We start from the raw sequence: 134,996 nt of genomic DNA, 5'->3' as shown, positions 1-134,996 counted from the left end.
TTAATCGCACTCACAAAAAGGGAAAAATGCAATTACATTATTTTTCAAAGTCGCTCTGTCCTTTAAAGAACCTAGCATCTCTTCAATGTCTAAATGTTTTCTTTTGTCCACAGCTGGACTCAAACCATGACCTTCTGGTTCCAAAGCCCAAGTCCTTACAAATGATAGAAAACCTTTCACACTCACTGCGTAAGAACTGAACCCGCATTGTCTACACAGAAGAGAGCAGAGTCAACCACTACACACGCTTGACTTAGTTTCTTTTGAGAGACAAAATGTATTTTACACACAGAAGGCATTTGCAGCTAGTTGTACTTCTCCCTGTCCTATTCATCAGATTGTATCCAGTAACACTTTGCCAACATAGAATGTTGTGAAAGACTCAACAGAGAGCATAAAAAATGCTTTCGATGCAACATTAGAGGCCACAACATCACCACAGACCGAAATGGAAATCACGAGTCCATCACTACCAACTACATGTCTGCGTCACATCAATCAGTCCCTCACTTTTGGAGCAACCATCACGCCATCTTTACCTCCTGGTGATGCTCCTCACATGCAGGGGGAGTACCCGAAAGATCTGTTTTCCACTAGGGAGCGTAGAGCACCGTACATGTTTTGACGCACTGTATTAAAAATGATTTGCTCATCATATGACCTGTTTTGCTGTTCATATACACAACGAGAATCTTTGTGACGTGTTCTGTTCTATTATTGTTGTTTAATGTCAAATGTAGTCAGCTGTAGTGAAAAGTGCTATATAAATTAAATAGATGGTTTTGTATAGTTTTGTATGGAGGTGGTCATAAAAAAAATTTGCTTTTCAATTGAAATGGAACTGCTAGTTGAAATATTACAAAATGCAAGATACCTTCCAACAAGGAGCATTCAAATATAAGACACAAATGTAAGCCAAAAAGACAGACCATTATTCTGCCATTTGGCCAAATCATACAAATTTATTTAATTAAAATGTCGCAAGATTTGTTTGTAATTACAAAATAAATAAATGACAGGAAGTATTTGGTACGAATGTGAAAATATTCGTGAGGTGGGCCACGATGAAGTGAGAGTGAGACAATACGGTATACAGTAGCTAATCTTCTTAAAGCCTGCAGGTATTAGCTATTATGCTGATCCATTGTGAAGACGCGTCCTGCGTCCTACATAAACTGTTTGCTCGCTCGCTTGTGTGTGTGTGTGCCGTTCCACCGGCTCAGCTTCACTGTGATTGTCAGACGTTTTCCTGCCTTCTCTGACCCAGCAGAATTTTGGTAAGTTTGCATCTCTTTATTTAAAATGCAGTGTTGTTTTCATATTTGTAAAACCCAGCAAATATTTATATTTGATGTCGTTTCTGTGGTTGTGTTGAGCTTAAAACAATCCTTGTTCATTGAGATCTAGTAAGCAATAACAATAATATTGATAAAGGGGAAATCAACCCCCCAAAATACTTTACAATATTATGTTCGATGCAGCCCCACTAGTTTGCTGATTAATATTGCGTTTGTGGAATACTGTATGAGTGAATATGCAAAATCTACCGGCCTTTATCCATCTCAGGGGCGTGGCCATTTTGCCACTTTCTGACAACTGAAAATGACATCACAATTGCTCAGTCTCAGGTAACGACCAATTACGGCTCACCTGTTTTCTAAAGCTGAACGGTTGTTTCCTGAGCCCTGAGCAACTGTGATGTCATTTTCAGTCGACAGCAAGTAGCAAAATGGGCGCCCCCTGAGATGGGCAAAAAGGGGTGGATTTTACTGCTTAACTCACATTCCACAAATGTAATATTCATCAGAATGACATGTTCAGACTAGTGAGGCTGGAGAGAACATATTATTGTAAAGACAATTTGGGGGTAGACTTCACCTTTAATAATTATAACTTGAAGCATCACCCATTTATCTAGAATACCCGCTTTTGATTGGGGCTCATTTGAATTCCAGAGTTCGGGAATGTCAAAGTCAGTACTGGAATTGGCCCAAAATGGACGTTTTGCTCTTCAGTTTCAGGCATGGGTCCTTCAGAGCTTTGAAACTAATGTTGCCTTATCTTCTAATTTAGCAGGGTGTGCAACTGAGGGGTCATTGGGTGAGTCGTTTCAAGACCCCTATAATACCCACATTTTCAGCAGGATGTTTGCCAATATTGGTGAGGTCAGAAGAAGAACAATGACAGTTCAAAGCAGGCATTCAAACACCTGTTGCTCAGGCCCTCATAATAATCAATTTTTATTTTTGCACTATAGGTGGCCCAAGGATGCGAAATGAAACACGCCAAAGAGGTGTGGTATCCTATGAGCCCTAATCAGATTGGGGGCGATCTGGACTATTGGACTGAGAGCTGGACTGCCCTTAATGCATCGAAATCCACAATCGAACACAGAATCTAAATATTCAGTATGTATTGTCCAGGAAGGAAGCGACTTCGTTTGAGGCGAGTCTTATTCCTCCTGGCCGGGGTCTTCATCTGCATCGTGTACCAGCTGACCATCAGCGCCGAACACGATGAAGTGCCGCCTTTGCCTCAGATCGGAGACGCTTTCACCGAGGGCTCGGCTGGATGGGTCGAGGATGTCACGGCCGAGGGTTGGGAGAAGCCAAGAAACCAAACGACACGGGCGACCCCTTCCAACACGACTGCCTCGAGAACTCCACCGCCAGCAACCACCAACCGGACTATTGTGCATTGCGTCTATGTCCCGCCTGATCCCAAGGAGGAGGCCCCCACTCCATCTTCTCCTGGTGAAGCTCCTCACATGACGGGAGAGTACCCAGAAGATATTTTCTCAGTGGAGGAGCGCAGACGAGGCTGGGTGGTCTTGCACATTTCCGGCATGATGTACATGTTTGTGTCACTTGCTATTGTGTGTGACGAATTCTTCGTACCCGCACTCGGGGTCATCATAGACAAATTAGAGATATCCGATGACGTGGCGGGGGCTACTTTCATGGCGGCCGGAGGATCTGCCCCTGAACTTTTCACCTCCTTGATCGGGGTCTTTATAGCTCATAGTAACGTTGGCATCGGGACGATCGTCGGTTCCGCAGTTTTCAACATCCTCTTTGTGATCGGGATGTGCGCTTTGTTTTCCCGGGAGGTTCTTCGTCTCACCTGGTGGCCTCTTTTCCGAGATATTTCCTTCTACATTGTGGACCTCATCTTGCTCATCATCTTCTTCCTGGACAATGTCATCATGTGGTGGGAGAGTATGATGCTGGTGGCCAGCTACACGCTCTATGTCATCTTCATGAAGTTTAACGCCCAAATAGAATACATGTTCAAAACGCAGCTTTACAAACACAAGAGCATTGTCCGAATCATCACTGATGAGGAGCCAGAAGTGGTAAGAACATTTGTTTTATCAAGCACTTCTTAGAACAGAACAACACATATGAGGAAGTGAAATACTGTACTGAAATTCTGACAAGGCAGTCCCTATATAACACAGACTTTTTGGTACACGCCAAAAGCCATGTATCCATTCATCCATTATTTAGAGTGCTTGTCCTCATTAGGGTCACTGGTGTGTGTGTGTGTGTGTGTGCATAAAAATATGTATATATGTAGTTTTTATTTCAGTTTTATAAAATATATTATATATTTTTTAATAATATATATATATTTTTAGGGCGGCCCGGTAGTCCAGTGGTTAGCACGTCGGCTTCACAGTGCAGAGGTACCGGGTTCGATTCCAGCTCCGGCCTCCCTGTGTGGAGTTTGCATGTTCTCCCCGGGGCCTGCGTGGGTTTTCTCCGGGTGCTCCGGTTTCCTCCCACATTCCAAAAACATGCATGGCAGGCTGATTGGACGCTCTAAATTGTCCCTAGGTGTGAGTGTGGGCGTGGATGGTTGTTCGTCTCTGTGTGCCCTGCGATTGGCTGGCAACTGATTCAGGGTGTCCCCGCCTACTGCCCGAAGACGGCTGGGATAGGCTCCAGCACCCCCCGCGACCCTAGTGAGGATCAAGCGGTTCGGAAAATGGATGGATGGATATATATTTTTATTATATATACAGTATATACCCTGTAAATATACACACACACACACACACACACACACACACACACACACACACACACACACACACACACACACACACACACACACACACATATATAATATATTTGATAAAACTCAAACTAATAAAAACTATACCAAAAGAAAACATTTTTCAAAGATAAAATCTAACAAACCAGGTCTAAAAACATTAAAACTAAAAGCAAAAACAAAACAAAAAAAATGTAAATATAAAATAAAATGTCACCATAATGATAAATCAAAAACTATTATAACCATGCCCATAACTGATCTTTGTATTCTCGACTTTTCATTCGCTATAAGATAAGATAAGACAAGATAAGATATCCTGGGCGCATCTATATTAGTCCCACACTGGGGAAATTCACAGCCTCCAGCAGCAAGAATGTAGGCAGAAAGAAGAAGAAAAAACAAACAAACACCGTCCAATTAAGTGCAATATAAATACAAAATGGATAAATCGCAGTGCTATTTACAGTTGTTTTCCACATCATTTAATTATGAAATATTATTGTTGCTATTTTTTATTCAGCAGCCTGACAGCAGTTGGCAGGAACGAGCGTCTGTATCTCTCCTTCTTGCAGCGCGGGTGTAACAGTCTCTGGCTGAAGGAGCTACCTAGTGCTGTCAGGGCGGGCTGGAGAGGGGTGGAGGGACTGTCCATCATACCTTTTAGCTTAGTTAGCATCCTTCTGTTGCCCACCTCCTCCAGAGTGTCAAGGGAGCAACCCAGGACAGAACTGGCCTTCCTGACCAGTCGCTCCAGTCTCTTTCTGTCCCGGGCTGAGATGCTGCCTGACCAGCAGACAATGCCATAATGGATGGCCGAGGCCACCACCGAGTTATAGAAAGTCTTAAGGAGCGACCCCTGAACCCCAAAAGACCTCAGTTTCCTGAGTAGGAAGAGTCGGCTCTGTCCTTTCCTAATCAGGTTGTCCGTGTTTGTAGACCAGTCCAGTTTGTCGTTCAGAAGAACACCCAGGTACTTGTAGGAGGTCACCCTCTCTATGTCCATATGTCTATTCTGTCCCAAAACATTTGTCCATCCACGATACCGCTAATCCAATCACGGGGGCCATGATTTTGTCATCGTCGGGTTTTATTCCTTAAAAGGATCACCCTTTCAATCCTGACATGTTTACTGACATGTTTATGAATGTGTCATAAGAGTGAAGTGACACACTGAAATGCCTGAAAGCAAAACTGAGCGACATAATCCCTCAAGGGAATGCCGAGCTGCGCCCAGAGTGGCGCCCACATCAAGTGTCTTTACTCAAGCTCACAAGCTCACGTGACAAAATGCAGATGCACACTCACAGTTTCAATCTGCTGGGAAATTGTTTACATCAACTGTAAAAATGTTCATCATGCCCGAAACGTTTCCACTCCCATGCGCAAAACAAAAAAATGACAATCCTATATACAAGGACTGATACAAAAGCACCAACTGAATGAAATGTATGCTTTTGTTAGATTTTTTTTTTCTTAAAAATTCATTATGCGCAGACCAAAGCCAAAGGGGGTAGTCAAGATAACGGTCCTCCTCCACCCGACGACAGGAATCGGTTAAAGGTAAAAGCGAAAAACATTTTTGATCATTTTCACTCATTTCTCTTCATACTTAATTGACCTCCGTGCTGTTCATTTGCATGGCGCTGCCATGGCAACAACAAATGTCTCGCAGCTGATAACGATGCATTTTTGCTCGCGTTTCACCCTTTCGTATTGTTTTGCCCTAGTTGAAGCCATCCCTTCAGCGCGGTGGAAGTTCAGCGTCTTTGCATAACAGCACCATGAGGAACACCATTTTTCAACTCATGATACACACATTAGACCCCCTGGGAGAAGGTGAGCTCCACCATGACAAACACACATCAACTGCACTGTCATCATCATTATGTTTGGCCATTCTTGGTTTACTTAACTCATTCACTCCCAAAGACGTTTTTAAACGTCTTTTCAGACTTGGTCAAGAATTGGCTGGTACTGAATGAGTTAATTGAGAAGTACTGGATGTCAAATAGAGAAATGCAAAACAGCTGTGGATCTGGATAAGAATGTAATATATTTTCTTAATGTGTTAGTCACTTTGGTATTATTGGCATTGCGTGGTGCAGATGTGCTTATTCCATGTGAGACTCTAGTGCGCCATATTTAATGGGAATGAACTGAGCCGCTTTGATTGGCCATGATTGAAATTGGTTTTGACCACTTTCAGAGTGGCGCAGTGCTCCCTCTCGCAGATCCACCATCCCGCGCTACTCTGTGAAATGAGCAACATCACAGAGATACGCATGTGCCGCGCGGCTTTATGCTATCTGTTTTTTTTCTTTTCACTTTTATTTATATTTACATCTTTGAGTGGCGATCTTCATACTCTACTTCGTGTCATGTATATGTGACCATCTTATGACAGGACGAGAACAACAAAGCTAATTAATGCTGTGAAGTCTCCTCTTATTTCACGGTGCAGTTGTACCTAATGTTGTGGCCAGTATGTGTATCTTCCACAGTACAAGTCCATTTGATAATACAACAAGTACTTTGAGACGGTCATCGTCTTGTCTATGCCCTCCTTTATTTTGAAAGTTGTTGAGTTGTGTTGAACGACCTACTGTTCCTCCATCACTCTGCAATTGACTGCGCGACGATGTCGATACACCGATGAACGCTGTCGGCTATTTCTTTGTGCTGGTGTGAACGCTTGCAGGCAAATTCATGGACAAGGCTGAGAATCTGAATAATGTGGTGAGACGGAAGGCTGAAGGTGACGTTGCAGCAAAGAGTGAAGGTAACTCGCAAATACACATTCTATTGTACACGCGGCTTTGCTCAAGGGCACTTTCAATGTAAGTCAGGAAGAAGATGAGCACCTCCCAAACTTTCGTTAAATCCAACATTGATATGTCAGTTTGAAGCTCACCAGTTGGGTATCATGGTCACGATGTTAACCCTTTCAGGGACAGCGGTTACAACAGTGGACAGCTGATGTTATCAGGTTACAGGGTGCGTGAAAGGGTTAAATTGCGCCGTCCCTTTCAAATAAATAAGGAGATATAATTGGTGGCTTGCGGACAACACGGTCGAATAATGCAAGATTAATAGGACGTGAATGATACTCTTTTCAATGTATCACACTGCCTCTCACAAAGAGCTGAGCAGTAGAAACATATGATGTACTTGTTAGATGTAGACAGTGGGAAGGAGCAGGCCGAAGAGGGCCAAGCCGCTACGACAGGCAAAACTGAGAAGAACGAGCCACCTGACGATGACAAGGTACTCACCATCAAGCATGTCAAAAAGACCAGAAGTCAATCTTTGATACCTTTCTATGAAAGGTGAACATGCAGGAAGACCAGCCCGCGGGGGGAGACGGGTCAGACGAGTCAAGCAGCGGCGAGGAGGACAGTGATGAAGATGACAGCGACAATGACTCCGGCGAAGATGAGGAGAACGAGGAGGAGCCTCTGTCTTTAGAATGGCCCGACACGCGGCGGAAACAAGTCATTTACCTCTTCTTGCTGCCCATCGTCTTTCCTTTGTGGCTCACCGTCCCCGATGTCCGCAAACAGGTCACCGCAGTCGAATACTGCAATCATAACGAGACGTAAAATGACGACAAGCTCGACGTAAAATGTGACTTTTGCTTTTTCTGACAGAATTCCAGGAAATTTTTTGTGCTCACCTTCCTGGGCTCCATTCTGTGGATCGCCATCTTCTCTTATCTTATGGTGTGGTGGGCTCATCAGGTTAGCGACTGCGGACACACAGGACAAGTTCAAATTTTACAACCAAACGTTGATGATCACATGTAAACGTCCGCTGGTTCGCTGACCTGAGGCACTGGGCAGGTGTGTAGAGGTAGACGGGCTCAGAGAGGGAAGGTGGGGTGAGACCATTTCAAGGAGGGGTGTCAAATTCATTTTTGTCGCAGGCCACATTTAGTGACCGTTTCCCTTGGAGGGCCATAATGACTGTGAAACCATATAAAGAAGTCAACTACTGCAATGAGGGGTTTTGGTAACAAGAACATCTTACAATATCTCGCTTATTTATTACATATGAGAAGTAGAAATTTTGGTACAGATTTTAGCAATCATCGTACAAGTTGACATGTTTGATTTGCTTTCGCGGGCCAGATTAAATGATGGCCCCCGGGCCTTGCGTTTGACACCTGTGATTTAATGATCTCACGACAAAAAAAAATCTACTGTAAAGTGTACATAGAGGGAGCCAGTCAAGGTAGGCCAGAAGTGGAGTTATGTGCTTCCGTATACAAGGTCCAGCTAGGAGGCAAGCAGCAGCGTTTTGGACCAACTGGAGACACTTGAAGGCTGACCCTGAAATAAAGTGCAACAAATCAGCAATACAATACTTGTAGTTGAACTCTGTTTTAACCATACAGGTGGGTGAGACAATCGGAATCTCTGAGGAGATAATGGGCCTGACTATCCTGGCCGCTGGCACGTCCATCCCTGACCTCATCACCAGCGTGATCGTGGCCCGGAAAGGACTTGGAGACATGGCCGTGTCCAGCTCGGTGGGCAGCAATATCTTTGATATCACTGTGGGGTGAGTTTTAACCTTCTGGGCTCTTCCTTTTTAACGTACTAATTCGCTCACTAACAGCCAGGCAAAGTGATCAATTGATACAGACTCCCAACGCCATTTTACATACCGCCTATCGATGGCTCATTCATTCAAACCACATCGAAGAAGCACAATGACACAACAGTCACTTAATTCTTCACTGTTTCTCTCGCTGTGTATGTTTCAGTCTGCCACTGCCGTGGCTGATCTACTCGTTCATCCACGGTTTGGTTCCCGTGGCCGTCAGCAGCAACGGGCTCTTTTGCGCCATTGTCTTGCTCTTCCTCATGCTGCTCTTTGTCATTATCTCCATTGCGTCGTGCAAGTGGAAGATGAACAAGACTCTGGGCTTCACCATGTTCCTGCTCTACTTTATCTTCCTGGTGCTCAGCGTCATGTTGGAAGACCGCATCATCGTCTGTCCCGTCTCCGTCTGAAGATTACGTTACACCATGCGGTCTCTCAGCGCCTACACGTCCTCAGTATGTCGCACGTATTGCAGAACATTGAGAACTCATATACTCAGTTGAGTATATTATTTGAAAGCATTTCAGTGATATGTGTGAGAGGATTTCAGTTCTAACCTCAAGCTTTTCAGTAAAACTGAAAAGACTTGTTTTCAACTAAATGTGCCTCTCATTACAAGGCGCCGTCAGGAACATAATTAGTTCATTAAAAATATTACTTATCACGCCGACTACTAAAATGTTCTCACACACACCACTGACATGAATCCAGGAAGATGACTCTCTCCCAGGCCCCCCCCCCCCCCCCACACACACACTCTACTTCGACACTTATTTTACTATTTTACATGATGGCATTTCCACATGTGTGAGAGGATTTGAGTATGAGTGCTTCAGATGTTTGTGCAAGATTTTGTTATGATGTGTGAGAGTATTTCAGAACTGTTTTGATATAATGTGTGAGAGTGGTTGAGACAGTTGAGTGCCTGTTAGTTTAAAGCGTGAGCGTTTATATGTGATGTATGTTATGGACGTGAGCGTTTAGTGTGACCTGTGAGAGCATTTCAGTTGTGTGATTTAGTGTGTGAGCGTTTTTATGTGTGAGAGCATTTCTGTTGCGTGTGAAGATTTTTTTTGTATGAACATTTTACGATGATGTGCGATGATTACAATGAATTGAGAAGGCCTCAGTGATGTCTACATGCAAGAATCTAAATGTGTAGTAGTAAGTAGTGTCAGTTAATTTCAATAGTGTGAGATCATTTCCGTAGTGTGCCTGAGTGAATAATTTTTAAGTAGCATGGGTGTGACCTAGTTTCCCATTAATAGGTGTGAGAGCGTTCCAGTTGTGAGAGAATCATTTTTCAGTTGTTTCAGATGGCCCCTTATACAAGTATGACCGTTTTTGTTTACATTTCATTGTAGACCATTTTGCTTCGTCACAGTTTAAATCACTTTACGCCCATCAGCAATTTAAAGAATCGCATATCCAATAATGTTGGTGCGCTTTTATTACGAAATAAACGCAAATAACAGATTCACTTCTTTTGAACGCAGTTTAATATAAATTAGTTGTCCACCTTACAAATGGTGGATAACAAATGTACAGTAGTTAACCGTGACATACGATATAGACATCAAGTGGTGAGTTTTCTGGTTGGATAAGGCTAATGCACACACGATGAAACGGGTCTGATTCCAAGCAAGGACATCACAGTACAAAGAGAAGTTGCTTTGTCAGCGTCTTTAGGGGCACAGTGACTCGAAGAAGTGATGTGAGGTCATGGCAGGGCACAGCTGTCGTTTCAAACCGTGAACCTGTTTTAACTTCACTACATCCAATTCTCTACACGCGTTTCTTCATTTACTGTGACAATGTCAACAAAACAAACGTTGTGATGAATCCAACTGAAGTATTCAGTCATTTTCCCATTAACCCACTCTTTGATTGTACTGTACTGAGGGAATGTATACTTAGTGGTCCCATACAACAACCTTACACAACAAATATCACTTTAAAAAATATATTGCTTTAAAAACTGTCAATAAATCACATTGGTATTTCCCTTCTGGGTTATTTTGGTACACTGTAGGAAAAAAAAAAATTTCACGAATAAACATTGTGCATATAAATGAATTTACTGCTCCCTTCTTAACTTAGAATTGTTTTTTAAATTTATTTATTTATTTATTTGTTGATTACCATGTCATTTAGTGTCTTCAGGTATTAAAGTGTGGACTTGGGGAGGATGGGGAGGAATGTGTTTTGCTTTTGGTAAAGCTGTATGTGTTAGACATTAAAAAAAAAACAACAAAAAAAACATTTTGTTATGTGGCCCAGTCCAAGCCATCAATTCTTTGGTTGACGGGCCAATGCAGAGCTCATCTTGTCAAAGTGCTTAAAAAAATCAACAACAACAACAACAAAAAACTACTGTCCAAAAAAAAAAAAAGATTGTTCTTTACACTCAACAACAGTCTCAACACAGGTCGCCAGGACCACAAAGTCAAAACACGATCTTTGACATACTTTTATAACACAAGTCATAAAAAAAAAGTGTAACAACTGTACAGTTGACTGGTAAAATACAGTGGAATTCTCTCAATATTTAGTCAAGACTCACTGCTCCGCACGTCCCAGCGCTCAACAGTGAAGAGATGTCATCATGGCAGTTGCTTTTGCATTTAAGAGTCATAATCCCATTGTGCTTCTTAAAATGAGCTCAGTTGAGCTGGTCCTGAGTCAGAAGACCAAAACACATGCGGGTGTTTTTCTTGTGTGTGTGTGTGTGTGTGTGTGGGTGTGTGTGTGTGTGTGTGTGTGCACGTGTGTGTGCATATGACATCTGGTTCACAGAGTGGGCTCCCCGAAGGTCTTCCTGCACTCCATGACCCCTGCTCCAGGGGGCCGGTCACAGTTGTGTGTCAGTTTAACCTGACTCGGGGTGAGGCGGTCATAAGCCAACTTGTACTCGCGGTCAAATGCATCTGCAAGGAAACAAGAGTTACTGAAGATCATTCACTTTCTTTCACCTCAAAGCAAATGAGCTATCTATCGATCTATCTATCCTTTTTTTTAATCAGCGCATGAATGTCGAAGACAAAACCAAACTTAAATGTGCAAATTCAGATCTTGCCCAGCAAAAAAAATCAATACATCAAAATTAGAAAAAAATTAATCTTTTAAAATAACATGCTGTGGTGAACTTGTGGGCAGTCATGGGACTGCCCGACTCAATTTGAGCTGGATTGAGGGATCAGACAGAAGTCTCTGACAAGCAACTAATCATAAGAGATATCATCAAATAAAAGTAGCAAGCGGATTGTAGCCTGATGAAATAGAGTAAAAATATTAATCCTTCTTAACACAAATAATCAAGCAAAAGTAAAACCAATGAGCAATAAAGCTACTCGAGCCTCCGTGAATACGTTTGATGTCAGCGTTTGCGTTGTACTTCAAACGGAATTTCTTGCAAGAGAAAGAAAGAAAATCTCAAAAACCTCATGACATGTCAATGACATCCAGGTTATTTCCTGTCAGGACGTCACGGTTTTTACATGACATTGAGGCAGTCATCACTACGTCATAATGCTTGATTAGCAAACCTGTTTTACGTAGCATTAGGTTGCAAGGTTAGTCGAGGGAAACAGCAGTTTTGGATCCCAAGACGGAAAAAAGACACAGAAAGTCAAAAGCAGAAAGCTAGTCGTCTTGAATCTTGGATTAGCTCCCTTGATAGACAGAACACGTCATTTTCTTTTGTGTAAAAAAAACAGTTGTATGTTTGATCTTGGTAGCCATATTGTGTTCATTTGTCCTTGGTTTTCATTATTTCTACACGACTGCTAAAAGTCCAGTAATTTAAGAATGGAAGCATAGAAGAATGGCAAGTCGTCTCACATGGATGTCAGGTGATATTTTGGAACTTACTGATATTGATGTTGTTCTTGCCCAAAGACACCAGAGTGAGGAATAATAAATCTCTGTACAAGCTCCTATGTGGGAGACACACACAACACCCCACTTGAGTTGATTTCACACAGGTGCCCGATTGCAAAGTCAATTTGCACCTCCTCACCTCTGTCTTTTAAAACCCAGCTCGGGCCCCAGCAGCTGGATGATTTGGCTCATGGGCTGATAAATATCACTCTTCTTGATGCTCCTCACCAGACTCTGAAGGAGCTCCACTGTGAAGAGCTGGCCTTCCTCGCACAGGCCCGAGCGAACCAGAGAGTTGGCGCCTGCAACCAAACGGAGATCAGATTCCTCCTAATCAAAGGCTCATTTGTCTCCATAACTGCAAATCTGCGACTCCAAGTAAAGCACTGATAAGGACAGGCAGCCCAAAATTCAATTATGCGCAACTGCGCCATTACTTTCATGCATGATGTCATTGACTTGTGAGTATCACTAACAGAATCTCAGGGACTAATTGAATCTTCTGTAATACAGTAAATGAAAATAAATGGTCCCCACAACTTACAATGTGTGTTCCAGAGGACATAACAAGGGTGGACTTTGTCTTGGTGCAACTTGAGGTTGTCCCACATGATCCTCACCAGAACCTGCTTGCTGTCCTCAGAGGAAACACTAGAAAGAGTCTGCAGACGCCATGAAAAGTCGTCAGTATACAACATACCGTATTGTCCGCATTATAAAGTGTGGCTAAAAGCATTGAATTTTCTCAAAAGCCGACAGTGTGCCATAATCCGATGCGCCTTATACGTGGATCGATATTAAGACTTCTCGGACGTAGTATTTTAAAGGTTCTGTACAGTGCTTTGTTACAGCTGCAGCGCTTGTGAAAGCGCTACATAAATAAAGCTGTATTGTATTGTATTCCCTTTAGTGTGGCTCCATCTAGTGGATGCATAATGCAACCTCAGCCCCTGTTGTAGCTTCTATTTTATGCGCCTTATAATGTGATGCGCCTTATATATGAAAACAGTTTTTAAAGAGGCCATTCATTGAAGGTGCGCCTCATACTCCGAAGCGCCTTATAGTGCGGAAAATGCGGTAATGATTACTTGAATTGGGACTTGACCGATTAATGGGCTGCCGGATTATCTTTGCTATATGTGTTCAAGGACCAAAAAAGAAGACATTTTGTCCATTATGTAATTGTTCAAATAACAACACATTCGGCCGATGAATAAGTTGGTGGATTTTTTTTCTGCCAAATTTCAGAATTGGCATCGTCTTAAAAAAATAAAAATAAATAAAAAAATCTATCGGTCAGGCCCTACTTTGCGCAATTAGGAATATATCAACTTTTTATTCCACAAAAAGCAAATGTTTCACTTACTCGATCACCATAGCGACAGTGTTGCGAGGCCAGGATAAGCGTTGGCAGATTACTGGGCACCTCCAGCCTCCTAAAGAACCACACGAGGTTCCAGAAGACAATGGGGTGGTGGTCCACAACCCCTGGGGAGTAGATGGCCTCCTCGCCTTCGTTCACAAGGAGGCTCTCCAGTTCCTTCCAAAGAACCAGAGGGCTCAGATACGGCACCGTCACTGGTTCTGACGTCCCAGCATTCCTTGGTGTAGTATCGTCCGCCTCCGACATTTTGGCTTCGGAGTTGGGTGACACAGATGTGTCCTCTTTGGTAAGCGGAATCGACTCCAGGGGAGATCTGAGAGAAGACATGGTGGATCATCTTAAACAGGCCACAGGCGAAATGGAAATGTGTGTTTGAATTAAAGAACTTACCCGCAGGGAGGCCTCAGATCTTTGACCTCCACATTGAGGAAAGGCAGGAAGGCTGAGCCGCAGAAGGGACACGTGCTGTTGAGGTTGGAGTCGTTAGCCGTCCATCCTGCCATGATTTCCTCATCGTACACCAGAGAGTCGCAGGTCTTGCAAAGCGAGCAGCTGGACATCATCACCTGCATCCAAGAGGTATCAGGACCGGGCGTGAGACCACTTAGCAAGACGGAATATATGTCAATGAACTCACCTCAACGGTATAAGAGGGCGAAGGCCTGAAACGGTTTATGTCGGGTGAAGAATCTGGAGTGTGAGGACTTCTAGAAGGAACTGTCAAACCACCTGTGAATGTATACGCAAGTTAGATGGAGCTCGACAAATTCTATCCAGTAAACATGTCAAAACATTTTTTTTTAAATAAACCCTTTCAGGGACAGTGGTTACTACAGTGGTCAGCTGTTATGTTATCAGGTTACAGGGTGCATGAAAAAGTTAAATGAATGGAATTGCCAGCACGTTGGGTCAAGAACATGATCCAAAAAGGGGTAAATTGCATTGCAAGTTATCAGGATAGCTGTGGTTAAAAATAATGCTCATTTTATTTCCAACCTTTTCTACGGAGAAACCACTTTCCCTGTTTGGGGGTCACTAAAGGTAAGTCATTTGCTATATTCAGCACAGTTTTTAAACCAGACAGCCTTCCTGAAAACAAACCCGTCCAGCCTGACCTGGATTGGATTTGATGCCAATTTATGTGCAAGGTCAGCGGTGTTTACCAGCTACCAACAATGTTTACCAAAAATGTGACATTAAATTCACTTCAACTTAGTACACAAACCTGCAAGAACAGCTTCCGCTCTTGAGCGTGCCCAATTTAAACCTTCCACTCAATCGGCTGCTTCAAAGAAATGAACCCAACCTTGGATAAAAGTACCTCAATCTGTTCTGAATCCACAGCTAGTCTGAGCGTGGGTTAGGAAAATAACCTAGCATTTAGTGTGTGTGTGTGTGTGTGTGTGTGTGTGTGTGTGTGTGTGTGTGTGTGTGTGTGCCTCATGTGAGCATATGCGTGTTACTTAAGAAGAGCCCACACGCTTACTCATAGCTTTCAAGCCTGCTGCCCTAATTTCCCACAGCACACCAGCAGGCGCACTTTAAGACAAAATGACCAATTTGAGTCAGTCAGTGGTGTGCTTGGAGCAAGCGCGCACGCACAATACTACAGTCATGCGTGACTAAAATCTTTTGCAGCAGAGCTTTTGACATTGAGGGTATGATTTCTCCAGACTGGTTTACGGGAGGTGAAACTAACCAGAGAATGAGTTGTGTCGGAAGACCCTGTCGGGGGTGCTGGGGCTCATGTGGGCGTGGCCCGCCACGGGGCTCCTCCTGAGTCGGGCTGTGGCGCCGTGCTGCGGGGACACGAAGGCGTCCGCGTCGAGACAGGAGTCGTTATCCACAAGTGAGGAGCAGTCGGCGTCTCCCGAGGTGAGCGAAGACACGCTGATACGATCACAGTTTGAGTCCTGCCGGCGTAATGAGACAAAATGTGGTCAGGGTGAAAACGATTGCGAGGAGTGATGCGCTTTTCGGCGGCGCTGACCTGTGTTAATGAGGTTTGTGAGGACAGGCGGGAGTAGAGGCGGCTGGCCTTCTCGGCGACGCCCTTGCCCGCTAAGAGGACGCTGCTTTTGAAGCTGTCCAGGCTGGGGGTGAAGAGGGAATCCACGGAAAACGAGGAGGCGGAGGGAGTCGGGGACGAGGGTAACACCAAGGACGAAGGCCTCTCTCTGCTCTTGTTACCAACGCCGAGAGGGAGCGACGGCGACGTCCGTAGCCGCTCCCGAGATTTGACAGGTAACAGGAGGTGGGTGTTGGAGCGGAGCAGCGTGTGGGCTCGGTTGGGCTGTGAGGAAGGACTCGATGGCTTGCGCGCGTCCGTGTTGGGACTGAAACTCCTCAGCGGGCTGTTGGTATTGTTCATGTACATTTTGATCTCCTCGGCCAGCTCACGGCGGGCAGTGGGCGTGGTAACGCTGCCTTGGCCGCGTTCTCGCGCCGTGGCCATCAGAGACAAAGGATCAAAGCCTGCCTCAATGTCAGAACGGCTGGATGTCCTGCCGCTACAGGTGATGCTTCTTCTGTTCGAGTTCTGTTCAGGCTCGGTGGCCTCCTCAAGCCCACTCAGTTTATCGGCAGCAAAGTAGTGCTGCTTGTTGGAGGCGAGATGAGGGACGGCGAGTTTTGGAGCTCCCGACCCGACCGGCAAGTCCAGGGACTTTGGCCGCTCTGCTTGGGTAAGAGATCCACCAAGCATGGTGTCGCTTAATGACGGACTGGAAACTAGGCTGCCAGCATTGCCTGGAACAGAAACACTTCTGTTACGTTCTCGTTGATATATTCTACTCGACTATTTTGAAAAAAAAAAAAAATCCCTCAATATTGTGTCAGTGATTTAATATGCAATTTTTTTTAAAGGTCCTCTTCCCATGCATTTTTTTTCACAAATATAAATGAATATGTAATACAACAAACAATACCATATTTTATTTATATAAATATTTTGTTCTTATCGGCTACGCCTCTGCTAAAATAAAAGCAAATGATCCAAGAATATCGAAAGCATTTATCTACTTCATTACAGCTGTCCACACTGACTTGCAGTCTTTTAAGTGTTCACGACATCAACTTTACGAAAATTGAAAAAGAGTGGCGTAAATATAAGGACGTCAATGATGCAAACAAATGTTTGGCTTTGACCACATCAGCTTTTGATACATTGTGAAACAATGAAATGTAAACTTGTAGACTGAACTTATCGAGATGAAACATTACAGGTGTCAAACTCAAGGCCCGTGGCCCAGTTTAGGCAGCATTTTATTTTTTTGTGGGCCATCGAGGCAAACAGTGGGTCGACCTAATGTTTCCTGCAAATCCTCTTCACCTTTGACAACAATGAGATTTTTTTTCCTCCTTAAAAGTAAGTGTGACGTTATTTATTGGCCTAAGATTTCAAAATTATCTCTCCATCAATTTGTGCATGCAGTAAGTCCATCCATCCATTTTCCGAACCGCTTGATCCTCACTAGGGTCGCGGGGGTGCTGGAGCCTATCCCAGCTGTCTTCGGGCAGTAGGCGGGGGACACCCTGAATCGGTTACCAGCCAATCGCAGGGCACACAGAGACGAACAACCATCCACGCTCAAATTCACACCTAGGGGCAATTTAGAGCGTTCAATCAGCCTGCCATGCATGTTTTTGGAATGTGGGAGGAAACCGGAGAACCCGGAGAAAACCCACGCAGGCCCGGGGAGAACATGCAAACTCCACACAGGGAGGCCGGAGCTGGAATTGAACCCGGTACCTCTGCACTGTGAAGTCGACGTGCTAACCACTGGACTACCGGGCCGCCCATGCAGTAAGTGATAATATAAAATAAGGTGATCGAGCATTTATTTGGGCTCACAGTCATAACGGCCCTCCTAGGGAAACATATTAGTGGCCGGCAACAAAAAAATTAGTTTAACAATCCTGAACTATACACACACACACACACACACACACACACACACAGTATTTAGCCTGCTGAGCGACTGAAATAAGCAGTTTCCCGCCCCCCCCGTAAATTATAGCCTTTGCGTTTTGAAAAATGCTTTCTACTACATTATGATGTCGGTTGGAATTCAATTAACCGCTCAGCTCTGATTCACAGCATAATATGATCGGATGTACTGTATGATTACATAACAATCACAACAAAAGTGCAGTGATAGAACCGTTCAAACAAGTAGAAGACTAAAATGCATGTTGTAAGTCGGCGCGTGAATATCAGGATGACAAAGCACACGACAAATGCCGCAGCTGACCCCTAATGTTATTTGTAGCAGCGATGCAAGACAAATCCAATCACAAACAACGATTTGGTTACATAACACGACAGTCATTCATCAACACGGTGCGTTTTTTCATAAAGAAGATTTTTGCGATACACCCACACCGGAACATTTGTTTTTTTCGTGATGAATTCAGATGTAATGGTCAGTGAGTGTGAGATTTAAAAATAAATAAATCAATCAATAGCAGTTCATCCATAACTCACTGTGCAGTGGAATGTTTTCACCCTCTCTGGAGCACATCTCCTCCTTGGATAAGGAATCATAGCCTTGGTCTGACTGGCCACCTGAAATGGAGTTTACATGCTTATTTTGAATATCAGTTTTAGGCACACGGTTGCGCTGCTGCATTTACGCTTCTGAGCGGTTTCTGTATTTTTTTTTCATTTGTTTTTTTTTTCAAGCAACGGGGGGAACACGCCATGAATGTAAAATCTGCAAGAATGAAGGGACTCATTTGCTACTTCTTCATAATGACTCATGTGCTACTTCATCATCATAGGTCTTATTGTGCTTGAGATTTGATCACAATTTCTGGAATAGGAAGAGAAAGTACTGTAAAAAAAATAAAAAGAAAGGTTTTTTTTGCAAGGTAAGGACAAAGTATGCTGTGGTGGTACATTAAAAAAAAAAAAAGGAGGTGAGTGAATTTGTATTAAGAGACGGCAGATCAACATGTCTTTTCATCTTGCAGCTCATTCTCAAATCAATCGTGCTCTATCCTCGGAAAAGAAAAAAAAAACACTGCAGTGAGAACAGTCAGGCAGTAGACAAAGAGGGTCTGCCTACCTGTGCTAAATCCATCATCGCTAGAGTCCATCTTATTAAAATCGGTATCGATGGAGGTGCGCTCAGCAGAGTCGTTCACGCTGTCCAAACTGCCATGACTGACTGTGTCGAGATCACTGCCGTCTGGAGGGAGACGACACGCAAAAAGCCAAGCGTCAATCGGTGCTCATCGCTTCAACTGCAAGAAATGAAGTTAAAATGCTCTGCATTCATATGAACTATTCAGAGAAAAATGGCCATTATTTTCCGCGACCTGACTTAAACTTCATCCTGTTCAAAAAGCCTGTTGGTCTGAATGGACTCAACAAAAGATAATGCATGACCGTTTTTTTTTCTTTTAAATTTGCCTTCTATCACATTTGGGGAAAAGAGCTCCTTCAACGGAAGGATACACAAGTCAACTTTGGCAAAATGTCACAATTTTGTTTTAGACTGATTTATCATTAACTCTTCATTATATCTGAGGGTGAATTAAGGGGTCCATTTTTTTTTTTTTTGGCTGTAATGAATAACCATCACTCCATATTAGGGAAAAGCTGCCATTCTCAAATTTCAACTCTGGTTAAGGTGCCGCAGCTTAACTTACTTAAATATTTCATTCAATTCTGATTGAGACGCCCGGCCCTAATGATGCCACCATCCTATTCATTTGAATTGGGGACTAAACAATGTCCCCGCGCTAAACTTTTATTGAACCGGACCACGAATTACCGCCAATAAAAACAAGTCTTGAAGTAAATCACCAAGTCTCTCTAAACAATTCAACATTATCGGTGTTGTGGTGGGAGAGGTTATTGTTGTTCTGCAGAAGATTTACCACTTTGTACTCCCATGAACCAGTGACTGATTTATGGCGTGCGGATTGTTTTTATTGGGTCTCTCACAATGTGCGATTATAAAAAAATACATGGCTCACCGGACTGCTGAAGGAATTAGAGATGGACTTATTGGTTGGGAACAACATGTATTAAACTCAAGCAAGTTGTAAGATCAGAACAGCACATTGGTCCCGCACGATCAATGAGCTCTTTCTTTTTCATTAGCAAACAGGAATGATGGGAAGTCAGACGCTTCATACATCATTTATCAAAGCTGCCTTGCAACTGAGTGGGGAGTCTGAATGCTTCGATTGGTGTTATTGAGCAATAGTGAACTATACTGCAGAATGTAAATAAAATCAGTTTTCATTTTGAAAGCTCTGTGCCTGCCATATGTCACAAGAAGTTCGTAACTTGAATCTCATCGAAAGGATTTAGTGCCGCTAACCTGCTGACCGTAACATTAGGTACACCGGACCACCATGAGGTTTTCATATTGCACTTTGCAGTGGTGTAGCCCCGATTGAATACTAAACTTCACATCTCACAAGATAGATCAATGATCACACACAAAGATGTACTTGATAGCCATCGCTTTCTGTAGGCGTAAATAGCAGGACTACAGAGGACAATAATCTCAAAGAACGAAGCTGAGCTGGAATACTTGCCGTTTTCAATTTTTCTTTCAAGCTCACAATATGTTTCAGTGCGATATTTATGCTACAGTGCAACCATAATAAAGAAAATTAAATGTATACATCTCTAACAATAAGCGCAGGTGTGCACAATGTTGTCTCCAATAACATGTTTTAGGCCATGCTGAACAGATATGCCACCTCTTGAACTCTACGTACAAATGTTCAAACTTCCAAAGCCAAATCCTACCTGACAATTGAGTTTCTCGGTGCGGGTGTTTCTTCCCTGCTTGCTTGAACTGGCCGACACCCAGGATCACATTTCTCAGCTTCCCCCACAAAAAGAAGCCTCCTCTGGTGGTGGACGGCCACGTGCTCTCCAACACCGCCTGCAGCAACAACGTCATGAGCACTATTGGCCCGAAAATCAACTTTGCGAGGCGTGATCGAACCAGCTCTCGGACTCACGCACCTTATTGTAGTAGCCATAGGTGATGGCATTGGGCTGAATTCCAGCCTTTTTCATCTCGAACAACACCTTCACTGCCAGAACTGGCTGGCTGTACTGACCACACAGTTGCAGCAATACACGGTAACACACCTTTGGCAAAAGAAAAAAAACAAACAAAAAAAAATAATGAATATGAACTCAAAGCCCACCCCTTTAAAAAAAAACTCAACATTACGCTGTCTGCAGAGAAGAGTGTGGGTGTTTGGTACCTCATCTGGCGCCTGAAGCTTCTTGTCCTGCATCCTCCGCAGCACATCGTATGCTATGCGTAGTGCCCGCACTTTGGAGGGAGACGTATCGACAAAACCAGGCAGGCAGATGAACCAGAGTCCGTAGCAGTGACGCAGCAAACACTTGGACCACATCTGAGGCATAGACGAATACGTTCGTGCCATCCTTTGAGCGGATTTGATCTCCTGAAATAGAAAAACAATCATTGAAAGAGGAGAACTTGCCTTTAATTCTGTTTTCACGATTGGCTGCAAAAGTAACGGACCTGTTTGGAGCGTCTAAAGATGGCTGTTGGGCTGGCTGGGCTGCAGTGGCGTGAAGCCGTGCCTGCTGATGGAGGATTCGGTCCCTCGGGTGGTTGGAGAAGTTCAGAGTTTAGCACCGGGAACCCCGAGTAGCTGGAGAAATACAGTGGCGCGTCATGTCAATGGAATCGGTACAGAGCGCAATATTGTACTTTGGCCCTGTCGAACGTAAAAGCTCGAGCACTGACACTTTACTCAAAATAAGGACAATAGAGGTACTTTACAATATAGCAGGGGTGTCAAACATACGGCCCACGGGCCTGAACCGGCCCCCAAGGAGGTTCCATCAGGCTCGCGGGATAATTTAAAAGTGAAAAAATGCATAAAAGACACGGAATTCATATTTTTAATAAGGTGCAATTTATGGAGTATCCGCTAGGGGACACACTGTTTTGATCACAGTCGAAGACAACATTGATTTGATCAGAGAAGAAGACAGAGAACTGAGACAGACCCAACGCAGCAGACGCTATCAAGGGCATGTGAATACTTTATTCTTTACACATTTAATAGCCCTCTCCTTAGTTTGTAAGGTGTAGGCAGGGATTACATTTAGATTTTATATGCACATGTGTAAATGGTTGAAAAATTACTTTCTTTATAAATCTCGTTTAATCTTAAAGTGCATTAATATATTTTTCGATACCAATTACTTAAAGTTTTGCGCCTTTGTACAGTCAGTAGGATCAGTTGCAATGCATATATGTGCATGATAAAAGTAAATTGTACATTTGTCTAAGGAAATCTAAGGTGCTTCATGAAATGTTTTGTAAAAGATATGTTCATTAAATTTCATCGTTTTCCAAATGTTCTTGTGCTTCCTGAGACCAAAACAAAGGAAAGACATATTTTGGTTAATTATAGCGGAGTATGTTATCATTTTAATGGTCCGGCCCACTTGACATCTACCGAGGCCGTATGTGGCCCACAATGTGAAATGAGTTTGACGAATAGAGGTTATTTCTGAAACGCTACAAAGATTTTCGCATCTCAGACAGACACTTTTAATGTTAATTAGCCATTGTTATCGCACCTTTTCTGAAAATAACTTCAAGCTTCTGCACTGAAAAAAATGGTGTGTTAAATGCACTCAATTCTTTTGCGTCAAGTGACTGCATAAAATAAAACCATCTGGATCACGGTATGTTTTTTTTTTTTAAAGTAGATGTAGAGCCATATTAAAAATATCTGGACCCACATTATTTTAGTTCGTGCAACCACTTGCCAAAATAAAATCAAGCAAATTCAACAAAACCTGTTTTCCATGTGACGAAATAAAATGGCTCCAAGTCAGGGCTTCTGAACGCAAACCACAGCTTCTAGCATTTGCTAGACAGTGATTTCATATGCATAGAGTGTCTGAGATGTGAAAACGGCAAAAGAACAGCAAACTCCAACCACAATGAGAACACGGTTGATCACGTGTAAAATAATACCTGTAGCACAGAGGATGCTCCTCTCCTTCTGGCAGCAGAGGCAGCTCTGGCGGGTTGATGTAAACAGTGTGCTCGCTGCGATGGGAATCGTCCAGTTCGATGAGTCTGGCGTCATCTGGCTTTTCACCGTCAATCTGTTTTGTAACAGATAAGATGCAAAAGCATGACCAAACACGCATCTACAGCCATGTGAGCTCGCAGAGGACTTATTGTGCTCTTGACATAAATGGTATGGGCCCTCAAGATTAGATTCGAACTCCACGCTCCTTTTGTATCTGTAAACTGCCTTTGTGTAGTGCATGGGTGTTCATAAAATTGCAGCCACTTGATTTATTTGGGTATCTTAGCAACTAATCCCCAAGTTGGGCTTCACCAAAACATGAATATGGCGGCAGCTGAGTTGCTCCCGGGTGGTACTGTGTTAAATGCTTTTTTTACACTCCATCGAGCGAATGATTCAGAATGGCGACTTTCTTCGACCCGCTCGGAGCCTTGTTTCATTTCTGCTCTTTTATTTCTTCCGCTCGGTGGCCTTCCTCTTACACCCTGGAGCTCTTTCTCAACCGGGTTTGCGTCGTCAGCCTTCGGCAAGAGAGCAGTTGACGATGAATGAATCAATGCTTCCATTTCTCAATACTAACCACAGTGACCACTCATAGAGTGGCACACGCAGGACATACGTGTGACTTCCTCATTGCAAACTTTTGCAAGTGCAATCGCCCCCCCCCCCACCCCAAGAAATGAGGATGTTTTGTTTTTCCATTTCAAAAAACGTGCGGCCAAAGTTTTGTCAAGTTTTAGTGCTCAGACACATGATACAATATATGAGACAAATATTCTTCCACAATAATTAGTCGATTCATGTACTGTATATATAGATGACTGCAACATTTATTCATTTGAAGGTAAAGATGACCAACTTTAAAAAAAAACGGTAATCAGAATTGGTGATGATTGTTGTCCATGATTAACCCTTTCATGCACCCTGCAACCTGATAACCTGATAAGCTGTCCACTGTAGTAACCGCTGTGCCCGAAAGGGTTAAGGAACTCATCATGTAAATAGAAAATAAACAAACTGCATTTTTTTTTTTAAATCACGCATTCTTCTCTATCATCTTTCAAAAGTGACTCGGGAAGGATCTTAGTGAGAATCTCAACCTAATGGTTGAGATTGACTCTAATGGTGCTCGGTCAATAATGCAGATTGCTGACACAAACAAGCAGCTAATGCACAAATTGTTTTGCAGTCTTGATTGCACGCACGCACGCACACACACACACACACACACGCACACACACTTTCAGGTCAACAGAGGAGACCACACATGAAGCTATTAGTGCGGTATAGCTTTAACTCACTGATGTGTTTTCACAACAAAAGCTCTTGTGTGTTTACCTTGGCAACTGCGGAGAGCTACCAAGCAGTGACGACAATGACAAAGCAGCAAAGAGAGAGGGGGGGGGGGGGGGGGGGAGAATAAAACCATGTTACACAAGAAGAAATACAGATTGCTCAAAGAAAAGAACTCAGCGTATGGGTGTGGCGCCAGATGATGTATTAACAATAGAGGGCTATTTGTTCCTTCTCATCCAAATGACTCATTATTTCTGAGATGAAGAAGATCGGTTGCAACCGTCACCTTATCAGCGCACTCGTCAAAGAAAGCCAGACTTGCATCTTTGTCACTGACAAAGGAGCATTCCTCAATGAAGCGGCTGAACATTTGGGTCTTGGTCATGAGGGAGTAGAACCTCTGGTGGGAGCGGTCTCTGCTTTTCAAGAAGCCTAAAAAAGAAAAAAGAAAAAAAAAGGTGATACTTTGTAAGGACACGTATTACATAAAGCGATTTATTCAACTGGTCCTCATTCATCATGATGAAACGAGTCTTTTTTTTTTTTTTTCTCCAAAGTGGTGTTGCAACAAGCTGAAGAGATCTCATTGTCTCACCGTGTACGGACATTTCTTACATTCACTGAAGCCAAAGCCAAATGAAAATGTCATCGATACAAACCTTGAATGTCAAAAAGGGAGCTGACATCAGTGGTCTTCTCCGAGGGGGCCTGCGTTATGGGCTGCAAGTACGTGCGGTAACCTCGGAGGATGGCTGCCATAAAGCGCAAGAAGGCTTCCTGGATCTCCAGCTCCAGAGTTTGGAGACTCTTCCCGCCGTTGAGCTCGCCGTCAGCCACCGCGTGCTCCATCTGCACATCTTCGTGGCTTAAGTAACCACCTGACAGGACACAACAGTTCATTTTTGTGATGCAACAGTCTTTTTACCTGAACATTGCTACTACGGTACTCTTAATTTTACGTATGTACTCCAGATGAGATGAAGTTCATAACCCTTTCGCGCACCGTGTAACCTAATAACATGAGAAGCTGTCCACTGCAGTAACTGTATCCCCGATAGGGTTAAAGCGACTGTTTATGTAATGTGACTTGCCAGATGTTTTCATTCACAGATGTGGGGAAGAAAAATCTGTTTGGAAAAGGGAATGCACAAGGGGAAAACAAACATTCGTCAATCGGTGACTGCTATGTCTTCAAAATGGGTTTTTTTTTTTTGTTTTTTTTTTTTTTACTAGAATCTTATCCGTAACAACTTGACAACAATATTTGAAGGATTCAACCACGGCATCTTACTCAGAGTAGAAAGTATTTCCCCTTTTCACAGCCAATTTTGCAGACATTGCAAAAGAGACGTGCAAGGTGTTCAAGTTAAGTAAGACACAAGAGTTCGTGTGGGAGTTGTGGAATGTGATTAATAGGGCAGGGATAACAGGAGTGGGCACACTTAAAGTATCCTCAAAGGAGGCTCTCGAATTATCCGTTGTTTGAGATGGCAGTATTAAATATTGGGTGACTTCCTGTAAAAATCGCTGGACAAGCTGACTCAGCAACTAAATTATTCATGAAACCAGATAGTGGCCTTGACTCACCCTCCGTGAGCTGCTGATGGAGCTTATTCAGAGAATTCAAAAGATGTTTGCAGGCTCTCCCGGGCAACATTTTCCACGTCAAAGCCTTCTTGTCTTCTTTCCTGCAAGCACACAGCATGGTTTCCATTACGCCGGGAGGACAAGTTGCCAAAAGAACTAAAGAGGGAGGCAGACGCCTTCGTATCAGGACTTACAATTTAATTACACAAGGAGAGACAACCTTTGAAGATCAGCGGTTGCATTAAGGTGATTTAGCCTCCAGATATTTTACATTTCGGCTATTACATAAGGGAAGCTTTCACTGATAACCCTGGAATGAAACGGTCATCATTTAAAAACTAGAAAAGTCATTACTGCAGTCACTCACTGGGAAATGGTGTTGGTATCCAAATCGATACAGCTGATGTCAGCCGGGGGCACATACAGGTCAAAGTATCGGGAATCCACCCCCACAATGAAGGGACATGGGGCACTGAGTACACCCGCCAGTGCCAGTGGGCACAGAGGGATGTATGGGCATGGCCAATGGAAGGGGAATATCATCTGAAAGGAAGACATTTTCATCAAACACGATTGACATCAAGCATTGATTATTACGTAAGCGTCAAGATTTGCTCGGCACGAGAAAAGACAAAGCCTTACAGACACAAGTGCCTCGGTAACACTGGTGAGGACGGCGGGCCGCAGGGAGTGAACCAGGATCTTGTGCTCTGTGACCGCCAACACGAGCAGTGTGGCGGCATTTTTCGGGCCCAGATTCAGGAGTAACGTGGAGAGGCTTCCGCCACTGGAGGGGAAAATGAAAATTAGAGCAGCGGCGCATAAAGGTATACAGTGATCCCTCGCTATTTCGCGGTTCGTTTATCGCAGCTTCGGTGTATCGCGGATTTTTTCAAACATTATAAATTTATTATTATTATTTTTTTTAAAGTCCGCAAAAATCAGTGTCTAAGTGTTGTTTACTATGCGTGCTAGTGTGTGGCACTCTGCTCAAGCGTGGAAGGTCCACGTGGGGATCGTGTGTGTGTGTGTGTGTGTGTGTGTGTGGTGCACGCATGCAGGTGAGTTTATGTATGTTGATGAGAGAAACGGAGGGAGAGAGAGAGAGAGAGAGAGAGACTTATAGGAACAAAAGCAGGTCTCTCCATCCTTAATTGTCTAAACAACCTAAATTGACTAATCATAACACGCCCTGCGAGATGCTGGCCTGCTAGTGTGTGTGTGTGTGTGTGTGTGTGTGTGTTAGTGCGCTCTGCTCAAGCTCAAAGGCCCACGTGGGGCAATTTTTTTTTAAATATATATATGTTAATTGGTCGCTACTTCGCGGATTTCGTTTATCGCGGGTGGTTTTGGGCCCCATTAACCGCGATAAACGAGGGATTACTGTAGTCAGTTGTCGTGAGTATTTGGCACACCTGAGAGGCAGTGGGGAGGACACGGGCTGGCTCAGAATCAGGCTGTCATGTGGCGAGAGCTTCAGGAAACAGTGAACGGACAGTGAACGTCATGTTCGATCATCTTGAAATCCAATTTCAACTCCACATTCACGCTCAGTCATACCTGTACAAGGATACGCGGCCTCTGGGTGGACGGGAACGGCACATTTTGCATGAAGTGCGAGATGTGCCTATACACATAAATCAGCATTAGAAACAAGAAACACATTTTCTCACACGATAAACGTGCAAACATGGCTCACTTTTCAATGGGCAGCGCGTGCGGTCCCGAGATGGAGTATCGATAGAGGAATGTAAGGAAGCTCCTGAAGGACTGGAAGAAGGGCCAGTGGGAGAGGAGACAGATGCTCTTGTTGCTGTAAACACTCCAGGTCCCGCCCGGTCCCAGATCAGAGCTGAGAAGGCCGAGCTGCGACAGTTGGCGCTCGGACAGGTTCTCCGACGAGTAAGGCTCATAGAACTGGATCGCTGCTCCGTACACCTGCAAATCAAAATGGGCCACCATATTTACAGCCCTGCTTCACAAAGCCACAAAAGCTCATGTTCGCAGGAACGCAAACACGACACCAAAGTAGGTCGACGGCTCAACAAGAAACTTTTCAAGGATCACTTCAAACAACTGCTATGACACCAGCTCCTTTGTTCTTCCCCACAAATAAATTAGAAATTATTCCAGGCATCAAGTACCTGCGGGGGCCCCGCAGTGTGATAGTACCAGACGAGCTGTGAGCATTGAGGCGTCTAGCAATGAGGTATCCATTATTCACGAGATGAGCTGCAAATTCCCGTTTTTTGCCGCACTGCTCACCAAGTCAAAACAGTCTTTTAGTAATGCAAACAAAGCCTTTCGACCATTTGGAATCCAGTCAAATTTCTCTGAGACATCGTCAGTATGGGGTGTTTTTCTTGGAAACTGTATTACAGTTCACGAACAAACTCATCCCCGCGGGATACGAGAAGTGTTGGATGTGTGATTAAAGGAGACATTGGGCAGTTTCTCACAATTTAAAACAGTTCCCGGGTGTCAAATAACATGTCTGTGATAAAAAAAAAAATGTCCACGATCAGGAATTACAGAATAAAGACTTTATTTTTGTCTTGGTGAAATTAGGCTGTTGTGAGCACTGAATCTTGCAAGCGAGCCAGTGCTGACCCGAGCCACTTATCAGAAGCTAATGCTATCAGCTATTGCTAATCTGCGCATCCAACAAAACTCAATGCAGCTTTGTCGCCGAGCTGCCAAGTCACGTGTGGAGACCTTCAGTGTGGGCGTGGTCATACGTTACATGCCTATGTAACAATGGGGCGGAAATTCAGAATACTCGCAAACACAGCACGGGTTTTTTTCCATTTCAAACTTGAGTGGGCAGACATTTTAGAGATCCAACGAGGAGGACTGTCACAAGTACTGTCAATGACTGCGTAAACGACATCAATATAAGCCATTTTTTGAAGAGAATATAAAAAGTATCCCTGTGTCTATTTTTGTACTACCATTTACATGTCTTGATATACAATTTGTGTTCAAATAGCCTTTGCTGAAATGCTTCATGACGTCCAAGTTTCATGTCCAAGTCCCCTTTAAAGTCATGTCAGTCTCAAGTCAAATGATCGTAATGCTTTACCTTTTCTCCCGACGCTCCCGTTAGAACAAATGTGGAAAAAACAGGAAGGGCGTGTTTGGTGTGCACGGGCCAGCACTCGATCGTCGCCCCCATTGGCAGACAGAACATAGGCACTGACTCAGGCAATGGAAAGGACTCATAGTCCTCTTCGGGGTACCTGCACAACAGACCTGAAACAAATACATACGATTTAACATTGAGACCTTTATTGCATCGGTATTGGAATTGAATACGTTTCCACATTTTCAAAGCAAGGTGGCTTCACATTACCTGCTTTGCACGCAATCGTGTTTGCTTTTGCAAGAGACTTCTTGTAACACAAGTAGACAGATGATCCCCACTACAAGATGACGAGACACCACTGGTCAATAAAATTGTGATTGTTTTTTTTTTGTGTGTGTCTAAACCATATGCAAGTCGTCTTTGCCCACCATGCTGCTGTTGAGGTTCTTGTCCACCTTACAGAAGGTGTGAGGGGGCGTCTCCCCCTTGCCGGGCACGATGACGCAGACATCGGTGACGGCCAGCGAGGTGTGGGGCTGGCTTTTAGGAGCGCGGCGGTAAGTGATGTAGATGCGTTGAGAGGATGAGCTGCTGATGTTGGCCGGACGACCTGAGGGTGTGGTCTGGACGATGTGACACCCGGGCTTCAGCTTTTCTTTCCACTCAAACAAAACCCTGATAAATGAATTATTGTTGGTGTGATGGTGCCACATCACAAAAAACAAAAAAATAAAAACCGTAGAGCCAATTTACTGCCATGTATCCTGTATAGTTTGCACTCCATGGACAAAGGATTGGGACAGTCCTCTTAAATAAGCGGTCGGGCTAACCGCTAGCCCAGGGGTGGGCAAACTTTTTGGCTCGGGGGCCGCATTGACTTTTAAAATTTGACAGAAGGGCCAGGTCAGCACGAGCTATGGTACATTAAAAAAAACCTGCATTTGTTGACAGTCCATATCAAACATCAACAGAACAAAAGCATGAAAGTACGGTATTAATATACTTTTTTTAAATGACAAAAGTGTTGTTGATGACCTATTTTAGCCTGTGCATCGCTGCAGATGGGTTGTGATCAGACCAGTAGAAGTAGAGCGATACAGAGGTACTAGGTGGTCGAAAAGATTGCCCCGCCCCCCCCCCGTGTTCTGCAACTTCAAGTCAATGCGCCACCTGGCGGTGAAATGCCTGTCATTACAAGTCCAATTGAAATGAATGCAATCATTCACATCGAACCTTAATTGTGGACCAACCTTCGGCGGGCCGGATTAAAAAGACCAACGGGCCGGATTCGGCCCGCGGGCCGTAGTTTGCCCACCACTGCGCTAGCCTATTACCAAAATCTTGACTATCAAGTTAACCAGGAATTCTTCATTTGCTTTTAATTGGCTCAAGGGCCTTTGTATAATTTAAGAATGCGGGATGCGGGTTTTGAGGTCAACATGTGAATTTGCTGGCGTAACAACGGTGGAATCACCAAGACTCACCTACCATGTCCTTTTGTGTTGAAAGCATTTGTCACTGTCATACTGATGTTGCTGTGCAATTAATCATCTTAAGGCAAGCTTCTGCAAATTCAGTCTTAACGGAATAAATGAATGAATCTTGAATGATTGGGGGTGGGGATAGATACATGAGATCCATGGACATGTTTATCACCAGCTCATTCTGTCCTGAATGAGGGTAACCTGCTCACGTTGTCTGTTGGCACACCGGCCAAGATCACTGACAATGCTCCGGCCATCTATTGAATCACAGCGGCCATTTCCGCACAGAGATGTCAGCGCGTCACATTTACAGGGAATTAGAGGAGCCGCTTTGATTGGTAGCGAATCAAGTTGGCCGTGGTCACGGCCACAACGGCGCAAACTGGCCTTTTTTTTCTCTTTTTAATGGCGTCTAACCCGCCTCTGCGTAGATTTATGCTGCTCACCGCACGGAACTTGCGCTCGTCCCGCAAATAGAAACCGATATTTTCTTCCATTTCACTTCCTGCATGTGCAACGGCAAGATCGACATTTGTCCATGGAGCGCATTTCAGAAGCGTTTAAGAGCAGATTAATGGGACCCAAGACAGAGCGGTGATTAGTGACGCTGGTGAGTAAAGGGTCAGTGACTGAGGATTAGCGCTTACCCAAGATCTGTCAGCGGAGGCTTATCTCTGCCTCGCTTGAAGCACAGGAAAATCTGCGGCCCCCTGAGGCTGGCTCCATTGAGCTCCGCAGACAGGCCCGAGGGGGTGCTTTCGACACAGGTGAAGCCAGGGGGTACCTCTTCGCCCAGGGAGCGGATCACTATGGCCACATCTGTGATGGGCGCTTTGGGCTTGACGGATTTCGGTGCGGTGTCATCAAAATGCAGCTCCTCCTCCAAAAGCTTGGAGGAATCAGTGAGGCCTGCAACCACAAAGTAGTCGGCGACACGGGGCGCTTTATCCTCCATCATTTCCCATTCCCAAAGTGAGGTCTGGAATGCGGAGGAGAGAGGGAAGGAAGAGAGCCTTTATGAATTTTAATCACTTGGCTGAGCGCAGCATAAAAGCACCGGGAAAGTTAAATCACATTTTAGTGTGTCGCTGAGCATAATGTCGAAGTTCAATGGATGCATTAAACATGGTTGCTGCGGCAGTATGAGAAATGTAAAACAGACGTCACCTATATAACAAATTCAAAGCTTACTTGGGCGGGGGGGGGGGGGGGGCACACAACTATAATGAGAGCATCTGGAAACACTTTCACTCTTGTCTGCAAAATCTCTCAATATTTCACCTAGAAATATGGGAAAACCTTGAGACGACTGACCTTACTCCGTACCGTGACCGATTATGAAATACCAAACATGTGCTTTTGTACAGAATACAAAACGGATAACATAACTTCAGGCAGATAAGATGGTACACTATATTTTGGGGAGCTTTTAAGGAGGGAACATTTGGACACGGTCGACCGTGTTGTGCGAATGAGAGGGAGCCTGTTAGGTTATCACAAAGCATGAAGCTTTGGCAGCCTGCAGCGCTAAATGCCTGTTTTATTTCTCTCGGCACGCTCATCACCCTCGCGAGTGGACTGATGAGCTGATATCGTCCAAACTGCTCGGTGTGAGCGTCCGGACATCTTTGCCTTGCACTTTACAACTAATCAAGCGTGGATGCGGTTCAACATTCCATTGCCAATGTCATGTTGCTGTTTAGACTAAAAATGAGTTGCTACTCAATAAACAAGCTCTTCAGGGTTCAGCCAAGTTGCACGCGATATTTTGTCACATTTGCTTCAAGATGCGATGATTCACGCTCAGCACACGGTCGATGACGTTCTTAACAATCATGATCATACCTTCCGATTGAATGATTCCCTATCGCCACGAGAGATCGTCAATCGGGTGCGCTGCGGTAAATGATCACATTTCGTTGAATTGGCAGTGGCGGGCAGAACGATTCAATGCTGTTCCACCTGACAGCGGAAGGTACAACTAACCCGTGGAAGCCACCTGTTGGCATACATACAACAGAATACTGTCATAGCTTTCTGTTGAACTAAACAAGCCCAGATTTCGCACTGAGCACATGTGTATTGTGAGCATATCGGGAGTGGACCTTTTCATGACTTCACTTTAGGTGACATTTTTGTTTGGTGGTGCCGTGTGATTTTCGGATGGAAAATATGTCCCTCGGCTCAACGAAAGGTGGGAAATGCCGTACTGATCGACACAAATTGTATACGAGTAGGAGAGACAGTGACGCCAACGTCTGGCAAATTTAGAGGACTACTTATGACATAACGTTGAAATGTTCTCTGTTATTGCAGGTGGCGCATTTGTTCTCGACAGTGTTGAGTCTCAGCGGGGGGACCGTCGTGACTCAGCAAGCGTGAATTACAGCGTCCTTGCCATTCATTTGCATTTTGCTCCGTGTTTTTGTGCACCTTAAGAAAATAAAGTCTTATAGGGTTTGCGATGGTAACAAGAAAAGTAATTTTGCAAGTGGTTATGACTGGTATCAATCGTGTGGGAATGATCCTCCCGTTCATTCTTGTGCACCCTTGGGCCGGTCGACAGCTCAATCACAAGGCATGCTGGGTAAAGACAAACAAGTATTCGCACATAAGGACACTTTAGAGTCTTCAATAAATCTAACATGAATGTTTTGGGAATGTGGAAGGTAGCCAGAATATGCAGTGAAAACATTTAAACTCAGAACGGGGAAGGCCACAGCCAAGAGTGAAACCCTGACGTGCTCACCACTCGGCAACCACGCTGCCATGCATTAACGCAGCAGGATTAAATGGAAGATTGCGAGAAACTTGATTTAGAAGCATTACAGGAGCAGATGATGAGAGAGTGACGGACTGGGGGGGGGGGGGGGGGATATGTGAAGAAGGAAAGAATTAACTTAGGAGGTTGCTGCATCAACAGCATGCCTTGCACAAAGGCTGTTGAAGTATAACCGATGATGTCTAAGGAGTCCACTTGAGTTCAAACGCTGACGAGCAAATTACACACAAAGTCAAGCACCCCCTCCGAATGGGTATTGTCGCCACACAACTAATTACACCGATTATATAACATGTACGTTACATTTTATAGATCCGGTTCCAACTGGCATGACATCCTTCTGAGTGTCCATTTGCTCAACAAAATTGAATGACATGGACTTTATGGTCGGCGATAGCAACCCCTAGAACTCTAAAAACAAACCCTAACATAGCTTGATGGGAACGTTAGTCAAAATAAAGTCTGCTAATTTCTGCAATTTCACACAAATGTTTGAATGAAAGTATCCGAGGGAGGGAGCATACATTTTTAAGTGAGGACGTAAATGAGTGCGTTTATGTAATTTAGCCTAGCTGGTACCATTGCCAGTCTGCGCTCATCTGTTTTGTAGAATTAAGCAAAGTCAGTTTTCTTGCCATGTGCGTGCATCGCCAGAACAAAAAACTCAGTCCTCATTTTTCATTCAGCAATTTTTCTCGCAATGGAGCGGATTTCCCTAAAGAAGCTAACTTCCTGAATCACTTCCGTTATTGTTTTTGACAAGGAGTCATGTCAAAGAATCATAGTTAGTAATACCACTTGAGACATCCTGTTCCCAAAAGTTCAACTCTGTCCGAAAAGGGAACTAAAACTCACAACAGTACATTAGGTACAGCTGCAATAAAGGTCCAACACACTCCAAAGGTTGCGTAGTGTCATAATTCGCATTCTGGGGCCTCAATTTTCACCTCAGTGTAGTGAAGGCTCTAAATTATTTTGTAGTATCCCATCATTTACTACAGAAAAGGTGGATGGATGATTTGATTTATTCAGCACTTTATTTGCTCTTGTAATATCATTGTGCAGAGCAGTGAGTGTATAACTCAGATTTGTTATTTTGGTACAGATTATGGATTAGTTTGTCATTGAACCTTTTCTTGATTACATAAAAGCCATTTTCTCTCTCTCTCTCTCTCCCTCTCTCTCATCCATCCAAAAAAGCAGGAAAAGCAGAAAAATAAGTGATAATTATCTCCTGTGAACACAACAAGAACTCCTGAACCCATAATGCCAATATTATCTGATTATGGCATTCTAAAGCCTTTTACGCCCGGTATCCCAGTGTTGTTGTGATGTGTTGGGAGGACTGTTTAGGATTAAAGGGCCTGTTGGCAGCAAGAGAGGAGAGACGGAGGAGGGGGAGGAAAGCATCGCATCTCACTAGGCATCTGTTCTTAAACCACCAACACAACCCATATCCTCTTCGTCGTCATCAGCATCATCATCATCATCATCATCCACCTCCTCCTTTTGCATTCAGTATGTTTTATGACCCTTAACTGCGCACACGACCAGGTGAATAGTAAAACCGTTCTGAACGGAGAGTTATAGACAAAACGACTTGGATTAAAAACCTCAGATGTTAAGGAGGAGGCAAGCAAAACAGCGCACGGGGCTGGTTTCCACACGCAAGAGTCCATTTTAGGCAGCGTCTCTACACTGGATGAGATGAAACGAGCCCTCCCATGCCTCCATCAGGACCAAAGGGTGCTCGGTACTCAAGTGAACAACGACAACATACCGTAACACTGATGTGCGCACAATGGTATAATAACACGGGCCTTTATTAACATCTTCGATTCCATCGTTGTTCTTATAATCGGCATTGTTACGCAGGCACCCAACAAACAAACAAAACCCCCACTTGAACACAAAAATATCACAAATATCACCATCAAAACAGAGCCAGTCATGTTGACTTCAACTAATCAATGCTTGTTCGTAATGTACTCACGCCTCAAGACCAGTGGGCGCGATAACGGGTCTAGAAATCCTTCACTGTAATATCTGTCGACGCCAAATGATGCTCTCTTCTTTATTTCGCTCTTACCTTCTCCAAATGTCCAAACGTGAAAGTAAAAATCACGAGAAAAAAAATCTGTGTTTCACAGTCGGTGAATGAGCGCCTGGTCTCCGCGTACGTATTTGTGAGCGGCGCTTTATCCAGACCTAAGCGTGACACGTGACTTATTACAAACATAAATGACGTCACGCGTGATGTTTTAGGCAACCAGGAAGTGTTAGTGCGTCCAAATGTGATGAAAGCGCTGATGGTGATACAATAATCAAAAACCAATAGAAAACCCATCGAAAAGAGGTTATTATTGTGATTCACACGATATTCCACTCAACCCTCAAAGCATATCCGGCACATATATTTTGGACGCTCTTTGCTTTTCACATTTCTCAATTGATTCAAACAATTCCACACAAAAACTCAGAAAGTCAAAACGTCCCCCTATTTTTCCTACAGTATTCCAAATTAAAATTGTTAAGGTCATTTGGAGCATTCTGAGAGCTACATTTCAAATTACAAGAGTTCTCATATTCTGCACTTTTCTCAATAAAATCCGCATACTGAAGAGATATTAAATGATCCAAACCATTTCAACTTCAATTACTCAGCTCATTCACGAAATATCTATGACACGCTCCAAATTCTCATTCCCCAATGTAAATGTATCTTAATGTGTGAACATAAAGATACATTTACATTTTACTTCCGCCCAAATTTCTTGACCGATTAAATTCAAAGCATTCCAACTTCAGATCTCACATTGGAAATCTCAGCAATTCAAGTATTTTTACGGCATTTCAATTCATCTTTCACCGGGAGTTCCTACAGTTAAGTCAAATTTAAAAGTCTCAAAGGACTACATATGCCCACAGTACACAAAGATGAATGAAAATACCTTGCATTCTGTAGTTATTCTTGACACTATAAAATCATGCATACGCCGTATCATCCTTTCATTCGCGCCCCCCCCCAATTTTTTGGGGGGGGGTGTATATACAGTAATCTGCTATTTTATTTCATGTTTGTTTGAAGAATAACGAATTTTACCTGATCTGTTATTTTTCAAATTTACTACACGTATGGACAAAAGATCTTTAGATTTTCCTGTTCATCAGAAAATTGGGATTCGGCTCTACCACTTATTTGGTGGGAAGAAGTTGAGAGTCTTGACCTCAAACTCGTAAAACACCTTTGGTATGAACTTAAATAGAGGTTGTGAGGCAGACCCTCTCTCAGAGGTCTTCCACATCTCACCCCACAAAATTCTTTTTGTCCGCTTCCTGTACGTGTAATGTCTTCATGTAGTATCACTGCATAATCACAAACTGTCAAAAGGCCTGATAACTTAACTTTGCAGTATATTTCACAGTATGATTGCAGCTTTCTTTATTGGGGCGCCATCTTTTGGATTGATGGTGCAATTACTACTACTCCGATGACTTGGGGTCCTCGGTTTACGACGAATTCGTACGTAAAGCACAGCTAACGCTTGGATTAAAACCACTTCAATGCCATAAATATAAAAGACTCAAATGTAAAACAGCAAGTACGGCGGCCAGTGAGCATTGTGCTGCGTGAAAACACACATCGTGAGTTTGTAAAGACGTCATTCGAGAACCCTCGCAACTGTCGACACATTAACCGGTTGCGCGTGATCAGATTTATGTTCCATCTTCCCTTACGGTAGCCAGATATATTTTTTACTAATGACGACAATACTTAAATAGTTATGAAAGCATTAAGATCATACAAATTAGCAATTTGTTGTAATAGTACTACTGGAGTGGAAACTAATACTTTCACTGCATGTAGACTGGTATATATTGACCATTTCTATTTTTGATTTGGGGAAATGCACTGAATTGTTTGTCGGTGACTACTTGATTGTCACTTTGCGGCCAATATGCGCAGTTACAATAGTTGTCGCTAATTCAATGAGCAATTGCTGGGAGTGGTTTAAAGGAAATTGTTTTAATTATGGGATTTGCCAAATAAACATCACTGAATACAACGAAGAGTTGAAACCTAATAAACAGGACAACAGATAATGACTGCAGGATTTAATTAATACTCAATCCACCTTTAGTTTCGACTGCACTTTGTCCTGTTGAGTGAATTAGAAAGTCTAGTGATTAAAAAACACTCTTGCACTAGATGGTGATTGATCCCGAACTGCCTTTGTACTAGTAAATGTTAAGTACATTCATACCTTAATATGCTAGATTAATTTGTTCTGTGACCATTTTCTTAACTCAAAATACTTCTATCCCAAATCATCTTTCCCCATTGAAATGAATGGAAATGCTCTTGAAGCATACGCAATTTGCGATGTATTTTGTAGTCTGTAAATCTGTCTATGATATTGTACCTGATTAAAAAAAAACTACAGAAAAGACAATTACATAAACAGAGTGGAAAGCATAAAACAGTTTCTTCCCAATATTTTATTTCGTTTTCAATCAATTGAGAAAGACGGTCACAATTCCTTTGTGTGTGTGTGTGTGGGTGTGGGTGTGTGTATTCATTCATTCATTCATTTTCCGAACCGCTTTATCCTCACTAGGGTCGCAGAGCTTCCATGTCAAAGCAAAAAAAGAAAATAAAAATGGCCAGATGATTCAAGGCACCACTGCAGTTAACTTATAATGTATTCCTTTTAATTTATAATGTATTCCTTTTAAGTCTTTAATTTGGCAGACCCAGATATTTAGTTTGAACGCAGAGAACTACAACTCTGTTTACAAGCGAGGTCATGTTCAGTTCTTTATGCCCATTATTATCAAGCTTGGGTTTCTGTTATAGCATTTAGCACAGCTTGTAAGCAGTAATGACGCCATTAAAAATTAAGATTGTTTTTGGCAAGTGTGCTAACATTAAGCAGTGAAAGTCAGTATGAAAGAACTGACTTCAGGCAGTTGTTGGGCTAAAAATTTATAATAGCTTTGTGTGCGTGTGTGTGTGTCTGCAGTTCGAGCCCAAAACATCGTATCACACAAATATGAACTGAGACCAGCGCAAACATAAAACTCTGTCGGCTTGTTCAACCCCCATAGTTTTGATTGATTTTAGCAGTCTCCAGCTCTGTTTGAGTTTCTAACCGAGAATCAACAAAATTCAGTTTTGAGAAATGATAAATGCTCATTACTGATTGCTACTGTCAGATTTAATAAATTATTAGTCGCGTTGTTATGTAACTGTAGACTTGAAAATATTATTTATGTAGCACTAAGTTTAAAAAAAAAACCCAGACACAAGTATATTGTGTATGCTCGGTAATAATGCCCCGATATAAAATTGTCAACTCAACACAATTCATGAACCCATTTACTCCACCAATTATACGGTAGACAGTGGAGACCCGCTATTCGTGGACGATAGACCCGCAAATAGCGAAAATCCACGGAGTGACGCCCATTCAAATGCACTGGGAGATTAGTCAGTGTTTCTTAATCACCAAGACCAAGTGATGATATGAGAGGGAATGATTGTCTATGGCAGGGGGGCTCAAATGTTTTTGACCGAAGATCTACTTTTCGATCAACCTACCTCCCGCGATTGACCCATTACCGCGCACGCACATACACACACATGCCACGATGAGCAACAGCCTGACGAGGAGGCATGCGACTCACTTTTGAAGCCTGTTAACTATTGTAGCTCACGCGGACAGCTTTAAAATGCTTCTTTCGGCCCTCTTTGCGAGTGCCATCGGTGAATTGGACACAAAATGCACATTGCCTGATAATAATAATAATAAAGGCTTCATCGCACAGCTCTGATAGCAAATTGAAATTGCAGACTGCTGAACGCTAACAACTTCCGGTGACGTAGTTCATGCGCCACCGTACGTTAAATGTGACCTGCTTTATTTTATTTTGTTTTTTTAAATACTTTTTGTGAAAGAGAGACTGATAGGGTGATTTGGGTTCAGTGTGCATTAACACAAAAAGTATATTACTGACATGCACAGAGATACACAAATATTTGTTAGTTTTTTTTTCCCCCCACTCCACCCCTGGCGATCGATTTGGTACCAGTCTGCGAGCTACCTGTCGATCGCGATCGACGTAATGGCCACCCCTGGTCGACGGTTAATGTAACCTGCGATGGACTGAAACCATTCCAGGGTGTACGCCCGCCTCTCATCTGGAATTGAGTCCAATTCACCCGTGACCCTTATTTGACTGTAACCGCTCCAATTTATAGTATGTATTGGACATTGACCTGACTGAAACATGGCTGCGATGACACAAAAGGCTCATTTTAATCTGAAATGTACCAAAACAAGAAACAGCATCGATATGACAGCAAGTGGTTAGAAAATAAAGCTCATCTAGAGAGATAACAGTCATGTGAAATAAAAGTAAAGCGCATCGTGTCCAGTACAGATGAAATGTAGTCTGGGTAATGATTGTCAAAATGGTATTGCTTCCGCAGAGGCTTTGATGCAAGTGACAAAGTCAATGAGGCAATTCATCGTAATTGATAACAAATGGCATTTGTTTAATGCAAACAGATGATTTCTCTTTTTTCTCCCCCTACACATGTAATGGCACATGATATCTGTGGGTGTTAAATTGGTCAGATAAAAGCTTTTCTTCTCTGTGGTAGAATCTAAAATTGAATTTACAAACTTCACAGACTGAGAGAAAGAGAGAGAGGATTTCATTTTAAAACGCTTCACAAAATTACATCTCACAAGAAGATAAATTTGACATGTCGGTGTTTATGTACATCGGTGGGTACCCATTATGTGTTCATGCTCATCTTTTTTGAAAAAGCAATTCTAGTGTCACACGGATTAAACTCACCATCACTAATAAAAGAAATGAACAAATCAAGAAATTAGCTGGATAAATATACCAAACATAAAGGTCAAAGCCCCCCCTCCCCCATATAGACATTTGCAAGAAAAGTTCTGGTCCATAGAAAAACAAGACAAGATCATTTCATTAATAAGCAGCAAATCCAAAAGTTGAGACGTATTTTTTTGATGCAGTCAGCGCATAAATTCTGCTGACCTGAATAGCACAACCTCATTTACACTGCAACACAAATGAAGCTCTTCACTTTGACCCAACATCTCGTCATTCGAGTGCTCATTACCGGCACACGGCGAAGAAAAAGAGTGACTGTGACTGGCGTTATTTTGTATCCATGCTTCATCTCTCTCTTTTTTTAAGAATCAATCAATTAGCCCGTGTTTTACACTGCAGTTGATCTCATGATCTCATCTAGGTCTGACATGAGGTGCCTGTATGTCGGTGGTGGGCAAAATATGGCCTGCGGGCTATTTATGGCCCGCTGCATTCTTTATTTGGGCCCACAAAGAATTTCTTTTATCAAGAGTCCTGTAATATTTCGGGCAACAATATAATTATTTTGATCTTATTAAGAATAGATTTGTTCTAAATGACAAAATAATCAAATATTAGAAGTCTTTTTCCCCTTTTTTAAAATGATAACTGATTAATTAAAATAATATAATACAAAAAAATTGATGAGAATAAGTTAGCTAGCGCGTTTATAATTTAAATCAACCCATCCATCCATCCATTTTCTATACTGCTTGTCCTCCTCGGGGTCACGAGTACTATTTTACATATTTTACATAAACCTTTGAGGGGAGTTGGAATTTAAATGCAAAAATCACTTTGTCGTATTTGTTGAAACAGTCAATATAGCTTGTCAGCTTTACATGATGAATATGACATGTGAAAAAATCAGCTTCTAATTTGATAAACAAGAAACCAACCCGCCCGAGGGAAAAAAGAAGAATGAGAGACACAAGGTTTGATTTACAAGGTGTCAATCATTTGTCAAACACTTGCGGCAAACTCATCGCAGGTAGCAGGTCAGCTTGAGGCGGCAGGGTGACAAATCCTTGGTAAGTCACACATTCTGTCTCTGATTCACATTCACAAGTTATATTGACTGTTTTGATAAATATTAAAAAAAGTATGGTCTTTTTGAAAATTGCAAACCCCTCCTTTGAAATAGTTTTTTTTTTTAAACAGTTCTGGCTGTTTTTAAATTAACTGTGGCCCTTGAGCACCCCTGCTGTACATCATAAATCCTAACTGCTGTACACTCTGAACTGGGGCAGGCACAACCGTTACTCACGTCAACCCCATTTTGCCCTTCTATAAACTAAAGTGAAGGATGTCTCTTTCCCCGTAAATGACTTATCCATTCAATCCAAGCGTGGCAGCCTTAGCTCCCTCCGGTAGAGCCACCTTCCGCTCCAGAGCATCCATAAAGCTCCAGGAAGCAGTCTGGGAGATCTGGGAAAATAAAATTGCTGAACGATTGCTGGTGTGTGGGCTCTCGTCCTTTACTTTTTCCTTTCCGGGTCCAAAAGAGCTGTGGCTGTCACGTCTTTGTTGACCACATGAAGACAAACGGGGGCTGTATGAAAATTGACGGACTGTTTCCAGCGTGCCAGCTTGGGTTCTCTAGAGGAGGGAGCTGGGGCTCTCGGGGTGTGGTGGCGAGGGATTGTGCGTGGGGCTGTGGCGCATAGGCAGAATGTCATAGTGGGTCGGGATGTGGCTGCCGCGAGGGAGGTCATATGGGTTCTGGGAGAAACCGGTGGCCATCCCGTTGGGCCCTTGCAAAACACTCACCGTGGGCTCTGCGATGGCTTGAGGGGTATGAAGGGGTGGGGGATGGAGGAAGAGGGTGGAGGGCAGTCAGTATCATATTTACTACATCAGTGTTTCCCAAGCTTTATTGAGCCAAGGCTCATATTTCACATTTGAAAAATCTCATGGCACACTGCATGACACAACACCAATCAAAAATGTGTCCAAAAAGGTGTATACCATATTTTTCAGGCTATAAGTCACACTTTTTACATTTTTTCCCATATAAAATAACCTACAATAAACCTGTTTCTCACCGACATCATAGATGTTTCCTCTGGTGCCGCCCAGGAGCGTGGCGGTGCCCCCGAAGGGCACTTCGCGGTGGGAGGGGGATTTCATTTCCACGTAGCTACTCTCCGTGTGCTTGCACGCCAGCCCTGGCGGGTCCCTGATTGTGGCGTAAGGGTTCTCGGTGCTCAGGGAGCAGGAGCTGTTGTTGCACATCGAGTTCTTGATGTAATCTGCCACGGAGGAGACGGGCACCTTCAGTTCCAGCAAAAATAAAGCGATGTTCGCTGGTGCGTGGCGGTGCGAGCAGAAGAGCGCAAATACTTGTTGGCCTGCTTTAAAATGTTACCCTTTTTTTTTTTTGCCTCGGATGAATAATGGCTGTAAAAAGTACAATCTGGATAGAAAGGGGAGGGTGGACTCATGACTCATTTCATCTATAACAATCTCATCAGTCAGTCTATGAGGACTCATTATGGACCACAGCAAGACTACTTCAAGACCACTCTTCACACCTTTGGATCCCTCGCAGTCACCGGAACCGCGCAGTGTGGGAGCGCAAATAATATGTCTGGCATCGAGCCACGGAGGGCAGTTACCATTGGAGTGAAATTGCAGGTCATCATGATCTCGTTTGAAAAGTTTTTCATATGATCATGGAGGATATGAGGAGATTGAGATTGGGGAGGGGGTGACACTCAAGTGGCGATAGGAACCATTTGGTGAAACCGATTGACAGGGGAAGTCAAGTTTTACAAAATTCTTTCCAATAATATACTCTATGTGCTACCACTAGTCTAAACACATCATTCTGATTCAGATTCAGTTTGTGGAATATGAATTAAGCAGAAAAATCCACTTTTTTTATTTATTAACGATCTCAGCCTTGTCCTGCCACTTGCTGTCGACAGTGCCGACCAAGGCTCAGGAAACAACTGTCACGGCTCACATGTTTTCTGAGTTTGGTCATGTGACCTTCGAGGGCTCAAAACGTTAGGCGTCGTGATGTCATTTTCAGGTGACAAAAAGTGGCAGTACAAGGCAAAATGGCCGCCCTTGAGATGGATAAAAACGGGTGGATTTTTTTGGACTGAATTTAAATTCCACATGCATAAAACACACTAGTGTAAACGGATAAGTGTTGTTATTCTTCTTATCTGTCTGCTGTCAGGTAAATTAGGCGATGAAAAAAAAAAAGTAATCTATAAACAACGTTATTTGGTCATTTGACACCAGCAGCCTCTCTTTCGGATGCTCCTCACTTGCAAGATTAACATGTCTTTCTGTGTCACCGTCACCCGAGTCGTCACCAGAGCGGGTTGTCTTTCACCACACCGGCATTTATGGCTTCAGCCATTTAACCGTTAAAACGATATAAAAATCTTGTTTCTACTCGCTCTATGTTTACATTCTTCACTCTTCATTTGTCTTCCCGTCCTTTTTCTGCCACACACAGAGCGCATCACGGGGGACAGGCATGTATCATAAATTGCAAGAGAGAAATAGAACAACGGGGGAAGGGTACTGCTGACTTATGTGAAGTAATAAGTTCCGGTACGCTAGAAGCTAAAATTGAGAAGTGCTGGTTCTCGGTACGAGTGCGTACCAGCCCGCTTGAAGCACTGATTGCAAAGAAAATTTGGGACTTAACTTCCCCTTGAAGGACAGATCTCAATTTTTTGTGCTGGGAAGGCTGAACGAGACACGCACTCATGCAGACACACGCGCGGTGTTGACGAAAATGAATTATTTACCTTTTCGGGAGCCTCTTGGAGCCTGCGTCTCCCCCTGTTGAACATCTGCTACATAATGTCAAAACATGAAAGTCAGATGTTGCATAATTCACACAATCTGTGGCTAACCTTTTGTTTTGGCAGAATGGAGTACTCCTTTTAAGGATGTGGCAATGACTACTTACTGACAAATACTTTTTACATCTCCACGCCCATAACCTCCTCCAGTCAAGGGAGGTCAAGAAAGGATATTTTCAAAATCATAGCGAGAGCATCCATTGTAAGGCTGCTGCACATTGAGCGACGTGGCCAAAATCACAAAGTGCAAAGTAACACTATGCCATAATAATTGTGGACATGAGCCCCAATTGCTTGTCCTCCCGGGTTTCATCCCAAACTGACATTTGAATACCCTTTGCTAGCATCTAGAGTTTGACCTATACATGCAGAACATGCTCGCCGAAAAAATGTTCCAAGCACAAAAAAAATAAAACGCAACGGTGCAGTGATCCATTGTTGTTGTGACGTTGTCACACATGCTCAGATTGAATGTTAAACATGCTCGTTTTCACAGATGACCGTTTTCAGCGTTTGTTGTTGAAAAAAAAAAAAAAGATCCACTCTCCTGTACTTCAGAACGGGCTCATTACTATTTTTTTCCCCATGTCCACGACTGACGATGCGATGTAAAAAGAAGCAAGACGTAAATAGAGACAGCGGTTCATATCTTGATTGGATGAGATCCTGGAGACAGTCAGAAAAAAAATGGGGACAGCAGCCACATCCAAAAAAAAAAGTGCAGCAGGGAGCACTAATGAGGATGGCAACAGATTCGGAGAATTGTTTGATCAGTTATGAGAACAATACATGGTGAATGCGATTTGCCTTGTGACAGCCTATAAACCACCAGGTGGTGCAAATCGAATTTGGAAAAAAAACAAAACCCCAAAACAAAATAAAACCGAGTACTTTGTATTATTCACCGTTGTTATGATTAGCTAATTAAGCAAGTTTTGTTATTCACTGCACAACATTTGCAATGCTCTGGAATTGCAAACACATTGTTTTGCTAACATAAAAGTTCATCGACGCTAGCACCGGTTAAAAAACAAAAAAAAAACAAAAATCAAATTATAATAGGTAATTGGGAAAATGAATGATAATTTATTTTCTTTTGTACTAAGTCCATCTCAGAGTCTTGACTTTTACTCAAGTACAGGAGCTAAATCAGTACTTCTATTACAAGACATTTTTTCCTCACAAATATTAGTACTTCTAGCTAAACTACAGTATTTTCCACACTATAAGGCGTTTCAAAGTATAAGGTGCACCTTTAACAAATGGTCTATTTTTAAAACTGTTTTCATACTGTATATAGGGCGCAACCCATTATAAGGTGCATAGAATAGAAGCCACAATAGTGGCTGCGGTTGCGTTATGCATCCACTAGATGGAGCTAAGCTAAAGGAATCCAATACATCTTTATTTCTATAGAGCTATCACAACCGCTGCAGCTCTAACAAAGCACTACACAGAACATTTAAAATACGATGTCGAAGAAATCAAAATATTGATTCATATATTAGGCCCATCGGATTATAAGGCGCAGCGTCGGCTTTTGAAAAAATTGAACGCTTTTAGGTGCACCTTATAGTGCGGAAAATATGGTAACTGTTTGCTGTTGTCTTTAACATACACCTGACAATAAAACAGAGTAGCATAGCACGTCACCCCAATGAGAGTAATGAGGGGAGCATGATTGGTAAATTCAATATTCTAGAATTTCTAGGATGCATTCTTCCCGTGTGGGCATTGAACTATTTCGGCGATTCTGGATGTTTCTCTAATCGACATCCCTCCACAGTGCAGTAGCTGACCTGGCGTAAACCATCACAGAGGAATCGAACACGGACCGAGAAGGCATACTAACGAGCTCTCACTGACCCGTGATCTCCTTAGAACCGCACCGATCTCTTCTCAGCCGCATATCAAAAGAAAATGAAAGCAGGGGATTTTTTTTTCTTTCGAACAAGGAGCCGGTGGTTCATCATCATTCACAGCGGGGAGGCAGGGCCATGAGTGCAGGCCCACTAAGGACACGCACGTCTCTGCCCTTGGGGCAACGTCACAAAGTCACGATGGATGAGATTCTTCATGGGGGATGAGAGAGGGAAAACTCACCGAGATCGTTGAGGTTGCAGTAGGCTCTCCAGTCGGATCCGTTTCGGTTTTTCAGAGTGCTCGACTGCGAAATGGGGCAGTAAAAGAACACTGGTTGATTTTATTTGAGTGGAGGAAGCTCCACTTGTGTGGCATGTGAATGTACTTTGAGGGTCAGCGTGGCATCCAGGTTGCTGGAGATGGTTGATACGACGTTGCACTGGGCCACGGTGTGGTAGCTGGGGTTGGAGAAGCACTGGCCACCGCCGCCGCCGCTGCTGCTGCTGCTGCTACTGCTACTCGGATTGTGATTGACCTCAGCTGCGCTGGTCTTTATGGCCAAGGTGCTGCCACACTCTGCGGATTTCAGTCGCATTTTATTCATGTCGACATTTATACATGACACGCTGAAAGAAAATCAACAGAGGAGGATGTACTCACTGGGCACGTTGACACAATATCTACCCAGCAATTTTCTACAGCGCTTGTTTAGGGTTGAGCGACAGAACGAAAAAGAAAATGAAAATGTGAAATCTAAATTGTGATCGTTTTCCCTCAATGTTGCGATTGCGATGGAATACGTGAATATTATTCATTTTCAAGCTCCTCTTCCCATGTATTCTTTTTAACAGACAAGCAATAAATTACCGCATTTTCCGCACTATATGGTGCATCTAAAAGCATTCAATTTTCTCAAAGGTCGACAGTGCGCCTTATAATCTGATGTGCCTTATATATGGATCAATATTCTGATTTCTTGGACATAGTATTTTAAATGTCCTGTAAAGCGCTTTGTTACAGCGGTTGTGAAAGCACTATCGAAATAAAGCTGTATTGTATTGTATTCTTTTCAGCAAAGCTCCATCTAGTGTATGCATAATGCAACCGCAGCCACTATTGTGGCTTCTATTCTATGTACCTCATAATGCAGTGCGCCCTATATGTGAAAACAGTTTTAAAATAGGCCATTCATTGAAGGTGTGCCTTATACTCCGAAGCGTAAATGGTGCAGAAAATACGGCCATCGGTATGACAATAAACAATATCAGATTGATTATACATAAATGTTTTGTTTTTTTAGGTTAAGCTTACTCTTAAAAATATTTACGATTCAAAAAAAGATCAATGATAATCGCAAATAAAGTTGCATACGGAGAACATACAAATCAGGTTTTTATTTAGAAGAAAAATCAAAGACTTGGTTGAATTTAAAAGTGCACAATTTATGGACAAAATAGAAACCAATGCTTCCTCTCAATGTTCAGAACCTGTTTCCAAAAAGGGGAATGCACTTATAACTTTGGAGGTTATGACATGTTTCATAAATAAATAAAGAAATAAAGCAGCTCTGTATTTAGTTTGTTGGTATTGGAGAGAACGGGGAGACCATATGTGCCGGAGCAGGTGTACCTAATGAAGGGCTTTCTGTATTTTTAGTTCATTCAAATTGAGGAAAAGAAGCAGTTCTCACCAGAGAGTGAATAGTCCGTGTTGGTCATCTGCATGGCCTGCGAGTACGACACACTCGGCTGGATCTCGTGTCCTTTCTCTCGCTGCCTCTGTCTGTACCACACAAACAGGCTGAGCATGGCCATGATGATGAGGAGGAGGAAGATGATGCCCATGACGGCGCCTGCCGACTGCCGCTCCGAGCCGCGGGCCGGGCTAATCTTGGTGTAGGGGTTCAGCTCCTCCATCATGAGAGATGCTGGACACGGAACATTGCAGAGTGTCTTGTGAGACCACAGGTGTCAAAATCAAGGCTCAAGGGCCAGAGCTGGACCTTGGGCCGTCTTTGGTGGCCCGCGAGAGCCACGGAGATTTATAGAAATAAAGTGCTGCATATCGTGGGGATGTCACTATCAAATCAACAATTCTATTATTCCAATGATTAATCGGATAAAAATGCATTTTGAGAATGTTTTTTTCCCCTCCCAGTTAATATTGATGGTTATTTGGCATTATTTGATGATTCAATGAAATAAAATGAACAATTAAGTACCGTAATACCACGAGACGGATGTACACTTCTGAGGCTGCTTCAGGTTGACCTAATTCTCATCTCCAGGTTATTCGTAATACGGCAGCAAATAATTATTACCGTGATAGGTAAATGCATGTAAATGATGTCAAAGTACATTCTTTTAGTAATTTCAATATGCTACTTTTGTTCTCTTTGCTTTGTAAATGTCTTCAGGTGTTCTGTTTTGAAAATGCTTTTCAAAATGTTGTGCAGCACATTGAGTTTCTTTGTGTATGAAATGTGCTGTGTAAATAAAGTTGCCTTGCTTGACCTTATTTTGATTTAACACAAAGGACAGAAATCCGAATAGACGTCGACTCATCGATTCTGACACTTCTCACATATTTTTATTTATTCGTGTTCTACCTCGTTGCATCATTGTCATGAACATAATCAACGTCTTCACATAGATGAACATCATTATTTATAGATGACATGCAATTTAATTCAATTTAATTTCAGCAAATTGGTTATTTTCAAAGTGTGGTAGGCCTTGACATTATGCAGTCCCCGCAAAGTTTCTCCCACTTTCAAAACGTTCGGTGACCCCTATGAAGACCCCGATGGCCTCTATGAAAACAAGTTTGATGTTTTTGACAATCATCCAGAGAAAGTCTCACTCGTCTCAGTTATCTCCTCACCTTGATCACAACGGATTCCTTTATATCCCAGGCTGCAGTAGCATGTCCCGGTCACATAGTCACAGGTAGCATTGTTCAGACATTCACACAGCTCCTGACAGCCATATCCGAATGTACCGGAATGACACTCTGCAAAGGAGGAGAGGTGCATTACTGCAAAATTAAAGCACTTAGAGAGTGGCTGTGTAAAAAAAATATATATATATACTGTATATTTATAGGACGCCTCATATTCACATCCACTGGGTGATTTCTTTTGCATAGAGCTAAATGTGGCGGGTCTACTAAACTCTGCTCGCAACTCGTCCCGATGAAGCCGGTTCGACACGCACACAGGCCCGTGATGTGGTCGCACTCTGCGCCGTTCTGGCAGCGGCACACTTCGGAACAATCTCTGCCATAGAAGCCGGAGGGACAGCCTGGGACGGGACGCGTGAAACGTTGCCAATGGCGGAGCAGCAGAAGAGACAGGCAGACAATGTGGAGAGCCAAGGTCATTTTGCAAGCAACAGCCAAATCAATAGCATTCAAAGTTTGGGCAGCATGCGTAATCAGGGACAACGCGAAGGAATCCAAATATTCCCTGCATCAGCAGACGATGCTGTGATGTTGAGCGTGTTGCTAAGTTGTTAATATAAAAGAAGGACCCTGCATGACAGTGTGTAAGGAAAATATTTATAAGACAGTGACATTGTGTACGCTGAGAATTCAAATGAGTCACAGTAACTGGGATGAACTACACAACTGCTGCGTTGCTCCAAGTCGAACGTGTATTAATTTTTATGTTGCCTTCAAGTCGAATCTGAATGATAAAGTAGCTTTCAGCGACTGTCCAGATGTTTCAAACGAGCCCGCGTCAGCTGCAGTTGAGCCACACAGCCTCTAGGCGGCAGTGTGTGTTTGCTCAAGGACTCACGCTGCGTGCAGTAGAGACCCGTCCAGCCAGGTCCGCATCTACATTCTCCATCGTAGGCACTGCATTGAGCTCCATTGTGACAGTTACAGGAGTTGAGACAATCTGGGCCCCAACGGTCGGAGGGACAGGCTGCACACACCAGAGGCGCGAGACAAATGTGAGGCGCAACGTGGGACTTTTTTTTGTTGACATCGTTATTACACACGCACCAAACGACAAACTAGAAGGTTGACACAGATCCATGCGGAATATTAATTGCGAGCTCTTTGCTCAACCACTCAATTATTGTCAATATAATGAATACATCAGCCTCAATTGCCCGGAGTTGAATAATCTCTATTTCAAATCATTTCTACAGCAACAGAGTAGAGTCCTGAATAAAGAGTGGTTAGACAAAGAGCATTATACTGTACAACATTGTCAAGCATGTTATGTGTTTCCCATCTGCTGGCGTAGTAGGTTTTGATCCATGTGAACCTTTGTGAGCCTGCTCCACTGACAACTGGGTGGGAAAAAATAAAATCGGAAAATATAGTCCAGATGCTTGGGTTACGAAACTGTAGGATTTTTTTTGGAAGTAATGGGAATACAGTATAAGTGAATCCATTGGAACAGGATAATCTAAGACTTTTTTAGGGGGGGGGGCAGACAAACATCTTGCAGTATAATCTTATTTACACATAGGGCTGCTCAATTATGAAAAAAAAAATCGATCACGCTTATTCAAACGATCACACTTCCCATGGAAAGTTTCCACTCCTTTGCGATCCTAAACATTTCATAGACCACTTTTCATCTATGAAATCCCCTTAAATTATTGTGAGAAAACAGTAACTGCGGTAAGCTACGTTTAAGACATTATGGAGTGTGAAGACAGTCAAATGTCAAAGAGGGGTGTGAATAGAGGGTTACTGAGAGAAAGGGACCAGAGGATAAAGAAGTGCGGACATACCCTGAGAGCAATCGTGCCCGATCCATCCAGGGAAGCACTGGCAGGATCCATCAATGGGGTTACAGGTACCATTGTTGGTGCAGCGGCAAATTTCGGCACAGGCCCTTCCATACCTGCCGCTGGGACAAACTGGAAAAGCAACAACACATTATAACCCGATGTGATTTGAAAGATAAAAATGCACAAACATGATGAATGGGGTTAGTCTCACTAACTTTTGACATTTAGGACAGGGGTCTCAAACCCGATTTAGAGTCTGGGTGAGTCTGGGCCACGTCAAGTATACCCCCCCCCCAAAAAAAAAAGGATTCAAGTGCAACTCAACCAGTCTTCTCAATCTTTGTTCGTAACAATCCAAAACATTCACGGTTCTTCTGGATATGAACAAGATTGGTGACTCAGTTGTCTCACATCCCCCTGCTACTTTTGCATCCTCGTCAGCATGTGTAATTGAGTGATGACATCTGATTTCATGAGTATCACCACTTTTCTCTTTGCATTCAAGACATGTCGGTTAGCCTCTGTGCGAAAACAAAAACATTCGGTCTCCTGTTTTTCCTCAAAATTGGCTCTTCTCGTCGCCAATCTCTCTCTTCACGGCATGTTTTGGAAAAGACGTGACTGAGACTGGGTAACAGGTTGTCTTTTCCTGACGCTTGATGTCACTTCAGAATTCACTTCAGAAGCTGTCATGAGCCAGAGTCATGATAAAGTGATTAAAATAACAAGCAACCACAAAAGAGCAACAACAAATACACAAAAAAAAAGTCAAATGCTGTATTAACATTAAAATTTGACATCTAGGAGGGGGCAGCAACACATGTAGACCAACAGTATAAAAATACTCACCAGTATATAGTCTAAGTCCTCTGCAAAGAATGACCAATATATCAAGTATATCTCAAGGCACCAGTGTATAACAATATATTAGATTTTTTAAAAAGTCTTAATATATGACTAAAACATATGATGTACATAACCTGGATTATAAATTATAAGAAAGTTTCGTGAAATCTCACCAAAATAAGAAAATCCTTAAAGGAGGATATTAGGATACATATTGAAAACACAGATAGCGATGATGCTAAAATTAATACAATAAAACTGATATTGGAAGCGACTCAGCAGAAGTAAGCAATGGTAAAAATGTCGTAATACGTTAGTTTATGAGATGGATGGCAGTGTTTATTTGAGTGGACACATGAAGTGATATGCTTAGACAAAAAAAAAAAAGTCAATCACCGCCTCCCGTGGCACAATTGCCCCAATTTCATCAACCCGAGCGGAATGACTGATGTGCCACAGTATTAAAATAGACCATGTACACAGACCACTGCATACATTTTTGATGAAATTAATATTTCAGCGTTCCCTGGCACTCTTCAATAAAAGATATCGCTTGCAATGAAACCTCCCATTGTACTTTATTGTTGGGCAGCGGGACAAATTAGACCCAGATGCTCGTCACCATCAGGATGAAGGAACGGCAGCAACAGGATGTGCGGTACATCGAAGGTCTGTCATAAAGAGAATAACTCAGCAACCTCACATAAGGTGGCTGATATACTTGCTGCTTCTTCCTTTTTTTTTTTTTTAAATCTGGGCAGATTTTAATGATTTCATTTCAACAGCCTTTCCGCTCTTGTCGAGACCTCTTTCATGCTCCTTCGAGCAGGCTGTCATTAATGCCAGGAGGTTAGCTCCGCCGTTGTGGGGACCGGAGCCTCATCACACCAGGAGAGCTTCATTAGGCTCTGTCTGGAAAGGACGGGAGGACGAGCGAGGACGCAAACAAGCGTTCAACAAGTGGACTTGTTTGTCGTCACTTTCATCCCTCGCCACCACGCACCTGTTTGCCGTTTCATTATGGTTCAGAAAAATGATGATGACTTCTCCACCGATTACATTTTGATTGAATGAAACATTCCTAAAAGTTATGAAAGGGAATAAAAAAAATCTACCAGAGGTTCTGTACATTATTAAAAGTTTCTAAATTATGAGATGGCAAAAAGTAAGAAAGTTTCTCAACGAGTTTGGTATTTGGGCAATGACGTTTTGAATAAATTTGCCTTTCCACGAAAATAAAAGCAATAAAGGTGTGATGTCAAGTGAATACTTGTAGTTTTAAGGTAAGACGTTTCAGAGCAAGTAAGTCAAGTAAAGTATCACCGGAGATGAAATGCAGCGCCTGGTGGTATCCAGATTTCAGGCTGCAGTTGACTGCAAAGGATTTGCAACCAAATATAAATTCAAGGCGAAAGTCAGCAGTTAACACTCATTTTGTTCGAAAAAATAAAATAAAATCACAAAAAGCATTCACAGAGTCACTGAGTGAGAGCTGAACCCACATTGCTTGCATGGAAGTCAGCAAATGAAATAAAATCAAATCCTTTCAGTTGTTTGTGTTTCCCTCTATCATCTTGTGTTTATTGCATGTTTCTCCCGAAACAAAAATCACGATACTGTTCCACTTTTGGACTTTTTTTGACATTGTGGTTTCATTTATTGTTATTATTTTACGTGGGTCTGCAAACCATGTTGACTAGCTCGGGCTCATTTTGCATTCTACATACATACATGCAGAGACATTTTCCAGCAGTAGAAGGAAAAAGTGTCACAGTGAACAGATTTGTCAGTAAGGGAAAATGTCAAGGGGACGCAGAGGGAGGGACACTTACCTTGGCTGCACAAAGGGCCCGAGTAGCCGGACAGACATTCGCAGTGGCCAGTTACATGATGGCACGGCCCCGTACTGTGAACACACCGCGGGCATGATTGGCTGCAGCGGTGCCCGTAGAACCCCGGAGAGCATGCTGCAGTGACAAACCGGGATAGGGAAAAGGATAAGAAATTCTCGTTAACAGCGGACGGAAAAAAGAGACATCATTCATCATAATGCAAAACGTCATGTCAAGAGTGATCAAGGGAGTGCAGAAAAATCTGATCTGGAAGTGTAGAAGCAAAAGCAACAAGAGACAGAAAAGGGAGGAAGACATCAGAAAAAGTCTTCAGTGCAATAATTCCCGTGCCGTGTGCTACACGGGATGCACTGTATTAGTTGAGAACATCCGTTTAATGTTCACTATGCCTCACAGACGCTTATCTGTAAAAGTCAGCAAGATTATATTGAAAGATTAAGAACTTTTAAGGGATCCAAAAGGTGACGTTCTGGAGATGATTAAACATGAAACTATGCTAAGGGACAGAATGGTACATGAAAAACGGTTACGTTAAGGTGGAATTTAATATTGGGAGCCACTCACATCTGTCTTACTGCGCTCAGAAAATAATTACAGACAGTCACCTCACCCACATCACAAAAACCTGAAGTCCAAAATGTTCTTTCCAATAATAGCTGTGGGCTATGCGCTCCCACAAAACACGGTATTTTCATTAATATTGCGGTTGTGGAATACCGATTAAGAAGCAACATCCACCAGTTTTTTTTTTTATCCATCTCAGGATGTCAGAGGCAGCCATTTTTGCCACTTGCTGTCGACTGAAAATGACATCACAGTGCTTAAGGGCTGAGCACAGTGTGTGTGCGTGAGTGTGAGAATGAGTATGTGTGTGTGAGTGCATATATATATTTAATCCTCTGTAATCCTGCTTTTTACCAAAAGAGAAAGTGACAGCTGGAGATGAATTTTACAATGTACATCTTTGGGCAAGATGACTGATATATATAAGATTTTTAACTTATCTTACACATCCGTCATCTTGGTCAAAAGCAGTACTACAGAGGATTTAACAATGAATAATTTTGAGCACAAATTGGGCTCATCTTGAAATACAATTGAGCTACTTCCTTCTTTTTCTTTCAAATTGAATGTACAATAATAGTTTGCCGCCATGTCATGGCCAACAGTGGAATTACATGAAAATTAACAAGAGCCAAATCAAAATTCAGTTATAACAAAAAATATATATATACCTGTATATATACAGCATATATTAATAAAATAGCAGGACTGCGAACCCAGAACCCACGATGGAAGAGGGTTTACCGCTTTTCCAAAATCAGTTTTAATCACTGTTGGAGGGCTGTGTTCATTCAAGTTTTGAAGCGGGAATAAGTACGCTACTTTTGTTCTGTTCACACAAACACATTTGACACAGCTTGTTTTGACCTGTCTCGAACACTCAGCTACAATTGATGTTTACGGGCCGGTGAGTGCAAATTCACTCCCAATCAGTGAGCTCATCACTTGAGAGCGGCTTCAGACTGACCAAGACGTGTTCACAAACCAGAGGTGACATTCACAAAGTGATGAGTGCTGCGCTAGGCCTGCGCGCTTCCCACTATGAGCTGGCCGTGAAAGGCAGGAGGGAGGTCAGTGGGGGTGCTGCTTGGGAGCGAGGTGAGGTGGAGGGGGGTTAACACTCTGATTGAATGATGGGCATCTGAAGTGCTGCCTCTCAGCTGGCTCACCCTCCAACTGTTTTTTCAAGGTCATACAAAGGTCACCAACAGTTATGTTCCAGTAAAAGTTAGGTGATTGATTTGATTACATGCCATTGTTTTACTAATAGTTACATTCTTCGAAAAAGAAAGATTCAAGCTGTTGAATGACACTCCCAGTTGAGGTTTACTGTCAAATTAAACAGAACTGAAAGAGAATTACACGTTAAGTAATTAAAACACACAACTTTGCCTTTAAATCCACTAACTTAATGCAAACACATGAAGGGAAACGCTAGAATCATGAGTCAGCGATTAGCATCTATGTGGCGATGTTACAGCCGTTAAGGTAACGGACATTTGAACACAAAAGGTGAGTCAACACAGGTAGAAGCCTGCTATAATAATAATGTTGAAAGCATATATAATTTATTCTCGGTGAAAAGCGACTATTATCGCAGCCACTGAGTCGCACTAGGTGTAAAAGTGTTCTTTGTTGGCCAAGTCATGCACACCTGAAGGAGCTGCAACGAATTAGTCATGATGCACGAATTTTTAAATTCTTGATATTCTATTTATGATGTTATTACTCTATGTTTTAATAAAATACTACATTATCAAATCGTATGTATAAGACGCAGTTCTCGCCATCCTGCCTACACTCTTTGCAGTGGCTTAGCCAGTCCTTTGCGGGCCCAAGGCAAACCCAGCAGGCTCTGCTATGTAAACCCGGAACAGGTTCCCGAGGCAACTATAAAGAAAAATGGACCGTGCATTTTAATGTGCTTAAGGGTTGTTTCCTAACTTTGCATCAAGCATTTGTGCATTCCGTGGGAACACTCACTTCTTTTGCAGGAAGTCCCTCTGAATCCAGGTGCGCACACACACGTTCCATCCTCCGGAGAGCAGGAGCCTCCATTCTGACACGGGCAGCTGAGTGAACAGTTGTTGCCCCAGTAGCCTTGTGTGCACATGTTGTCACAGTGGATTCCTGCATACACATGACAATGACACCTACGAAAGGGCTACGCAACGTTAAGAAGGATAAAAATTCTGCAGTAACACCAAACGAGAGCCGATGGCCCGAGATGTTATATCAGAGCAGATCTGCAGAGGGACGTTTGCTCAGCATGGATCCTCGATTGATTTCCACCCAGAAAGTGGATTTTTTTTTCTTTTCAAATTGGAGCCCCTCTTTTTAGACTCCTCCTGTTCTTCCTGAATCTACTTTATTTTTGATCTGACGAGGGCTCCATGCCAGTGCGCTGTGCTGATTAACAGGGCTACCTCTCGGGAGAGCACTAGCTTGTCTGGCATTCTCTTTCAGCGTAGCCGGTTTAGAGTACAGAACAGGAAAAAAAAAAAAAAAAAAAAAGGAAATACTCCGCGGCTACATGGGCACAGTGTGGGAAGTGTCACTGCACGTTGGAATCAGCTCCAAGCGGCAAACGAGAAAACGTTGCATCCATACGGGGGCTCTCGCTGTGCATGCAGATCTATTAGCACATCCATCGGAGCGGCGCCTTTTCTCCCAAGCATGCCGGCGCCTTTGAAAACTAAGGGCCAAAGTCATATGTACTGTATACGCACGCAGGTTCTTAAGTCACACGGTTACTTGCGCACATGTAAAGTTATTCGCTGCACACTCTGCATCCTTTCAAGCACCTGCCTTTATCTTCACGCCTCATTTGAAATTTCCTTTGAGTGAGGATATCTGAGAATAGCGCGGCCATTAAAACAGCATTACCTTTGAATTAGACTCGCACCAAACTCTGGGGACTCATTTTGTACGATAACATTGGCACTTTAAGGGTTGAACGTGAAGGAGCAGTGAGGGTACGAAATATTGATGCTTCACAGGGGCCAGAGTCGCCATGATTTAGTCCATCCGTCGACTTGAAAATATGGCGGTGTGGCGACGCTAGTCCAGTTGTGTTTGAGATTGCGCTACCTGAGGATGAAAAACTGCCAGCGCGTTTGTGGTGAGAAAATGAATGCAGACTGCATCTCACTTCTTGGTACAGTGGCGACAAACGAAGGAGCTTTGGATGCACGGTGAGCCGCAAGAAGAAAAGAGCGAGTTCAAGTGTCTGCAAAGGAATCAGAGGTCTCGCCATCTAATTTGTTCAGGGGGAGAAGGGCAAAGCAAACCACTCCTCTTTCCTTTAATGCCGCAGACCACGAAACACTCAAATTCGCAAGAAAAGGAGTAGAATATTGGCAGGAATCAAGTGCGGTGAAGTGCTATTGGTGTTCGGCACATCCTACTTGGCACTATCCGTCATGATCCATCGAGTGTCTTGCCAACAAAAAAATTCAAGCTATGAATCTCGAAAGCTCACCCCGACAGAGGAAAATGCATTGACCTTATCGAAGCACACTTTTAAAAGCTAACCAGGCGCCAGGTCCAAAAGGAAACAAGCTCAACGCTGGGTTATTTAAACCGAGCACCATGGATTAAGCTTTTGATCCAAGTATTGAAATGAGTTCAAGTTACTAAGAAAGGGTGGACACCCTTCCTGACACAACAAACCACAGGCAACGTTATATCAAATTGACTTCAACTATAGTACACAACACTGCGAATGGTTGGGTCAAAAATTATCCAATTTGGGTCAAAAAAGGGACTGACCCGCTACTAAGACCAATTTGATCCAACTTCATCGGTTCTACTTGGGGTGTTTTGTACAAACTTAGACATTTTTGGGGGCGCGATGGTAAGAGCAAGTTGTGCGAACATGGAGTAGTAGCATTGTTCGTTTTTTGACGAAGGTGATTTTTGACCTGTGTAGTGAAAAAAAAATTGTGATCATTTCAGCTTTTCAGGCCACCCAAACCAAATTTTCAACCCAATCCACTTGTCAAGTACTTAAACCAACCTTGCGTGAAAGTAACCAAAATCCACAGCTACCCAGTCAGTGAGTTAGGAAAGCAAGCCAGCATTTCTTTGTGTGTGAGGGGGGGAAAAAAAATCACATTGGGCTCCAGCACTTCAACACTGAAAATTTAAAACAAAATGTTTAACTTTTTCTCCCCCCCCCCACACCCCGCACCCCCTTACCTTGATGAGGTTGCCCCCATGTAGGCTAGAGAACACACTTCTCAAGGAATTCATGAATAGTTTCTCAAGCTATAATAAACTGTTATCAGTTGTGAGGGAAGAAGAGCAAGAGCGACCGACTTCATGTCAAATAGTGAGCCCACTTTTAGCTTTATTGCTTTGCCCCTTTGCCGGTTGTAAACGGACAAAGTTCGATATAAAATAACGATACGTCACCGCGGATTATGACTCCCTTTGGCCAGGAATGGACAGGAGAAGCGAGGGACGGAGCTTGATGGTGCAAAGATGACCGCAGCCGCCACCAATGGTCGCTCGCCGACACCCCCCCCCCCCCCCCCCCCACATCTTAAGGTCTTCAAATAGTTTTAAATAGACGCTTTTTCGATCGCCGAGCATACGGACGACTCACTTCATCTCAGATTGACTCCAGTGACCATAGCCCCCCGACACTCTGTTCACCTTCTCTGAGATCCCATTACCAAGGTTCGATGGCTTTAAGTGTGTATCAACGTGTGTTTATCCAACCCACTGGGCAGCTCCCTGGCCCCGCACCCCCCCGTGACTCAATTAAGGCAGACAGATGGTCCCGACCAGTGCAGGATTTAGAGCAGAGAGGTCCCTTCTTGCAAATAATAAAAGCCACAGTTTCCCCAGAATAAACGCCCCAAGCTCAGGACACCAAGCGCACAGACTTAACCCTTCTTGCTGAATCTATTCCCTGCATGAATGTATCTCTCCACCCATGTTGGAGGACCCCCGCCCCCGTGCGTACACACCACCCATGCCTTATCTCGAATTCGACTTTCTGAGCAGTGTTTTAGTTTTAAGCATACCGATACTCACTTGCTTTTGGGGCACATTTTCGAGTCACAGCTCAGAAAACAATTCAAAAGACCTCTCTCTCTCTCTCCCTCTTCCTCTCACTCCCATTTTCTAATCCGCTTATCCTCACGACGGTTGCGGGTGCGTTGGAGCCTATCAGAGCTGTCTTTGGGTAGTAGGCGGAGGACACCCTGAACTAGTTGCCAGCCAATCGCAGGACACACATCGACCGACAACCATTCGCGCTCATACTCACTCCTATGGACAATTTAGAGCACATGTGTCAAACACAAGGCCTGGGGGCCAGATGATTTTATGTGGCCCCTCTGAAAGAAAATCATGCATGTCCACTTGCATGATCCTTGCTAAAAAAAAAAAAAAAAGATAGAAAATGTAAAATTATCATGTGTAATAAATGATTTTGGAATAATTTTGTAGTAAGTAATAATGCGATAACACATTTTTGTGGTTACACTGTCAGAACGGCCCCGCGGGAGAAGACGTAACTCAAAAGTGGCCCGCGACAAAAATGAGTTTGACACCCCTGATTTTGAGCGATTAATTGCAATGCATGTTTTTGGAATGTGGGAGTAAACTGGAGTGCCTGGAGAAAACCCACGCAGGCACGGGAAAAACATGCAAACTCTACACAGTAAGGCCAGAGCCGGAATTGAACTCTGCACCTCAACTGGGAAAGGATTATTTCAGTATGCATACTTTTTTTTTGTTTGTTTGTTTGGTGCTTGACCATGCGGCTTTTCTGATGCAAACTATGCTCCTTTGCTCCACAGGCTGGAAAACCCTGATCAAATAATTCGGTCAGCATATTTTGGGTTGGATTGATTCCACCTCAAAATATTCATCTGCTGGAGGGGGTCAACAGGTTCCGTAGATGTAATACAACACCATTGCTAGTTTGCGAGTTGGGGCGCTAATTTAGGGTTTATTTCTCAACATCTCTCATGCGCGTGACCTGCTGGCTGAGTGGCAAAAACAAATGGGACATTTAATTAACGCACCACATCGTAGACCTAGAGTGTAAACATGCTTTACAACTCAAACCGTATTTGTCTTTGGTAATTTGATGTCTGTCTAGCTTCTGCTGACTTTCAGCTTTGAGGGTAGAAAATGAATATTCACCTTCTCAGAGGGAGTGATAATTTTCCTGCCCAAATTATACAAGAATAAGTACCAACCTGTCCAGCCTGGATGACAGTGGCAGTAACCACTTACTGGGTCGCAGCTGTCCGCATGACTGCAGTCACAGCGCTCCCTGCACTCCAGCCCAAAAGTGCCATCCTGACAACAAAAAAAAAAGCAGCTCACTCTTAAGCCATGTGTAACAATTTAACACCATGCTGGGTTCAAGGTCAGTAGGAGATTCGCAATATCCTCTTAGTTTACTTTCAAACTTACAGGGCAGGGCTCACTACAGTGCTCGCCTTTCCAGCCCGGAGAACATGTACAGGTGCCATCAACCGGGTCACAAGCAGCACCGTTGGCGCACAAGCAAGACCGATTACAGCCAAGACCCCAAAGACCACTGGAGCACAGGATGGAGCAGTCCACCCCCTGCCAGCCTGGAGTCAGATGGAGCAGAGACACATTAAAACACAGTACAGGATATTATGGATAATAATTACGTCTTAGTCAAAACAATCTCGGTTCATTCAGTCTACAGACAGTTCAATGTAACTTTGAAGTGGTATCGCTACTATGTGGAGAATATCATTTGACTGCACTCACACAAATGAGACGCTATTAACTCATACAGGGAAAGCGGTTACTACAGTGGACAGCTTATCATGTTAACAGGTTACAGGTTATCAATATTGGTGCATGAAAGGGTTAATTCCAATGCCTTGTTTTTTGTTTTTTGGAATGTGGGAGGAAGCTTATGACCTGGACAAAAACCTCGACTAAAAGAAAAAGAAAGCAAGAAAGCATGAAAAAAAAAGTCAGGTGAGCCAGTGGTTAGTCGACATGCGAGCATTTCGATGTGAGTTATGGCCGAAAGCATCTCCTTGCGAGTGTTCTCATTTGGGTGTTTGACTGTTTGTTCTGTTCAATAAATGGCGGGACAGACCTTGGCAACAGTACACAGTGCTTTTCAAAGTAGAGTGATGGGACTCCGTAGGAATAAGATGCAATATTCGAGCCTCCGCCAGGGGCGGTATACAAGTATAAATAAATGAGAAATATAACTAGCCACATCTCACATTCAGTCATTCTATCCATTTAAAATGAATGCAATCATTTTCCACCTCTCAGACATATCGACCCGCAGATTGAATTACACAAAAAAAAAAAAAAAAAAAGCAAAGAGGAAAAAATAGAAGCAGTAGACCAAACTGGGTGGATAATGAGAAGCACCAACCGCTGCTAAAAACAAAAAGTTTTAAAAAAAAGTTGTGTAACAAGCAAATGATCAAGTACCGGTAATCCTCTCTGTAAGTCTTTTACGACACAATTCCATCTGCCTGCGATCTGATTTGCTCGCTTTGATGTTCTCACGTGCAGCGGGACGCATGCAGCAATATGAAATGGACAAATTGGAGAGCTGTCTGAAACACCTGCCGGCTCCCCCCGAGGGGACGCATCCGCTCTCCTCTCCTCTTGTGCATAATACTGTACATTATTGACCGCGGCAGATATGCGGACATGGAGGAGTGCAATCGATCGCACAGTCCAATTGAGCCTGTTAAACAGTGAGGAAAGTCCCTTCTTGTTGACTCAATCATTCTTCTCACTGGCTGTGTCAAAGTCTAATAGCGGGGCATCGATTCCTTCCTCTTTTGCCAGTGCGGTGATGGATGGAGGCAAGCGTTCACAATCTGAGTACGCAAGGCAAAAGAAAAGTGACAAGGAAGGTGTCACGACAACATGAGCCTTGAGCACCTTTTTATCTCAAGAAACTCGCAAAGTTCCACGATGACAGGGCTCTGGAGACAACGTTTATTGACTTTTTATTGAATCTCTGCTTTTTTTTTTCCTAACGTATATTTTACCAATATCACAAGGCCTGACAAAAATATGACCTGAATTTGTGCAGTTGTACTTCCCTATGTACTGGCTCCAGTATACACATTCCTGCATTGCGGTGCAGTCGTTGGCCCCATGGAGTATATTACAAACGCGTGGAGGGACAGCAAAAATTCACTGCGACATTTCAGCCAATTCTAACAACTAGGTTGTAGAGCCGTTAGAAAATAAGCATTATGATGGTGTGGAGGCCTTCGACCGAGGACACTGCTTGATTTGCATACCTTTATATTTTGGTCTGATAAAGCAAAAGAAATAATGGGCAAAAGTGGCAGGCAGAGCGTGAGGTGAGGTCAGCAAGGACTAGTGATAGGAATGAACAGGGAAAGGTGATCTGAAAATAACTCTCTTCAAAAAGAGACAGTGGTTGGTTTTTGTATTCCCTAGTTTTCATAAGATTCTGTTTTCGACAAATGTTTTTGTCTATATTTTGGGTTGTAGAAAAAAAAAAGCGTACCGCAGAGATTCCATTTCCCAGAATCAAAGCATGTTCATCCAAATAATTTACCGGTAATATGTTTTCTTAAAAGGGTTCAAAAGATGGAGAAATTGCATTCAACAATGGAAGCTTTTATCAACAACTCAAGGCAATAAATCTCCCGGCCTGCTAATCAACAAATCCTCTCAAAAGTCCGACCTTCAAAGTAAAAGCTGGTCTTCCAATAACAGTTTCACCACACTATTTGGCCACATGAAGTCTTTTTTAGCATTCACACTCCATGAAGAAACCCAGACTGCGAACAAAAAATGTTGTTTAACTGTTATTATACTGAACTGCTTTTATTTTCAAGGCTGGACTTTTGGCAAGATATGTAACATAAATTTTGCGCAGTCTTGCTGAATAGATCGGAAGTATTTATTGCAATGAGAGTTGTTAGTAAAATCTTGAATCGTGGAATACACTCCGTCTCGAAAAACCTTTTCAGACAGTACAACTAAAAGTGGATGGTTGTTCATCTATGTGTGCCCTGTGATTGGCTGGCAACCAGTTCAGGGCCCTCTGCCCCAAGACAGCTGGGATAGGCTCCAGCACGCCACGCGACCCTTGTGACGATAAGCGGATCAGAAAATGGATGGATGGATTCTGGAACAGATTAATTGGGTTTCAATGATTTCTTATAGGAAATATTGCTTTGGCTTTCGTTCGATCCTATTTTCGCAAGACCGGAATGGAATGGATGAAAAACAAAAACTGGGGCTCCACCGTATTGACATTTCGGTGATGTCTTCTTCATGTTCCATTTCGCTAGCACTGCAACGCATGATCCCGTCACCATAACAAGACTCAGCTCTCCGATCAGCTCAGAATCTTGGACCAGAACTTCTCCCTCAGTGCCTCATGGGAGTGAACCACGAACCCTCCTCATTGATAAGAATGATGAGACGTCCACATTCCTTGGAGTCCTCATTAGACATAACCTGTCATATGGGCCACACAGCAAAGGGCTGCAGAAGCCTCACCTCCTTGACGAATGCCTGAAGGAAAGCGCAATTCCTTTGAGAGCGGCTCACCACTTACGACGTGAAGTTAACCGCTGCTCTTCGGCAGGAGGCCTCAAGAGTGCTTCATTAGAGGATCACTGGTTGAAGTGGAAAGATATTACGCTACTTGGGCCGTACCTTCCCTGCACATGCAGGATCCGTCGACAGGTGAGCAGGAAGCGTGGTTATGGCACGAGCAGGTGGACGTGCAGCTTGGTCCAAACAAACCAAGAGGACATTCGGTGGCACAGTCTTCACCCTGTGATGGAATTAACAGACAGGCAAGAGGGAACTCATCAGCACAGCAATAAATGTTGTCTCTGGCTGACCCTTCACATTTTGATAATTAGCATCTGCTTTTCACTTTGCAAAGTTACTATCGCCCTGCCAATTCCAACTTCATTATTATTATGATTGCAAAGGGAGAATTTTGATGCCACTCGCTTGCTGTCAATATTATAAACACGTTCGGTAATACTGTGAAGAGTGAGAGTGTACCTAATAAATACTTTCATTAGGACAACAGGAGTAAGGTTTCTCAGGTTAAGAAACAGTCACATATGCTTATCATGTATGTCTGTATAATTGTGATGGATCACAAAAATATATCATGTAATCTCAAAAAAGATCCTGGTCTTTGAAAGCTACATTGTAAAGGTATGGCACTCCGCGTATTCTAAATCTGACAAACAAAATCGTTCACATTAAAAATGATTTCAAGTGAAACAGCAAATATGTGGTTGAAAATAAAATGAAAAATATCACAATACATCTGATATAAAATGTGAATTTCTTTGTCATTATTTATTAGTCATGTAAACTGCTAATTATGTTTTTAAAAAAATGCATTTTACCATCGTGGTGTAAATTAGGTTTTGGTTCGATTAACAGTTTGTTATAAGGAACCCACTGGGATTCAGTTGCCATAGAGACCAGGGCTCAATTTTCTAGCTTGGTTCTGCATCCTAGCAAACGGTAATGGCTTCGAGGGTCATGTCCTTGTCCCCCAATTATGACTCTTATCATCTGGTGGGGGTCACGCGGGTAAGTGCTGGGGTAGGATTGAAAGAATTTATCAGGACGCCGTGCAGACGGTGCAATGGAGGGTTACTCAGAATTTGCTTCACCGTCTGCTGGATGCTCATGTTTTGGGCTTGGTTGTCACTGGGGGTGAAAAGGGGTCTTAATCCAACCACTGGGTGGTCAGTGGAATGTCGGGGATATCACATATCAATGGCTGACTCAAAATCTTACATTAAGAAAAATCCCAGCGATGGGAGGCTGCTGGCCACTGCGGTGCAGCTTTTAAGCCCCCGATCATTACATCTAGGGAAGGACACACCGTGTTGCCCACTGTGTCCTCCATAACCTGCTGTCATTTGAATGTCTCTGCTTTAAAGGCTGAGCACTAACTGCACCTGTCTTGTCCGTCCTTATAAAATGGAGATCGCAGCCAGGCGAAGCTCCCCCCCCCCACACACACACACAAATCCTCCCATTGCATATTGAAGCTTGAGTGACAGGTGACACAACGATTTAGAGTTCCAATTAGGAGCTCACAGGAGCCCCGCTCACTCGACCGCTGGGGGAACCGCTGGTCGCTCACTGCTCTCCTTATCATTGTGATTTCTGTTTAAACAGAAGGCAGGAGATGTGCTGGTGGAGAGCAAGGGCGGAAGGCGGATCTTAAAACGGCTCTCCTCCCCCCAGAGCGACACATAAAAGCCTGTCTGCCGATGAAATTTTGATCAATCAGCTTCAATAAACCTTTGTTCTACCGAAAATGACAGTGTCAGGATTGCGAAGAAAAGCACATCTGTTGTGCTTTTTTTTTTTTTTTTCCTGTGTAGGGAGGATATCAACTGGTAGGGCTGCTGCTTAAATGACCGTTGGACTCGACTCAAGCGCCCCAAATGACCATGTTGATTTTTGCTGCTTCACACGAAGCACAGACCTAAGGTTGGGCCGCTCTCAAGGGACAAACTCCCTCATTATCGTCTGATTCATATTCCTTTTGAGCCGTTGAAGGAATAAAGCATGCATGTGGAGAGTCATTATTAAAACACTGGGCTGTCAGTCCGCCCTGCTAGGGAGTCGCAGGACCTTACATAAGAAGCTCGTCAGCGAGGTGAAGAGTCAAAGCTACAAAACTAGGGCGTCCTTGGCCTCTTCTCCTTGGCATCATCGTGTAATTGAAGCGCTTTTTCATCCCGAATGCCACTCGCTGACACAACATTGATCTGCTCGGTACCCCTTTGAGATTGGATGTAAATGACGCTGATAATTACCAATCAGTCTCACTCCTTAACAGTTCATCTAACAACCCGAAGAGCAGGCGCGTCTTAAAATTCATGCGGCAAGACAGAAAATGAACCTGTGAACCTTTTGATGAGGTTGGAAAGCCCTGAGAGATGGAAAAAAATCATTTCTTTTCGCCACCAACAAAGGCCGAATGGAATCCATCTCAGACTTGCTAATGCGCACATCATTCACATTCAGCAGCGCCGACTGAATGCAGATATGAGCAACATTGCGCATACAGTATATTGTTATGTGACTCCACATGTAAGGTAACGACACTGCCCAAATAGGTAACATGTGATGACTTTGTCCCAGTCAAAAAGAGCATGTCCAATTACCGGAGTTAAATCAAGCATGCGGGAGCTCAGTCGACTTTGCTCGCTTTGCTCCCCGATGGGGCTGCAGAACAAAGATGCGGCGGGGAGGCCTGGGCCCCATCGGCAGTGACCCGGGGAAGCCATTTCAGCGACAATTGCAGCCCCGACGCCATCATCAAGCACTGTTTAAAAGCACCCAGTGTGATAATGATCGGGCGCCGTGTGACAAAAGGTTACATGCTAACAGACATGGCGGCGACAGAGCCTCTGCGTTGTGTGCTATTTTTGTTAAAGGTCTTTCAGAAAAAAAAAAAACATGACTGTTCCAGACGTTTTTCTACACCCGCGCACACCGCTCCTCCATATGTAGTGCGTCTGTTCCCATCAGACTCCTGCCCTCAAGGTCTGTTTAATGGATCTGGCAGACCTCCCTGATGCGGAAGAACAGGTGGAGCAAATTAAGACACAGTCTGTGGCCTCGCTCGGTGGCTCAATTCGCCAAAGAGGCCCCCGCTCCAAGACAAAGGCAATTTCTACTGAAATATTACATTGCCCGCAATGCACTCTCCTGGTCAGACTTGCTGTGTAACTTAAGATGAGGAACACGTGACTGAAGTTGTACAAATAATTAGAGTTGCAAACAATGCGGCTGCGCGTGTACGGCGGGGATTGCATTTGGTGCGAGAGTACAGCTTGTTGTTTTCACTTCTCTGACACTCCAAGAGAAGGCACACGAAGCACTCGATTCAAACCAGACAAAACGCAAGATTAAAGCCGAGATGATGCAAAAGAAAAAGATTCACTTTCGGGGAGGGAAAAGTGATGAAAAATATTTTAGTATGAAAAATGGATATTGTTCTTTGCTTCCTTCCTTTCCTCGGTGAAGACTCCGACGAGAACCAAATAGTCACGAAATGAAAAAGGAAGGCCATCAATAACGTAATTATCAACGCTCACAATTGCCATGACGATTCAACGAAAACAGGATGTGTTGTGAGAAATTTTTGTTCACCGGCTGAACAGCGATCGTCTGTTCCCATAAGATTGGAATAGCATTTTGCATAATGAAATTGCATTCCAATTAGTCGGAAATTGTGGGTTAATTAAGAACGCGTCATTTTCTGTTTTCTTTCAGTGTAACTCAAACCAATTTGCTTGTTTGGAGGTTTGTTCATTTTTTATTTTTTTTGGTCTTATTACTGAATTCTATGCAAATAATTTGGCTTAAAAACACGGCGCTAATTTTATTTATTCCCCACCGAGTAGTTTTTATAATGAATACAGTGTAGTTAATATGAATTATGAATAAATACTTATAGGAAAGGATAGCCTAACAGTTTTTCAAATGAAAACATTAGCGCACTCACCCCGCTGCAAAGTGGACTAAAGGTTACCACATCCGCTTCAAGGTTATGATGTTTTGAGTTCGAATCTTGGCTTTGGTCTTCTGTGTAGAGCGCACATATTGTTTTCTGCTGGGAGTTCAGCCCCCCCCCCCCCCCCACACACACACACACAGAGCGAAAACATGTATGTTTCTCGTTTTCCGATATGTGTGCTGCAATGATTGACCGGCGGCCATGTACCCCGCCTCTTGGATAATGGCACTTGGGGTAGGTTCCAGCTCACCTGCAAACCTAAGAAAATAACTGCCAAGAGCTAAAAAAATGAATGTATGGATTGTAATCACTTAACCACTGACATCTATGGGCAATAAAAAACATGTTCAAAACTGTATATCCTTCAAGCGTGTCATGATAGGATATAGGGCTACACTTGCTGAAGGAGTCGACACAGCTACAGCGAAGTTCCTGTTGCTTAATTATAAAAGCAACAGTGTGCTTAACTTTTCATATCATTTGAATCCAAAACCTCATGATGCAGAAACACACACGGAGACTCACCATAAAGCCTGGCGCACACATGCAGGTACCAGCGATTGGGTGGCAGTCAGCTCCATTGGTGCAGCTACACGGCAACATGCAGCCTTCCCCATAGTAGCCTGGCGGGCAGGTCTCATTACAGTAAATCCCGGTCCATCCCGCAGTGCAGGTGCATTCCCCAGAAAGAGGGTGGCAGCTTCAAGTATAACGAGAAGAATAGATGAGACTAAAATGCAACAATAGAAATGAGCCCATAAAGATGTACGTGCGAGTTTGTGGAAAACAAGTCATTTAATAAAGCACAAAAATAGTTTAGTCCCCCGATCCCTGAAATGTCAAAAGAGCCTAATTACGGGGCTGTGTGTCCATGTTTTGATTTCAGGAATGGAGCGGTCGCCTGCAGCATCTCGTCAATGTTCAATCTGAGTGTATATATGTCAACGTATCCTTAAAAGTAAACTACAATGGAACAACTGCACCTTCGGTCACGCTACTGAATCTGCAAGGGAAGTGGGAATGGTGTGGTGTCCTGTTTGTAGAATAAACTGGGGTGAGAATGAAGGAATGAGTGCAGAAATGTAATGAGTGTGTGTGGCGGGCGCCAGCGTCATTGGGTACGCTGAGAGGGTGAGAGAAGTGCGCAGTTGCTCATAAGCGCAGCTTTGAGGCAACACTGGCATGTGAGTATCGCTATATCATCTTTTTGGCATTTGCTGTTTGTGTTCGAATAAAGGTATGTACTGCAAGATGGATGTGATTTATTAATCGGTCTTTCGGTGTTGTTCAAATTTACATGTCATTCATTTTATTTTGTGTTTGTTTGATTGTAAACTTGAATTGGGAGTGTCGATAAAAAGCTTGAACCAAGTACAATGTTGACTTATTTTGAAGAAATGTTCTATGTTCCGCCAAATTGCACGCCACATGCTCAGCGAGGACACAATAGTACCATGTATGAGAGGCGGGTAAAAATTCTATCAGCTGTCATAGTATCAGAGCATTTTTAGGAGTACGACTGCAGACGCACAGTATCAGCACAGTGCAGCTCTAGTGAGTGTGTGTGTGTGTGTGTGCGCTTATGTGAAATGAATGAGATGTCTCCTTTCCCCTTCACTTTGTGGTGACTTCTATGCAGCCCGAATCAGAGCATTAACATGACATTAACTATGAATGCTGAGAAATTATGAATGAAGCAGAGGTCACAATGAAATGCTAACTGGGTGACACAGACGAGAGGTGTTCAGACTTCGGAATGAGGGGTGCTTTAGACCCTCCAAAAAAAAAAAAAAAAAAAAAGGGGCAGAATTTGCAGTGAGGGTAGTCCGGATTTGTAGGCCATTCGCTTACCTCACAGTGTTGGTGGCATTACAGGGGCAGTACTTGTCACAGATAAGGCCATAAAGGCCCAGGGGACAGAATCTGTCCTGGCAATTGGGTCCTTTAAAACCAGTTTCACACAGACAGGCTCCATTGATGTGGTGGCACTTGGCTCCATTGTGGCACTCGCACTTTTGGTTACACTGAGGGCCGTAGGTGCCGACCGGACAGTCATCCTGACACCTGTACACAACGGAGATACAGCCTTCCCTATACCCACACTTCAGATGCCATTTATATGAAAGTTGTCGTGTAAAATGAGAAACCTTTGAACACATTTACAAGTGTTATAATACTGTAAGACCAATGACGATAAGTCTCCATATTGAAATTTTCCAAATTTTTCAGCTAAATACACCAATCCGAAAATTTGCTTTGTGCCTGGATCCAAAACTGACACAAATATATGATGTATTACCATAACATCATCGCGTAGAAATATTAAAAGCACGACAAATGACTTCATTACAATGAATCAAAGAGCACTTCGCCAAGAAATTGCCTGCTTGATGATTTAAGTTGCCACCATTTTGTACAGTATTTTAAAACACACTTGCCCTAAAAGGAAACGTGACTAAGAAATTGGAAATTAAAGCTAGAGCCTGTTGTTTGTTGCAAAAGTTTAGTTTATTCCTCCCTCAGAGTTGATATTCATCTGTGCTGTATGGTACACATACAGTACATTTGACAATGAAGTTTATCCAATCCAATCCAATATCAATCTTTAACTGGAATTTATGAACAGTCGCTTAGACATTTAAATACAGTAATGAATGTTTCATTCATACTGTGGGGGGGGGGGGGGGGGGGGTGGTCCAAAGCAACTCCCTGCAGGAAGCGGCTAGTACTTGGGTGTCTCTGCAGGGGTTGGATTTTGTAACCATGATCAGTCCTAACCATGAGCGCTTCCCTATTGGAGAGGTAAATGTGAACGTAGAAGTGTAATCAAGTGCTCTCCCCTAATAATAACTCCTGGGCTGCACATTTAGCGCCAAATAGCGAGCTAATATGAGGGTCTCCGCGACTACAAACGGCATCTTTTTAAATGAATGTCCCTCCGACAATGTTGATCAAAACTGAGTATAATTATGTTTGTGAAGATTTCATTTGATTTGGAAGGTGTCATGAAAAGAGCACTGAAGTGTATTACACTTGGATATATCGTTTTTGACACAAAGGGGAATGAGAATTGTAACAAGATATGTAACTCAATGATAAGAGACACAAGTTTGACATCTTACATTACTCATCATTAAAAAAAATCTCACAAAATGTAAAGCATTAACTTAGCTTCATATCGGTTGTGCATTTAATTGACAAAACATTAAAGGAATAGACAACATGGAGACTGGTTTGGGATGATTAAAAATGTGAAATGTGAATGTGTCGCTAAAGCTAACTAGCGCAGGTACAGACACTGAATACAAAGTGGCTAATGCGCGAATAAATGTTACTACTACTCATGAAGTAGTGAATTCACTTGGAATTCGTCGGTTCCAAGTTCAGACTTACTTTCTGCTGGTATTTATGTGACTCAGAGTACTCTTACCTCTGGCAGGTGTACTTAAAGAAGTGTGCGGATGTCTAACATTATACTGAACGTCTCTTTATGCTAGGCTGCGCCAGGCTATGCCTAGCAGGTCAATTTGCTCATCACTGACAAAATGAATGAGCACAGTTTGGGCAAAAAAAAAAAAAAAAAAAAAAAGTAAAATAAAATCCTTGACAAGGTTTCCATTCGTGAGACGGTTGCTTGAGCTGAAGTAATAAAGCCAAGCTGCTCTGGGCTCCTTGGGCAGACATGGCGAAATAAAAAGATGTGTGGATTTCAATGAGACTTTAATAAAAACCCATTACTTAGAATTAATGACCAGAGCCCAAACAGCATGTATCCCACCGTGAGATCAATGGACAAGTTGGGAGTAGAGGGAGATGAAGGCTGGAGACATGAAATCCTGACCGCTCTGTATGAAATACGAGATTAATTAAACATTTACAACACTATTGGAAGCTTCCAGCTCACCTTGAAATGGCGTAATTTTTTTTAACAACTTATTTCACTTGAGAATGGACTTATTCAAGCGTTTCCGTTCTCTTTTAAAATATCGGGTTGGTGCTTCATTAGGAAGTCAACAGCGAGAATAGGTCAGCGGGTGGCTTCACACAGTTGTGTTATCGTCACTCTTTGCATAGAATATCAATATATTATCCCATTGTCTGACCTATATGCAAAGCGGGCCTACGAAACATCACATTTTGTCATTTGTGTGTTAAATGAAGCCGTTCGGGGTGTCGTGGTGGTACCTGCGGCCGCTGAACCCGGCCGCACACTGGCACTGCCCTGTGATGTGGTCACACAGGCCGCCATTGCGACAAGAACAGTCTTTACTACAGTTGATGCCATACTTGCCAACTGGGCACGGCTGGCCACAAACGGAACCCTGTGCAGAACACAAACCAAATGAGATACATTATTAGAGAGACTAGTCATGTTTGTTGCAATCAGAGGTGATTACTTTGGTTCATATGTGCGTTATTTCGTATTTATCTCTTTGAGGAAATGTAAGCATTTGAAAATGTGGAACTTTTGATATGTTAATTTGCATCTAAATTCTTCATAATTGGTTTTCTGTATTGCCTGCCAGGTTCGAGAGATGCCAGTGCTGGAAGGCTTCAATGATCAGTGAAACAATGTAAACTCTTTATTCATGTCTAGGTGGCATTATTCATAATGATTTGATGAAATTTGCTGAGTAGGAATGATCCACAGACTAACTGAAGATCTTTTCATCAGGATTGATGATGTTGCTGATCCTAATTGATGTTACCTCGTCAGGGACGAGTGTTCACCTGCTGTAATGTGTCGCCGTAACTGTATTGGTACATAATTAAAGTGCAGTGCGTCGAGCTATTATTGTGATCCACACCAAGAAAATGAAAATTAATGTAACATTTGAGGATGAACACCGTTGGTTCAGAGCCTGTCATATATTATTAAATATTCATATTCCATATGATTAATATGCTATTTAGTCTGTACATTATTATTATGATCAGCCGGTTCCTGTTCTTTTTCTTCATAATAATTTAGCTGTAAAAGATACACAAGTTGATGTTTAGTAATCCTTTATGGGGAAACCTTTTGGAAAAGCCACACACTCCATAGAATCATGTGATGTCTCCAAAAAGAAAGGCAGTGGTAAAACTGTTTAAACAGCCATCCTTCCAATTTCTATAGCGATAATTCTGTTCAATTATAAATCTAAAAACAGTGCATATTAATGAACATTTGCGTGTTGTAATGATAGATTATAGGCATAAGTTTCCATCTGTAGTCCCTTGGCAAGTTGATGTAACATTTCAAGTTATGTAAAGTTGTACGAGTGTTAAAATAAAGTAATTATCCCTCCAGGGGAATTCATCTAGGGCACATAATAGTGTGGCATGGTTGTATCGTATTGTTTTGCGTTTTTTGTTATTGTAAAGTGTCCTTGGGTGTCTTGAAAGGCGCTTATAAATAAAATCTATTATTATTATTATTATTATTGCTATGTGGGGCATGTCAGGCAAGGGATCTACAGAAATGGGCCTGCCCCTTGCTCAGTGTGAATATCCAGCACAAACTGGTGTTAATAACCTGGAAGTGGCAGGGGACTGACTATAGGGCAGTGGACCCGCAGCCTCCCCACTAACAGAGAGGGAAAGAGGGCACTGGGAAGGCCTGTTACTATGGGAAAAGTTCAGTTATTTGGGAAGCCATATGGATGTTGGGCCAAAAGACCGTCTGAAATGATTACTCTTGCATACTGTAGACTGCATCTATCGCAAACAGTAGATGGCATACATACAAAAAAAAAAAAAAAAAGAAATAAAATTGTACAATGCCCTTGTAAAGATGTGGGGCGCTCGAGCTTAGCTCATCTGACTTTGGGTAAAAGGCGGAATATACCCTGGACTCGTCGGCATTGGATCACAAGAGAGAGACAGACAAGCATTCACGCTCACATTCACACCACCACTCAGGGAGAACTCGAGGTTGACAATTTTTCGGAATCCTGTGGAATGGGAGTCTACTTTACCTTTAATCAAGGGATAGGGAGGGTTTAGCATAAAAAGTTCACGGGAGAAGGCAGGAGCGGGATCATTCAGTCGGAAAAAAAACTCTGACAGATGTGCAGTCATGTAGCTGACCTTCAAAATGAGAGTGGGAGTCATTCGGAACAGAAGCAAGCCGGGAGCGGGAGAAGTTTTACCATGGTCCGGGACTAGAACGGGACAGGATGGGACGGGAGTGAAATTCCACTCCCATGTCACCCCTTAAACCTACTTTTATCTGGTCTAAGGCCTCGTTCCGCCGGAATGTCAAGAAAAGCACAGCATGGTCTTCCAAATTCCCAAAACACGGTAAACGACATTTGTACCGGCACGAAAATGAAAATGCACACACTGCACATGATTGATGAATATTTTTCCAAGTTGAGTCAAAGGACCTACCGTCCACCCTGCACGGCAGAAACAATCCCCAGTGATGTGGTGGCACGTGCCTCCGTTCTGACAGGGGCAGCCTTGCTCACACTGCAGCCCGTGACTGCCATAGGGGCAGCGTTCTCCACAGCTACCATCACATAAGTCAACAGTCAGACAAACTGGTGCAAATTTCAACTGAGGTCACAGACGGTGTCCAATGCTCATCGCTACTCACAAAGCGCCCGTGTAGCCCGGTGCGCAGATGCACTCTCCAGTTTCGTGGTCGCAGCTGGCTCCATTGAGACACTGGCATGGCAGTTGGCAAGCCTTACCGTAGTAACCCGGCTCACAGAGCTCCTCACAGCGCCACCCTTGGTAGCCATCAGTGCAAACACATGCCCCTGTGATGGGATTGCACTTTGCCCCATTTTGACACTGACAGCGATTGCTGCAATGAGGTCCCCAGAAGTCACTCTCGCAACCTGCAGGAACACAAAAGCGGCATTGGGAGTGACGAGAAAAACAAACTAACAAACAAACAAACAAACATACTGCAACAGCATTTTAATGAGTGACATTGCAAATTATTGGCAACAACGTAATACAAATTCTGACGAGTCCCTGGAGAGCGCACGGGCACAGAGAAAACTTGCCAACTCTACACAGGAGGTAGCCGGGATTCAAACCCAGAACCCCTGGACTGTGAAGCAGACATGCTAACTACTAGACCACTGTGTGGCCTTTGTGAAACCTGAGAAACCTAAATGAATAAAAACACTAAAATAACACAATGAGATTCTCTAAACCCATATACTGACATTGACCTGTCGCTGCAAGAGCTTTGCTGACACTATTTTGGAATATCCACCGCATGGGGGGGGAGGCCCATTCCTTGTTTGCTAACAACTGGACATAACACTAGAAAACAGAAGCTACTATTTGAAGGGACCTCAGGCAGGAGCCAAATGAATTTCGCAACATTTTTGCTCAAAAGGTGCATTTATCATTTCTTTTTGATGTTAGTTGATTGTACATTCCAAAAAAAAAAAAGACTTCAAACTAATAGTTATTGTTATGGTCACACAAAGAAGTCAGGCTACCAACGTAGCAGCTGTGGCTAACGTAGGTTTGTTGACTTAGCTAATGCTAGCACAGTATAGCTACTGCTACTATTTCCTTGAAGCTGGACAGCATTGTCGCTGACTATTCATCACAACGGTGCCTTTCATAATTGCATGCCATTGTGAATGTTAGTGAAGGCAGCTGTTTTGGTCGGATTCAAGGTTTTGGAGAGTTTGGGTGGAATTAGTGAAGTGCGTGAAGCTACATTCAAATCTTGCTTGCGGTTTTTAAAACTGCAAACCCTCCCTTTGATTCCACATCTTCGTAAGACAATTCTAAGCTTCCAATTTGGATGTGAACAGTTTGGGAATGGCTTTTTTCTGTTCCCAGCGCACAAAGTGAGGTCCAGGCCGGGAGAAGTATGGTGCGGATGCCATCAAACACCTTTGGGATGTACCAGAACAGAGACAGCGAGCCAGGCCGTCTCTCTGTTCCAACGTCACTGAACTTTCCAAAGACCCGCTGCAACATTTTGCAGAAAGTCTTCTCAGAAGTGCTGAAGCTGTGATAGCTGCAAAGGGCGACTGCTTATTTTCCACTACCCTCAGTTACTGTATATGACACATCAAAGCTATAATAAAAAGCGTAACCTTAAATGAATGAGTCTACGAATAGGCAACCCATATGTGTCAGCTGTTCAAATCTTTCAGACCTATAAGTCACTATTGACAAAAACGTATTGATGGTCCAGTGTGAGCTTTTACAACTTTGCTAAACGAATTGTATTTCATTGGCGTAATTGCGCAGAGCATACATTCATCTCCCCTAACCGCACTCTTGGCTCTTGCAACCGCACTGTTATATTGACGCTCTTAAAAGGAGCGGCTTCATGTGGGCCCAAGTAAATAGCCCGATGACATGACCAAGTGGGGTCTGAGGGAGTGGTTTAAAACAAGCGCATCCGCACGCTGCGCAAATGACAGGTGTGTTTAGAGGCGCTCAATAATCCCACAAACCGCAAGCAAAGAGCTAATCCTTCAATGTTAAATAAACAACCTTTTTTTTTTATGTGAAGAGCAATTGGCCCAGAGTGCAAGTTGCCGGCTGCCTTGCAAACCTAATTGTTCTTGAGCGTGTGGAGTGCTGATTTAAGTGATGGGTACGGCCTGATGTATCTCCATCAACACCTGCTCTTCTGCTCCACATCGTATCCACAGTTTGAGGCCTATTCACTGCAGCCTGCGAGCCGAGTATTCCACTATTGATTACTCGCAGCCTAAAGGGCATGTGCCTTGTATGTTCGCTTTGCTAGAGGTGTGATCAGCCAATATGGCAACTCAATGAAGCCTATTTGGTGGTTGCCAGCCAAGCTTGTTTTTCCAGGTGCACAGCATGAAGATGATCATTCCCTTCACGGATAAAGCCAGGTTCGCCCAGAGGGTGGTCGTCAAACATGCCACTCCGCCACCGTGGCTGCTGCGGCCGCATCGACAAGAGGCTTACTGGTCGTATTGAGTGAACATAAATCTGCTCCTGCATGGGCTCATATGTGGCGGGAATGGTTCGCAAAAGGTTGAGTGGTTGATAAAAGTCAAGACATTGAGGCCAGGTTTGCAGGAGTATTTTGAGCGCAGTTTTCCATCTTGGTTAGTTCTATTGAAAACAAGCAAATTGCTGAGCACACCATTACTGCCATTATCCTCAATTAGCACCATTATCTCTGACACGAGCGGATTTGACTTATTTATACTCCAAAATACAATTTGTTGTGATACACAGCAAGTATAATAACAGCAAGCGTCACCCTTCGCATGTCAGAAGGTCAGGCCATATTTCACTCGGCACAACAACAGCTTTACTGTCCCCAGGGGGGCAATTTGGTTTGCAACAGTGCAGCACAATAATAGACAGAATTTAAAAAAAAAAAAGTCAAAAAGTCAACTTTTGGTGCGGACAAAATGCGGAATAGTTTTCGTGATTCCAGGCTACGGTGTCTCGTTAAGCCCAAAACAGTGCATGTATCCTGTCATTGGTGCGGACTGGCAGTGGTTTGTACAGTATTCACACTTGAAGCGAATCACACACCAAGAACATATCAAAAATTGGGTCTCGGTCCGGTTGTACGATTCATTTTCATACATATACATTACCGGTGTGTGTGTGTGTGTATATACTGTATATATGCAAATAATCAGACAGATGATCAACTTCGCTTATAGTTTCCAGACTTCACTTTGTAGTGCAGATATGACATTCACACCACTCAAACTCGTCTAGGTGATCACAGAAAATTGCATTGTGTACTTTTCTGCTGCTTCGGAGCTCAACCGGTGTCACCATTTGGAGTCATAAACCGTCTGTGGCTTGCGGTTGGAAGCCTTGGCGCGCATGGAGCAAAGCCCATTATCCATCTTGGCCCAGGCGTTTCTCACTTTACCCGTATTGACAGCAGTTAGGTGTAATTTAGAAGTCAGAGCTGATGTGCAGCAAGCAGACACAGAGGACGCGAGCAGAAGGACGTCAGCTTCTGGGGAGCACGGCTAAATGGAGTGACGTGACGATTCGCCCCCAGTGAGATGTTTTGCGCCGACAACAGGTCTCGCGGCGCGTCCGATACCAGATCAGATCCATTAACTGCAAGTAGCCGGGGTCAAACTACCTAATGAGCGGCCACTTACACAAGTCGCCTTGGACTCTTAGAGCTCATATTGTATAAGAGTAAGGATGCGGATAACCTCACATACAGGGGGGAAGAACAATCCCAAGATGCTAGGTATAATCTCCTTGGCTGGAACAAAACAGATTGCACTGTGAAGAAGGAGCCAATGGCAAACTTTTGAAGGTGACGGCCAAAGCATGGGCTGAGAAAGCCCCGGCGCTAGTGCCCAGCTTTGAAGTGTGCTCAAGAGTCGGCATGATGAGTGACCGACTGCAGTGGGATTAAGAACAAACATCTTCCAGCAGCTGACTTTGCTCGTAAGTTTTCCTCAGCGTGGCCTCCTGAGCACACACCGATTGACACTCTATCGTAAGGAGGTGCCGCAGAAACTCGCCAGAACACTCTCAAAGATTGAGCCAAAACAGACGAGTCAAAAAGCAGGTTGTCTGGGAATGTTGTTCGCAAGGTTGGTGAGGTGGGATGCTTGCAGCTTCTCGAGGACAGACAGTGGCACATTGGTTTTCACCATAAATCAGTTCCAAAAAGTCTGGTTCAAACCGAATGGTACAAAACCCAAAGCAATAATTCCAAAGAACTTTGAATTTCAAAACTTCAATCGGGCTCAATGTTTGGACATTAAGTCATTCACTCCCAAAGACATTTTTAAACGTCTTTTCAGACTTGGTCCAGAATGAGTTAATAAGAAAAGCAGCACTCTGCATGGTATGCAGTGGTTTAACATTTTGATGACAAATAATTCGAACTTGAACAATTTTGTAACAACAAAAACAACAAAAAATAAAAAAAAAACTTGAAAATTTACTTGAAATGTAACAAATTTAGGGGCGCCACAGTGACTGGCTGGTTAGCCGTTTAGCCTCACAGTGCAGAGGTACAGGGTTCAATTCCATCTCCGGCCTCCCTGTGTGGAGTTTGCATGTTCTCTCCGGGCCTGAGTGGGTTTTCTCCGGGTATTCCGGTTTCCTCCCACATTCCAAAAACATGCGTGGCAGGTTAATAGAACACACTAAATTGTCCCCAAGTGTGATTGTGAGTGAATGGTTGTTCGTCTATGTGTGCCCTGCGATTGGCTGGCAACCCGTTCAGGGTCTCCAGCAAGCCCATGACCCTTGTGAGGATTGGCCAGGTTAGAAAATGGATGGATGTAACTAATTAATGAAATTGCTCTGAAATCAAAATTTATTTTAGGACTACATTTAAATGTGCCTTCAAATCATTGAACCAGATTCAAAGTATTCCACAACTCTCTTTTTATGCCCAGGTGAACACTAGCACACACAAGCACCACCGCAGCAATCACAGCAATAACAATTTTATGTTCACCGAGGGGACTGCACCTTGAAAAAAACCCCTGACTTACGGTAAAGGCTGTTTTGGATGGTTGTCCCAAAAAAAAAAAAAAAAAAAAAAAAAAAAAAAATCAAACTAGTCAGCATTTTTCCCCCCCAAACTCAAAAGCAGACTTAAATCCAGCATTGTTAAATGAAATCTAAGTTTGGGATCATAAGCACCTTCTGTCATGCGTGAAGGACTCAAATGCGAGTGATGACAAAACACCGCAGTCATTTTAAGGTTTTGATATTAGCCGCAATAGGTAAACAAAAGAAGACTTGCAGGACGGACACATCGCTGTTAGTTTGACAAATGCATTTGGAAAGCATACATAAAAACCTGCCAGTAGTCATAGAGGTGGTTCTGCTCGATTGGAGAGGCGCCCTCCTTGCAGCTTCTGTTGTTGGGCGTGTTATTTGTCCTGCCTTAATTCATCTTCTTCGAGGCCCTGTGCACCCCCCCCCCCCCCGCCCCACCCCCTCCGAGGACTGATGAGCACAGAGCCACATTAACAACATAAGGAGAAGAGGCTCCGAACACAAATTGCTCAGACGCTTTCGCCCTAACGCGCATCCCGGATCCTTGATAGCGCCTTTACACGTGGACGGGTAGAAACAGGATGTGACGGTTGATTATCCGGATCGTTAAAAGTGATACCAAAATGACTTGATTCATCTACGGATGGCTTCTCTGATTTAAAAAAAAAAAGTCAGAGCTCGCTGATATCGCAAAGTGGAGCTGATTGTTTATTCAGAGTTGTATTCAGTATGTGAGGCGCGGATCAATGCGGGGGTTACAGGTGCATGTCAGCTCCTCTGCAGTTACATCCTCAGCTGAGTCAACAGGTCTACCGAGTATGACCAAGCTGGATCTTTGTAGGCTTTATGCCAAACAACTTTATGATATTTCAAATAAAACCATACCTTTTTTTTTTTTTTTTTGGCGTAGCAGAGGGTGAAAAGACCCTCCCATGCAGGAAACCAGGCACTCGTTCTACAGAACCTCACACGGCTCATAAAAGTGTCTGGATCATAATACTGTTCAACTGACTGTCACACTCTTCTTTTTATTTAATAACCCGCCTCGTCCTGCAGAGACCTTTTGCTTTCGTTTAATATAACGGGGGAAAAAAAAGCCTTGAGAGAGGGATAAAGGTTTATCTCCACCAGGCACAACAGTACACGGTTACTGCAATGCAATCAACAAAGTCAGGTTCGCGTTACACACAGCTCAGTTCAAAAGACAGAACAAAACAATGTCAACCTGATAAAACTAACTCTTAGCACTCCCGGTTTGCACGCATTGATTTCCTTTTTTCAATTATCAATTGTAATTAGCATGGAGCCAATTGTGCCTGAGGGCATTAGCAGTCAATGACAAGGGGTCCGGTCAAAACGCAGAGACCGATGTTCATTCATGGAATAGCTTCTAAATTTTACACACAACAAAGAAGAGTGTTGCAAATAACCCCGCCAATGTGAATGATTAAAAATTGTCCGGTATACTTGGACTTTTCCATGGAGGCACTCGTAAGCAGCCATGCCATACCGCAGCTCCCGGTCCATGTGCTTTCTGTCACGTCAGACTTTTTCCTCACTCGTTCACCTTTCACCCCATGATGAGCGCACACTCACTGTTGACAATGAGGCGCTCTAAAGCCTACATTTTCTGAAATTATTTTCAAACTTGCCTGATGTATTTTTCTCTGAGTTGACTTCAGAGTCTTTTAGTGTCGATAAATATTGGAATAAATATGCAAATAAATAATTTTAGACTATATGCACAACTACGAGGGATGGGATTCCACCTTTGAGCCAGGATGCTAATGGTAGAGTCCAGACAGAGAACGACTCTGACTAACACGCAACCAGATGGACAATGAAGCCAAAAATGTTCTGTCCGTGTCGTCTTACATCATCGTTCCCTGTAAACTTGAATGGAGTCAGCCAAAATAAGAATCAACGCAAATCCATCCATTCATCCATCCATTTTCGATGCTGGCTGTCCTTATGAGAGGTTGTGCAAAAATTGCATTGGGTAATGGTTGAAATTCAGCTGAGGTGTGTCCGCTCCTAAATTGTCGTTGCAATGATTGAAGCTAGCGCTACATCAAACATCACAGAAGAGACTGTTGTGTTACTATTACATTTTTTTTATTTGTCTCACTAAAGACCAATGGATTTGCATCATCACAGGATCTTTCTAAATGTACGTTGAGGTCAGTGGTTAGTGCTGTTAGTTGCTACTGTGCTAGCACCCTGTGTGTGTGTGGTTTTTTTTCTCTTACCCAAGCCAATAATTGCACCTGCCATGAGTCACAGGTGATGGACGTGCCCCTCAAACACATGCGCAATTTCGCTGGAGCGCCGCAATACCTACTAAATTACTCTAAACAACACAAAGACATGGGTGCACCAAAATTAAGCGATAATTGCTTTTTAATGATATCACATTATGCAAATGATCATTAGAAAGTCATAAATTCTTGGTTTGAGTTCCTGCATGCCCGGGCACCACGAGTGCCAAATTACAGTATATTACGTCGGTCGTAAAGGATGATAAGGACGTTTTGCTGGAATCCGTGCGCTGACAGTGTTGGCTGAGGAAGTGCATATCATATCCCTGAACATTTAAATAACATACACTCAGGAAAAATTACCCAAAGTGCTACAAATGTGTTCTAACACACTCAACATGTTAAAAGAATAGACTTAGGATAGATACATACAGTAGATAGTTGCATAGCACAAAAGGGCCGAAACAGTAAGATATACCGTATTTTCCGGACTATAAGTCGCTCCCGAGTATAAGTCGCACCAGCCGTAAAATCCATAATAAAGATGAAAAAAAACATATATAAGTCGCACTGGAGTACAAGTCGCATTTTGGGGGTAAGTTTATTTGATAAAATCCAACACCAAGAACATACATGCCATCTTGAAAGGCAATTTAAAATTAAAATAACACAGAAAACAACACACTGAATAAGTGTACGGTATGCTAACCTTACATGACGCATAAACAACAAACTGAGAATGTGCCTGGTATGTTCAAGTAACATATTAAGAGTTATTCAGATAACTATAGTATAAAGAAGATGCTAAGAAGTTCACCAAAACATCAATGTCACTCCAAATCAATAAATCCAATGAAATCTTTATCCTCCGTGTCACTTTAAAACAACTCCACCAACTCCGGAGGGAGAAGATGCAGCGCTTCCTCTTCTACGTCGCTAACGTCAGACTTATCGTGGTTTTATCAACATGGGTCTGGAGCGGCCTCTTGTGGTTAAATATGAAAATAACATGTGAAATGATATAATGATGTGTTAATAATTTCACCCATAAATCGCTCCAGAGTATAAATCGCACCCCCAGCCAAACTATGAAAAAAACTGCGACTTATAGTCCGGAAAATACGGTAATTTTTATTCCGTTTTTTTAACTCATCTCTCCGGGATAAAATCTTTTGAGACTTCTCCCCGCCGAAAATTGTGGAAATCCTGATGTTCATGTCAAACGAACCGCTGGCTCTGAAAACAGCGTCGTTCTTCCTCGACCTAAAACCCACGCAACTTATGAATAATTCTTCGCTCCAGTCTCAAAGTCACAGTGAAGAAAACATATGGAGCTTCATGCCCGTCAATGCGGAAGAGAGAAAGCAAGAGAGCGACATACTGTCGTAACACTAAAGGGGCGTCAAACAAATGAATTGATTCGTCCGGGGGGGGAAGACGCAAGGTTCCAGCGACTGTCGGCGTGAGCCTTCAGTTGTGATTGATTTTTGGCATGGGGCGGAAGAGTGTCTAAAATACTAAAACAACACATCAATACGTGTAATCACTGGTCACTTTTGATTAAACTAAAACAAGGAGACGATGTAAGAAAACAAATCCACGTGGAATCTTGTTTGAGAGTCCACGCGAGCGCCGGCGATATCGATCCGCAGACCTTAAACCTCTTTTTGTGCTGTCTGGGTTGGGGGGGGGAAGGGGGGATTCTGTCATCCGCTCTTTGAAACGCCTCCGCCCCCGAACAAGAGCAAAAGAATCACAAGGTGAGGAGTTTCAATTCGAATTCTTCCGAAAAGGGGGCGGCTTCATCTCAGCTGAACTGGAATGTCTCCATTAAATGCGCACACACAAAAAAAAGGACATGGTAAGCGCCTTCTGCGATGACATCTGTTCATAAGTGCAAATGATTCAGCGGAGTTACCTTGATGGCAAAAGTACCGAGATAGAAATTGTGTGCTTCAAAACTCGTTTGGGAAGGCTTGTTTCATTTGAAGAAGTGCGAGCACAGATGCATGCTTGGGGGAGTTTGGTGTCGAGCAGCCCTGAGCTCACCTCTTCTAACAACGTTTTAAACAACACAACAGAATTTGTGAGTCAGACTCTCTCAGACACTCAACGTTGGTTCACAAAATTCACACAGCCACACTCCACAATCATGTCATCTTCACCGAGCCTTTTCTTGCTGCAAACTTGGAGACCAAAGCAGTATTTTCTACAGGCGTTTGAATACTTTTGATTGTTTGACCCTCATTACTCAGAGTGCCTTTTATCAATATTTGGAAACTAAAGTTGGAATGCCCAAAGTAGAAAGTAGATTGTCTTTTTTTTCCCCCCCTTCTCCCTGTGTGGCAAACAATTTAATTGAATTTTGGGGCTCGTAATGTCTGCGGTACTCTAATCACAGGAGAGCAGAGCACAGTTGTTTATCTTGACAGTGGGAGAATTAACAGAGGGGATTGGCGAAGATGTTCATTCTTAAAAATAAAAAATAAAAATTTAAAAAAACAACAACTATTCTGCAAGATTGTAACCTGGTTCTATTGATTAACCAGTCAATTGTTTTATCGGTATTCAAAACAATGACATGCACTCGGGGCTTGTGCGAGAGCACTGTAAACTCCCATTGAAAATAAACAATGCACAAAGGTAATTCGGTGTCGCCGAGCCGAGCACTCTACTGTATGCTTGGGAATGCAAATCCAAATGAATGCAGTCAGTCTTGCTTCCCTGCTACGTAGCGGTCGGTATATGATTAAAATGCTGGCTGATTTATCAGTCAGAGATAATAGAAAAGGTGCAGGTTGCTGTGCTATCTCGGGCCCACGACATGAGATGGACCCTCCTGAGAGGGTGCCATGAATGCAAGCGGGGCGAGAGCGCGGCGGAATGCAAACTACAACCCCCAAACACCCTGGGGCCTGGAGGCAAATTTGATTAAAAGTTTGTTTTTCTTCACTCTCAACAAACGGAGGAGCCCATCGATGCGGCACTGACAGTTAATTGGACTTGGCAGGGCCACGAGTTCATTCGTCAGCATTGTGTGGGGTTTGCCTAGAAGGAGCAGGGACAATCGATGTTCCTCAGGATGGCCTGTAATCACTGCACCACTGCGATGAAGTGCAGGGTTAAACGTCAGGAGATTGCAGGGGCACCGGAGGATCCGAGAGGGACTGCTAATGTTCCCCCAAATGAAGAATCAAGCAAGGTCACCCCAACACAGCCATCGGGGGAAGCGAAGAAGCAAAACACAAGAGATTCCTAAGAGACTCCCACATAAGCTGCTTGCAAAAAAACACGACACGACTCTTGGTATGTGTCTTCAGTTCTCGGGGTATTACAGGCAAATCTCAATACAAGCCCTCAGGAAGAGACAACCTGAGCAGACAAAGTGCCAGTGTTCAATCACATTTTCAATGGTTATTGTAGATTGCTTTGGCTTTTTACCATGGATGGTATATACACTCATCAACACTGGAGTTGACAGCTATGTTATTTTTTAATGGTTTTGCCCATCTTTCTCTCTCTATTATATATATATATAGAGATATATATTCTATTCTATGCGCCTTATAATGCGGTGCGCCCTATGTATGAAAACAATTTTAAAATAGCCCATTCATTGAAGTTGCGCCTTATACTCCGAAGCGCCTTATAGTGCGGAAAATACGGTGTGTGTGTGTGTATATATGTATATATATATATATATATATATATATATATATATATATATATATACATACACACACATTATATATACACCGTATTTTCCGCACTATAAGGCGCAACTTCAATGAATGGCCTATTTTGAAACTGTTTTCATACATAGGGCGCACTGCCCTATGTATGAAAGGCGCTTAGAATAGAAGCTACAGTAGTGGCTGCGGTTGCGTTATGCAAGATGGAGCTACGCAAAAGGGAATACAATACAATACAGCTTTATTTCTAGAGAGCTTTCACAGCTGCCGCAGCTGTATCAAAGCCCTTTACAGAACATTTGAAATACCATGTCCAAGAAATCTGAATATTGATCATATATTAGGTGAATCGGATTATAAGGAGTACCCTTGACTTGCAATGCTTTTAGGTGCACCTTATCGTGCGGAAAATATGGTGTGTGTGTATATATATATATACATACTGTATATATATATATAATTATATGCACACACACACACGCACACACACACAAGCGCACTCTGACTATGATGATAAAATACATTTAGGAGCTCTGTATGCGCATGCCATTTCATTGTTGATGTGCTTATATTAACCACGGGGGTCCCTATTTACAATTGTGTGCCCGAGAGCACTTTAACAAGTACCAACAGTGAAAGAAAAACAATTTTTGCCCCACAGTCATTATTGAGTTCTCCAAACGCTTTGAAATGCTCATGCGTTTATGCCTTTATCAGATCAACAATTGTACATGTGTGTCACGACACTTGAAGTTAAACATCCATCAAGTTAGGAAACGACACTGTTCCACTCTATAGACTCGGATGGTGACGACTGGACAATCTTGAAGACCCAGAAGACAAGAAGCTTCAGCGCGGCTACAAATAAAACACTCCGAGCTCAATAGCATAGCAACGCCATTTGCAATGCATGGATGGAATAAGGAGGAGCATGTGGGCGTATGTGTAAACAGCCCATCAAAAACAATCAAAGAATGTCTGTCATGGCAAACCTCAGAAAGACGGCACTGGACCCAAACCAAGCGTGACTTACAGACTGCGAAATGAGCTTTGTTTTGAATTAGTATTCAGGAGACATTGCGTCTCTCTAAACTGTTATCATGACATTTCTGCTATTTTCGATGCGCTGACCTTCTCTTAAGGACAGCAGATAAGACCTTTTAATGTTCTTAACGATGCAGACTCTCAGAGCTCTCTTAGTGGATAATTACAAAAATCAGCGCGATAGCGGCAATCAGAACGCCGTGCTTCTAAATTATTCTATCGCACCGACCATCGATACACAGTAAATGCCAGGCTCCCCCTCCAACCCCCCCTCAACGTATGACAACGCACTCCCTCAAATGTACACACACATTTTAGCCCTACTCCCAAAGGTAATGGAGTAGTGAGCTCATGGGGGCTATAAATCCTGTTTAATGGGACGGCACAAGACTCTACAGAGCAGAGTGCAGAGTCAATGTGCGCTCTAGGCCCAAAAAACTATTTACAGAAAAACACTTCTTGAATTCACTTGACATACTGTGGGCATGCAAAATAACACTCAATGTTTGAATACTCGACACAACTAGGATGCATGGATATATGGACACACACCCAATCACACACATGCATCGCCTCAACAAAGAGTTATAAATGCTCTTGACACAAGTGCGATGGATATCCTCTTGTTTCTGCCCCCCCCCCCCCGAGAAAGAACACACAAAAATAATGTGAAAATACAAACAAGCAAGCAGGCTAACTGGTCGAAAATAAATGGAGTTGTCAGTAAACGTGTCGTCTTATGACATGTTTGTCTAATGAGGAAAGTAATCGATTTTTATTTGCGATCATGATCATCAAATACTCTCACCCTTGCCATAACTTTGGGAGCATAAAAAAAGAGAAGATCTCGGTATGAGAATTAAATACTGGTTCCAAATGAAAAAGACTGTTAAATCGCACATTGAGGGGCCAGAAATACTTTCAACTGAGCGGTTCGTTTCATAAGGTAAACCGATTTGGTGGTTTATTGGTGTTATTCCTAAATAGACCATTCATATGAATTTAATTATAATGCACTGGAGATGATGGGGTGGGCACTTAAAGCCGAATCATTCGGTGCAATAGTATATCCGGCATTCATTTTCTCTCATGTTGATCCTGCGCACGAGCGTCATTGGGAGCTAGATCCGAAAGGCGGATCACACCCTGGATTGGTCACCAGTCAATTGTAGAGCACATGTAGAGACACACCAAGATTCACACTCACACCAGCAGTGGGGAGGGGGGGAGGGGGGGGGGGTGAAGCCACACTGCCTACACACAAGTCAGGAGAGTGCACCACTACAGCAGCAGTGACATCTTATCACGTCCAAATCCGGAGGTGTTGAAAATGTTCAAAAGTGTTCATTTAACAATATTTTTAGAAATAGTCTTAACTTCACTGTATTCTGCAAAGAGGGGCTTTCACATGAGGTAACATGAGGAGGAAATATATTAGAAACACCTCTCAGCGTGATGCAGTGCACGCCTACACTACTGCCAAACAAGCATAGCGAAGCAGAGGTATCAATCGAAACTGAGGATTCTTATATTTAAAAAGTCATACTGTTATACCTGCATTTATACACACCGTACACGTGTATATTAGAGGTGTAGCCAAAAAACGATTAGATTCGGAAAAAAACATGTTTTGATTTGACAAAGGCAACTGAAATGGTGCTTTTTAAAATGTTAGCATGCTGGAATTGTATTGAAGCACATGCATCAAGATACAAATCAAATCGTCTTTCGTGGGAGATGTATACCAGCTATGAATTGGTTTGATGTTGCTGATGATTTGCTGTGTCTTTGAATGTATTAACCTGGATTTTTTTGGGCTTTTGGAATCAAGGCAAACCGATTCATTATATTTTACAATTGTATCGAGAATCGGACCAAATCATCTTTTGACACCCCAATCATACACACACACACACACACACACACACACACACACACACACACATATATATATAATTATACACATACTCATATATATATATATATACACGCACACACAGACACATTTTATATATATATGCACATACACATACATAATACACATATATGCCCTTATATATACATATATACACGTGTGTGTGTGTGCGCGCGTGTGTATATGGGGTGTTATATTGCAACGCAGAGCATGTGTATATTATAGATACAGAGTTACAGTCCTTGTTCGGATGTGTATGTGCCCAATGAATGGGCTGGAGAACCGACTTGACATGAGTCTTTCTGTGCATGCATGTCATGCCCGGATCGTGTCATTTGCATCCTGTAGGTCTTTGACGATGATGCATGTCAATGTCCTGCTGCTGTGGGAGAAGAGGGGAACCATCTGGCTTACATGCACTTCTGAGAATAATGTGTAAATATTGTTGATGGGTGCCAGAGGGAATCCTAACAGCAGTCTTTTCAAAGTACATTCTCACTGCATGTATCAGGGTCTGGCTCCATGTTTATGGTTCAACTAGTTGGTGTTGCTGCTCGCCGTGTCTTTCATGACTAAACGACACAGATTCCAAATTCTAATATGCAATAATGCCACTGATTTATTTGACAATTAACATGATGTCAGTAGCCCCCACATGTCTGTCGCAATTTGCCTTCACTCCTCTGAGGTTGAATTCAATCAATAAAATGTCTGTTACATGGACACAAGTCTCATTTGGGGAGGGATATGTTACCTCATAGACCCTAGCTGACCAACTAGATTTGATCATGATGCTTTGTCCGTTTTACTTTTGACTTATTTTTACTGACGCTCAGGAGTAGCAGAAATTGAGCAAATTTCCATGATGGACTTTAATTAACCCTCCATTTAAATTCCAGACTGCTCCATTAAGTGAAAGAAATACCTTATTTAAATACTCCCTCGGCATGTTTTTATAGCATTTACGACATTCAATTTTTTTTAGAGGTCTTTCAAACATTTTCAAAATAATACAAAATATTTCAACACATAATATATATTTAACCACAATGTAAAATATTGAGAGAAGAGCAAGAGCAATGCTGGTGTATACTAAAAATAAATAAATAAATACTTTGTCGGTTACATGATTAAAATGTATTAAACTAAGACTGATCATTTGCTTATTTTTGAGGAAAACACTGGAAAATTACACCTGCTTGCCACATTTTATGTGCAATCAATGTACCTCAGTATATCCAAAGACTTTTTTTTTTCCAGTGTAGCGAGCCCTATACAGTAAACAAACCCCCCCCCCCTTTTTTTTTAAACTAACAAATTTACTGCCTCACAATATGCATGAATAATTATCTCCAAAGATGTATAACAAAATTAACCTATAAGATTATTAAAAAAGAAAAAAATAAAGTAATTGTACAGAGTAACCTACATTGCAGCCTTGATTGAGTCATGGCTTTCGGAAAACTGTCACACGCACTATCGGACAAAAATGTCACAAAAAGTATGAATGGTGACATGAAATCATGATTAGCCTGTCTCAATTTACTTACCAGTACAAATCTAAATAATGAGAAATCTGAATCAGTAGAATTAACATTTGGATTTGTCATTTCGAAAAATGATGATCAGCCAAATTCGGTCAAATGGGATCATTTAACGAAGCCCGTTCACTGCCACCGTTTCAGTTTTAACCCTTTCAGGGACAGCGGTTACTACAGTGGACAGCTTACTATGTTATTAGGTTTACAGGGTGCGTGAAAGGGTTAAAAGTGAAAACAGTTGTTGAGCAGCACCACAACAGAATTGATCATAAAGCAGAAGACAGCAAAACAATCGAACGCGCCAGCTTTATAGCCCAAATGAAAAGATAAAAATGCATTTTAATGTTGTGCACTGTGAACTGAGAGGAGAAACATAAAACGATGACGAGAGAATATTGAATCCTCCCCCCCAAAAGAAACAGTCGATATCTTCAGCCGCAAGACAACTTGGTGAATCTCAAGGAGCTTATCTACTTCTCTTTGCTGGCCCTCAAAAAAAAAAAAAAAAACAGTCTGAGTGCCCCATCGCCGCCTGACACGTAAACAAAACAACTTCCTGCCAGGTGCTGCTCCACAAACCAGGTCCAAGCCTTTGATTGGGAGCCAAATCACTGGCTGGAAAGCCGTCACTTTAGCTTCGGGCCGCTGAGCATCCTACTTCATCTCCAGGCTTGGGTGACATGCTTTTTAATCACATTCGCACATTCCTCGTGACGTGACCACCTCGCGTTTTGCCCTCTCCCGGGCAATCAAATGAGAAAACTGGGCTTTGATAGGAGCTGAAATGACTTTCCTGAAAACGTTCTACAACGATGGAATGCAAGTGTGCCAGTTTTGCAGCCTGAGAGCCATGCAGATATAAGGAGGCTGATAACACTATATCCCCTATATTGGACTTGGAAACGTATGCAGAAAAAAAAAAAAAAAAAGAAAAAAAAAGACGTGCCATTTACACTACAAAAAGGAGGCTAGATTTAATTTGAGAATTGGCAGAGATTCCGCATTTTTAACAGATGAAAGCTTGTAAATGAAAAGCCTGGAATGGCGCCTGCGAGTTATGAATAATGCCGCTGTTTCACTTGCTCAAGTCTTAATAAGTTGGATTAGCAAAGCACCTGCACGCCGCGCCGCACGCACAGCTGCACTTCTAACCAACCAAGAATGGGGCAAGAGTCTCTTGGGGGAGACCCAAAAGCGTCACGGACTCCCTTGTTGCAGCCTCGCCCGTGTGGCGGGGGGCGGGGAGGCCGCCTACACTTGAACCCACGGCAAGCCTGAAAACGACGCAGGAGCACACGCATCTGCTCATCAGAGAATGGCTTTCTTGCTAATGAAAATTCATAGATCTATACGCTAACACTAGTGATATAATTTCTCATTCTTTATACTGACAGGTTGATTTATTTTTGTGTACCGAGAATGTGTTGTGTGGGTTTATACTTTGCGCTCTGGGGAGGCGGCGCTGCTCTGCAGTTACACCGGCGTGACACTAGTTGGCAGTGTGGTCCGCATTTTCAAAGCTCATCATGTTTGAAGTGTCAATCCAGCTCAGAAAGTGCTCGGGGAGTAATAGTGAGTGCGATATAAGCACGATAACATTCACATACATTAATACCTCAACTGACTATTTCAATACTGCATTGGTCGTTGATCTCATTAGATTGTGTAGTGAACAATGCTAAGATCAGAGGTTTTAGGGTGCTGGGCTCAAGAAAGACGAAATTGCACATTTTCACAAAATGTCTATGAAAGTGAAACGTAACATCTATGAATACAGTTCGCATCTTTGACCTGCATGCATCGTGTAACCTGATAACATGATAAGCTGTCCACTGTTGTAACAGCTGTCCCTGATGGTTTAATATTTTTAATAGTACCTTGCTCACCGCGGAAGAACTACTGTGTTTGTGTACATATCGGGGATCGTCACATACAGACGGATGATCATGGCTGGAATGCAGTCATCAGAGATCATCTAAAATCCTCTGGCACTTAACTACATGTAGAAACAAGTACATGGGTGTTCTTCTCAACAATAAACTAGACTGGTCTCCCAACACGGACAACTCTTCCTGCTCAGAAAACTGTGGTCTTTTGGAGTTCAGGATGCTAGCTAAGCTAACAGCTATGATGGACAGACACTCCCACTCCCTCCAGGCCACCCTGACAGCACTGGGCAGCTCCTTCAGCCAGAGACTGATACACCCGAGGTTGCAACCTGAAAACCCCACTCCCCCATTTTTAATATGCTTCTATTTATATACTTTTTGTTCTTTAAATGTTTCTCCCTTTCATAATTTTGCTGCTGTAAATTGGGAATTTCTCCACTGGGAGACAAATAAAGGTTTTCTTATCTGTACTGTGCGCGTGCCGATCTCCCGACTGGATTCCAGTGAGCAAGTTTGTGACGCTTCCGCCATGTAGACTCCGCTCCCAAATTAAAAGCTAATGAGAAGGAGCCACTTCGATTGGGTGGGGATCAAGTTGGCCGTAGTCACACCCACGACGGCGCAAACGTCAGTTTCTTGCTGCGGCTATGAAACACCACCCACATGCACACTTAGACTTCACTTTGCGCTAGACTTGGCTGGGCATGAAAATAAGTTTATATTTTATAAAGTGCAACATTATATTGTGCAATTTTCTTATGAGGGAAAAGTCCTCGACATCTTTGTGGTTGTTCTTTAGTAAGGCTGGAACAGAGATTCATTGCATTTCCATTCATTTTAATGTCGAAATATGATAAGAGAAGTTAATAGAGGCATAGGTTTTTTTTCTGCTGTTTGACACTATTTTGAAAAGCCACTAAATAGAACAGCCGTCATTATGGCTTGATCGAGCGCGGCATTGATTTACCCTTGCACAGCCACAAGTCACAGGCACCAGTGTAATCATGATTAAGATCATAAGAGAGAGCTCGTGAGACGCAGCGGGGCTACAGCCATCCATCCATCCGTTAGATTCATCAAGCATATCACTTCTACTTCCAGCAAATGAAAATGAATTCATTGGGACTTACGTGTTCCATTGGCTGTGTTTGCAAAGAAGAGAGGATACAAAGCTAAGTAGCTTTGCGATAGGCGGACACTGAGGCAAATGCTACCAAACTTAACAGGCTGTGAAAGCCATTTAGGCATAAATGAGTCTAAGTAACTTCTCGTGACTGAAGGAGGGAGGTGCACTCACCACTGGAGCAGTCCAGTCCGCCCCATCCTGGCTCACACTGGCAGGTATCAGGAGACACGCAGCGGCCGTGAACGCACTCTTCGGTGCACAGAGCTGAAACCACACAAAGGCGCACACACATCAGCACCAATATGGATTACGAGGGAGAAAAACACATGTACAAGTGTAAAACATCATTACAGCACTAATAATCCGTACCATGAAAACACCGATAGCAAATAATGTTTCGTTTTGTTTTTTTTTTAACAAGACCTCAATATTGTCCTAATTAATTACATACCGAAGAGCCACTAAAACACAGTGATCATGTGTAAGAGTCACAGCAAAATATCTAAATGTGAGACAACACATGTCCTGGCTGATGATGGATTGTTTTGAGAAATATCCATCCATTTTCAAAACCATATTATCCCTATCCCAGCTAACATTGGGCAAAGGGCAAAGTTCACCCTGGATTGGTTTTCTCCAGTGTCCAGGGTGGACCTTGACTGTGAGTGAAAAGTCAGCCAGTTCGGGATACTGGAATGTAGCGCCCCACCTTGGTCCTATCTGTTGCATTGGAGAGGAGATATTGTGTTTGCACTGTCAATCTTTTTACAACAGTAAATCGATTTGTGTAACAGACAACAGAGACAATCAAAATACATACAGTATATATTTCAAAATAGTTTAACTTCAATTTTTCATGTTCATTGTTTCATTTGTCATATTCAGAGTGATCCAGCTGAGTGGGTGGGGTAGCACCCCAGCACCCACTATTGAGCAGCAGCCACCGGTCTTTAGCCTAACATGTATTTGGGGAATGTGGGAGCACGTCTGAGTCCTGTATTGGCCCGAATATAAGACGGCGTTTTTTGCATTGACATAAGACTGAAAGAGTGGGGGTCGTCTTATATTTGGGGTCTAGACATTATACCCATTGACGACGCTAGATGGCGCCAGATATCAATGAAGCGAATGCTGAACTTGACTCCCCAGGCCATAGTGAACCCCTGCCACGAAGAATAAAAATAGCGGTAGCACAAAGAAGAAAAATGAAAAATTGCGGTAAGAAGGAAAAGAGAAGAAAATAATAGAAGAGATAACAGAAAATGGAGAAACGTAGCGACAATCTGGAGAAAAGTGGGTCAAAGATCGGCCAGGTTAACCGACAGCTGAGGAGAAGTTATGATGTAATTTACATTTCAAAAACCAGAAGCCATTCATTTACGAATGTGATTGCACTTTAGATTTGAAAGAGGCAAAATAACATGCTTTTTCTCTCAAATATATTGTTATAACCATTTGTTTCAGATGTTCTGTAATTATTTTCTGGATAAAAATTAATTTGGTGTTCAAAAAGTCTTTTTTCAAGCTTGAGTCTTGAAAAAGAGGTGGTCGTCTTATAATCAGGGCCGTCTCTGTTCGGGCCAATACGGTATTTGAAGTGATGGTTTTTCTATATTTTAAGTGCAGGATCCATTCAAACTGTGCATAATGTTACAGTGACTTCCAATATTATTAAAGGAATTTAATAAATATTTTTCTAAGGAATAAAATGTATCTTTTTTTTTCAAGAACAATTAGGCTTACTTTTCTACTGTATGTTAATGTTGGTCACAATGGTGGTCCTGGGTGTGTTTGACTGCTGCTGATCTAAATACATACGACGTACAATGTCGAAACGGTAATAAGGAAGCAGCATTGGGCACTGTGTGTAATGAGGGCTCATTATTAAGTTTGACTTTCAATGCTGAATAAGCTTCTTTCTGCGCAGCCAGCAGTTTAAGTTGGAACGCTGGAAAATGCGGCGTTGTTAAACACTCATATTTAATATCCATCTCCATTATTTGACAGCGAACTAAACAATTTCTCCAGAGAGTGTGGCCTTAATCAACATCTCAGTTTATCACAGTTTTACTTTGCAGATCAGCAGGCGGAGGCATGACAGAGCGGGCCGTAAATCCCCTCTAATTTGATCAGCCAGTGCTTTGTCATGTTCTCATTGTAGAATACAGCGAGGCCGCGCACTGCGGTGTTTGCTAAATGCGTGTGTTGTCTTGATCATTCTTATTGAGCAACACGGCACCCAACCGTTTGGATCCTCTTTGTATTCCTGTGAGCATGTTCGGGGAGTTTGGAACGATCCGCTGAGAAGCGATTTCTCCGTTTTTTGGGAGGTTGTTGTTGTTTTACGGAACAAAATAAAATCCATCACAGAGATGGCCACTTAGCATGAAAGAGCAAAGTTGGAACACAAGGTCATCAGGCTGGCCGGGGTTAAGACATTCTCTTATCTTGGGGAAATAACGCAAGCATGATGGGAATCAGCACTTGGCGCACTTGGCCTGTGGCAGAATGAGACAACCAAGGGCAGCGAAACAAACAGACGCCTGATCCCGATTGGACCGCGTCCAAATTCTGCCTTTTTGTTTTCTTCTCCTCATAGAACGGCTCGAGGTAAGAGAATACGACGGCCACACTAAGCCTTGAGTTGATTTTCCCAGCTGTGTGTGGGATATCATGGCGCTCATCCTGCAGGCAGAGAGGTCAGTGGGAGCTGGCAGCATGCCTGAACTGTACATCTATAGATTATCACTCAATCAGCCTTCGATTAGGGTCGGCTGCCGGCAGGAGAGATGAGGCCGGAAAAGGGAGAATCCCAAACAGCCACAAGCCGCTGCTAATCACGGAAATGCTCCCGAGGCAAAAACGGTAAACCAGAGATTGAAAGATAACGCAGGTCAGATTTCTGAGCATCAGTGTTCTGCGCAAGGAGGGAGTCTAATTAAAATGAAGCGTGTGTGTGTGTGGGGGTTGGGGGTCTGTTCACCATTTGTGCTGACGAAGGTGCGAGATCGACTACCTGTAATCAATGAGGCCGCAATATGCAGAGCGTTCAAAATGAGGAGACGAATTCAATGTCACCACAACGAGCTGATTTGATTTTGTTTCAATCAGCAAATTCTGATCAGCGACCAGGAAAAGGAAATGCAAACGTGTCACAAAAGGAAACATGGAAATTAAGTTTTGCCCAGCCAGAAAAGATGAAGTGCACACTTCATCCAGAGATCTGAATGGCGCACCCCCCCCCCCAAAAAAAGGGGACCGCATAATCAAACGGGAGTAGGTCTTTTCATTTTAATTGAAATTCATGAATCACGCCGCCAAACTCATTTCTGAGGAATCTGAAAATTGAGTCTTTCATCTTGATAAAAGGCTAATCTAGCTCATTATGCAAGAGGTGTTATCGGAGCGGTTAACAATGGAGCTAATTGGTAAATGTGCTGCGGCGTTAATAAGAGTTATAGTCTTGCACGATCATACCGCACTCTTCGTCCTCTTTCCAAATTCATGACAAAAAGGTTCGTGGCGCTCTCGTCTTTGAGGACAAGTAAGACGTGCACTCAAAATCATTGCGGATATGGTGGTGGCGCTGCAAAACGGTAAAGACAAAAGTGCAAATTGTTCAAGACAAGCTTCATAAAAATATCCCATTGAAAATTTAAAGTGAGCATCGTTATAAAATGTTCATCAGAACTTTCCAAAAAAAAAAGTGCTATATTTTTTTTTTGTAGTTGATACTAATTTGCCAAGAGCCGAGTCAAAGTCGAGTAATCATGATTTAACACTCGAAGAATCATTTCTCTGTGTCACTTGTGCTTTGTCTTAAACGAGGATACACTTGCATACTTTGCAAGCGATCATGCCACGAAATGTCGTTTTTGGTTAAATCTTTCCGAGCGTCTGTAGCATACGTTCCCCGTATACGCTGACGCAAGTGTCGCGATGTTGGTGAGAGTTGCTTCACACAATTTCTGCGATAAAGTCCTCGTTGGCACGCAGTTTTTGCCAGCCAATTCTTGGACATCATGTGGCAGCGAGGACAGAACTTGACTGTGCGCCGCTGCCTTTGTTCCTCGCAACGGGTATTTAAATAAGAACAAAATACGGATCGTGGAAATCGGGCACACATTATAATGTGGTAAAAAAAATGGCAATAAATAAATTAAAAATAAACACATAAATAACAAAAATGTTATTGTTGGAAACCCTCAAAAGTGCTGATAAACCGCCACATGTGTTTACCATGAAAATCAAGGGTTGGCTCCCACAAAAAAAAAAAAAAAATTGGAAAAAAACCATCTGTGAATAAATGAATCCACAGGTGTTTAACTGAAAGTATGTGGGATTCCATTATAAGAGAGGAAGCACGTTTATAATATGGTTTTGTTTTGTTTTTATGTAGATCGGTGGCCACCAAGAATGTTGGCAGAGCCACCAGTTGCCCATCCCCGTTTTAGGACTAACAGTGATATAAATAGCCAAAGCTAGCAAGGCTAACCACTGTTGTCATCCATAACTAGATATCAATATGGGATACTAATGTCAACTAATCAGTTAAACCACTGGCTGAGCTTGAAAGTTTTTTTGTTCATCAAAAAGTGTAGCTTCATAACCTTTGGGAAGAAATATAAAATTGCAAAGGGCTTTCAATCATTTTGAGTGCAACTGTACAAGGTGCCTGCACACAATTGTTGTGTTTGTGCTTTTGCAGAAGTGCTTCCCTTTGTGTCTTTAAAATTGAAGTGAAATATTGTGATGGTGCCGATGCTGAAATCAATCTACTGGAGACCATATCAAAAATAGTCCCTCCAAACTTTCCATCAAGGAATGAGAGGATTTTATTTAAAAAAAAAAAAAAAAAGTCTTTGAAGCGTGGAAAAAAAGATATCAAAGGCACACAGATCCTTTCTTGTCAACCCCCCCCCCCCCCCCCACCTCAGCACCTCTCCCATTTGAACCATGTGTTACTGCCTACAACTTCCCAATCTATTTAATGCTGCGACCAAAAATCATGTGCGACGCCTGACATCACTTAGCAGTGGACAGGCAGGCAGTCATATTGCCCGTTTACAAAGACATGGCCTGCACGGACACCAAGTGATGTCATTAGTGAGGTTCTCAGATTTGCTCCTCTACAACTGTCATCATCAGCCGTATTACAGGAAATGAGTTTCGTACATCCTCCGTTCAGGCGAGCTTCCGATTAAGGTAATGAAGAGGTTCCGACAGATCAAAGGTCAAGCAAATGCACTCATGAAGAGCTCCAGTGTTGTAATCTGATCTCTTGTTACACATAAATCAGGAGATAACATACTCAGAGATTGTTTCTGAAGGGGTAACTCTTCATATTGTCCTTTAAAAAAAAAAAACATAATGGTTGTGTTGCATGAGGATCAGTATGGGAACACTACAGTGAAACAAAACAAACCGTTTTACATACACCCAACAAAGCGTCCAGAAATAGACAAATTGAGTTCATTTTGGGTCGATCTAATGCTATAATGCCTCCTTTTGTCGCTGCATGCAAAATAGCTCGGGGAGTACAAATCTCTTAATCCTGGAAGTGAGAGTGCAAGGATTAAAAGGGTTGAAACAGTTTGCAAAGGCAGCAGAAAGCAAAACTGCCCTATCGGCCCCTCAGTGCATGGTGTCCCAAAGTGAAGGCGGGGGTGTTTTTTTTTTGTTACCCCCTCCGCTTGACATGAAATCAAACGAAAACCTAACTACTCGTGAAATGCGACGCCTGGACTTGCACATTCCCCTTGCAGGTTAACACCCTGAAAAGTATTCAATGAATACATAACTTTACTGCCGGTCAAATGGTTAATGAATACATTATTGATCAAACTGCGACTCATTCCTTAAGACCCCCAGACGATCGTACAGGCTGATACAGTTTTGCTGGCCTGTTTCCCAGAGCTGCGTTACCCTGAGAGCAGTAAAAGCTAAGACAAGGACAAGCAAAAAAAGAAGTCTCACATGGGAGTGCAAAATATCGAATAAATATTAAGAGTGTGATTCCAATTCCTTTCCAAGGGAATCCAGAACAATGTCTGGGAAAGAACATTCGCAACGTTTGAGGATATAAGTAATAAGGTATAAGAAATAAGAAGTGGAGCAGAGCAGGCAATCGGCTTGTACAAACCAAACGCTTTTGCCTTGTTATAACCCCGGATAGTGGAACACAGAACTCACATTGATAACATAATTTGAGTACGGTGGCAGCTACTGAATACTTTTAGAACTGCTTATTCTGGCCTTTATCCCATCCATGATTAGCATAATCAGACTGTGGTTGATCTGGAATTGTTCAACATCACATGGTATTATTTTGATCCACTAGGGGTCACCATCCGTACGTTCTATCTGTGACTATGAATGTGTATGGCTTTAAAAGGCAGGGCTTGCCTTGGTCACGCAGTTACTAAATGTTGCCCCCCGGGTGTTAGCTGTGGCTATGCAGCTGATGTAAAAATGCTCTTATTACGTGTTTGTTTTGTTACCGTTTGTTCAGTTAACTGATCGATAGTGCATTGGCGGCGATGCCTATCCTTGGCCGACTGTGGGAGCATCACAATATGTTCTATGTCGCGGTGGGAGGCTATTCTGAATAAGCTAACGGATTTTAGCAATAGTGATTTTGTGTAAGCTGGTTCTGCTTTGTTGTATAAACACTACACATAGAGCACATTTGACAAGAAACGTGTACTTGACTACTTGACTTGATTAAAAGTGTCAAATGATGCCAAACTTTGGACATTCTGTGTTTGACGCATTCTTTCCTTCTGGCGCGGCGACACTGCACCGAACCTATTTCGACGTGAGACTACAGTACCATTAGTCTGTGTGGAAGAATTATCACTGCGAAGCTTCAAGGCAGAGATTTGGCTTGCCTTGGAGGAGACATTTTTTTGACAGATTCAACGTTATTCAGAGCCCACTTTTTTGGGGCTAACGTGGGCTTTTGGAAAGGCAACAAAAGTATGTGTACCTTCACAGGAAATTGTTTAACTCTAATTATGGCTTTAAAAAGCGAAACTAAATGCAAAACAAAAACATAAAAATAGAATTGAATTCGACGTAGAGTCGCCAGGACTGTCGGACTGTTGTTCTGTGTTGTGCTGGATGAAAAATGAATGATAAAAAGATCTGCTGATCCGCTTTACAGTGTCTGCTAGATAGCTAAAATTTTATTTTGCTTGTTAAGTTTTATTACAAATAATACAGGCTCTATTTGTTGCTCTTTGTTTGTTTAGTACAAGAGTGTGAGAAGACAGAGGAGGTCATAAATGAACATCGGAAAAAGAGTTTGCGTTCATGCAGAGGTTTTCAAACTTTTGGAGCTACCGGTCATTTCCCAAACCACAATCAGTGGGGCCAATTTTGAAATTTGATCGCTATGTATCGCGCCATCTTCCACCCGCTCTAAAAATAATAATAATAATAATAACACGTGACGGCAACTTTAATTTGCAGACATGAGGAGAATCATTTTCACATTGGAAGGCAATCCTAAAATCAATCACACTCAAAATTGCCAGAGGCATGGTCATATGCTGGAGAAGCAACAATTTATTGATATGTTGGGAAACCTTTGGTCGGTGCGTCCAAGATTCACATGTCCAAGTTACTGCTGGCAGAACCTGCATGGTCCCCGGATCCCAGGTTATAAAGCGACCCCGTTGTTTGTTTGTTTTTCCAATGAAAACAACATTGCCAAGACAGACATTAATGAGTCAAGTTTAAGGTTGGAAAAAAGAAAAAAATATATATTTGTCTAATGTGAGAATAATCCGTTCAGGATTATTGTCAGCTTCCTGCTCCAGGCTCATTTTGCTTTTTTTAAAAAAACGCATTGCTTTTAATGGCCCCTCCTCAGCCTGCCACGAAGACCTGGTTGGCTCGTTAAGTTTTCTCATTGTTATGCAGCTTCAATTAAATTAATTTAGCTGGAAGAGTATATACAGAGAGCGGTCCGTGGTGTAAAACGGAATTCCTGCGTGTTAAATCAGGCCCAGTCATCTAAAGCCGAGCAAAGCCACGCGGATGGTGGCTCATAACCAGACGAGGTGCTGATCAAGTGTTCTTGGTTGTGTATAGTAAAGCCTTAGCCCGTGGCCCGTGGGCGGATGTGCTTACCTGCGAGGTTCGTTGACTTACAATGTTTCGAACAATGATTCCCAACTAGTGGGTTGGGACCCAAGATTGGATTGTGGACCCCTTATGTGTGCACGGCGGACAGGTCGTCAAATATTCCAGGGTTCCTCCTTGGTTTGAGTGACATCCGATGTTTTGATGTTACGAAGGTGTGCAATGAATTGGTTTGTGCAGTGGCGTAAGAATACATGGTCATAAGGCACAACGAGGCACGCTACGATCATGCTGTATTCACAATTTTTCATTGGAATCTTTTGTAGTTATGGCCTGCAACTTTTTTTTTTCATACCAATATTTACTGCATAGGTTATGACTTTACTGCTGCATTCGTAGGTTTAGTGGTAAACTACAACTACTACAGCTCCGGCCTCCTTGTGTGGAGTTTGCATGTTCTCCCCGTGCCTGCGTGGGTTTTCTCCGGGTACTCCGGTTTCCTCCCACATTCCAAAAACATGCATGGCAGGTTGATTGAACACTCCAAATTGTCCCTAGGTGTGAGTGTGAGCGCGGATGATTGTTAGTCTCTGTGTGCCCTGCGATTGGCTGGCAACCGGTTCCGGATGTCCCCCACCTACTGCCCAAAGACAGCTGGGATAGGCTCGTAGCATCCCCCGCGACCCTTGTGAGGAAATGGATGGATGGATGGAGGTAGTTATGACTTTACTGCTGCGTTTAATAGGGTTAGTGGTAAACTACGGCACATTGCTCAATCCGCCATAGGAATGGACCGCCATCATAAACTGAGGTCCGCCTGTCCAGTTAGACATGAATTAAACATGACTCCCAAGCCGGATTTCCATTTTATTGGGAAAACAACACTCTGCTGACAGTCATGCATCAGAAACCTAATTACTTGGGGTGGAACAGTAGATGCATTCATATCTCATGCATGTCTGTACCATATTGAGTTTCCACATGAACCATATTACGTGAGAAACTTCCCTAAAAAGAAAAGATCAGCGCCAAAACAAATTTGTAGCCGCAATATGTGCAATTGTCATACTTTACTACAGTGGATATGAAAAGTCGACACATCCCTTTTCAGATGCCAGGTTTTTGTGATAAAAAGTGAGACCAAGGTAAATCAGGAAAAAATAAAATAAAAATCTAGCACGACTGCGACCTATAACCTCTACAACTCTATTGAAAAAAAATGTCGGGAGCGCAAGGAAAAAAATTGGCTGACGTCATGTAGCTGCACAGGTGTGTGAACCCTCTTATAACTCGGGCTCTGGCTATGTTTAGAATTAACCATTCACATTTAAAATTCGGCTAAATTTAATCAAGCACACACCTGCCAGCAATTTAAAGTGTCTCTGATAAGTACCAACTAAAGTTGAGCTCCTCCGGGAAGCATTTCCTGACAGTTTTGTAATCATATCTTAAAGCACAAGCTGTGGCACACAGGGACCTTCCACAGCATCAGGGGATATTGTTCAAAGGTGTCAGTCAGGAGAAAGGTAGAAAATAATTTCCAAGGCATGAAATATACCGTGGAACACAGTGAAGACAGTTCTCATCAAGATGAGAAAAATATGGCACAACAGGGAGTAAATAACAACAAACAGCCAAGTGTTTGGAGAAAAAAATCAGAAAAAGCCGACTAGAACATCAAAATTTAATTTGGCGTTCATCAGAAGCAGTTTAAATGGCTGCAACACAGCCCAAACCCCAGTTATAAGAGGGTGTGCATACTTGTGCAACCACATTATCTCAGTGGGTTATCTTGACTTCCATCAATCCATTCATTTTTTTGATCCGTTTTATCCTCACAAGGGTCGCGGGGGGTGCTGGAGCCAAGCTCAGCCATCTACGGTCAGCAGGTGGGGGACACCCTGAACCGGTAGCCAGCCAATCGCAGGGCACACAGAGACAAACAACCATCCACACTCACACTCATGAACAATTTAAAAGGGGGAGTACCCAGAGAAAACCCACGCAGGCACGGGGAGAACATGCCAACTCCACACAGTAAGGCCGGAGCCGGGATCAAACCCACGACCTCTACACTGTGAGGTCGACGCGCGAACCACTGGATCACCGGGCCGCTTATCTCGACTTCATTTTTCGAAAAAAATTTTTTTTAATTGAGTTGTACAGGTAATAGGTCACAACGATGGTGGAAAACATTTGGAGAATATTTATCTTGATCTCCCAAAAAGACCTTTCAACAGGGGTGTGCCGACTTTTTATATCCACTGCATGTTCATTTGTGTTATCGCGTTCATCTTATTAAGGGACATTTTGAACAGGCAAGCATATGTCATTTATGTGTTGTCAAAGGCCATTTTCGAGGGATACATTATTTTTTTCCTGTCCTTAACGAAAGGGAGTCGTATCAAGAAGAACCACTTGTTTAAAAGACACAAGCGGAAACTGTAGGAAAAATAGAGGGGAATAAAAAGCATACTCACGAACACATAAGTCTCCACTCTCAAAATAACCAGGGCAACACTGTGAGCGGCGCCTATACATGGTCCTCACTCCCCGCCGGTAAGCTGTCTTATAGCTGATCCTGAGGAAACAAGACACAGCGAGAGGGATGTGCCATGTCCAGTATGTGGGACCACTCCAAAGGGGCAGGCAGACAAACACGGGAATGTGTATAATGTCGAAAAGGAGTCATGAGAAGTCAAAGTCAGCGAAGCGCAACGTCTCCCTTGAAGCTATTCACTGCATGCAGTGTTCACAATCGCAAAGTAGACAGCCAACATTGGACAAAAGAACATTGAGGGGGAAAAAAAAATCTAACATCCCCTTCCCCCCATTTATCTTAACCCTCTTAAATTCGAATAAAATCACCAAGAATCTTGCTCTGACAAGGACAAATTAACCATCATCAATTGGGCTTTTATTTCTATTACCTTGGGTGAGATATCCTCCAAAACAGCCTTTCCTTAATTTACCTTAGTGACCCAAAACAAGTCCTATGTGAAGTTTTATTGGGTTGCAGGTTGTCAGAGTAAAAGGCTGTAAGCTATTTTATTGATCGAACAGAAACACTGTTTTGGGGCTTTTTTTGTTGTCGTTTTTCAATTCATGCTTGTTGCAATAGATTCACATCAATTGACTTATTTATTGTGACATGATGTGAACAGTGCTATTCCAAAAGTAAAGACCACACAAATTCTCATTTAATAGCATGGTAAAGGGTTTGAGTGGCAATGCACACGGGGATGGGTTGCCAATAAATGATGATTTGGTTGTACAGCGATACAGTATGAATACGTAAAGCTGGTGATGAACAAAAAAAAAGCCTCCATTTTTTGGGGTAGAATTATTAATATCCATACTGTGCAGTACCGTCTTTGTCCACCACTACATTTGTTGCCATTTTTTAGATAGTAAAGAGTCTGACAGATGCAGTTAAATGGCAAAACAGCCTTTTCACAACACTTTATAGGGTGTTGTTGCAGCATCAAGGACAACTTCTGAAAAATTTGGTGAGGATCTAGATAGCCAGGTTTGGATTTTTTTTTTTTTTTAAGTCGTCAGTAAACGAGAACTACCCAATTCACATTAAAACATTTTTGAATCCTTATATATTGTGCAGTGCGCCAAAATAATATGGTCAACTTTTAGAACTGAAGTACTGAAATCAATGGAGGTGTCCACTATATTCTAAGATATTGAAATGCCCTTGTATATGATGGATGTAAACATCAGAAACATTGACTAATTTCGAAGGGTCAAAAAAAATCCAACGGCAACCAAATATGAGGATGGATGAGAAAACATTTTCAAACGTACCTGTGCTTTGTGCACTTGAACCAGTTCAGGATGTCTGTGCACCTGGTGTAGTAAATCTGGTCAAAGGGGTGAGCATAAGACTCCTGGACGGTGACAGCATAGCTAAAAAGAGCCCAACGTAGAGACATTAGTTGATCCGCGGCTTGTAGCTTTGCAAGAAAAATATCAGGACTAAAAGGTCCTGTGAGTGCTCAGCTGCCACGAAAGCTGTGCAATCAGGGACTTAAAGGACCTTTTTGGTGATTCATACTATTGATGCATGCGGCAAAGGAAGCAGGTGGATATTGGCGGACCACAAAGTCATGAACAAAGCCCACTTATGGGATTCATATCAATGCCAACAAGGTGGAACCGCAATCCTAAGTACCCTCACCTTGGTCAGGCAATAATCCAGGTCATACATCTTCACAGTTTTCTTTCCTCCCACTCGCGAGGGCAGAAATTATTTCATCTTATTTCTCACAAGTGACACAACCCGGTGCAGCTTATAATTATTCCGGCTCTGTTGGCGGTTGTGATTGATTGGGACAAGAGTAGCCTGATCAATTTGCCTGCGTATTTCATTTGATGCTGCAACTCCTCCCATCCCTCACCGCGCCGCGACTCAGGCTGCGCCAGATCGATACGGCTGTAATGGCCCAGAATGGAAGTGAGACTTTGGTGGAGAGAGCCTGTTTCATTAAAAATGCTGCAGCCTCAACAAGCTTGTAGGTGCTCTTTTTTTTATATTCAGATATTCTTTTTTTTTTTTTAACAAGAAGGAAATATGCTGACCTTTCCCAGTGGCTGCAGACATTGGGGTCATCGGGGTTAAGAGTCCACACGTGAGCTGTCCAGCCCAAAATGAGGAGAAGGGTCGACAGAACAACAAGTGACCCCATCACTTGATCTGAAACAAGCATGATTTGGATTCAAATTAGTTCAATTCAGCAAGTATCACAAGATTAACAATAGGTGTTTTGAGGTTTTTTTCTTTTCGCAACATGAATTCTAAAGGGAAAAAACTGTGAGGCTGTGATACCGTAGAATATACATGAAGCCAAGTTGTTTTGTTGATTTTACGATTTTAGACTCATAGGAAAGTTAATGAAAAACATGACTTAACATTTACAAAAAGATTTGTGGTGATGACATTACTATTTTTTCCCATCTTTGAAAGATGAACAAATAATAGGTGGACCAGGGTCCCGGACTAGATAGTGATTGACCTTTTGATTGTGCTAATAGAATCAGTTAGCCGTGACATGACATTTTGAAAGACAATTGTTTCATCTAAACCAAGGGTGGGCAAACTTTGGGGAGTAAAAATGTGACTTTTGTTTGTTTGTTTTTTGTCAGAATAATAATTCATTCTTATTTTCTATGGTATTGTTTAGAAGTAATTACACTATAATGTATTTATTTTATTATACACAAATTCTTTGTAAACGTATCCAAATGCACCTGTACAAATCCATTGAGCAATTATTTCATCCATTTTGATGAACATGGAAAAAAAAATAGCAAAACGAACTGCAGAGCTTGCGGAAATGCACTCTTTGCCACATTTCACTTCGCCCACTGCATATCAACAGTAGACTTCTGCAGCTTTTGTTTGACCGTCTAGGAAAGAAAAAACACGACGGAATGAATAAGGAATCTGTTGAACAAAATGTTTGTTTGACATTATTAACCACAAAGAGCACACGTTCGTCAAGACACTAAATCAGGGGTGCCCAAACTTTTTGGATCGAAGATCTACTTTTCGATCAATTAACCTCCCGGGATCTACCCTTACCGGCGCGCGCGCACACGCACACTCTGGCATCATTCGAACTAAAAAAGGAGGAAACTGGGGAACGTGCGTCATGACATCCTACTTTTCTTGCAGCAGTTTACAACCTGTCTGACTTGACAGTGGCGTTGCGTCTGAACATGCTCAAAGACATTAGACGGCGTATGACCCTGAATACGCATCAGATAAGACGGATGCTTCCACAGATGTTTTCATTTCCTCCTCTTAAAGTTTACAGAATTATTTTCATTCGCGGGATACAACCCGAGACACAACAAAGCAGCGGTAATTCCCCCAAAACAGTTCCTGATGGAATACATCTTTCCTCCGTCACCGTGCTTTGTCTCCTTCGGAGAGACCTTCGACCTTCAACGGTGACAGTGATCGAGACGGTGATTTGTTGAGACCCGCAGCTTATTTCATTAGACGTACACGCACGGGGAGATAACGTACGATGGGAGGGGAGTGACAGTGATGAATCTCCTCCTTCCGCAGGTCTTATTCAAGCAAATGGGGACTACCTATAAAGAATGAGCGTGCACAGCATGGCATAGGTTAATACCTGCATGCCATTAGCCATAATAGCGCTAAACCGACATCCGGCTTGGAGAGAACGACCGCATTAGAAGCAACTAGCACTTGGAATACAAAAGAAGTCTGACACCCATGCTGTCATTATAAGGCTCCCGTCTTTGAAAAATAACCGTACCGACGTATAGTTTTACGCGTGTCCCGCTTCAGCGCCTGATATGAATTGAGCTCAACAATCCGAGCGACCGTATCCGATGACGTCAGCGTTCGCATGTTCGGCTAATCTTCTGCATTGATTGGCGCATGTAGTTCACTCACAAGTGAGGGGAAATCAATCGGAGCTTCACTTGCTCTGAGGAGGAGTCCATCCGAGCAGCCAGAGGTTACCGTCATGTTCATTTCCTTAACAGGATGATTAATCAAGGTGCACGCCTGTTACAAGAGACAGCTGCTTTTATATTCCGGACCGTCCTCTGAAATAATCGAGTTAAGCACAAGAGGGGCGTTTTTTTGATTGACAAGAATGTTTTTACTGCTCAGGTGATGAGACCACTCACCGTCAAATGTTCTGGATGAGTGGACGGGCACATCACCTGTCATCTTATATTTGGCTGCCCTCACAAGTGGTGGGAGGCCAGGAGCTCTTACATGAAGTGTCAATGACCCGAATATCTTTTCTTTCTTTTTTTTGCAGACGCGCGTGCGGTTAGTGGTGTGAAACCTCCTGCTAAGAGTTTTGGAGGTATCAAAATCACACTTTTGTTTTTTGTGAGCGTCATATAAAATGGAGTGAATGTTAAAAATGTGACACGCCTATCCAAGTCGGGAGTTGAGATGTTGAGGGAGGGGAATAAAAATCAATAGGTGGAAGGATTGTCGAGAGCGCGGTCAATTAAGTGGAATGGATCTTGAGGGAGTTAAGTACAATATGTCATAGAGATATGAGGAAAACAGAGTTTCCTAAAAATCAATTGGAAAAGAATAAAGAAACAAATCAATCATTTATTTTGTTATTATTATGGGTCAACCTTCATCCTTGGACGATTGCATCAAAACTCATTGGAACCAACCACCCTTGAATGACATCATTAATCATTGTGACGATTAGAGAACATTTAAGAATATCTCTTATCGCTTTTTTTTTCTTGTCTGAATTCTCAGTCATTTATTTCCTCTGTGTAAGCATCGTGTGACACAAACATTTGATCGAAATCCAATCTTGATTGTGCATTTGGCAGGAATATTAACGTCCTCCATCCATCCTTTCTCCGAGCCGCTTATCCTCACGAGTCCCGCGGCCATATTAATGTCAATCTAAAACAAATGTAACATGACAAGTTATTTTCTGTTTATTATAATATTAATCGCTTGACAGGTAACGTTTCATTCGGATGCGAAATATGTGTATTGCTTGATTGGGATGAGGGTGAAAATTGATGAATCAATAAAGTGATCGTCCAGAATTCTGTGGATTGTGTTAAACTGATAGAATAACGTCTTGAAGCGATCAAGGCAAAACTGAGTGGACCATTTGGCTGCAACCGGAAGAAGTCCTGTCGATTTAATGTGGACATCTGTAGATGGCAGTCAAAAAAAAAAATAAATAAATAAAAAAAAGAACAGAACGTCAGATCAGGGTTTCATCCACGCAGGCATCAGCAATGCAACAACTCCTAAGAGCAGCTTTCTTCTGCTCGGTACATTAATGGCATGGAAAGAAGAGTTCAGAACATCCGGAGATTGATTCTACTCTCCATCCATCCATCATCTATAATGCTTATCCTTGTGAGTGAGTTGGGTTGGCTGACTTTGGCAAGAGGCGGGGGAACACCTTGGACTGGTTGCCAGCCCATCACAGAGCACACCAGCAACCATTCACACCTCTCAACAGTTTAGTGTCATCAGTTTTCGGAACGTGAGAGGAGGCCTCGATTCAAACCCGAAACTTCAGAACAGTGAGGCAGACATGTGACCCATGAGTGCACCTCGCTGGCCCTATTTGTCCATCCATCCATCCATCCATCCATCTTCTACCGCTTATCCGGGGCCGGGTCGCGGGGGCAACAGCTTTAGCAGGGAAGCCCAGACTTCCCTCTCCCTAGCTACTTCTTCCAGCTCTCCCCGGGGGATCCCGAGGCGTTCCCAGGCCAGCTGGGTGACATAGTCCCTCCAGCGTGTCCTGGGTCTTCCTCGGGGTCTCCTCCCGGTGGGACATGCCCGGAACACCTCACCAGGGAGGCGTTCAGGAGGCATCCGAATCAGATGCCCAAGCCACCTCATCTGGCTCCTCTCGATGTGGAGGAGAAGCGGCTCGACTCTGAGCCCCTCCCGGATGACCGAGCTTCTCACCTTATCTCTAAGGGAGAGCCCGGACACCCTGCGGAGAAAACTCATTTCGGCCGCTTGTATCCGGGATCTCGTTCTTTCGGTCACGACCCATAGCTCGTGACCATAGATGAGGGTTGGAACGTAGATCGACCGGTAAATTGAGAGCTTCGCCCTTTGGCTCAGCTCCTTCTTCACCACGACAGACCGATACAACGTCCGCATCACAGCAGACGCTGCACCGATCCGCCTGTCGATCTCTCGCTCCCTCCTGCCCTCACTCGTGAACAAGACCCCAAGATACTTAAACTCCTCCACTTGGGGCAAGATCTCTCCCCCAACCCGGAGGGGGCACTCCACCCTTTTCCGACTGAGGACCATGGTTTCAGATTTGGAGGTGCTGATTTTCATCCCAACCGCTTCACACTCAGCTGCGAAACGCTCCAGTGAGAGTTGGAGAGCCCCGTTTGAAGCACCACATCATCTGCAAAAAGCAGGGATGCAATACTGAGGCCACCAAAACGGACGCCCTCAACGCTTCGGCTGCGCCTAGAAATTCTGTCCATAAAGATTATGAACAGAATCGGCGACAAAGGGCAGCCTTGGCGGAGTCCTACCCTCACTGGAAACGATTCCGACTTACTGCCGGCAATGCGAACCAAACTCTGACATCGGTGGTATAGTGACCGAATAGCCCGTATCAGGGGTTTCGGTACCCCATACCCACGAAGCACCCCCCACAGAACTCCCCGAGGGACACGGTCAAACGCCTTCTCCAAGTCCACAAAACACATGTAGACTGGTTGGGCGAATTCCCACATACCCTCGAGGACCCTGCTAAGGGTGTAGAGCTGGTCCACTGTTCCACGGCCGGGACGAAAACCACACTGCTCCTCCTCAATCTGAGGCTCGACTTCCTGACGAACCCTCCTCTCCAGCACCCCTGAATAGACCTTACCAGGGAGGCTGAGGAGTGTGATCCCTCTGTAGTTGGAACACACCCTCCGGTCCCCCTTTTTAAAAAGAGGGACTACCACCCCGGTCTGCCAATCCAGAGGCACTCTCCCCGTTGACCACGCGATGTTGCAGAGGCGTGTCAACCAGGACAGCCCCACAACATCCAGAGCCTTGAGGAACTCCGGGCGGATCTCATCCACCCCTGGGGCCCTGCCACCGAGGAGCTTTTTAACCACATCGGTGACTTCAACCACAGAGATAGGAGAGCCCACCTCAGGGTCCTCAGACTCTGCTTCCTCCAAGGAAGACGTGTTGGTGGAGTTGAGGAGGTCTTCGAAGTACTCTGCCCACCGGTTCACAACGTCCCGAGTCGAAGTCAGCAGTGCCCCATCCCCACTGTACACAGTGTTAGTGGTGCACTGCTTCCCCCTCCTGAGACGTCGGATGGTGGACCAGAATTTCCTCGAAGCCGTCCGGAAGTCGGCTTCCATGGCCTCACCGAACTCTTACCACGCTCGGGTTTTTGCCTCGGCGACCACCGAAGCTGCGTTCCGCTTGGCCAGTCGATACCCGTCAGCTGCCTCTGGGGTCCCACAGGCCATAAAGGCTCGATAGGACTCCTTCTTCAGCTTGACGGCATCCCTTACTGCTGGTGTCCACCAGCGAGTACGAGGGTTGCCGCCATGACAGGCACCAACCACCTTACGGCCACAACTCAGATTGGCCGCCTCAACAATAGAGGCATGGAACATGGTCCACTCGGACTCAATGTCCCCCGTCTCCCCCGGAACATGGGAAAAGCTCTGTCGGAGGTGGGAGTTGAAACTCCTTCTGACAGGGGATTCCGCCAGACGCTCCCAACAAACCCTCACAATACGTTTGGGTCTGCCAGGACGGACCGGCATCTTCCCCCACCATCGGAGCCTACTCACCACCAGGTGGTGATCAGTTGACAGCTCCGCCCCTCTCTTCACCCGAGTGTCCAAAACATGCGGCCGCAAATCCGATGATACAACCACAAGGTCGATCATCGAACTACGGCCCAGGGTGTCCTGGTGCCAAGTGCACATATGGACACCCTTATGTTTGAACAAGGTGTTCGTTATGGACAGTCCATGACGAGCACAGAAGTCCAATAACAAAACACCACTCGAGTTCTGATCGGGGGGGCCGTTCCTCCCAATCACGCCCCTCCAGGTCTCACTGTCATTGCCCACGTGAGCATTGAAGTCCCCCAGCAGAACAAGGGAGTCCCCAGCAGGAGTACTCTCCAGCACACCCTCCAAGGACTCCAAAAAGGGTGGGTATGCTGAGCTGCCGTTTGGTGCATATGCACAAACAACAGTCAGGACCCGTACCCCCACCCGAAGGCGGAGGGAAGCAACCCTCTCGTCTACCGGTGTGAACCCCAATGTACAGGCACTGAGCCGGGGGGCAATGAGTATGCCCACACCTGCTCTGCGCCTCTCACCATGAGCAACTCCAGAGTGGAAGAGAGTCCAACCCCTCTCGAGAGAACTAGTACCAGAACCCAGGCTGTGTGTGGAGGCAAGTCCGACTATATCCAGTTGGAACTTCTCTACCTCACACACCAGCTCGGGCTCCTTCCCTGCCAGAGAGGTGACATTCCATGTCCCAAGAGCTAGCTTCTGCAGCCGAGGATCGGACCGCCAGGGTCCCCGCCTTTGGCTGCCGCCCAGCTCGCATTGCACCCGACCCCTTTGACCCCTCCCACGGGTGGTGAGACCATGAGAAGGGGGACCCACGTTGCCTCTTCGGGCTGAGCCCGGCCGGGCCCCATGGGTGTAGGCCCGGCCACCAGGCGCTCGCCAACGAGCCCCACCTCCAGGCCTGGCTCCAGAGGGGGGCCCCGGTGACCCGCGTCCGGGCAAGGGAAACTGAGTGCCATCGATTTTATCTATCATAAGGGGCTTTGTGAGCCGTGCTTTGTCTGGTCCCTCACCTAGGACCTGTTTGCCATGGGTGACCCTGCCAGGGGCATAAAGCCCCAGACAACTTAGCTCCTAGGATCATTGGGACACACAAACCCCTCCACCACGGTAAGGTGACGGCTCACGGAGAGGGCCCTATTTGTCATTTTATTTAAAAATAATAATTAATAACTATTCAATATATTATCCCCGCATTGTTGAAAATGCAGTTATGTGCGCATCCCGAGTTGGAATTTTTCCAGGGATGTGACAATTAATTTTTACAGAGAATACGGACTCTGAGGCGCTGTGCTGCCTAATGCCATTGTTTGTCAAACAATGACAGTTATCAGCATTTATTGTTCCTTAAAATGGCTTCAACTTTTTTTTTTAAGTACAGATGTGTGTATGCATTCTACTTTTGCCATTTGTCATTTAAATGTTCAATTGTTTATCTATCCATCAATCTATCTGCATTGTGTATATTTTTTAGCTCCAATTTGGATTAGTGCCGCCCCACATGATTCAGGTTTCTGGGTTTAAGTCTTGGCTGGTGTGGAATTTGAATGTTCTCCTCGTTCTCGTGTGGGTTTTCCTCCTACATTCCAAAAACATGCATGTAAGCTTCAATGAAAACTCTAAATTCAATTGAAAGTGAATGTGAGTGGTCATATTTGTCAGTATGTGCAAGTGAGCGCTTTAGAGAAAGATCGATGGATTTATAATGCCCCCCCCCCAAAAAAAACAAACTCTATTTGTATGTGGGGATTAAATATCTACTGGTCGGCATATTTTGTTCCAAAGATATTATGGATATGGATGAAAGTTTGGCTCGTGAGACGATAGTTGATTTGGCAGGTGAAAAGCATTAAAACTTGGCGCAGGTTTCCGAGTGTGTGGGTGTTAAGAACGATAGCTACGCGCAAAGTGATGGGAGCCCTTGAAGATAGAGACAATAACACATCAGCTAATAGCGTGAAGAACGTGACCTAACACTCACCTAGTAGTAACACTTGTGCAGATGCTGAGGAGCAGAGGGGGGGGAGGCGGCCTCTTTGTGTTGTGTTCAGATGCACACACTCTGGGAGAAGTGATGACAGGTCACAGATCTGTTGGCAAGAAGAAAACTAATGATCTTATGATGACACTCAGACGACACGCGCGCGCGCACACATGCGCACGTGCCACGCTCGCACACACAGACTCAAACATTTGTTACGGTTGTGAGAATCTCCACAGGGGTATAATTCACATAAGCTGCTCTTGAAAGGCCAATTTATTCAGTGCAGCCTGCACATCCAATCACTGTTTTCATTTCATTTTACTATGTGCCTCCTACCTGGTTTTCAGCGCTTTGCTAAAGAAATAAAAGGCTGCATTAAGTCAAGAGGGGCAGCCACAATGAACTCCGTTCACACTTCAAACGCTTGCAACGCTGCGCGACCAAATGATGTGCTCTCATGAACAAAGCCTACACTGGGCTCATAGCACGGAACGGATACACGGCGTTTGTGTGTTTGTCATCACCCTTAAAACCGACTGCTCCTCATGATTGCACCGTGAGGTCAGAGGGCACTTTTGCGATTCTTCAGAATCACAATGTGACTGCTTTGTCTCTTGGCCCGATGAATAATTCAGTGTCTTTCTTTTGCGTGAAGAGACACTCCATTGCCCTCCCTAATAAGCTCATTTAACATATCTTTGTCTCACTGACGACTTGCCTACAAAGGAAACGACTCCGTTAGAATACGATATGCAGTATATTTTCATAATCAATTCAAATTTTTACTGCTAGTGGAAACAGTGAGAGGAATGTTTTTTAGCTCATGTAAATGACCACATTTGAGTAAATCATGCTTTTTATTTAAGAGCAATAAAATAGATTGAATTATTAATTCATAATGATACAATACAAAGTGAATAATTTTTTTTTAAAAACCATTGATAAATGTGATTTTATTGTGTACAATATATTATGCCATATCATACAATATAACATTAACTAGCCAATTTAATTTAAGGTGACAAGATACAATGATGATTTAAGAGGTTAGTTAGTTAGTTGCCAAGGCCAAGACGACTGTCAATGCTCCCACACGCATTCGCTGTCATGGCATATCGACAAATAGGTTTCTGTGAGCTATTATAAATTTGCTTTAATACCATCAGTGTAACCAAAAACACATTTGGATGCAATTTTTACTTCCCACCGACACAGGTAGACTTTAATTTCATTTCAACTACAAGAAAAGTCATACAAAGTAATCTCACCACACAGAGCTAAGAGGTCGGTCTGGGTTGGTTTCTAAGACTGTATATTGTTAGACCATTAGGTAGCTAACTAGTTAGACATAGATCTGACAGTCATCCACAAGGCAGTGAAAGGACATACCATGTTTTGTTGAGATGGATCCCCAAAGGCGCCAAATACAATGAAAATAGCAGGGGCCCCAAAATTGAACCCTTTGGTACACCAGACAGTGGGGCAACCAATGCTAACACAAAAAGTTCTGCCGGCCAAATAGGATCTGAAAACCACTCTATTTTTTCTTATTTATATGCTTTTTGTCTTCTACTTTCTCCTCTTCATAATTTTACTGCTGTAAATTGGGAACTTCTCCATTGTGAGACAAATAAAGGTTTCCTTATCTTATCTTCTTTTCTTAATGTGCTTCCACGAATGTTCACCTGGTCCTGCAAATGAACCAAGACAATACTGTGGTCCACCGTATCAAACGCTACAGTCAGATCCAACAAAATGAGACACACAGTCCAGTGTAAATTAGCCACGAGGATGCTACTGACAACTTGTAAAAAGGCTGACGCTGTGCTGTGTATCATCTTCAAACCTGACTGACGTTTTGTTCATCCAAGAAAGATTTCAACTCCCTGGGCACCAGATCGATAGAATGACAGATGGATGGATGGACTAATATTTAAATACAACCATATGTGCAAGTCATAGCTATTGTGCCATGAGATTTCGTGCCATATTTTGTTGGCTCGGACTCAACTTGCATTGACATTAGATGCAGCCATGCTAACAGCTTGGTGACTAAATGTAAATGTCAAGGACAAGTTTGCTTAAACAGCCTGTGCCATTTCTTTTCAAGTTAGTTGTTGTGTTTGAGCTAGAAGTGCAATGATTAACAGATAACAAACCGGCTACTAATCAAAAATTATTTTTGATCGTTTTAAATCAGTTAGGTGTCCTTTTTTAATTTAAAATTGTCCAAATACTTGAAATTTCAACTTGTCAGCAGCAAATATTCGACCACACTGCTGTAACAGTAAAAAGGCAGACATCTAGTGTCTGCCGACACAATGAAATGGTGACAAAGCGAGGAGTGGAGCCACTGGCGGCCATCTTGCGTTGCCACACACACGCAGCTCCACTAACTCAAATACACTGATTTATCCGGTTATTTTCTGAACCATCAACGTTCAAATGAAAGCAAAGACCATCAGGAAAATAATATGCTGCAACCTGTACACCTAAACTCTCACAATCAACAAGGTCCAGTATAACTGACTTCACTGGTCTTTGGGGTGTCGCACATGGTATCATTCTGGCTAACACAGCCACTGCGCGTGAATTTAAAAGAAATATTTAGATTCATCCTGAAGTTTTTACCCGAGAGAGGAATAGCCGAAACTGTGTAAAAGTAGTTCACATACTGCATACTGGTACAACTCAGCGGAGGCAGGCTGCATGTCGCTTGGTGCCGGCAAATGTAATTTTATTTGATACCTTCTGTTTTGATAACAGTAGCCTTTTGCTGCACTTGTGATTTGGATTTTAAATGGAAACAAAACTAGTTACAGGAGCCCGCACAATGCGGAACTGAACTGTTCACAATGGAGTGACGCCACGTGCATTGTCAAGTGCAAGAAGACTTGCACCCGATAAGTTTCGACGATGCACCGTTGGACTTTTGCCTGCAGAGAGAAACATTGACATGAGGTGGTGCCACACCCCCCAGCCCCACCATGTCTCTTACCGTGCTTATCAGCAGACACATCTGCATGATTAAAGCTGGGTGCCTTCAGAATGTGACTTATTAAAGTGCAATGCAATTAAGCGGCGTGTCCCCGAGCTGACCAGCCCCTGCACTCCTCCATGAATGCTGCTCAGCATACCGCGGTAAGAGGGCCACATCCTCTCTTTGGATCGCACATAATATCCCAGGTTCATCTCACTGCTGGTCGTTTATTTAAAATGTGCCTGTAGATAAGCAAGAAAGAAATCGTGCGCCGTTGCAATCTTGTACGGAGCTACAGAGAGAATTCCTGATCAGCGAGGTGCTTTTGTGTGCATCGCATCCTTTGTTCAATCGTCTAAATGTGAGCTGAGCGTCGACATACATTTTTTATGAGAATTCATCCTTGCTGCTCAATCCGTTTGCTAATCACCGCTGATGGATTTCCAAGCTGCTAGATTTGGATTGATCCAAAGGTTACAAGTGTAAGGAGGCAGCACATAGTGTCAATGAGATCACCAGGGCGAGCCAGCACTGTTGTGCATATGTGAGGTAGGGGGGGAAGTGGCGAAGGATGTCATTAAGAGTCAGGGCTCATTAGCGAGGCTGTGGTGCTTCCCTTTGCATCAGTGGCGTACCTGCATGTCTGATGTGTTAGAGGCTGGGAGGAGGCATCGACACGCAGCTATGTCACAACTAAAGCAATGCAACTACAAAGAGAACTCTCGACTTCCTGCTACCAGCTGTGAAAAAACACCGTTTATCAAAAGAATTGTTTAATGGCTCGGCTGCTGTTTTCTACATCTCGATACATGTTCTGACTGAAATTTAAGCAGGGAATAATTCTAGTCTTTTACTGACGGCACATGTCACTTGGCTGAGGAGAATTTGAAAATTACAGAAAAAAAACATGGCCCGAATTGATTGAACTATTGCAGACAAGCATTCGTGCAAATAGATCACAACGTTCGGTAAAATGACACTGAATATTCTTATGCAGTACCGGAAAGCTGTCCGTTTTTAATATGTTTACATTGTGAGGATTACACGAGATATTTTGTGACTTTTACAGCTGAACAGTACAGTGGTGTGTTAAAATACGAGTGATTGTTTTTATTTGTTTGTGGCCAACGAGAAGATGATCAATCAGTCAAACCTCTGTTTACATACTGAGCTGTATATAAGTGGTGCGCATGAGTCGTGGAAATTGACTTTACCGGTCTATAATTTTGGTGGGCATGCATGTTTTGTGTTTTTGCGTAGCAAATAATAGTGTTGGTTCTTTATCTAACGACCGCATCTTAAAATTATAATTGCCTCTACTTTTAAACATAATTAGTGTTTTTTTCCAATTCAAGTGGAGAATGCGAGTAAAATTAGTATGCAAGTTAAAAGAGATTACATTTGATGAATGACAACGTTACAATGCATACTAAGCACGGCTTTTGGAGTAATTGTCCTTGATCGACAAGGTCCAACAATGAATTAACGTTCACATAATTGCTCTCTGATTGGTCTGTATCCATGAGCAGAACAATGGTACCGTAATTTTGGGACTAAAAGTTGCTCTGGGGTATAAGACGCATCAGTAAAAAAAAAAATATATATATATATATATATATTATGAAGAAGAAAAAAAAACAAGGTGCTTTTCCGTATAAGTCACTTTTTTGGGGGGAATGTATTTTATAAAAATCAACAAGTAGCATTAGTCGGGTAAAACTAACATTTCTCACAGCCATGTTGACCCAGCTCATGTTCCCTATTAATGGGTGAACAACCCTATACTTGGTGAGTGATAGGAAGAGCGTACGAAAGAAGGTGGTGGTAATGCACCAAAATTATTTTCCAACTGCAACAAGAAAGAAGAAACAGAAGAAGACATGGAATACACCACAACAAGGATTTATGATTGACAGCACCAAAAGGTGCAAAAACTGACCAGGATTCTACCTTTGGCCAAAATATGAGGTTAGATTCTAGTTAAGGTAAGCCATTTTAAACTAAAAAAAGAAACTTTTCCAAAGCTAGAAGAGGAAGATTTGAATCCAAATTGTTTGCTTCCATCAACACGATTAGAGTTCAGGGATTTTGGTTATCAGTTTGAGCTCCAATTTTAATATATGAAAGTTGCACCTGGGAAGAACTCACAGGACGAGACAAACAATGAAAAGAAGGATGATTTAATACAGATGAGCTGTGACGTAATGAAAGTCTGCATGGCTGTAGCTCAACTTCCGAGAAATGTTCTTCTTTAGATCTAGAACACTTTGAGACTGACTCAAAAGCATCTCTGCTGGATGCATCCAAGTAATGCACTCCGTTTTGCCGCCCATTTGACAGATTAAACAGCATCAGTCAATCAAAAATCAATTGAACCCATCATTAGTTGTTCCATTCCGGGGGTGGAAACGGACCAAAGGCTGCTCCTGACATTGTGGTTAGCTTCCAAACATTCTATTTTTTTTTTTCGTCTACGTTAGTTTCTTTCACTCAGACAGCCTTCAAATCATTACCCGATTTAATATAATCCAACTTCAAAGTCATTCATTATGTGCAATTTGGAGTTCGCAGAGAGAAGATTCCACCGCCTGCCATCAATAAGCGGCCTAATGAAAGTGCCATAAGACAACAGCACAACTTTCTTGACAGGGAGTCCGACTCGGGAGGCTCGAGGCTCCCGGGAAAATGCTGTGCGTCGTTTAACAGGAGCTTAATTCTGGACGCATGGTTTATTCATGCGGCGAGCGCAGATATCACGACTCTCATAAATCACACAGCACGGTGTTGCTGGACATTGGCGCGAGGCGAGGCAGGGCTCACTAATCTCAACACCATCTTTCATGTGAATAACCTTGCCTCACTGCGGGGCAGTCCAACACGAGACGCAGCCCATCGGTGGAAGCCGTTCCTCATCCATTTTATTTCGTTCACAGCAAAGGCTTCGTGAGGAGACAACCACCTTCCCGTTCGCTCTCGGGCAGATGTGGCTCAACTCTCAACCATGCGGAGGAATTGCTTGAAAGGAAATGCTGTATCCTCCTTTTCACGTTTGCTTTGGGAATGCGGAATCAGCCGCACGATGGATGAGAGCAGCAGAGGGGTTAATTTATCTGATAGGTGCAAAATGTACTACTGTATTATTAATGAATAGAAATAAACACCGCCATCAAATATAGAGCAGGTTTAAAACTGTGCAAAGAGAAAATGAATACATTGCCTCCCAAAAATGGGAAAACCGAATTAGTAGATAATGTTATTCCCCAGATTTTTCGCAAAATATCTATCCACAGTGGCCGTCACATCAGAATTGTTTTTCCCCTTCGCTCAGAGTTGCTTTTCTGCCTTTTCTCAATGTCATGCGCACACTCATGGCAGACAACAAGGTGCTCTGAAGTGGCAATGCCAGCCTGAATCCCCGGTCCGCACGCTGGCAGTCAAGTCGGACTTAAGGAGGAAAAAAAAAAAAAAAATCTGCCATCCTCTTCCCGTTCTCTGCATGACTTGCGCGTACTCGCAGCTGACAATAAGGCACTCTTAAAGCTGCCGCGACAGTCTCCACTAGCTAATTAACCTTTTGGCTGTTATTATGCAAATTTGCTGTTTTGTCACAGTGAAGGAAGTCTCGCCACTGACAGATTTTCAGAAATAGGCAGACAACAAATTTACTTGAATGTTTAATTTCACGCTTGATGGGTGAGCAGGGACACCAGAATCCAAACTATTCGTACATTGCAATGTCAATTTTTCCATACCATGTTCCCTTCAAAAATGTCTAGATATTCAGGAGTTTCTTCCGAAGCCCAAACCACAGCCTCACAGTTTTTTTTAGCACACAAACAAATCAACAGAATAGGAAGATTGAGCAGCAAATAAAAAAATGAATGAATTACCGAGTCATTTTGCTTGTCGGAGGTGAGAAGAAACTACAGGTATCACACTGGCAGTTGTATGTGTTTTGCCGTGCCCCCCCCCCCTTGGGCAAAAATAAATAAATATCCAGGAGAATTTCAAGCAAACGAAATGACACAGAATGCACTTCTGACACCAAGGCAAAAATCATACACAAAAAAAAAAAAAAAAAATACAAACATGGCTTATATAGAACACTTGAGCCACCTTCATTTGCCGTATGACAAAGAGAAGGTGGAGGACAAGGTGACAGTGAACAGGCGAATATCCTTGACGCACTCTCACAATGAGATGCTGAAACAACAGTGCGGCTGTCAGGGCAATTTTACACACCAATGCTTTCGCACCTCAGCTGCACAGCCTTCAAACTCTGAACCCCGCGTCGTCGTCTTCGGCGCGTCTTCATTTATTTTGTGTCAGTGTCCAAGATGTGAGACGCAAGGCGGTGAGAAACTCAAGCCAAATGTCGCCGGGGTAAGCGGTGTGTGAAGATAACAGGGAGCAAGAGAGGAGGTGGGGGGGGGGGCTCAGTGGGTGTACGCATCAGTGCGTTAGGTGCACATGAAAACCCTTCAGCACTCAAAAGGAGGTTTGTTTGGAGTTGTGAAAATACCCGAAAATAAAAGAAAAGTTTGACTACACAACTCCACATTAATCAATGAACCACTCAGGGGTTGGGTTTGACCAGCGTTGCCTAACCTTTTTTTTTCTTTAACAAAGGCTTTAATTTTAATTTTTAGGCTTTTATTTTAGAAACATCTCACATTACACCACCAAACAAAAAAATGACACAAAAATGTATAAAGTGGATGTCCAAAAAAGTCTTCCAATATTTTTGCCCATCATTAATTGCAATGACTTTTACTTAAAGTGAGAACTACATTTCGCACATCCCTCTTTATTTTTCCCTGCTAGCGTAGCGCATCAACCTTTCGGGAAAAGTGGTCAATACGTGAAAGAGAAATGGCCTGGTGTGGTCATTAAATCTAAAAATATTCTCCATTGGAACAGAACACAAAGCCAGCGTGGTGTAATGAAAGTGAAATCAGATGAATTTGCATGAAAGTTCTGGGTCCAATATTGCCACTGCGACCTTTCAAATGTCCTTCAGTCCACTTGAACAAAATACGCCTACTTAGTCAGAATATATTTTATAAAATGAGCAAAAGATAAGAGCTCCATTCAGCCCTGTTCAGACTGCACGCATGGCCAGTCACTGACATGACAGACCTAAAATCAAAACCTAACTTTTATACTCTGAACAATTCACGGTATTTAACTCTGACAATGTTCCAATACTCTTGACTTTACAATGATAATGCACGGTTTTAAATTGACACAGTCGGACAGGTAATCATTAAAACAAATGTTTTGTGGTGCGTGCCGATTGCGCCCGCCCTCAAAAATTGACAACGAAAGTATTTGTACAACCAATGACATTTATTTCAGCCGCAAATGATGGAGAAACACCATTTACAGATCTGTGATGGAGCGACTCCCCCAAGCAGTGGGGTGCGGCCCCTCTTACACCATTTTTTTTTTCTTCTCGGGAAGGGTTAAAGCAGGGGTGTCAAACTCATTTCACATTGTGGGCCACATACGGCCTCGGTAGTTGTAAAGTGGGCCGGACCATTACAATTATACCATACTCTGCTATAAATAACCAAAATAATATGTCTTTCCTTTTTTATGCTCTAAAGAAGCACAAGAACATCCGGAAAATGCTGACATTCAATGAACATATCTTTTACAAAACATTTCACGAGACTGAGCTGCTGTTGTCTTCTTCTCTGATCAAAACAATGTTGTCTTCTACTCTGATTAAAACAGTGAGTCCGCTAGCGGATACTCCATGAATTGCACCTTATTTAAAATATTCATTCCATTGTCATTTTTTTCACTTTTAAATTATCCTGCGGGCCTGATCAAACCTCTTTGGGAGCCGGTTCCAGCCCGCGGGACGTATGTTTGACACCACTGGGTTAAAGTCTGACGCACAACCTTGCACAGCAACCAAATTTGCATAGTAACACTTCCAGATAGCAGGACGCGTGATACAAGTTAACAATTAATTATAAGATACAAGTTAACACTGTTAAAATGTCCAATTTCCATTACACCGTCTGATCAGATTGAGCTGTGGGGGGGACGGATCATCTCGGCAGAGGAGAGGTGCTAATAAACGCGGATTTAGAAAGCGCTGTGAACAATATTTGAGAGAAATAGGCCTCTTTTGTACGCAGAAAAAGTCTTCGCTCTTTCAGTTCGGCTCATGACAAACAGGAGCAACAAAAAAAAAAAAAGGGTTGGGTGATATATTTGTTCAGTGCGGCTATGCGAGAGAGTTATAATATTAGAAACAGTCGGTCTTTTGCACAGAACGAGCTACAAAATGGTGGGAAAACATCAAGAGAGCTGCACCCTCTTTGGATGGTTTCAAAACATTTTGAAATGACAAAAATGGAGCGCACCTCTCACTTGTAAAAGATCTTTGCGGTCTATCCCATGACGCTTCCCCGACCCACCCCCAACGTGGCATGCCGGCTTCCAGACATGATCTATTGCTGGCTCCGCCATGTCCTGAGTGCCCTGACCTGCTGCGACTGCACAAGCGTTGCCAGCGTGGGGCCAAAGGAGATGCGACACACGGCTATGCGGCTGTATTATTCAAGAGGCGCACCCTGTTGAGTGGGCAGTTATTCAGAATCCAAATCCCAGATGCGGTTCCCACACATGCTCCCGTCGCCGTCCTGACAGCTGCCCCATTGATCACACGCAAGGTAGACGGGTGCTGAATATGCGCACGCATAAGCTTTGTGTTATTGGGCTAAAATGGCCTCGATGATAGCACGGAAATCCATCAATAGAGTTTGGACATGGGCCAGAGTTGACTTGCTGGCACTGATTGAATAGGCGAGGCGAGGCTCAGCGTGCGGACGAGATGCGCTGATACGATGCAACATGCAAAATGTAAAATGCAGCAGTGCGGCTAAATGTACGATGGGGAAGGAAGAAATTCCCTTCTTAGTTGAAATCCCTTGCGTATGACAACATTGGACATGATAAGACAAGAGTTGTATTTAAAACTCTGCCTAGTTTGTATGGGTTTATCAAAATATTAGTGATTGATTTTAAAATATTGCTGTGGTGCTAGTGACATGTAATATATCTTACCGAGACCTGTGTCTAAATGTGCCCAACCGATGTAAAAAAAATTTTCCCTCCCGATGCCAATTCCGATATTTCGCAGAGTAAAATTCCGATTAATCGTCTGACTAATTAAAAAAACATAGGTATCTAATGAACAAAATCACTTTTGAACACTTTGCACAATAAAGATATGAATTACAGGCAAAATGTTTTTGACCATTTTGGCGTACTTTGACTTAGTCGTTTAACAAGAGGTTTTTTCCTAGCTTGTCTGTGAAATTCCGGTTCGTAAACCATTTTTCTTACTGGGCAGATGGCTGTAGATGGCAGGCGGCATTGCAGCACAGCTTTTGAGTTGAAGATAAAGATTTGAGGGAGAATCTCCTCTATCAGGTGGGTTCCAAATCAATACTGTGCTCCCCCTCAGTCCCCATTCTTTACGTTTTGTTTTTTATTTGAGAAATCAAGGCAGTGGAAAAGGCTAACTAACCAGCAGACTACAAGTTCTGTATTTCCTTGTTGGCATGTCTCTTTGACGCGATGTGACTGTTCCATTTGATTGCATCTTGTGAAACAATGACAATAAAGCTAATCCGATTTAGATATATTTTATATTAGCACATAAATTATTATTTTTATACCAAAAGCGTATTCTCAAGCTTATCTTATGTTCTGTGGAGATCAGACAAAATAAAAATAATCTAAAGCTGCTTTGAAAATGGCTGGGAGTGAATGAGTTCATTTCTCCTCAAGCATCGATGGCAGTGGTTCGATCGAACCCCAGGGGTTCGGTGAATCAGTCTCAGGGATTCGACGCAGCCTCTGCCATGGAGGTTACGACACACCCAACTCAACATGTCAATTAGTTATGATGCGCCCACTTAGCCATCACTGGCTGGTTCATTTTGTGCACAATTTTTAAAAAAAATTACTTCATACTACAATCAATTGTGTTTACTTTTTTTCAGTTTTTAATAAATGCGTTTTTTAATGTATTGAATTTGTTAAAAAAAAATCTTATTTTTATTTTTCACTAATGAAGGGTTCGGTGAATGTGCAAATGAACTGGTTGGGTTTGGTATCTCTAACAAGGGTAAGAACCACTGGTCCATGGGAAATTGAGCTTTTACCGGACATTCTTAGTGGATTATATTATAATCATTCAATCATAATATATCAATGGGAATTATACACTTCCAACTTTGTTACCACTCATTGCTGTGTGATTTATTTAACCCTTTCGGGGACAGCGGTTACTACGGTGGACAGCTTATCATGCGATCAGGTTACAGGGGTGCATGAAAGGGTTAATATTGATCTATCTTTCAGATAAAGTCAAGAAAAATATATTATTAGCGTTTTTGTGTTTTGTTTACAGTAGCACAATATACGTTTAAATAAAGTGTGATGATGTCATTCTACGCAGTCATCAGAGCCCAAATGTGGCCCGGCAACAGAACTGGTCTTCTGCCCGTCACACCGAAGACCATTCATCACGCTACTTAATAACACGCCGTGATATAATATGTGAAGTCTAATTACAGTGTCACCTACAGGAGCGAAACACGGCATGATCACCTGACCTGAGCGGTTCACACTCAGGTCAGCTTCGCATGTTAATTAACACGTTTCATCAGGAGAGCCTTATAACTTCATCAAGCGCGCTCCTTTGGTTCATCCTCACCCTTCAAGCCTCTGTCTTTTGTTAGCGTGCCTGATAAATTATTCAATATTCATTAAATAATGTTTGATGAAAAGGGAACAGGGGCAAGACGCTAACGCTAATTTATGACTTTGACGAATCTTCACCGCTGTAGGATGCTGGGAAATGATATCATTGTTTAGCAGGGACTCTTTTTTTTTTTTTTTTGTGTTCCCCCGGCTTACTTCTGAGGGCATTGTTAGGTCTCTTGTTAACCTTTTTATGTTGTCAAATAACATTAAGCAGTCGGTGTGTCTTCGTTACACTGTACAGTATTATAAGCACATCTAATAAGATCCAATACAAGGGGATGAAAAGTTCATCCTTTGCAAAGAGAATTCAAGCTCATTTTGCATCGACTATGTCACATACTAGTTATCACCTTCACATGATTGACTTAGTTGTAGTTTGCACTGCAACATACTGAGCTGTGTCGAATGTTTTGGTTAGCTCCACGAGAATGCCAAAATAGGAGAGGGAGTTCGTGATGATGGTACGTACAAGAATAATTCGGTGAAAAATTTGAAACTTGTACGTAAACCTTCAAGTGTGGCAGTTTGATGGCCAAATTCTTTCCCCATTTTTGCCGATTGTTATTGACATTCTCATATGATGAGACACATCGACACATTATAACCTAAGAGAAAGATATTGATATTAAAACATTCCACCAACCTGTTCAAACGGAGCACAACGTTACAGCATAGTACAAAAATATAAAATAAACTTTTTGGGAATAAACCCCGTCTTGTTTTGATGAACACTTGGGCCTATTGCACTACTGCATTCCAAAAGCGGTCATTCTGGTGGCACTTGGAGAGACAACTTTTTTTTTTTTTTTTTTTTTTTAAGTGTTACTTGGTGACAACAGTTAAATGAAAATGACCGGCTTCACCTTGGGTTAAGATTGGAACAAATTAATGTATGGAGCATTAACATTTTAGAAATGGCAGTCGAACATTGGAACAGATTGCTGTTGTAAAATTATTTGTACGGTTCCCTTGATGGTTAAATATCGCTTGACCCTCAATCAAACTCATGGGCTGCGTGCTTGTCACGTCTCGGGGATTCAATCATTTTTAAAAAAAGAACACCGTCGAAATGGGAATTGTTGCTAATTGTCGAGAAATTGAAGGATGCAAAGGATCACGTTGATATTTGTCCCCTTTTGTTTATTAAACATGCTAACATGCTATTACCCCGTAATAACCTGCGGCCAGGATTTAATTGTATTAGTAGAACATGCCGCAGGGACAACCAAAACAAGCTGTGGGGCGGCTGACACCCCCCCCCCCCCCACCCCCAACCCAGACTTTGGAGACCCCGGCGGTAAGTATTCATTCATTGGATTACATTTTCCAAGTCCGCTGTAATTTGTGATAAAAGCCTATTTATCTCCTCTGCAGATGTACAAGCAGGAGGTAACCGGCCGTAGACATCCTGATGAAGAGAGGATTTTTTGCTGTCTCGGGCTTAATGGTGAATGATAGCCTTATCGACAAAGCACAGACACATCCCAAATGCGCACACGGAGGCTCGCTGCTGCTCATTTCGACATCATCGTGCTGGAAAATAAATGTAGTGTGACTTCTTTGACTTGAAGTGAGAGTGAAAAAGCTTCAGAGCAGCCATGGCAGGTGGACGCTTACATGGGCAAAAAGTCACAGGCTTCCCACAAAATGGACGTAGGAATGTCTTTAAACAAGAAAGAAACTAATGAGTTCATTCGTCAGTGCACAGCAAGAATCAGTGCAGACGTCCCTCCCCTGGGGGGGGTCGGGGTGCACCTTGGGAAAATTGGATTAACATGGCGCCACACAGGAGCTTCCATATCTCCAAAAATCGGCCTGCCTTCGCCGTTTGCCCTCCTCGCTTGCATATCAGAGTGAGGCAATCTGTTTCTCCGCAGAGTGCCGGCTGACCAACATGACCGTCGGCAAGTGTCCAATTATTAATTAAATGCTCGCACCCGTAATCAGATGCAGACACGGTCAGACCTGTGAGAGAGACAGCTTAACGAAGCTGAATTTAAATTGCTGATGTCGGACAATGCCTGTGCCGTTCAGCCGAGTCACGTGGTACTTGAACAATCTATCATCATTTTGCACTTTGACTGCTGTTAATAAAACATTTTAGTGCACAACGTGTACTGTATTTTCTTCACCAAGGGCAAGATTTCTTAAGCCTCAGCAATGTGGGCTGTATCATAAAAATACATTAACGGGGCATAACATTATGGCCACTTGCACAATATAATGCGGTCAAATGGCAAATATTGTGTCTTAAAGTTAATAGGACTCGCTTCGGATTGGGGTGTGCATTTAATAATACGTGCGGGGTTGTGGTTGAACTGTACTGCACCACACGGTTGTGTTCTGAGCTGATCTGAATATTTTAAGACTCTCTCTGGTAACCCAATGTGTGATGAGATCAGTGGTTCTCAAACTTTTTATACCACTCTTCAGAAAGGACTTAGCTTTCAAAGCGTCACGATCAGAGCCTACAGTCAATGACTGAAATTAAGGAGACTAATTAATCATAAAAAAATGGAACAAGTAAAAAGTATTGAAATGAATGAAAGGTACTGTAACATTATGCACAGTTTGAACATCAACACACATCACTAATGCTTCAATTAATATGCATTGCAGATAAAAGTTCACAACTGTAACTAAATTAAAATGCACAGATTAAACACAGAAGTATTTTATTAAAAAGTTAACTACAACTGAATTGTACTTGGGCAGTGATTCGCGTACCACTATCATGGGATGTGCATATCGCGCTTTGACAATTATTGTGTGAGGGACCGCACTCATGCAATAGAGCAAACAACAACCACAATACTTGAGCATCAACTTTGTCAAGGCAGAATTTCTATCGATGTTTGTCATTAGCGTGCCGTGAGAGATAATCGAGTGTGCTCAGGGAAAGGATCCAATTCCACTTAAAACTCCAAATATTATGATTTCTATCTGACAAAACAAATGTCTTTTTGCTCATCTAAAAATGCCAGAAACTTTAATAACCAATGAGCAATTAAATATCAGGACTGTGTGTCGGCTTTACGTTCGACCACACATGAACAGAGCTTGCAAAGTAAACTGAGGTAAGATCATCATGATTTGATCACATTTTCATGACACTATTTGGTGGTTTAAGATTTATCAAATGTGCCGTGGCTGCATAAAGACTGAGAAACATCGAAGCAAAAAAAATGTTATCTATATGCAAGTTATGATAATTAGGGTCCGACCGATGTAATTGCCCAGTAGGTCCCATTTTAAAATTGGCAAAAATCACCAATATTTTTGCAGATTTTTTAAACAAAACAACATACGTAAGTATGTTTTGTTTAAACATACTTACATACTTGTCCAGTGAATTTGATTCTGAATACAACAGAAAACAAGATGACATTCAAACGTTCTCCGACACCACCCCCCTCCACAAAAAATACAAAAATGGCAGATTTTTGCCCATTTTTTCACCCTTTATGTTATAAAGTTAACAAAATGAATACTCAAGCAGCCAGAAGCAGTCACATGTTCTGCCTGTACTTGAGGACTAAAAAAAAAAAAAAAAGTTATATTATATGATATATAATTGTTATTTATTACTTTTTTCCAATTAATCAGGACTCTGTATTTTATTCTGTGAACGATTGTTATTGTCCTAAAAAAAATCCATAAAATCCATCATGGTCTGGTCCTCCGATTGTACAGAAGAGAAGAGAAGCTCGATGCTGTCTTTTCACTTCCTCTGCACAAACATCTAAATGCCGCAGCTTTCACAAGGAAAGCAAAGTGCAGGCCCTCTACCGCCATGTATTTCATTAAGTTCTCTTAATGCACTTGTTATGGCTCCAGGGTGTTTGCCAAACGTTGACTGTGGTTTTTTTTCACTGAAATAATAAGAGCTATCAGTCAGCGCAGAGCAAAAACAGCTTAATTCGCGGGATAAAGGTCATCGGTGCTGTTGCTGTTGAGGCGTTTTTGACAGACTAGAACAAAACAGCGCAAAACAACCCTAGTTGAAGTTTGCCTTGAATTATAACAATATAAGTTGCGGTGTTCACATGTCAGTTTATAAAAAAAAACACACACAAAAAAATAAAATAAACTCTGTTCAGAGTGCTGAGCTCTCCGAAATAAGCCGGCCTTGCAAACTGGACACTCCGCATCCTTAGGCACACTGCACAGCACACGGCAAGAATCACCAGACAAAAGACTAATAAAGCGGAACACTCGTGGTTATTCTTAATGAATTAATAGTGCGCATGAACGGATCCAAATGACCATATAGATAAATTTGTGGCCATGTGTTTTTCATCTATATTCAATGGCTGTTAAAATGTCACATTAAAACAAATCCGTTCCATTTTTCCTAATCAACACTGAGAATAGGAAAATACAACAAGGAGCAGCGAAAGCAGAGCGTCCTTGGTGAAATGTCAAGCCTCTCTAGTCTCAGACATTCACTCATCAGCACTAGTTTCACGTATTGATTAAAGGCAGGATTTCCAGTGGATGAGTTTTACTGGACTGTAAAGCACAAACACAAAAAGTTTGCGCGGCTTATTTTGCCCTTGAAGTGTCCGCTTTATGATAGCTTAGTCTTCTTGTTGAGCATGTCCACACACCGCAGATTTCCACCAAACTGCAACAGCACTGATTTTTTTATTTTTATTTTTTACTGTGAAAACATCAATATGGAATATAATTGTTGGGCACAATGTGCATCCAGTTAAGCATTGTTTATGAAATAATTACATTCATAACTGTGAAAGCTTTGGGATTTTTTTTTTTAATGGGGCAAAATATTTGTATCTACACACTTTTTTTTTAATTGGAGAACTGTTGAGCTTAAAATGTATAAACAAGAAAAGATTTCATGAAATAAAATTAAGTTTTCCAAGCATTGATGCATTTGATATAATCTAAACATTCACTCATGTAAAGATAATTCAATTATGATTAATGGCTTTGGGGAAGCCAAGCAGAGCTGTGGCTAAAATATACCGGAATATATGCGGCTCGAATAGTGCACACAATATTGCAATGTGGGGTTTTTTTTTCCACTATAGGGGGGGGGTCAGTTATTTTACTAAATGGCCTGATTTGGTTAGTTTCAATCTCTCACAAAGCGGTAACATCTCCATTATTTAACAATGGCGACTTTGACGAAGCGAGTAATGGGAGTTTAATCAGCTTCTGTAGCCTGCAGTCTACTGCCATCTAGCGATGGCAGGGTGTAACAGCACGTACGCGTGCAAGGGATCTTCTGTTCTGAATCAGAACATTCATCACTCGCCCTCATCCTTTGGGAAGGACAAAACTTTATCTCGAGCTCTCATTGAAAATGAATAATAGACAATTAAATTAAATTTAAAGTGAAACTTAACATTTCACAAGAAGGAAAGAAGGACAAGTAATTAACTGTTCAAGTGGGGAGCAAATGAGGCGTTAGTGGGCTTCAATTGAAGAATGAAAATTGCACGCTGTTGCACTTCAGTTCACAATTGAGCTACCCTGGAACGCACTTACATGTCGTTTGCATGAATATACGTAAAGTGATTGCGTTGCTGGAGTACGGAAGCTGTGAGACACAATGCGTGGAGCTGGCAGTAAATTGAAAAGCTCTCCTAGGTGATCGAGCGTTCCCCCCCCCCCCCCCCCCCCCATCTTTTGGCACACGACGCCTCTTTTCATAGCATGGACTCGCCAACAGTCCAATTAAATAGAAAGCCCAATTTATCACAGCCACCAGCCCGATAGCTTCCACCAAAAGCCACACCAGGGGAAAAAAATGACAGCCCGCTTCAAACTCGTAGAAAAACAAAAACAACCAAATAGATCAGAGCAACAATCGCCGATGTGTCATCATTGCTCGTCACTGCCAATTAAAAGGACACATTTCGATTATTAAGGACATAAATCCAAACTCACCCCCCGTGGATCAGGCTTGGGACGCCAAGTTGTCACCCTCAATAAATGAGATATTTCCGGGTGGTGCCGGTGTCACGCTCTTCCATGATTAAGTGTAAGGTCAGCATGCTTGGTGATCCGACCTGAGTCACAGGATGCAGCGGCGTGCACACTTCTTCTCTCTTCCCCTTCTGCTGCTTGTCTCTCCCCGCGCCGATGCTTATCTGAGGCTCAAGCGCGGCCCACTTTAAACTGCAGTGACGTCACACCGGCTGATGAGGCCACGCCTATCTTCATCCGACACACGTGTGTTTTTTCCACTTTAAAAAAAACCGTGGTGGGAAGTAATTTCATAAATAGAGTTTTCTGGTGCCCGTACTACAAGTAGTTATTTTTCTAACGGCTTTTTACATGAAAACAGAAACGTATACTTAAATATGCTTTACTTTCTAAAAACGGGCCTTGGTACCTTTTTTTAACCCACTCAGAAACTCACATGAAAAAAAAAACATGGCCACCATGTTGATATAGTTATTGATTTCCACCATGTTGGATCAGAAGACTTGAAACAGAATGACTAGTTTGTTTTTGTTCATTCTTTTTTTTTCTGTCTGAAAACACAAAGTACTTCATAAATTTCCCAATCTCCTTTGATGTGCTCGGACAAGAACTAAAAAGATGACTGTATCGAGAAACTTTGGATGAAGTGGCAAAGACAAGACAGAATGACAAAGTGGCCGTCGTAAAATACGACGATCCCTACACAAATTCAAATATCTCTCCCCTCCTAACTATGTGACAACGGAAATACTAAGAGCAGAAATAAAACTGAGAGGGGTTATAAGATAAGATAAGATAATCCATCCATCCATCATCTACCGCTTATCCGGGGCCGGGTCGCGGGGGCAACAGCTTTAGCAGGGAAGCCCAGACTTCCCTCTCCCTAGCTACTTCTTCCAGCTCTCCCCGGGGGATCCCGAGACGTTCCCAGGCCAGCTGGGTGACATAGTCTCTCCAGCGTGTCCTGGGTCTTCCTCGGGGTCTCCTCCCGGTGGGACATGCCCGGAACACCTCACCAGGGAGGCGCTCAGGGGGCATCCGAATCAGATGCCCAAGCCACCTCATCTGGCTCCTCTCGATGTGGAGGAGAAGATAAGATAAGAAAACCTTTATTAGTCTCGCAATGGAGAAATTCCCGATTCACAGCAGCAAAGTTATGAAAGGAAGAAGTAGAACAACAAAATATAGGAGCTGCTGGAAAGGCAACCACTCACGCGGCGCCATTTTGAAGTCAAAATAACAAAAATAACACAACACAACACATAGGACACAGACAATCTTCACCACTTTTCTGCATACACTTTGTTGTCTGAAGCAGTTATAGATGAAAGAGGAGATCAAAGTGTCCTTTCTCCAGTGGATCAGAGACGTCATGCTGAAAATGTGCACACGTCTGCTACAAGCTAAGTTTTGAAAGCAAACACGAAGCTCTAGCGTCCATTGACGAAAAAGAGATTGGCTCACATCTCCTGTCCCATGTAAATCCACTCTTTGAAGTCAAGATGGCGCCCTAGTAGGCAGCCGCCGGCAAGTGCTCTCGTGAGCCTTGCCTTTTTTTTTTTTTTGGTTTGTTTTGTCACTTTGTGTTTGTTGTTACGTCATGTGGACCTGATGTGGACTTTTTTCAGCATTTTTTGGCCACGACATTCATCAAGGAGGAAACTCTGTGCTTGGTGGTTGCGCCTTCTCGGCAGCATGGGTATACCAGCACTGTTTTTGCCTGGAAGGAATGTCGGCGCCATTTGACTGTCGTTGCTGGACAGTCCCGGGGCGCTTGTGTCTTGCGCCTGTTATGGGCAGCATTTTTCACAGCCCCACTTTGTTCAGCGGAGAGATCGGTGCTGTTGAACGGTCTGCGGCTGGATGGATGTAAGGCTTGAGGAGCCGACGATGAGAAGAAAGGAGCGTGAGCGCGGAGCGCCAATGCGGATGTGGAACTGGGAGTCGCGGGTTGGAATTGTTATAGTTCAATTCCCACTGCGGAGTGCGGGACAGACGGAAACTAGCCATTGAACGGATGCTATTCTGTTGATGTGCCTACGAGCAAGGTACCGACCCAACCCCAACTTCAACCCCCAAGGTCAAAATTTTTGCGTGACACTTTCACTCCGACATCTCCTCTCGTGAATTAGAATTTCCCATTGGGAGATTACAATGAGTAAATAAATTAAAATCAAATTTATCCATAGGTGTGACTGTGAATGTAAATGGAATATTTGTGAGGGATAACTGTTCTACCATACAAAAATCATAAATCAAATAACATGTTCTTGATTTTTATTCCTTCCGCTACTGACCACTGACAGCAACAGTCAATATGATGTGGAGGAAGAGTGACTAAATTGGCTGGAAAGGTTTAATTATCATGATCGGGAGCAGGCGTTTTTCTGCAAGAGTGAACACCTCAGTTCTCTGGTAAGGCAAGAAAAGAAACAGATCAGGTAGAATGAGACTTCTTTCAGGAGGCACTTTTTTCTGATGAATGTTTGAACACAGACGCTAGCTACGACACCGCACGTGACTTCACAACAAAGGTATCTGGTGTTTGCATCTTTATGAAATAAAGCCCCCCCCTTCTCTCCCCCACACACATTTTTATACACCGAGATGCCTTTTGAGCACCCTTGCAGTCACGCTCTTCTGTGTTCTCTAAAAAAAAAAAAAAAAAATTCGCATCCCCCGCCCCCTTCTTGCTGCCTCATTAAAGTGCCATCAAGCTACTCAAGTATCTGCTTTTTAGAAAAGGTTCACAGACTGTTAGTTTCGGGACACATCACAAAAGACGAAAGCTTCTGTTGGGAAGAGTGAACAAAGGGTCACAAAGACCCCTAACATCACGGCAACATCTCAGCTCAATATTCACTGACAAGCAGGCGCCGAATAGGTCAATGGCTGATTTTACACCGGAGCTCACTGATGTAAATGTCTTTATTCTGTTCAATGTAACAACAGGGCCACATTTTCATTGGAAAACACGTGCATGGATTGTTTGGTCAATTCATTAATGGGATGTGGGTGGCTCCACGGATTGAATTCAAGTACTGTTTGATTTCATATATGTAAATAAAATGCAATAGGACATAACGGACTCGAGCGGTGCGGTGCTCAACTCGGTTTACACTTGATGAGGTTGGGGACAACAGATGCGCACGCAGGTGCAGGTTTTTGATAGGAAAATAGAATATGTCTTGCTGTAGCATCTGGTGATGTTCAAGCATGATAATACAATTTCCCATCTTGTGAGAATGTGCCGAAATCCCAAAACTGAACACGTTCCAGTCCCCGATGAACCTGCATTGTCACTCCTAAGCACTCCTGTGACGCTTTCTCTATGGAGTGTAAATAATAGAACATTGTATCTATCTAGTTTACCAAAGCATCTGTCCCGGCATTCATTTTCGATGCCGCTTATTGTCATTTGAGTGACTGGTGGCCTGGAACCTATCCCGGCTGATTTTAGAATTAAGGCGGGTTGCACCCTGGTCTAGTCGCCAGCCAATTGCAGAGAAAAGCCAGATCTGAGATTCAAATTCTGAACCTGAATACTGTACGGAAGATGTGGTAACCACTCAACCAACATGCTGACCAGTTGTATCAAATCGATATCACATCACATCTTGCCACAGACTTATCAATCATATACACAAAATCGATTATCTCTAGGACCTGAGTTTGACACCTATGATCTATTGTATTATATATGAATGACATCACAGCCAACCTTATCGTATTTTAAGTATCATTATTGGATCGATAACATTGAATCAGCAATCGGGCGCTATTTTGATGCTCAGCGCAAGTCTGGTGCAAAGCCCAGTCTCACTCTCTACATGAGTGGTGTTTCTTTTTTTCGGTGCAGTTAGAAAGTGCCGTGCCATATCATATGTTGTGTTATCACATCAAATCGGTCATATTTAGCTGTCTATGACATCATCCATCCATCCATTTTCCGATCCGCTTTATCCTCACAAAGGTCGCTAATCCCAGTCGTCTTCAGGCAGTAGGCGGGGGACACTAAACACAAAAGACAATAAAGTTGTACTTGACTTGACACCCTGAACCGGTTGCCAGCCAATCGCAGGGCACACAGAAACGCTCACACCTAGGGACGATTTAGAGTGTTCAATCAGCTTGCCATGCACGTTTTTGGAATGTGGGAGGAAACCGGAGTACCTGGAGAAAACCCACGTAGGCCCGGGGAGAACGTGCAAACTACGCACAAGAAGGCTGGAGCCAGGATCGAACCCACGACCTCTGCACTGTGAGGTTGACGTGCTAACAACTGGACCGCCGGGCCGCCCTCTATGACATCATATCCATGTGAAAACATGCATGTTAGGTTCAAGGAAGAAAATTTCCTTGGGTCTCGATTTAGCTTGCGAAGGTCACATGACCCAACTATGAAAACACGTGAGCCGTGGCGGGTCGCTATGTGAGCAACTCTGATGTCATTTTCAGCCGCCCCCCCTGAGATGGATTCAAACGGGGCAGATTTTGCTGCTTAATTCATCCTCCACAAACACATT

At 43.1% G+C, this 134,996-nt stretch overlaps 3 protein-coding genes across 6 annotated transcripts; 1 reads left to right on the top strand and 2 right to left on the bottom strand.

Annotated features, from left to right (window-relative positions):
• Positions 1-1,150: 1,150 nt before the first annotated feature.
• On the top strand, positions 1,151-10,109 carry slc24a1 (solute carrier family 24 member 1). The gene is made up of 11 exons (XM_086108766.1): positions 1,151-1,277; positions 2,074-2,160; positions 2,258-3,355; positions 5,557-5,622; positions 5,790-5,898; positions 6,761-6,841; positions 7,238-7,326; positions 7,389-7,622; positions 7,710-7,799; positions 8,456-8,622; positions 8,828-10,109. The coding sequence occupies exons 3-11, from the start codon at positions 2,411-2,413 to the stop codon at positions 9,075-9,077; spliced, it is 2,031 nt and encodes a 676-aa protein (XP_085964892.1). The 5' UTR covers positions 1,151-1,277; positions 2,074-2,160; positions 2,258-2,410; the 3' UTR covers positions 9,078-10,109.
• Positions 10,110-10,148: 39 nt separating this feature from the next.
• On the bottom strand, positions 10,149-35,431 carry dennd4a (DENN/MADD domain containing 4A). Of its 2 annotated transcripts, XM_086108764.1 has the most exons (30): positions 35,320-35,431; positions 31,096-31,427; positions 29,393-29,639; positions 29,232-29,301; positions 28,962-29,131; positions 27,579-27,817; positions 27,440-27,506; positions 27,295-27,353; positions 26,522-26,666; positions 26,247-26,422; positions 25,880-25,980; positions 24,952-25,170; positions 24,579-24,724; positions 24,335-24,352; positions 22,936-23,069; positions 21,460-21,592; positions 21,173-21,379; positions 20,925-21,053; positions 20,703-20,841; positions 19,000-19,122; positions 18,417-18,497; positions 15,921-16,678; positions 15,630-15,843; positions 14,568-14,659; positions 14,321-14,496; positions 13,913-14,243; positions 13,091-13,208; positions 12,686-12,848; positions 12,538-12,602; positions 10,149-11,594 (listed from the first exon to the last, which is right to left on the bottom strand). In XM_086108764.1, the coding sequence occupies exons 2-30, from the start codon at positions 31,404-31,406 to the stop codon at positions 11,458-11,460; spliced, it is 4,968 nt and encodes a 1,655-aa protein (XP_085964890.1). In that variant the 5' UTR covers positions 31,407-31,427; positions 35,320-35,431; the 3' UTR covers positions 10,149-11,457. The 2 variants fall into 2 exon arrangements, with proteins under 2 accessions (XP_085964890.1, XP_085964891.1); XM_086108765.1 differs by lacking the exon at positions 24,335-24,352.
• Positions 35,432-39,526: 4,095 nt separating this feature from the next.
• On the bottom strand, positions 39,527-130,612 carry megf11 (multiple EGF-like-domains 11). Of its 3 annotated transcripts, none has more exons than XM_086109119.1 (27): positions 130,432-130,612; positions 112,740-112,848; positions 104,996-105,110; positions 104,222-104,323; positions 102,886-102,986; positions 92,489-92,581; positions 92,322-92,333; positions 73,976-74,222; positions 73,768-73,888; positions 71,578-71,714; positions 69,244-69,456; positions 67,918-68,092; positions 63,534-63,654; positions 60,288-60,451; positions 60,068-60,170; positions 55,833-55,979; positions 53,265-53,399; positions 50,587-50,715; positions 49,635-49,763; positions 49,009-49,137; positions 48,719-48,847; positions 47,526-47,762; positions 46,221-46,411; positions 46,076-46,139; positions 43,916-43,963; positions 42,188-42,394; positions 39,527-41,929 (listed from the first exon to the last, which is right to left on the bottom strand). In XM_086109119.1, exons 3-27 carry the CDS (start codon positions 105,100-105,102, stop codon positions 41,742-41,744), a joined length of 3,429 nt encoding a protein of 1,142 aa, XP_085965245.1. In that variant the 5' UTR covers positions 105,103-105,110; positions 112,740-112,848; positions 130,432-130,612; the 3' UTR covers positions 39,527-41,741. The 3 variants fall into 3 exon arrangements, with proteins under 3 accessions (XP_085965245.1, XP_085965246.1, XP_085965247.1); XM_086109120.1 differs by having other exon boundaries at positions 43,916-43,960; XM_086109121.1 differs by lacking the exon at positions 92,322-92,333.
• Positions 130,613-134,996: the final 4,384 nt, after the last annotated feature.

The sequence above is a fragment of the Hippocampus guttulatus genome, chromosome 4 (genome assembly GCF_054856545.1).
Source record: "Hippocampus guttulatus isolate MCC_2025c chromosome 4, RoL_Hgut_1.0, whole genome shotgun sequence".
Lineage (NCBI taxonomy): Eukaryota > Metazoa > Chordata > Actinopteri > Syngnathiformes > Syngnathidae > Hippocampus > Hippocampus guttulatus.
The sequence above is the reverse complement of the archived record's forward strand: the minus strand, read 5'-3'. Positions and strand labels throughout refer to the sequence as shown.

Excerpts from the sequence above, each read along its gene's own strand:
- slc24a1 (XM_086108766.1), top strand. The coding sequence starts at position 2,411 with ATGTATTGTCCAGGAAGGAAGCGACTTCGTTTGAGGCGAGTCTTATTC. Across the intron at positions 7,623-7,709 it reads TCCCCGATGTCCGCAAACAG|AATTCCAGGAAATTTTTTGT; the intron begins GTCACCGCAGTC and ends TTTTTCTGACAG. Across the intron at positions 7,800-8,455 it reads TGGTGTGGTGGGCTCATCAG|GTGGGTGAGACAATCGGAAT; the intron begins GTTAGCGACTGC and ends TTAACCATACAG.
- dennd4a (XM_086108764.1), bottom strand. The coding sequence starts at position 31,406 with ATGATGGAGGATAAAGCGCCCCGTGTCGCCGACTACTTTGTGGTTGCA. Across the intron at positions 29,132-29,231 it reads CACGATTGCGTGCAAAGCAG|GTCTGTTGTGCAGGTACCCC; the intron begins GTAATGTGAAGC and ends TATTTGTTTCAG. Across the intron at positions 27,354-27,439 it reads GGCCGCGTATCCTTGTACAG|CTCTCGCCACATGACAGCCT; the intron begins GTATGACTGAGC and ends TGTTTCCTGAAG.
- megf11 (XM_086109119.1), bottom strand. The coding sequence starts at position 105,102 with ATGGGGTCACTTGTTGTTCTGTCGACCCTTCTCCTCATTTTGGGCTGG. Across the intron at positions 104,324-104,995 it reads GTCTGCAGCCACTGGGAAAG|CTATGCTGTCACCGTCCAGG; the intron begins GTCAGCATATTT and ends GGCTCTTTTTAG. Across the intron at positions 42,395-43,915 it reads TCCAAGAGGCTCCCGAAAAG|ATTACATCAAGAACTCGATG; the intron begins GTAAATAATTCA and ends CCTCCGTGGCAG.